General features: G+C 49.1%; 4 protein-coding genes across 6 annotated transcripts in view; 2 read left to right on the top strand and 2 right to left on the bottom strand.

Moving 5' to 3' along the window:
- The window catches only part of LOC308478116 (solute carrier family 12 member 9-like), a 92,002-nt gene extending 88,483 nt beyond the window's left edge, over nt 1-3,519 (top strand). For both annotated transcript variants that reach the window (XM_081007431.1, XM_081007430.1), the window contains exons 12-13: nt 922-1,068; nt 2,221-3,519. In XM_081007431.1, coding sequence (XP_080863557.1) covers nt 922-1,068; nt 2,221-3,026 — 953 coding nt within the window. In that variant the 3' untranslated portion in view covers nt 3,027-3,519. The remainder of the gene's footprint in view (nt 1-921; nt 1,069-2,220) is intronic.
- Nucleotides 3,520-45,850: 42,331 nt separating this feature from the next.
- On the top strand, nt 45,851-97,513 carry ECEL1 (endothelin converting enzyme like 1). The gene is made up of 17 exons (XM_081007459.1): nt 45,851-47,019; nt 71,111-71,179; nt 71,583-71,693; nt 72,862-72,954; nt 73,675-73,799; nt 74,563-74,785; nt 76,010-76,108; nt 79,146-79,220; nt 84,744-84,847; nt 86,112-86,170; nt 86,623-86,674; nt 87,630-87,697; nt 88,939-89,063; nt 91,707-91,772; nt 93,003-93,098; nt 94,014-94,090; nt 96,989-97,513. Exons 1-17 carry the CDS (start codon nt 46,255-46,257, stop codon nt 97,086-97,088), a joined length of 2,307 nt encoding a protein of 768 aa, XP_080863585.1. The 5' UTR covers nt 45,851-46,254; the 3' UTR covers nt 97,089-97,513.
- A 2,401-nt stretch (nt 97,514-99,914) lies between these two features.
- On the bottom strand, nt 99,915-119,485 carry LOC308478141 (intestinal-type alkaline phosphatase-like). The gene is made up of 11 exons (XM_081007514.1): nt 118,989-119,485; nt 114,947-115,063; nt 111,020-111,135; nt 109,206-109,380; nt 107,887-108,059; nt 107,050-107,181; nt 105,109-105,181; nt 103,057-103,191; nt 102,692-102,883; nt 101,188-101,304; nt 99,915-100,318 (listed from the first exon to the last, which is right to left on the bottom strand). Exons 1-11 carry the CDS (start codon nt 119,047-119,049, stop codon nt 100,056-100,058), a joined length of 1,554 nt encoding a protein of 517 aa, XP_080863640.1. The 5' UTR covers nt 119,050-119,485; the 3' UTR covers nt 99,915-100,055.
- Nucleotides 119,486-122,355: 2,870 nt separating this feature from the next.
- LOC308478139 (alkaline phosphatase-like) overlaps nt 122,356-142,027 on the bottom strand; it is a 21,770-nt gene continuing 2,098 nt past the window's right edge. The window contains exons 2-11 of one of the 2 annotated variants that reach the window (XM_081007509.1): nt 139,417-139,533; nt 135,860-135,975; nt 134,587-134,761; nt 133,180-133,352; nt 132,007-132,132; nt 131,426-131,495; nt 128,445-128,579; nt 126,785-126,976; nt 124,607-124,723; nt 122,356-122,901 (exon numbers count right to left, since the gene is read on the bottom strand). In XM_081007509.1, the coding sequence (XP_080863635.1) occupies nt 122,600-122,901; nt 124,607-124,723; nt 126,785-126,976; nt 128,445-128,579; nt 131,426-131,495; nt 132,007-132,132; nt 133,180-133,352; nt 134,587-134,761; nt 135,860-135,975; nt 139,417-139,533 (1,523 nt within the window). In that variant the 3' untranslated portion in view covers nt 122,356-122,599. The other variant, XM_081007510.1, reaches the window with a different exon arrangement.

Here is a 142,027-nt window from a genome sequence, read left to right as displayed (position 1 = left end):
ATGTAGGGCGAATGATTCGCGCATTGCAGGGGGTTGGACTATATGATCCTTGTGGTCTTTTGCAAAATTATTATTATTATTATTATTATTATTTATGCCCCGCCCTCCCCGGCCAGAGACAGGCTCAGGGCAGCTAACACCAGTAAAATTACAGTAAAAACATAATAGGGGAAAAAACCAATTTAAAATACAAGTTAAAATGCAGCCTCATTTTAAAAGTAGCCGATAAATCAAGACCATAAGGGGAGGGAAACGTAAGGGTCAGACTGAGTCCAAACCAAAGGCCAGGCGGAACAGCTCTGTCTTGCAGGCCCTGCGGAAAGATGTCAAGTCCCACAGGGCCCTAGTCTCTTGGGACAGAGCGTTCCACCAAGTCGGGGCCAGTACTGAAAAGGCCCTGGCCCTAGCTGAGATAATAATAATAATAATAATAATAATAATAATAATAATAATAATAATATACCACCCTTCATCAAAAGATCTCAAGGCAGTTCACAAGATGATTCTATGAAATTGGGAACTCTGTGAGTGATGGGGAATGGGTACCAGTAAGGTGTTGGAGAAACTATAGCCATGGATATGTGTGTGTGTGTGTGTGTGTGTGTGTGTGTAACTGGCTACCCAAAAGATGCTGGACTCTCCAGTGTCATTATCCCTGACCACTGCCATTCTGGCTGGGGCAGATTTGGTTGAGAGAGTCCAACAACAGATTGAATTCTGATGCCTTCTGCAGCTGTCTCTTAAAGTTGTTTGCCCCTGTTGATAGACTTATAGGGAGGTCCCTCCACACGCAGGTCCCCTCCATGTGTGTGAATGTGTCCCTGCTTATCCAAGGGCTAGCCTGGGTCACCTCCCACTGTGGGCTTTGCTCTGGAGCTCCAACGCAACTCCGGCCAACTGACCCTCTCCTTTCTCTCTTAGACTCCCTGCCTTCTGACCCCTTGCCGCACCAGTCTGACTCGTGGCTGCATCTTGTGGACAGGCTGAACATCAAGGCCTTCGTCAACCTGACCCTTTCGGACTCCATCAGACATGGCACCCAGCAGCTGCTCTTCATCTCTGGCTTGGGTGAGTATCCCTTTCTGTTTGGGCCAGAGAACTGGGCAGCTAAGGAGGAATTAGGGGCAGGATGTCTCAGAACTGATTTTTGTGAGCTGCAGTTCCAGGCTGTGTGTGAATAAATACTGCAAATGAATACATTTTGGGGAGGGGGTTACAGTTTTGTTTTTCGTTACGAATTTTGTGTTTTTATCTTGTATTTTTATGCTACAAACCGCCGTAAGATCTAAGGATGAAGGGCGGTATACAAATTTAATAGACAGTACACATGAGATTCAGGCATGCTTTCTAGTGGTGCGGAGGGCGTACTTTGCTGCCTGCAAGGTGCTTTGACGTCCCAACTTCAGGACTTCAAAGCGCCTGGAGAAATCACTTGGCTGCCTTGGTGACCTCAGCTGATGGACAGGCGAGCCACCCCTCTTGCAAATTTGGTCCACGAAACCAATCCAGATCTGGCCCACAGAGTTCAAAAGGTTCCCTGCCCCGCAATATGGATTTAGTTGAACCAAACGCCTAAGCTGCCTCTGTTCCTAAACCCCACAAGGCTGACCAATTAAATACAGCAATATTTCTTTATTTTTGTGGCTGCGTCAAATATAATTGTAGGACGGAACTGGCCACCAATCCATTTTCATTCCTTTGTTTTGGGGAGGTAGGGTTCGTGAGGGCAACTTTTACCATCAGCCACCTACCCCCAATCTTGACCTTGTTTGTTGCTGTAGCCCAGCCCCTCCTCCTTGATTTGATTGGGCTCAGTCGGTAGAGCATGGGACTGTTGACTGTGGATTTTGAGTCCCAGCTTGGGTGAAATATTCCTCCACTGCAGCAGGGGGTTGGACTAGATGACCCTCAGGGTCCCTTCCAACTCTACAATTCTAAGACTCTGTGATTCTACTTTCATTCCGCTTTCCAGCAACAGAAGTTTTTGTTCAAAGCTCATGATAGACACAATAGCATTAAGAAAGAAAGCAGAACAATGTAGATGCCACAAACCAGAGTTTTCCAAACTTGGGTCTCCGTCTGTTTTGGGACTACAGTTCCCATCATCCCTGACCCCTGGTCCTGCTAGCTAGGGACGATGGGAGTTGTAGTCCAAGAACAGCTGGCGACCTGAGTTTGGGAAACCCAACTAATACTCCCTTGCCTCTCTCCCTCTCCCAGGAGGCATGAGGCCCAACACCATCGCTCTGGGCTTCTACGACGACACCACCTCGGAGGACCGCCTCTCCCAGCACCCGGCCTTCAGCAGCGGGGAGGAGGTGGCCTGGCAGAACTTCCCTCCACCGTGGACGTCGGGGACGCAGAAGTGCCTCTCTCCCCGGGAGTACGTGGCCATCATCGTGGACGCCCTGAAGATGCAGCGCAACGTGCTGCTGGCGCGCTCCTTCGAGGAGCTAAAGCCGCCGCAGGAGCTGGGGTGGCGGGCCCAGCCCCTCATCGACGTCTGGCCCATCAACCTGCTGCGGCCCGACAGCGCCCACTACGTGAACACCTGCAGCCTCTTCCTGCTGCAGATGGCCTGCGTCCTGGCCATGGCCCGTGCTTGGCGCCGTGCCCGCCTGCGCCTCTTCCTCTGCATGGAGAGCGGCGCCCGCCCCCGGGGCCAGGAGGACAAGCTACGCCAGCTCCTGAAGGACCTGCGCATCCAGGCAGACATTCACACGGTGCTGTGGGACAGCGCAGTGGCCCTCCACTGGCACCGCCAGCAGGAGATGGCCGGCGACACCGGCGCCTTCGGCTTCTCCGGAAACGCGGCACAAGTGACGGACGAATACCTGAGCGCCGTCAACCAGCTCATCCTCCAACAGAGCTCCGCCCCCACCGTCCGCTTCCTCTACTTGCCCCGCCCCCCAGCAGACACCAGCCTGTACGGCAGGTACTTGGAGCAGCTGGAGGTGCTCACTCGAGGGCTGGGCCCTACGCTGCTGGTGCACGGGGTCAGCGCTGTCACCAGCACTGAGCTCTAGGTTGGGTGCTGCGCGAGGTCGGCCCGAGCCGTGGCTGGCTGGCTTGCTGATGCCCCGTGACGGTCAAGGGTTGGGGAGTGGCACCAGAGCGGTGTGGTGTGTCAAGAAGTGAGGGCGGGCAGCAGGTTATGCTGGGGCTGATCTCTGGGCCCTGCCGGACTGGCCGCGGGCAGCCTCAGGTTCCTCTTTCACCAAAGACTGGGCCCACTTGGAGGACTCCTGGGCGCGGGAACCACGAGACCCGCTTCTGGGGCCCAGCAAAGCCGTCCTGGCCAAGAGGAGACTGTTATGTCCTGCAGGGACGTCCCGTCAACACTGGTCCTTTGGAAGGCTCTGTGAGCTCACGCAGAGGGGGACCCGAGCGAGACCAGAGCAGTACCAAGCTAGCACTTTGCCGAGTGGCCTTGGAAAAACTCTGCAGCAACCCCGGTGCCTTTTGATATGTGTAGAAACAGGAGCCAAAATAAAGATGGTCCTGAAGGATCTGAGCAGGCTGCTGTGGTGGCGCTTGGGCTGTTGATGGCAAGGAGCTTAGGGCAGTTGTCACAGGAGTGTGCTGGTCAGTAATCATTGGAAGTAAATCTCTCTTACAAAAACACGAGCTCCACAGACTTGGTTGTGTGTCAGGCCTAATGAGCAGAGCAGCTCGTTCCTGGTGGTCTTACTCCATGAATATCAGCTGCGGAGACTGAAAGCCCCCACCTCCACACAGCCAGCTAAGTCCCCTCCTCTCCCAAGCAATCAGAGACTACACCTGCTTGCAGTCAACCTCTGCTCCGCCTGTTTCAGCCCATTTCTGGTCCTGGGAGGTGGGAGGGGAGCTTGTCACAGCAGCAGGAGGAGACACCCGGGACTCTCCAGCAGCCAGATTCATCTCTGCCACAGCCTCTCCTAACTCACTCAGCCCTGTTACCTCTTCTGCGTCTGACGCCTTCTCTTCCCAGTCTTCTCCCTCTGACCACTTATCATCCCACCACCACTGCCCGGGCTCTGAGCCTTCTTCCCTTTGGGGTTTCCCAAAGGGTTCCTCCCACCATTCCTCCACCCCCAACCAGTCCATGACTGGTGGTCTGAATGGCTGATTCATTGCAGCAGTGTCAGGCTCCCACCCCCCACCCCCCCGGAAGGATGGAGAGCATTACAAGGGGGAACACCATTATGCTGATCAGGTTATAGCTCCATTTTCATGTGAAATTTCGGATGCAAAAAGCAGCAGCTGATCCGTTTCAACAACAATGTGAATGGAAAAGATAATCATTTCTGAATTTCCAATCCAGTTGCCTCTCCTCCCTCCTTGGGCCCTAGAGGTTTTCTAGTGGGTCTACTGTGGAACCAAAATTACTTCTGTCCTCAGACTGAAGACAGAAGTAATAGTCTTAAAAGTGGTCACAGTGGGCCAGCAACACAGGACTCTTGGTCCCTCTTGGCCAATATTGTCTCTTCACAGACTGGCAGTGGCTCTCCAGGGTGCGAGAGGCGATTTCCTCCCAGTCCTGCCAGGGTTTGAACCTGTAGCCTTCATATGCTCCACCCATGAACTACAACCCTTTCTGCGCTCTTCACCTGTGGTGTGAGCCTGGTTTTGTCTTCTGCCATCAATCAGTTTAAAACCTGCAAAAAACACCACTACTGGAAAAACAGTTGCAAAACTCCTCTTGGGTTTGGGAGAAGCAACAGGATGTTGGTTACCTCACAGGTGCTAGCCAGTAGCTTACCCACCATATCCATCCTTTGCCCCACCACACACACACACACACACACAAACTTGCAGAAACCATTTGTTCCCACCGCTCCCAACAGGACAGAAGAAAATGTCTGCGTCTTCAGAGCAGTGAAGGAGCGTCCAGACCACCTCGGCCCGTGCATGAAATGTTACTTCTGTCCCCACCTTTTGCTTCTGCCTCCGCCTTCATCGGTCCTTTGTGCAGATTTCTTTCCAGATATCCACAACGGCCGGCAAAGTCTATTTCTCTGGAAGAAACATGAAAATCCGACCTTGACACTGGCAGTAGCTTTTCCTCCACTCACCCTTTCACTTGGGGGACAGGGAGTGTTTTATTATTTAGTACATTTATATGCTACCCTTTCCTCCAAAGAGCTCAAGATGTGCCATACATGTCGCCTCTTTCTCCCAGTTGTATCCCCACGACAACCCTGCAAGGGAGGTTAGGCAGAGAGTGACTGATGGGGTAGCCATGGCTGAGTCGGGATTCGAATCCTGGTCTCCCAGGTCATCTGCCTGACGCTCTGACCACTGCACCACACTGCCCCTAGTGACTGGCACCCGGGACCCTGCATCTCAGCACAGTGCGGCTATTGCACTTCCCTTTCTGTGCCCTCCCTGTTGCCTTTCCGCAGCCCCTAACCGCACCGGTTGAACGGCTGCTTGCCAACCTACCCCTGTGAACCGCCACCTTACGTCCGGTGCCAGGCAACTCGCGTGGGCACAGAGCAGCCTTTTCCCAAACTTCCGCCCTGCAGATGGCATCTCTCGACACGCTGACACATGCAAATCACTGCCATATCTGTGGCGCCCGGCGTCTCAAGCAGCGCTGCCCACGTAGCCATGTCTTTTTCTCCTTCGCTGGCCAGGCAGGGGCGAGAGGGGAAATCTGCCAGGAATCAATTACTGGTGTCATTGCTGCCTGCTAACACCGGCTCCCCCTGGGCTTCTCCTCCCTTCATCAGGCTTGTCACTTCTCCTGACAGGCTGCCGCTTTCACCGTCGCCCCGCGCTTCCCCCTCCGCCGCTCAGTTCTCAAGGAGACACGCGGTGGGAATGCCCCGCGGGGCTGCGGACTCTGTAATGAGTACAGGGAACGGAGGGGCTGACCCAAAGGGGTGGAGGACGTGAGGGCAGGAGACACTAGTCCTTTTGGAGACCCAATGTGCTAATCGGAACCCAATCCATGGTCCCTGTGGAGCCAAACAGGAGCACCTGAGCCCAGGATGGGTGGAATTACAGAACTGGAGAATTGTATTGTTGTAAGAGTTGGAGAATTGTATTGTTGGTGCTGGAGGAGACTCTTGAGAGTCCCCTGGACTGCAAGAAGATCAAATCTCTCCATTCTGAAGGAAATCAGCCCTGAGTGCTCACTGGAAGGACAGATCCTGAAGCTGAGGCTCCAAGACTTTGGCCACCTCATGAGAAGAGAAGACTCCCTGGAAAAGACCCTGATGTTGGGAAAGATGAAGGGCACAAGGAGAAGGGGACGACAGAGGACGAGATGGTTGGACAGTGTTCTTGAAGCTACCAGCATGAGTCTGACCAAACTGTGGGAGGCAGTGGAAGACAGGAGTGTCTGGCGTGCTCTGGTCCAGGGGGTCACAAAGAGGCAGACACGACTTAACAACTAAACAACAACAACAATGTTTAGTTGGAATCTTGTTTCTTATCATTTGACTCCCATCGGTTTGGGTCCTACCTGCCGGAGCAGGAGAAAACAAGCTTGCTCCATCTTGCTCGATCTTCCCTGTGACAGCCCTTCAGGTATTTGAAGGCAGCTGTCATATCACCTGTCAGCCTCCTCTTTCCCAGGCTAAACATACCCAGCTCCTTCAAGCGCTCCTCAAAAGGCTTGGTTTCCAGACTCAATAGTCTTGGTTGCACTACTCTGCACACGTTCTGATTTATCAATATCCTTTCCCGCTGTGGTCTGACCAAGGTAGAATAGAGTGGTACTTTTACTTCCCATGATCTCGAGACTATGCTTCTCTTGATGCAGCCTAGAATAGCATTCAACTTTTTTGCTGCTACATCACACTGTTGGCTCTTGGTTGCCCTCCTCTGCACACCTTCCAGCTTGTCAATACCCTTATTCACCTTTGGTTCCCAGAACTGGACACAGGACAGCAGGTGGGGTCTACCCACAGCAGAATAGAGTGGTACAGTCATACCTCATGTTACGTCCACTTCATGTTACATTCTTTCAGGTTACGTCCCGCTTCGACCTGGAAGTACCGGAAAGGGTTACTTCCGGGTTTCGCTGCTCGTGCATGCGCAGAAGCGCAAAATGACATCACACGCATGCACAGAAGCAGCGAATCGCAACCGTGCATGCGCAGACGCGCTGCTGCGGGTTGCGCTCTTTTCATGTTGTGAATGGGACTCTGGAACGGATCCTGTTTGCAATCAGAGGTACTACTGTACTAAGTTGGTAGAACATGAGGCACTTAATCTCAAGGTCGTGGGTTTGAGCCCCACTTTGGGCAAAAGATTCCTGCCTTGCAGGGGGTTGGACTAGATGACCCCTGGGGTCCCTTCCAACTCTACAGTTCCGTGATTCTAAGGATCCACACATTACACTGCATCAGTGCCTCCAACTGTGGAGGCAGAACATAGCCATCATAGCCTAGTAGCCATAAATAGCCCTCTCCTCCATGAATTTGTCTACTCTTTTAAAGCCATCCGAGTTGGTGGCCGTTACTGTGGGAGGGAGTTCCATAGTCTGACTGCATGAAGAAGCACTTCCTTTTCCCACATTCTCCCTGCTCTGGTACACTAATTTTGTAAGTTGCTGAGGAAAACCTCCTTGAGGAATGCGATAGATAAATAAAAGAGAACTGTGCAGCAGCTGTTGTACAAGAAGTTTGCCACTGTATAATGACACATTTCCAGTTTCCCTGCCTACAGTATTCCATCTCTGAATGTGCTTTGCTGTGTTAGGCTGCAGCGCAGGCCCAGTAAGACACTGCAACAGCTACATCCTGCCTGGTCTGCTGCCCTTACTAAGCCTCGCGCTAAGCTGATACGTGGCTTTTCACCTACCACCTTGGAAAGCAGGCCTAAATTTTTCCTACCAAGAGGAAACACTAAGTAAAGTGAAATAGCAGCAACAACTCTTGATATATTACATTGACCTTCCATGACCTCCTCTGTCTCTCTCATATCCAACTCGCGGCCAGGGACAAACCTCCTCCTCGCTGCATCCTGGCTCCACTTCTCCCCTCGAGGGGCTGATCCATTCCTGCCACCCTCTCCAGGTGTCCTGACAGGCTGGCAGCCAAGGAGCCCTCTTCTCCAGAGGACATGCAGCTGGCAGTGCTATCGGAATCGGGTGGAAGCGCTGAACGGCCCTGTCATTTAAGCTGGCAATTTCCTCCTCCGATAGGCATCGGAGTGACACTATTCATTTTCCTATTGAGCGCGGCTCTATTGATTACGGGGAGGGGAGGAAGCGGCTGGCAGGACGGCAGATAAATGTATTAGCTGCTGCCTGCCACGCCGGACGGGCCTTTCACACTCTGCAATGATGGATGGCTTCCTATTAGCCCTGGAGCAGGTGGGAGAGTGGCAGGGCTTGGGCTGGGGTGGCGACGCCAATGGACCAGGGGACTGTGGCCACAGAGACACAGAGAGGCGTGCAGGGTCTGAGCAGGAAGGGACCTGCTCCGTGTGACCAAGTAGGCTGGCACCTCCTGCTTGCCCTGTTGGCACCAGGAGAAAAAAGGTGGCCGGCTTCCCTGCAGCAAATTGCAGGGTGTTTACTTGGAAATTGTGAGTAATAGCTCGGCTCGGCAACACAGCAGACACCTTCAAAAGCAGCAGAAAGTGCTTCTTTTCCTCCTGGAGAAGTGCAGGGTGGTGCCAACACACACACACACGAATGGAAGGATGCCCACCAGCTTGGCTGTGTTGCACCTTCTCATCACAGCCCACAGTGGTGAACGGGTGCGGTTCAAGGGGGGAGAAGAGAAGGGGGCAAATGCTTAAGATCCAGCCTTTCACACCTGAGAGGGCGTTTCCAGGACGCACCCGCCATTCTCCTGCAGGGTATCTTTGGGAGAAGAAAAGCCGAAGGTGTGAACCCTGTACAAATTCGGATTGGTGTCCCTAAGGCGGTTGGATGGCGCCTTGTACACCTCCTTCCGGCGACTCCTGCAGCCAAGCTGGTGCCGAATATATTGCTTTGCTTTCCTATGGACCACATCAACATCATCTGGGCAGCCAGACGCACTGCCAAGGCTTGTGCCGGGGGGGGTCACTTTGGTGCCACTAACACAGTGGTTTGGCTTCACCCTTGGAGACGCACTCCATTGTCTCTTGAGAGGGACAGGTGCCAGGAAATTTGCTTTAGCTGCGTTTAATACTGCATTTTAAACTGTGGTAACCTACCTTGGGTCCTGCTAGTGAAGGGCGGGTTAATTAATAATAATAATAATAATACAGTGGTACTTCTGGTTGCGAATGGGATCCGTTCCGAAACCCAGAAGTAATGCTTTCCGGTACTTCCGGGTCGCCGCAGGACGTAACCTGAAATAATGTAACATGAAGCGGATATAACGAGCTCTGACTGTAATAATAATAATAATAATAATAATAATAATAATAATATTATTTATACCCCGCCCATCTGGCTGAGTTTCCTCAGCCACTCTGGCCAGCTCCCAATCGAGTGTTAAAAACAACACAGCATCAAATATGAAAAAACTTCCCTAAACAGGGCTGCCTTCAGATGTCTTCTGAAAGTCAGATAGTTGCTTATTTCCTTGACATCTGATGGGAGGGCGTTCCACAAGGCAGGCGCCTTACCGAGAAGGCCCTCTGCCTGGTTCCCTGTAACCCCACTTCTCGCAGGGAGAGAACCGCCAGAAGGCCCTTGGAGCTGGACTTCAGTGTCCGGGCTGAACGATGGGGGTGGAGACGTTCCTTCAGGTATACAGGACTGAGGCCATATTGTATTATTATTGTTGCATTATATGATCCCATCGGGGATTCTTTCGCTGCGGCTCTTGCATTGCAGGGGGTTGAACTAGATGACCTTTGGGTTCCCTCCAACTCTACAACCTATGATAATAATATCCCATCATTCTCCTGCTTTCCCGATCTTGGACAGCCATCTCTGTGGCAGTCTGCATCACCGTCCACCAACCAGGGAGAAATTATTAGGCTGTCTCTCCGGAAGAAAACCCCTGGAAGGTTCCCTTTTGTGGAGGCCCATCCTTCCATCCCCAGACATGCTCTTTAACATCTGGAAGCCAGTTTGAAAAGCTGGAGGCTCCCAGCCACCTTCCCTTAAGCACTTAGAAGTTGGAAATCATAGCATTCTCTCCCCAGCCCGGCACCGCCAACTAGAGTGGCTCTGGGTCCTTGTGTCTGTATGAAGAGAGATCTCCTTGACCGGAAGGGCGACCTGGTCCAAGTCCAATTTAAAGACCAAGAGCGCCGGCCAGAAGACTGAGCAGCCACACGAGTCAGCTGCCTCCCGTCTTCCCCACTCTGCCGAGATGCGTTGCCTTTCTATTTAAACTACAGTGATTATTTTGAAATTTGCTCAAGCAAAACACAAATTAGCTGATGCAAATGTGATGCAAATCCATGCCCTCTTTTTTTGGGGGGGGGGGGTGGAGATGCATTTCCTTTTGTGGGGCTGTTGATGCATAAGTGGGCACCACTTCATTCCATGCACACACACTTTCTGGGATGGCACCCTGTCCCCCCTCCCGTCCTGCCCTGAGCTGGCATCCAGAGCAGAACTTGCCAGCCCTGCCAGCGTGGGTGGCGTTTCTGCCAGGGTGCGGGCGGTTAATTTTATTTACAAACAGGCGGGTAGGCTGGCGCAGGGCAGACGAGTAATCAGGACTGAGGGTCCATAATGTTAATTATCGCAACGTAATTAAAAGCACATAAAAAGCCTCACACTTCATTAAATTAACTTCCCAGCCTCGGCGCAACCACAGGAGGTTGGTGTTTTAACCCGTGACGCTCCGCAGCAGAGCAGGAGGAGCCAAGAGCCAAACATCCCTGCCTTCAAACCTTGAGACACGGTGGAGGCTGGTCCAGGGTGCAGTCTGTCTTCAGCCAGCACCTACCTGCCTCACCATAACGGTAAGGGTAAAGGGACCCTGACCATTAGGTCCAGTCATGCCCGACTCGGGTTGTGGCGCTCATCTCGCTTTACTGGTCGAGGGAGCCGGCGTACAGCTTCCGGGTCATGTGGCCAGCATGACTAAGCTGCTTCTGGCAACCCAGAGCAGCGCACGGAAACGCCGTTTACCTTCCCGCCGGAGCGGTACCTATTTATCTACTTGCACTTTGACGTGCTTTCGAACTGCTAGGTTGGCAGGAGCAGGGACCGAGCAACGGGAGCTCACCCCGTTGCGGGGATTCGAACCACTGACTTTCTGATTGGCAAGTCCTAGGCTCTGTGGTTTAACCCACAGCGCCACCCACGTCCCTTAATTCTATGCCTCACCATAGAATCATATAATTGTGAAGTTGGAAGGAAACCCCAGGATCATCTAGTCCAGCCCCTCTGCAATGCAGGAATCTCAGCTAAAGCATCCACGACAGATGGCCATCCAACCTCTGCTTAAAAACCTCCAAGGTAGGAGAGTCCACCACCTTCCGAGGGAGACCGTTCCACTGCCGAACAGCTCTTACTGTCAGAAAGCTCTTCTTGATATTTAGAACCTCCTTCCTTGTCACTTGAATCCATTGGTCTGGGTCCTACCCTCTGGAGCAGGAGAAAACAAGCTTGCTCCATCTTCCATGCGACAGCCCTTGAGATATTTGAAGATGGCTCTCTAATCTCCTCTCAGTCTCCTCTTTTCCAGGCTAAACATACCCAGTTCCTTCAACTGTTCCTCATCAGGCTTAGTTTCCAGACCCTCAATCATCTTGGCCACCCTCCTCTGCACATGTTCCAATTTGTCAATATCCTTCTTAAACTGCGGCTCCCAGAATTGGACACAGTTTTCCCGGTGTGGTCTGACCGAGGCAGAATAGAGTGGTACTTTTACTTCCCTTGATCTGGACAGTATATAGTGGTACCTCGGTTTAAGAACTTAATTCGTTCTGGAGGTCCGTTCTTAAGCTGAAACTGTTCTTAACCTGAGGTACCCCTTTAGCTAATGGGGCCTCCCGCTGCAGCCGTGCCACTGGAGCACAATTTCTGTTCTTATCCTGAAGCAAAGTTCTTAACCCGAGGTACTATTTCTGGGTTAGCGGAGTCTGTAACCTGAAGCGTCTGTTTCCCGAGGTACCACTGTACACCTCTTGAAGCAGCCTAGAATAGCATTCACCTTTTTTTGCTGCTGCATCGCAGTGTGGGCTCAAGTTAAGCTTGTGGTCCCCTAAGACCGTTAGAGCCTTACTTGCAAGCAGTCCAGGGGACGGCTCTGGCTGTCAATCTCCTCCTTAGTCTCCCTGTTGCCCTTGTAGAACTCATCAGGATCGGGGCAAAACTAGGAAGAATCCATTCCACCTGTGACTGGCTCTGGCGCCCCCTACAGTTGAGCCTTTCTTCCTATCAGTTCCCTTGGGCACCAGCCACGCCTGATGGATCATGACCTCACACACTCCTCCCAGCTACCCTGATTTCCTGTTGCCTGCTTCTGGTTAATTAAATGTCCCCATTTTGTCCCTGGCTCTTCCTCCACTCCCCAGACCCCCCCCCCACACACACTGGGAGATTGTGGCAATGGGGTTACCTTTAAGGCTGAATTTGCTAAAGTTGCTATTTCCCCAATCACATCTCTTAGAAGTTAAATCTCTGTGGGGAAGCAGATTAATCTTGACTTTGGCAATCAAGCATATAAATGCATGTACCTGGACGCAAATGCCAAGTCGTTGCCGTGCCGCACGGCGCTCAGCACCCCCCCCCCCCAGGTTTCCTGCCCCCTCTCCCTGCCCCCTCCCCAGTTGGCTACCCAGAGAGTAAACGTCGCTGGATACGCTCGAATTGCAACTCTCCTGTAATAAGTGTGACCAGATCCATTGTGAGATTATAGACGTTCTATTAAGCATCCTTATGTTTCAAGAACGGAAATGGTTATGGTCAGTTATTACTAACACGCATGCATTACAGGCAAGTGGCAAGACAGGCTGTTGCATTTGGAGAATAAATGAATACAAAGCAGCCAGACAAGAGTCTTCAGCAGCTTGCCTAATGGTAGGAAGGGGGAAGCTTAGGCTGCAGGTTTTGGAGTGGAGGGAAATGGGAGCATTAGAAGTGTATAAAGGTGTCCCTATTTTGGTGTCTTATGGAAGTGAGAGCTGGACCATAAAGAAGGCTGATCGCCAAAGAATAGATGCTTTTGAATTCTGGTGCTGGAGGAGAATCTTGAGAGTCCCATGGACTGCAAGAAGATCAAACCTCTCCATTCTGAAGGCAATCAGCCCTGAGTGCTCACTGGAAGGACAGATCCTGAAGCTGAGGCTCCAGTACTTTGGCCACCTCATGAGAAGAGAAGACTCCCTGGAAAAGACCCTGATGCTGGGAAAGATGGAGGGCACAAGGAGAAGGGGGCGACAGAGGACGAGATGGTGGGACAGTGTTCTGGAAGCTACCAGCATGAGTCTGACCAATCTGCGGGAGGCAGTGGAAGACAGAAGTGCCTGGCGTGCTCTGGTCCAGGGGGTCACGAAGAGTCGGACACGACTAAACGACTAAACAACAACAACAATCACTGTGAATGGTCAGCTGACAAGCAGCCAGGACCTTTCGCAATAGAACCTATGATGGTCAGGCATGTTCTCTTGAGAGCTGAGAATTTCTCCCCAGTCTTTGGAATGAAATACCCTTCAGGAAAAATAAGCGGGGTTATCTGATGTTGGGGCGTACAGCCTTGTGGGCCAGGGACAGTTCTCTGAGAAAGAGAAGTAGAGTCAGAGGTTGCCCTGCCTAGGTTTAGGAGTTTGGAAGAGGACCTCAAAGGTCGTCCAGCCCAACCCCACACATCCACTGCAGGAGATCCACTACCGATGAAGAGTCCACTGCCTTCCAAGGGAGTTTGTTTCAGTGTCAGAAAGCTCAGCCCTTCGGGAAGATTTTCCTAAAGTTAAATTGAAATGCCCTCCCTTGTCATAGGTAAAGGTAAAGGTACCCCTGCCCGTACGGGCCAGTCGTGTCCGACTCTAGGGTTGTGCGCTCATCTCACTTAAGAGGCCGGGAGCCAGCGCTGTCCGGAGACACTTCCGGGTCACGTGGCCAGCGTGACGAAGCTGCTCTGGCAAGCCAGCACCAGCGCAGCACACGGAAACGCCGTTTACCTTCCCGCTATAAAGCGGTACCTATTTATCTACTTGCACTTTGACGTGCTTTCGAACTGCTAGGTGGGCAGGAGCTGGGACCGAACGGCCGGAGCTCACCCCGCCGCGGGGATTCGAACCGCCGACCATTTGATCGGCAAGTCCTAGGCGCTGAGGTTTTACCCACAGCGCCCCCCGCGTCCCCTCCCTTGTCATATGAACCCATTATTTTGAATCCTAACCCCATTGTCTCCCAAAGCAACTCTCACCAACAAGAGAAAGAGGGAGAGAGGCCCAGCCATCAGTCTTACAAAGGAAAAAGGCACACAAGGAAAAGGAGAGGGGAGGGAAGAGGAGTGAGATCAGTCCTTTCAGGCCAGAGCACATTGGTGCACTATAAGTGTTTCCATCCAGTTTGGGCCAGGCTGGCCTTGCTGCTGTTTCTCAGTGAGCAGCAGTTGCTTGACTCCACTGCCTTGTGGGAACAGAAACTGACATGAAGGGTCAACTGAAGTTGTCCACTCCTAATCCCCCTGCCACGCTCAACAGGAAGTAATAAAACAGGCACAACTGGAAAACAGGAATATTTCAATTCAAGGCGCAAGAGTCCCAAAAGTTTCAAGTGTCAACACTGCAGAGACTGGTGCTGCAACAGTGGGACGGCAATCCCAGAGGAGATGGAGGGGATTCTCAGGGGGTCCGCTCACCTTGAAGATCACGCTTCGAGTTCCCATCCTGCAGTTTCAGTCCTAGCATGATGATAATCCTACAAGTCTCCAGCCAAATATAACTGCGTCATATCCAGATTTAATTGATGCCCTGGTGGTAATAGTGACACGGCCGTTATGCCCGTGTTAATTTTCCTTCTCAGATTTATGTTCGTTTCTGTAATGTATGTTGATTGATACTTTAGCATTTTTAAAGGTTGATTCTTTTATTGTTTGCATTTTATAGTGTGTGCACTTTGAGGGCCGGGGGGGGGGGGGAGAACCAGCCTTAAAACATAAATGCAAATAAATTTAAAGAGGTGTGTGCTTTACCACCAGGCAGGGAGCAGAACCATCTGCTCATAAAGAGAGGCGGTGGACCTCAGCCATGACAACCTTTCCCAACCTGGTGCCCTCCAAATGTTTTAGACTACAATTCCCATTAGCCTTGTGTTCCAAAAAAATCTGGAGGGCACCAGGTTGGGAAAGGCCGAGCAACCGCCTTTGTTCATGTAAAATGTCTTCGAAACGCTGCTTCTTCCTAAAAGCGGCTGTTTGATGTAGACAATTGGACTCGTTTTACGCAGGAATTATGCGACGGTAAGAAAGAGCTTTAAGAAAACCACTCATGGTTTGGCAAAGGACTGGGAGGCAATTTATTTTCCAGCTCTGAGTTGGGAGTGAGTGGCTGACACAGGAGAGAAGAGGTCTTGAGAAGAGAGGCGTAAACCTCTGTGTCTGACTTTGACCTTTCCTAATTCATGGGAGCTCACTGTGCTTTACTTATTTTAAAGGATGTTTTACCTTGTTCAGTTACCAGAGCAGCTTACAAAACACAAGAATGAAGAAAAAAACACGGTCCCTTTCCTCTGGTTTACAATCTAGTATGGCACGACACAAAAGGAAAGCGGATTGAGAGGGAGGATGAAACACACAAACTCAGGTTTGGGTTCTTGGAGGAAAATACTCCCTGCTTCCTCTTTCTCAGGTAAACCTGCGTGACTTCACCTCCAGCCAGAGAAAAAGAAGTAGGGGAACTAAACTGTGCTTCACAAATGACTTCTTCCTTTCATGGAGAGGCATTTCCTTCACAGGAGCCGGGAAATTGACCATCATGCCAGAGCTAAGAAGATAACAATCGCTGGCCATTCTGCTTGTTCCGTCAACCCTCTGCTGTCCAAACCTCAGGCTTGCAATCCAGAATCGCATGCCTGTAGGAGACCCTTCAGGGGACAGCCAGACCACCCCACCAAAATGCACAACATTATTTAGATTTAATACGATTAACAGCTGGGATGGGAGGGCGGGAATCAAGGACTGGTGGTACCCAAAGCCACTGGTCTCTCAGCTGCATGGATGGAGCAGCCAATGCATCCCTCCTCTTCCCTCCTCTGTTGCAACCTGATGTTCTTACGTCCATAAACATACACACACAATGCACACAGGGAGCTAGTCCAGCAGGGAGAATAGGCTAGAACTCTTCTCCTTGACATTCTGAACTTCAGTGTTAAGGGATTGGGGGAGGGAGCAGAGCAGCGCTGGATTGTGTGAGTCCTAGTCCTTTCCCTGACTTGCTAGATTTCTACATGAAGGGATTTGGGAAGTGAGGGTACAAAAGCAGCATTGAGTCATGTGCGTTCCGCTCTGCCGTCTCAGGTGCTGCAGCAAAGACTACCTCAATGAAAGTCTGGCTGTAATTTCTAGGGACTATTCCTTCCGTTTTTTTGTTTACCGGGAGGGGTTGGGTTTGGATCTTGCAGTAAAACAAGCACTGGCTTCTGGGACTGTTGCTCCGCCTCTCTTGTTAGGGATCCTCCCTCCTGGTTTCTTTACCACAAAGCAGATATAGTGTATATATGGTGCTCAGCCTTTGTTGAGCATTTGTTCTGATATGTTTGCAGGGAGGTTATATGACGGCTGGCATTCACCCAGTGTTCATCCTGATTATCTTGCATTCCTTGTTGTTTTTTAATGTTAATTATAAGCTTTTACAATACAGTGGTACCTCTGGTTGTGAGAGGGATCTGCGTGGGTTGTGATTCGCCGCTTCTGCGCATGTGCGTGATGACATTTTGTGCGTCTGCGCATGTGCGAGTGACAAAACCCGGAAATAACCCTTTCCGCTACTTCCTGAAAAAACATAACATGAAGCAAACATAACATGAAGTATGACTGTATACAAAATAAAAATAAATTTAAATCACAATCATTCTCTTATTTCGAGGGTAGTGCATTCCTTGTTTTAGACAGCTTCCCGTTTGTCATTTGGTCAGCCCACACTTTTTACGGTACATTTCCCCATTGCTCCCCTAACTGCAAAAACTCTCTTGTTGTCATTTTTAGGTAGCCAAGTGTTTTCAGCCGCTTTATTTGCGCAAACCTAAATCTTTGGTTTGTGGTTGCATCCCTCCTGCAAAATACTGGTGGTCTGTGGGCAGCCTTAGTGTCGCCAAAAGGCCTGCATTCTCACAGAATTTTAGAATATTAATTGGAAGGGTATCCCAGGGGTCAACTAGCCTAACCCCCCCTGTAATGCAGGAATCTCAACTACTTCATTCAACCTCTGTTTAAAAACCTCCAATAAAGGAAAGTCCATCACCTCCCAAGGAAGTCTGTTCCACTGCCAAACAAACAGCTCTTACCGCCAGAAAGTTCTTCCTGATATTCAGTTGGAATCTCCTTTCTTGTCACTTCAATCTATTGGTTTGGGTCTGGAGTAGACAGCAAGCTTGCTCCATCTTCCACGTCACAGACCTTGAGATATTTGAAGGTGGGCTCTCCTATCTCTTCTCATTCTCCCCTTTTCCAGGCAAAACATACCCAGCTCCTTCAACCATTCCTAATCAGGCCTGGTTTCCAGGCCCTTGATCATCTTGATTGCCCTCCTCTGCACATGTTCCAATTTATCAATATCCTTCTTAAATGTTCTAGTTACAGGTAGGTAGCCGTGTTGGTCTGCCGTAGTCAAAACAAAATAAAAAAATTCCTTCCAGTAGCACCTCAGAGACCAACTGTTTGTTACTGGTATGAGCTTTCGTGTGTCTGAAGAAGTGTGCTTGCACACGAAAGCTCATACCAATAACAAACTTAGTTGGTCTCTGAGGTGCTACTGGAAGGAATTTTTAAATTTTGTTTCTTCTTATATGTTGGCACCCAGAATTGGACACTGGACTCCAGCTGTGGTCTGACCAAGGCAGAATAGGGTGATACTATTACAGTGGACACTCGGGTTGCGAACGTGATCCATGCTCGATGCACGTTCGCAACCCACAGCAGTCACAACCCGCGTCTGCGCACGCACGGGTTGCGATTTAGCGCTTCTGCGTATGCACGATCGCCGAAACCCGGAAGTAACCCATTCCAGTACTTCCGGGTTTCGGCGGTCCGTAACCTGAAAAGACGCAACCTGAAGTGTCTGTAACCCAAGGTATGACTGTAATTCCTTTGATCTTCCTTTAATTCTATCGAGGCAGCCTAGAATTGCATGAAATGTTGAAAAATATGGGCTGAGGTGGGGGGGGCGGGGAGCCAGGAGCTGTGCCTTGCCTTTCTCTGGACACTTCCCTCACAGAGTTAACAGGGACATTTTTGGGACGTTTTAGCCTCCCTGCGGTCCCTTCATCTCTCCATCTGTTCCCTTCTTCTCTGCTGCCAACGGCCTCCCTGGTGACAGCTGGGAGGCAGCCCTGTTTGGTGCCACCTTGCCTGACCTTGGTGCCCATAACAGGTGGGCTGCTAGCTCTCTCTTGCCCCTCAGCAGCTGTCTGTGTGAGGTGGTCCTTCTGCTGTTCTTCCTGGGGACCAGGACCCCCGCTGGCACCGGCAGCAATCTTTACAGGGAGCGAGGGGCGGAAACGTCAGCCGCTGAGCAGTCGGGCTACCATTTAAGGGGTCAAAAGCCAAGACAGGCTCGTAGGAACCACCTCTGGGGCCATCCTGGGGCAGCGAGGCCCAAATCCAGAGTCACAGTTGCTACCTGACCTTCAAGGAGTCTGCCTTGCAAGGTGTTTCCTAGTGAGAAGCAGGTGTATTCATTTTACCTGTGTGTTTAAAACATTCCTGCACCGCCTCCTTTCAGGACAGAAGCTGCCCCAAGGAAACATACATCAAAATAAAACATAAAAACCTAAATTCGGATTCGGGGGGGGAGGTCCCCCGACTACAGTCATTCGGAAACAGGAGCTTAAAACATTTCACAACCCTGCCACACACTTGTACGAAACTTGTTTGCACAGTTTAAGAGAAGGCCGTTTTAAAAACAGTGGCGAGGCAAATTGCTCAACACTTGGAAACGTAGCCCAGTGGCAGATTGAGATAAACAGTGTTTTTGAGGCCATTGAAAAGATGGGTCTGATGGAGTGCAACATATGCCCCCTCAGAAGGGAATTCTAAGAGTTGGGGCCACCAACCAAAAGATCCTGCATGTAGCACCACACTCAAGTTACCGTGTTTTTCGCTCCATAAGACGCACTTTTTCCCTCATAAAAAGTAAGGGGGAATGTGTGTGCATCTTATGGAGCGAATGCAGGTGGGAAAAGCCCACAAGTGCCGCACACACGCTCCACGCGGCTTGTGAAAGGGAGCGCTGAGCAGAGCCTGGGATGCATACAGGCTCTGTTCAGCGCTCCCTTTAAAGAATTTTTTTTTCTTGCATTCCCCTTCTAAAAACTAGGTGCGTCTTATGGTCAGGTGTGTCTTATGGAGCGAAAAATACGGTACACAAGGAGTGCTTTTAGAACTGTTCTACAAGTTATAGGTAACAGTGCAAAGTTATCAGCGCTGACGGTAAGCAGGAAATTGCACTTTAAAAATGCTTCTTCAGTTTTTTGGTGGGCTCCCTGCATGTAGGAAGACTAGCACATCAGGGAGAGACACTTGGCATAGTTGCAGGGCTGGCTCAAGACATTTTGGCACCTGAGGCGAAGCACAAAACGGTGCCCCCACTCCTCGCCAGAGAAGAAGGGGTGAATGGAGATCTACATTGGGGTCTGCCGTCCCTGTGGTCCCTGCCGCCTGAGGCAGTTGCCCCTCTGCCTCTTGGGAGGCCGGCACTGCATGGATCCCCTTTCGGATGTGCCAGTTTCCCGCACGCCTGCCTTCCTTTCCCCTCCCTGCCTTCTCCTCCTCTGCCACCGCCTCCCTATCATCATCCGAATCCTCACTGATCCCATTAAAATAACTGTCCCCGTCCAGCATCTGCGGCACTTAAGGACTCGGCTGGCAGAAGGCTCTGGCTTTTTCTTCGCTCATAATTCCCGGGGTCACCTTGCTGAATGGCACAGCACATGCCTGCTCTCCCACCCGTCAGCCAAAGGACCCGAGCCGTAGCCACTGCCAAGAGGGCCGGGATTATTCTTAGCTGGCTGCCAAGAACATCGGGACACGGCGATCTCGGAGCGTGTGCGCTGGTGGGAGTGATCAGTTCCATACCTAGAACTGATGCTGCCGCTGCCTCCGTTGGGTCTGCAGAGTTGGAAGCAGGCAGAGTTGCTCAGGAGCTGAGCTCCTGCACTTTTGAACAGGCTCACACCGGGCAGAAACTCCTGATTTGCCAGACTCAGGCAAGGTGTCTAAGTACTTATCAGGTGCTGAAAGGATGTAGGATAGAGTTTGGGGAAATTCAACAGCTGAAGGCTTCTTTCTGGCCTGGAGATGCAGCCACAGGGATGGATAGAGCTGCCCATTTCAGTTCTCCCAGTTGCTAATCTTTTCAAATTTTCAGTTTGCTTCTCCATATTTCTGCAGCAATTTGCATTGATAATAATAATAATAATAATAAAATGCACCAGCATTTTAGTGCATAAAAAGGTAAAGGGACCCCTGACCGTTAAGTCCAGTGGTGGACGACTCTGGGGTTGCAGTGCTCATCTTGCTTTACTGGCCAAGGGAGCCGGCGTACAGCTTCCAGGTCATGTGGCCAGCAGGACTAAGCCGCTTCTGGCAAAACCAGAGCAGCGCACGGAAACGCCATTTACCTTCCCGCTGGAGCGGTACCTATATATCAACTTGCACTTCGATGTGCTTTTGAACTGCTAGGTGGGCAGGAGCAGGGACCGAGCAACAGGAGCTCACCCCATTGCAGGGATTTGAACCACCGACCTTCTGATCTGCAAGCCCTAGGCTCTGTGGTTTAAACCACAGTGCCACCTGCGTAAACACATGTTTGTGTGCACTTTTGTGGAAGCAGGATGCTAGACTAGGATCTAGGAGTCTTGGTTGACCACAAACTTGACATGAGCCAACAGTGGGACGCGGCAGCTAAAAAAGCCAATGCAATTCTGGGCTGCATCAATAGGAGTATAGCATCTAGATCAAGGGAAGTAATAGTGCCACTGTATTCTGCTCTGGTCAGACCTCACCTGGAGTACTGTGTCCAGTTCTGGGCACCACAGTTCAAGAAGGACACTGACAAACTGGAACGTGTCCAGAGGAGGGCAACCAAAATGGTCAAAGGCCTGGAAACGATGCCTTATGAGGAACGGCTAAGAGAGCTGGGCATGTTTAGCCTGGAGAAGAGGAGGTTAAGGGGTGATGTGATATGATAGCCATATTCAAATATATAAAAGGATGTCACATAGAGGAGGGAGAAAGGTTGTTTTCTGCTGCTCCAGAGAAGCGGACATGGAGCAATGGATCCAAACTACAAGAAAGAAGATTCCACCTAAACATTAGGAAGTACTTCCTGACAGTAAGAGCTGTTTGACAGTGGAATTTGCTGCCAAGGAGTGTGGTGGAGTCTCCTTCTTTGGAGGTCTTTAAGCAGAGGCTTGACAACCATATGTCAGGAGTGCTCTGATGGTGTTTCCTGCTTGGCAGGGGGTTGGACTCGATGGCCCTTGTGGTCTCTTCCAACTCTATGATTCTATGATTCTATGATTCTATGATTCTATGACTAGATGGGCCTGATCCAGGCGTCAGACTCGTTTTATGTTCCTACATAAGAGCCGGAGGAAGTTGTCATGCAGCTACTTTATACAGCCGTTGCAAACCCACCCCAACAACGGCTGGTGTAGCAGAGGTCCCCAAAAGCAGAGTAAGGTGAAAGGAAACACACAGTTCAAAATGTCTTAAGATGCATTGCCAATTCTAGGTTCTGCCTGTAAAAGTGACATAGAGAAGGCATGAAGTCTGCAGAAGCACCAGGACTGGATGGCTAAACAGTTCCAAGGGGGTAGAGAAAGGTTTTCCCCCCTCATATAACACTAGAACTTGTGGACATGCAGTGAAGCTGAACACGGGAAGATTGAGCTAAGAAGCCTGCTCTATCTTCCTATATACATAGAAATGTAAGGCTCTCATCACGCAGGGTCCATTGGAGGATTTGTAGTGCCATGTTACAATCCTGGAATTTGGGGCTGGCAAGGGGACAAGCGAGCCTGGCAGTTGCATGGGGTAGGGAGGGGACGTTTTAGGGGGTCAATGGCTGGGTGACTGGTGAGCAGATGGGGAAAGTGGAGAGAGAAAAGTTTCTCCCCAGCAATCATAACACCACAACTTGTGGACATCGATGAAGCTGAATGCTGGAAGATTCAGGACAGATAAAAGAAAGGACATCTTCGTGCAGCACATAAACTATGGAACTCCTTTCCACTGGAGGCAGTGATGACCACTCGCTTGGATGGCTTTAAGAGAGGAAAAGACAAATTCATGGAGGAGGAGAGAGCTATCAATGGCTACCAGCCAGGATAGCAATGCTTCCGAATAGCAGCTGCAAGAAACCACAAGAGGGGAGCGGGCTCTTGTGCTCAGATCCTGCTTGCTGTTTTTACACAGGCATCTGGTCGGCCACTGTGAGAACAGGATGCTGGACCAGATGAGTCACTGGCTTAAGTTCTTCTGCCTCTGCCTTCTTTCCAAAAGCCTGTGGAAAGGGAATCCTGCAAGCAACATTGCAGGGCTGTTGTGAAACTGAAGCGGACATTGCGTCATAGCACTGTAGAGTTGGAAGGGACCATGCGGGTCATCCAGCCCAACCCCCAATCTTTTGCCCAACGTGGGGCTTGCACCAGTGACTCTGAGATAGAGTCTCATGCTCTACCGACTGAGCTAGGGACTCCAAAATACGGTGCACATCAGAATCGCTGCAGATATGATCAAATAATAATGGCAATTTGTGATGATGGGCAAGTGATGGGAACGGAACGGGAGGGCTGGCTGGCTGGCCACCGGAGTGATGGCTCGGGGCATTTTCTCGTGGCGGCAAAGAAGACCCAAACCCCCCCCCCCCCCCCCCAGTTCTAGGGAGCCAGGAGACAATAGCCGGCGCTTGGCTATTTCTTGGAAATTTCACAGCATTCATTTTGGAGCAAATAAAAGCTGTCATTGCTGGAGAAATGATACCAATCGGGCCCTGAAAAGGCAGCAAATTACACACCCGAAAATGCACTGCTAGGGAGAGAGAGAGAGGGAGAAGGGAAAAATGCATATTAAAAATACAAAGAGGCACTTTGCCATCAGCCGTGCTTCCCCAGACGATCTCCAATAACCACACTTTACATAATGCTGCCTCTCCACCTCAGATTAATTTTGGAGAGAGAGAGAGAGAGAGAGAGAGAGAGAGAGAGAGAGAGAGAGAGATTAGAATATGAGACGGCTCTCAGGAGCAAGGAGGGGCCAGGGAAAGACCCCTTCCTCGCACGCAGCCCCCAGCACTGTCCCCTGAGACCCTTCTGGAACTACAGCTACCTCCCACCAGAGAGACTTTGCATCTCATCAACCTGTAATGTTGATGGCTCAATTTGCAGCATCCTGTTGCTTAGCAAGGATAATGCCACGGAGGGGCCTTTGTAGCCAGGCCTGCCTCTCAATGGGAGGGCAGGGCAGTCAGGAGCCAGCCAGCAGTAAATCACACTGTGCAAGTTGGAGTTAACCTCTTATTAGCAAGAACAGGAGCTGCACAGGAGTGTCAGGCCCAATGAGCACAAGCAACTCTTCTCTGGCAGGTCTTGAATCAGCTGGGGAGAGTGAAGTTCCTTGCCTCTCTTTGTTGTTGTTGTTGAGTCATTTAGTCGTGTCGGACTCTTCGTAACCCCATGGCCCAGAGCACGCCGGGCACTCCTGTCTTCTACTGCCTCCCGCAGTTTGGTCAAACTTATGCTGGTAGCTTCGAGAACACTATCCAACCATCTCGTTGTCGTCCCCTTCTCCTTGTTCTCCCAACATCAGGGTCTTTTCCAGGGAGTCTTCTCTTCTCATGAGGTGGCCAAAGTCTTGGAGCCTCAGCTTCAGGATCTGTCCTTCCAGTGAGCACTCAGGGCTGATTTCCTTCAGAATGGAGAGTTTTGATCTTCTTGCAGTCCATGGGACTCTCAAGAATCTCCTCCAGCACCATAATTCAAAAGCATCAATTCTTTGGCGATCAGCCTTCTTTATGGTCCAGCTCTCACTTCCATACATCACTACTGGGAAAACCATAGCTTTTACTCTACAGCTGCCTAAGTCCCCTCCTCATGAGGACTTTCCCCAAGCAACAGGAGATTGCACCTACATGCAACCAACCTCTCCTCTGCTCTTTTTATGCCTCTTCTGGTCCTGGCAGACAAGTGGGGAAGGGAGCTTGTCGCAGCAGGAGGGGGAGACACTCGTGCCTCTTCACAACCCTGACCCATCTCTGCCTCTTGGTCTTCCTTCTCTCTTGCTTCTGCTTCTGACTCTGATTCTAGACTTCTCTCTGCCACAGCCTCTTCCTGCTCACTAAACCCTATTACCTCTTCAGCTTCTGACACCTCCTCTCAATCTTCTCCCTCTGTCCACTCATCGTCATCCAGTCCCCAGGCTCTGAGCCTTCTTCCCTTCGGGGTTCCCCAACCGGTTCCTCCCAACATTTGTCTAGTTTCAGACCAGCTGAACACAGGAAGTACTAGTACTGCTCTATTCTGCCTTGGTCAGACCACACCTGGAATACATTCCTACCTGGAAATATTGAGGGTTGAATCTGGGACCTTCTGCATGCAAAGCAAGAGGAGCTTTGGCCCTTCCAAAGAGGGGGAATCTGTACTTCTGAGAACTTTTTCCATTTTCTAAGCAGCGACACCCGAAAAGAGATGACACCTGTACGCCACTTTAGACATTCCTTTCCATCCCACCTGCTCTACTTTGTGGTCGCCGGGCCAAAGGATGCTCTGATATTGTCGAAGGATGGTTGCTGCCTTGCTCACATCCCAGTTGCGGCTAACCATGGCAACCCACAACAGCTTGGCATTTAGGCTTCCCAAACTGGCAATGCTTAGGCTGGCTACTCCACCCTGGATGAGGTGTGAAGGGAGGCCTGGAGCCCGCCAGAAACAGTTTGGCTCTTCTGAAACAGCTTCCGCAAGGAGGGCAAAGCCCCAGCCAGGCCGGCCCTAGAGCTGTTGCTGTCCTTCCCCCCACTCCCAAGCTCATGTGTGCTGTTCCTATCCACTAGGAGCTGTGTATTTATGCCATGGGCCCTCCGAACTGAGACACCTCTTGAACTTCAGGTGCTTGACGAATGGGGTTGGACTAGATGATGTTCAGGGTCCCTTCCAACTCTGCAAAACTGATTCTCTTTCAGCAGGCATTTTAAGCATGTTGTTTTATGCCTGCCTGTGTATTGAACCCATGTTTTTATGTGTTGCTGCTGTTGCTTGTCTGTTTTCGATTCTGTATTATTCTGACTGACAAGAGTCTTTTATTGATTGTTCTGTGATCCGCTCTGTGCCCATCTATGGCGTAAAGCAGGGTGATGGATGTTGGAAATTAATAAACAAAGTCATGTCAGTGGCTGCAAGAACCTCACTCCTGCTAGCCCAAGCCTTTTGGAGCAAACTTTAGCTCATCTGGCTTACATGCCAAAAGCTCTGGGTTCAAGACATTGTTATATAATGTTTTTTCTAAACAATGTTTAGAAAAAATAAGGACAAGACAATAATTTGTTTGTATTGTTTGTTTTTCTGTTTGTGTTGTTTATTTGTGTTATAAAATGGATTTTTTAAAAATTGGGGGGGGGGGACAAAAGCTCTGGGTTCAATCTCAATTTGCAAAGATCTCAGTCAGCAGCTAAGAGGCATTTCTGGGGAGAATTTTCGATGGGGCTGTGTGACTGACATTGGGTGAGTTGTGTTTCCCCCAGAAGGGATAAGATCACAGCCTGGGGGTTATCCTGGGGCAGGTGCCTCTGGGGTGGGGTGTTATTGACTCGCTGTGCCCCAACTCAGAGAAAGTGGACCTCACAACAGTTACTCATAATCAATAATAACAACAACTGGGAGGTGTTATTTTTATTTGTTATTATGGTATGTATTTTTGTGCTTTTCTGTTGTAAACCTCCCTATGGTCTTCGGATGAAGGGCGGCATAGGAATTTAACAAATAATAAAGTAATAATAAATACCCAGGTTGCACCTGGGCTAGACAACTGTGACTTGCTGTTTGTGGGCCTGCCTTTGAAGATTGTTTGAATGCTTCAGAACACCAATTTTGTCCTATTTGTTTACTAACTATATTATCTATTTCCTACAGTTCAATACACTGCTTGATCATGCAAAAAGCCTTAAAGCGGATAACAAAAAAAGATAAAGAAATAACATGATCAATGAGAAAAATCAACAACAATAATTTAAGACGGTCAAGAAGTAAAAATAATAATAGATTAAAAACAGATTGGAACTTGCATCAGCTTTCTAACCATTTGGGTAAGCTTGGCTAAACCAAGGACTGTTTTTAGCAGACACTGAAGAGAGTACTGTGAAGACCCCTGTCTGATGTGTAGGTGCTGCTACACTAAAATATCAAGTTCTTACAAACATGGAGCAGGTATTATATGGCAGCTGTAATGGCCTCAGTTCCCGCAATCAAAGTGGTCAAGTGGTGTATCTGGACTAAGGTGATCTCATAGGTCCTGCCTCCACCAATTGCCAGTGTGCTTGTGGGTCCAGTATGAAATGCTGGTGATTATCTTTATTTTATTTTTTATACATGTAATTTTTATTACATTTTCTAATTTACATTTCAAAATATTCGTTTAAACAGCCTTAAATCAATGGCTTCCCTTCTTCTCGTTCCATGGTTCATTCTGCATACCGTACAACCCTGCATATTTTACATGAACTAAAACCATTCAGTAAACCATTGTTACATCCATCAAAACTTATTTACACTGTTGAATTTATCTTAATGTACCAGCGTTTTTAAATAAACACAAATTTCACCCATATATTCAGTAAACATTTTCCAGTCTTCTTTAAACGTACATTCTTCTTGTTCTCTTATTCTATATGTTAAGTCTGCAAGTTGCACGTGTTCCATGAGTTTAAGTTGCCATTCTTCTTTGGTTGGGACCTCGCGCGTTTTCCATTTGGGAGCTAACAAAACACAGACTGCAGTAGTGGCATATATAAACAGTCTTTTTTTGATACCTGGGAATTTCCCTCTGAATTATCCTCAACAAAAAGGACTCTGTTGTTTTTTTCGGAAAGGCACTTTTAAACATTTTTTTCAATTCATTATATATCGTTTCCCAATATTCTGTTACCCTTTTACAAGTCCACCACATAGGATAAAATGTACCCTCAACCTCATTACATCTCCCGCACTTGTATGATTCAGACTTATACGTTTTAGCAAGTCTACTCGGAGTTAAAGACAATCTATAAATCATTTTCAGGTAATTCTCCTTCAAAGAATAACATGCAGTGAATTTCAATGAAGTGCTGGTGATTAAAGCCCTAAACAGTTTGGAAGCAGTTTACCGGCAGGACCACTTGCCCTGTATGAACCTCGTCTGGGTCCTAAGATCACTTGCCTCACCTGGTTCCCTGCCTGGCTCCTTTTAAATGGGTCTTCGAAACTTGGATATTCCAGCCCTGCTATAATTGATGTTGGCCTACATACTGTAGTTTTGTTGTTACTGGTATTTTTACCTCAATTTGTATTGAAAAGTGATTTTAGTTTGCAGCAAATGCGTTCGTACCGGAGAGAGATGCTTTTAAAAGCATCAAACAGAGCTTCAGACAAGTTTGCTTGCTGGATCCCGGAAGGATGCATTTGAACACGGAAACCGTATGTTTATTTCAGTGACTAACAAAACAAGAGTTTTTCTCAGGGCAGCACTGTCATACCTGGGCATCTTCTAAGGTGCTGTACCAAAAACAACAACAACCCCTCCTGCATGTTTTCCAGACCGTTCTCTATTAATTAATGAGAAAAGAAGATGAATGTAGGAAGATCTGGGATGCATTAAAGGAAGTACTTCTTTACACAGTGCATAGTTAATCTTTGGAACTCCATCCCACAGGAGGAGGCAATGATGAACCCCAGCTTGGATGGCTTTAAATTCACGGAGGAGAGGGCTATTGATGGCTAACTCTGCTCTGCTTCCACAGCTGGAGGTGTGGCGTTTGCCCGTTCGTTTGAAAATATCTGTATAGGGGGAGAGAAAGAGTTAATAGGTAGACCAATAGAAAAGCCAGAGGTGGAGCCTACCTGTTTATAAAAGGGCTTAGCCTGAGGTTTGGGTTGGTTGGTTGGTTGGTTTTAGTTGGTTGGTTGGTTGGTTGGGAAAGCAGTTGGCAGAGAGTTGGAAACAGAGAGACAGTTAGTGCAGTTGGTTCTTGTGTGAGGGGAGGTAGAAGAGTTAGAGACAGGATAAAATAAGACTAAGAAGGTAAAGAGTAACAACGTTTGTGTTAAGTTGTGGGTGAACATATCAGACGACACAGCAATTCTTCAGACAGCTCTTGTTTATTCACAGGCCAGAACAGAACTGGGCTGAAGGGTTCAGCCAACCTCCTTAACTCAGCTCAACTACAAAGCAACAGTAACAACTTTTTGTAACTATCCAATCACTGAACGCCACTTTCAATTCCTTATTTGCATATGTGGACCTGAGTGAAAACTATCTACAGTATCCCCCTGCTGGCCCAGGGTGAGAACTTCAGTACATAACAGTTTGGAATGCAGTTAAAGTTTATCTGTGTTTGCAATAAACTACACTCTTCTTTGTTAACATAAGAACCTGACTGAGACTAAGTGATTTACTGGGGAGGACCTGGTTGGTGGCAGCGGATTAGTGGTGTATGGGTCAATATTCCGTGAGATGACCGGGGGCTCCGTATGAACGCCACAGGAGGCAGCAATACTTCTGAATGCCAGTGGCTGGAAGCCACAGGAGGGGAGAGTTGCTCTTGTGCTCAGATCCTGCTTACAGGTTTCCCACAGGCATCTGATTGTCTGCTGTCAAAACTGGATAGTGACCTAGATGGACCATTGTCCTCATCCAACAGCCTCTTCTTGTGTTCTTAAGAAATTGCACTTGATCAAAGAGGAGAGAGAACCTTTTGTGAAATTGTGGCAGGTGGGTCACAGGGTTTTTGAGGTGGCCAGGGGCAGCTTGGGGCTAGTCTTCCTTTCTTTCATTCCACCAATCATTCCACCGGTAGCCTGAAATCTTCTGCCTCCCCAGGTGCCCCTGCTTCAGCTGAAGCCTGTGGCCCCCAGAAGGTTATTTGGAAAATAATGTGGCCCTCCAACCAGCACTCATGGGAAAATGTGGTGTGATCTCTTAGAGTAATCAAACGAAAATTTAACACATGGCATGATAAAAGTCTGTAATTAGATCAGAACAAGTTATTTGTTGTTTACTGTTGTAACAATCGTTTTCTCAAAATTTATACTCTGTACCATGAAAATAAAGAAAAGCAGTATTTTTTTTTTTTTTAAAAAAGATTTCCCATCCCTAGTTTAATGGAAACCAAAAACCACACACCTTGCAAGGATAAGGTGACCTCAAAAACCCACCGAAACTTTAAAGGAATTCCAAAGTGCCAGAAAATGATGCAAAAATGAAAGTCTCTTCTGTAGGGGCAGCGGATAGATTTCAGCGCAGTACTGATCTTCTACAATAAAATATATATATCTCAGTCACACAGAGTAGTGAGTTCAACATCTTGCCAAGTCATGGTTTGGGAAGCTTAATGATGGTTTGGGGCAATAAGCAAATAGACAAACCATGGTGGTGGTGGCGGCTGTTCCGCACTAAATATAGATGGAGAAATAAAACAGGCAGGCGTCTGTAAACCGTGGCTTGCTTGTCTGCCTACACATCTGGAAACCTGTGGTTTGGGCTGTGTAATCTATGGCTAAGTCAGACAACGCTTTGATTGCATGGTATCCGAATTCAGCCGGTAGTTTGCAGTTGGCAGTTGGCTCGAGTGGAGAGAGGAAGAATAGCAACTGCCGGGTGTTCCACTCACAGTCTAAGTGGTTATTGTAATAATAATAATAATAATAATAATAATAATAATAATGCCAAATTATCTCTCCACGGCATACAAAAATTAGGAAAGCAAATCGAATCTGCAAAGGTCTGCTTGGCAGAAATGAGTGTGTTTGTCTAAGAGGGCCATCTTTCCATGTGCAAGGCAGGAGCGCACGAATTGTTCCATGTGCACAAGCTGTGTGACTGTTACACGCATATTGGGACTGGTGGGGAAGAAGCCAGAGCCAAGGTTAGGCTGAGTCACCCCATTGCAAGTAAGAAGACAGACAGGTGGGGCTGAGGGCAAATCGAGATTGGCGGAGCAGCACCCTTCTTGCACACTCCCCAGTCTCCGAGCAGCGAGTGACTCCAGGGGGTTCCTGCATTTACCCAGGGTTCAATTTCCTTGGAATGGAAGTCAGTGGAGATGGTGGTGTCTTTGGGAAATGCGGTTTGATTTATCGATATGCGCAAGCTGAGCTTAGGATGGACTGACACACCAACAGATCTGGCCTGCCCGGGAGGTTCCCAGAGATATCCCCAAGACACAGTTTAGGACTATTTTAGCCAGCTAGCCCTGGTGATCATCTAATGTTTATTGGATGGATTTCCCCCCTAAATTGATTTTTGAATTCTGAATTTATTGCTATTCATGTTTTATACTGTATTTTATGCTGTTTTTTGTTGCATCAATTAAGTGTTTTAAATTTGTTGTTAGCAGCCCTGAGCCCAGTTTTCTGAACCGGAAAGGGTGGAGTATAATTAAAATTTGTTGTTATTTATATGCCACTCATCTGACAAAGGTCCGTATAGTTAAAGCCATGGTTTTCCCAGTAGTGATGTATGGAAATGAGAGCTGGACCATAAAGAAGGCTGATCGCCGAAGAATTGATGCTTTTGAATTCTGGTGCAGGAGGAGACTCTTGAGAGTCCCATGGACTGCAAGAAGATCATACCTCTCCATTCTTAAGGAAATCAGCCCTGAGTGCTCACTGGAAGGACAGATCCTGAAGCTGAGGCTCCAATACTTTGGCCACCTCATGAGAAGAAAAGACTCCCTGGAAAAGATCCTGATGTTGGGAAAGATGGAGGGCACAAGGAGAAGGGGACCACATGTCTGGATAGTGTTTGCGAAGCTACAAACATGAGCCTGACCAAACTGCGGGAGGCAGTGGAAGACAGGAGAGCCTGGCGTGCTCTGGTCCATGGGGTCACGAAGAGTCGGACATGACTAAACGACTAAACAACAACATCTGACTTGGTTGCTCCAGCCACTCTGGGCAGCTTCCAACAAATTATAAAACTACAGTAAAACATCAGACATTTAATACTCCCCTTCCGATGTTCAAGACCACAAATCCCTGGCAGGGGCTGATGGGAATTGTAGTCCCAAACTTCTGGAGGTTTCAGGCTGGGCAAAGGCTGGACTAGGATTGCAGAGACAGCGAAGGAAAGGTGGTATGGTGGTTCTGAAATGACACAGGAAAACAAGTGCTTAAGGGGGTGGTTGTTGCCCCATCATGTTTTCTGAGCTTCGCCCTCCCCCCCAAAATCCCCCTCCCACCAGTGATAGTTTAACTGAGACTGAAGGCTGAGGAAGACCCCGTCTTCCAGTGGCCCAGAATAATTACCAGCAGTGGAAAACAGTGTTTGGTTTGATTTGATGTTGTTAATTTGCTTAGCTTGCGCAACATTTGACTTCAATTAGTCCACTTTTGAACAAACTAATCAGCCTACTTAAGCTAATTGAAGTCGAAGATAAATGAAGCAGAAGCGAGTGGAGAACAAGGTGAATCTCCGACTGAGGGCTTGAATAAACAAAGTAAAACAAAAATAAAGGGCTAGACTCCAAATTTAGGCTGTAGCAGACGGAATAAATCATTTGCAGCAGCAGGGAATCCGATCCGTTAAGGTTGCAGTGCTCTACCTGGGAGTAGGACTCATTCAGCTGGGCTGGACTTGAGGGGAGGGGACCAATATGGGATGGGCAGGCTGAGAAACTCTCATGCTCAGCACCACATCAAAGTTTGCATGTGGTGTGCATAATACACAGCCTCCAACTTTCCTCAGATGAAATTAGGAACATTTCTCCCCCCCCCCCCCCCAAAACTGAATGGCAGACCAATTTGGCGATTTTCATAAGAAATAGCTAAAAAAACTCTCTTTTTTTTGTTGGGATTTGTAGATAAAGCTTCGGCCAAAACTACCGTACTTTTTGAAAAACGGCAACCCTAATCAAATCAGAAGCTGGAATGGCTTTTGCAATTCCAGAACTGTCCCTGGGGAATCAGGACATTTTGGGGGGGGGTATGCTCTCTGAGAGACCTGGAGAGGCAGTGGGCCCAGGGGGAGGGCACGCTTATTCATTTACCTGCCGGTTCATTTTGCCGACCTGCTGAGAAGATAAACACTTGGGATGCGAAGCTTTTCGTTCCCAAGAATCTCCCAGGGGACCGAAGCCTTTAAACACAGTTTAATTGCAGGTCAGGTCTTTACAGGAAAATCTCTATTAGATCTCAGATTATTAATAGCCTATAAAACGTGTTTATGGAACAGCTGCTGTATGGCAAATATATCAAATACGAGGGGTTTGTGTGTGTTTCACTTCCCCCTGACGCAGCCTGGCATTTCGGAGGATGTGTCTGAGTTAATTAGGTGAAAAACAAACGGACACAACTTTATGGTTACGATCCGCCAGACTTATTTCTGGGCTCTGGGGACAGCTGAATGAAGCAGGGCTCTCTCTTTTCCGGGTGGGTGGAAATCAGTTGCGATCTGTAACAGACTTTGCCAAGCTGGTGCCCTCAGAAGGCTGGGGTGGATTGGGGTTTTAGTCCAAAACATCTGGAGGGCACCAGGTTGGAAGAGGCAGGCTTTGAGGCTGGTTTGCCTGTGGATCCCCAGAGACAGTCAGCGCTGGATTCATGGAATGGGAGTTGGCAGAGGGACCACGAAGGTCATCTAGCTCAACCCTCTTGCAATGTAGGAATCTTTTGACCAATCTGGGGCTCGAACGCACAACCCTGAAATTAAGAGTCTCATGCTGTACTGACTGAGCCAACTCCCCAAGCGGCAGACTCGGCTACTTCTTAGAGGACCAGCAGAGCAGTGGCACACAAAAAAGGATTATTATTATTTTTGAAAGAATCTGACATTTGATATTTCCAGAAGAAGAGGAGGAGAAGGAACATTGATGCAGTCATCAGAGGGGAAATCAACACTTAGTTAAACTTCCTTACACTCTGTACTTGCCCCCCCCCCATTTCCTGCTCTCTTTTTATTACTTATCCCCACCCAAACCAGGGGGGCACCCTACTAAGGTAGATAAAACATAATGCAAGGAAATCAGATGCTGTCATGTGTTGCACATGACATGCACGCGTATGCATTTCAGCATGCACACAAGTTTAAAAGGTAAAGGGACCCCTGACCATTAGGTCCAGTCGTGGCCGACTCTGGGGTTGCAGCGCTCATCTCGCTTTATTGGCCGAGGGAGCCGGCGTACAGCTTCCAAGGTCATGTGGCCAGCATGACTAAGCCGCTTCTGGCGAACCAGAGCAGCGCATGGAAACGCCATTTACCTTCCCGCTGGAGCGGTACCTATTTATCTACTTGCACTTTGACGTGCTTTCGAACTGCTAGGTGGGCAGGAGCAGGGACCGAGCAAGGGAGCTCACCCCGTCGTGGGGATTTGAACTGCCAACCTTCTGATCGGCAAGTCCTAGGCTCTGTGGTTTAACCCACAGCGCCACCCGCGTCCCACACACAAGTTTAGGAAAACTAAAATTATATTTTACATGGAGGGGGCACAATAATCTTTGCAGAGTTTAGGGTCTTGATCTGGCCTTTGCTGCCGTGCAGAGACCCTCCCCAGCCTCTCCCCTCCATCCCAAGGCAAGATCTGGGCTCGCGCCATTACAGAAACCGCTGGGGCAGTCAAGAGGGCTCCTCCAGCTGCAAATTGAGAAAGCTCAGTGGGGAGGGGAGAGACTTTTGTTGCCGGACAATTAATTCGCCCATTGCTTGGATAAATAGCCGGCGAGCATCGGCGCCGGCAGCCCCGGTGCGCGAGGATGAGCTGCGCTGGCTTTGCATTTTCAATTGCAAAATCACGCCGTGTTGATCATACAAGTGGAAAAATCCTATTTGTCACCTGCTGTTGAGGCATGAATACATCGGCAGGTTGGAGAAATAAAAAGGAGCAGCTATGCTCAGAGGTGGGGGTGGGTGGGTGGGCCACAGAGGTAAATCTGGGATCAGAAAGTCTGATGGAGGATTTGTTCCAGGCCAAGGAAACCTGGTTAAATTTGAGCTATGGTAGAGATGGTTCAGGATAAAGAGAGAAGTCTGGGTTTTGTAGCTGGCTAGGAGGAGTCGTCCAATGGGGCTTGGTTTGGTGGAGGCAGATGCCACAGGACGAAACAGGCATTTCCTATCCTGGACTGGTTGGATGCAGAGAGGAATGGTTGGAGGAACCAACTGGGGAAGCCCTGAGGGAAGAAGGCTCAGAAGCTGGGGGGGGGGGGGCGGGGAACGATGACGAGTGGTCAGAGGGAGAAGATTGGGAAGATGAGTGTGGGAAGCTGAAGAGGAAACAGGGTTTAGTGAGCAGGAAGCGGCTGTGGCAGAGAGAAGTTCAGATTCAGAGGCAGAAGCAGAAGCAGGAGAGGAGGAAGACCAAGAGGCAGAGATGGGTCAGGGTTGTGAAGAGGCAAAGGTGTCTCCCCCTCCTGCTGCGACAAGCTCCCTTCCCTGCTTGTCTGCCAGGACCAGAAGGTGTAATCTCCTGTTGTTTGGGAAAAGTCCTCATGAGGAGGGTACTTAGGCAGCTGTAGAGTAAAAGCTATGGTTTTCCCAGTAGTGATGTATGGAAGTGAGAGCTGGACCATAAAGAAGGCTGATCGCCGAAGAATGGATGCTTTTGAATTATGGTGCTGGAGGAGACTCTTGAGAGTCCCATGGACTGCAAGAAGATCAAACCTATCCATTCTTAAGCAAACCAGCCCTGAGTGCTCACTGGAAGGACAGATCCTGAAGCTGAGGCTCCAATACTTTGGCCACCTTATGAGAAGAGAAGACTCCCTGGAAAAGACCTTGATGTTGGGAAAGATGGAGGGCACAAGGAGAGGAGGACGACAGAGGAGGAGATGATTGGACAGTGTTCTCGAAGCTACCAGCATGAGTTTGACCAAACTGCGGGAGGCAGTGGAAGACAGGAATGCCTGGTGTGCTCTGGTCCAGGGGATCACAAAGAGTTGGACACGACTAAACGACTAAACAACAACAACAAAGAAAGGCAAGGAACTTCACTCTCCCCAGATGGGTCAGGCTTCCGAAGAGGCACGAGTGTCTCCCCCTCCTGCTGCGACAAGCTCCCCTCCCCACTTGTCTCCCAGAACCAGAAGAGACATGAAGAGGGAGGAGCAAAGACACAGACGCAAATCGCTTGGAAAACCTTGGAGAGGAGGAGACATAGCTGGTTGTGGGGAATCAAGGACCTTTCGTCTTGGGAATTGCTTCATGGAAGCAACGCCTAAAATCATAGAGTTGGAAGGGACCCCCAAGTTTGATCTAGTCCAACCCCCTGCAATGCAGGAATCTCAGCTAGAGCATCCATGACAGTAGGCCATCCGACCTCTGCTTAAAAACCTCCAAGGAAGGGGAGAACCTGAGTTGCTGTGCTCATTGGGCCTGACGCTCCTGCGCAGATCCTGTTTGGCTAATAAAGAGTTAACTGCAGCTTGCTCGGTGTGATTTTGTGCTGTCTCGCTCCAGTCCGGCCTCACCTACTTTCTTACACAGAGGATAAAGCTATTGGTGGCTACTAGGCATTTGGCTATGCTCTGCCTCCATCAATGCTTCCGAATACCAGTTCTGGAAACCACAGGAGCATATCCTCCAACACTTCTCCCATGAAAATAGGGACCTCCCATTTCATAATGGTAATTTTACTATTTCTTCTTCTTCTTCTTTGGCGATCACTCGTAGCCAAGTAAGATTGTCTTCCATAAACACGGTTTTAACAATGAGTCCATAAGTGACTGTGGGGACCAATTCTGGATCCACACGTCCTTCCACAGTGGGGACATAGGTTTCCGGGTGGGAGTTGATCATGGTGAGGGTTTGCCAAACGTGCCTTCCTCTTAGCACGTTTCTCCCTTGCGTCCTGAGTTCGAGTGTCTTCAAAGCCCATGACACCTTTGGTAAAGGCTGTTCTCCAACTGGAGAGCTCGCAGGCCAGTGTTTCCCAGTTGTCAGTGTTTATACTACATTTTTTAAGATCTGCCTTGAGACAGTCTTTAAACCTCTTTTGTTCACTACCAGCATTACGCTTTCCATTTTTATGTTCGGAATAGAGTAGTTGCTTTGGAAGACTATAATCAGGCATCCGCACAACATGACCAGTCCAACGAAGTTCATGTTGAAGAATCATTGCTTCAACATTGGTGATCTTTGCTTCTTCCACTACACTGACATTAGTTCGCCTGTCTTCCCAAGTGATGTGTAAAATTTTTCAGAGACACTGTTGATGGAATCTTTTGAGATTCCATATCCCGCACATCTGACTGGGTTGCCCCAGCTACTCTGGGCAGCTTCCAACAGATATAAAAACATAATAAAACATTAAATATTTAAAAAAAAAAACCTTTCCCTATGCAGGATTGCCTTCGGACAGCTAAGGGGGTCAGATAACTCCATACCCTCCAACATTTCTCCAATGAAAATAAGGACATCCTAAGGGAAGGTGGGACATTCTGGGATCAAATCAGAAACAGGGACAGCTTCTCTAAGTCAAGGATGTCCCTGGAAAACAGGAACATTTAGAGGGTCTGCAGGAGGGAAGAGTGTTGCTTGGATCCTGCTCCCATAGACATCTGGTTGACCACTGTGAAAACAAGATGTCTGAGCAGGGAGGCCAGTGTCATCCACCGCAACTGAAGCCAGGAAGCTGACTTCGTCAAGGACACAGGGCAGGTTGTATGGCACAGACAGGTCTCTTCTCCAATGCCTCTCTGCCACCCCCTGCCCAGGATCTGACCTGAGGCAGCCTCTCCGCTTTACCAAATAGTAGAGCCGTTCCTAACGCTGGCAGCTGAAAGTAGCTGGTCCCAACACTGAATGAGCTCCATAATTTTGACGCAGTGCCCGAAACGCTAGCATGAAGAAGGAACAGAGACGAGCAGGAGATCCAGTGATCTAATTCGGAATTGGTGTATTTGTTGTTCTCTTTGGTGGCGCGGGACCATTTGTTTCCTTGCCGACGCCTGCAGATCTTCCCTAACTTAATATGTAACGACAAACTGCCGAGCCACAAACATGCACACTCCACGTTCTCGCAATGAAGTCGGCTGCAAAATGCTTCTGGTCGGAGGCTGTCGTTTAGCTGCACACAACGTCTTGCTCTCCTTCTTCGCCTCTCAGGACCAGCTACGATTTGGGCCAGGAGCTTCCTGTCATAGAATCATAGAACGGGAAGGGACCCCGAGGGTCATCTAGTCCAACCCCATGCAATGCAGGAATCTCAGCTCAAGCATCCCTGGCAGATGGCCACCTGACCTCTGCTTAGAAACGTCCAAGGAATCTCCTTTCCTGGAATTTGAATTCATTGCAGTGCGAGTGGTGTGCGAGTGGTGGGTGCTGATCCAAGGGGGCGCTGGGTTGTAGGAAGGAGGCACGAGGCTCTGACAAGGCCCTAGAGTTTTCTCGGTTCCTTCCCAATGCTTTCCCAGCTCTGGGGAGGAGACAGCGAGCTCTTGGAAGCTTTTAATGTTTGATGCATTACTGTATTTTAATATTTTGTTGGAAGCTGCCCAGAGTGGCTGGGGAAGCCCAGCCACATGGACGGGGTATAAATAAACTACTACTACTACTGCTGCTATTATTATTATTATTATTATTACCTGCCAGAGCCTCACACCTCTTTCTCAAAGTTGAGCACCTCCTTACCCACATTTGGGAAGGCAGCAGAAGGGCTGGGGGGCTGGGGTTGCCAAATTTTGGTCTTGCACAGAGCAGCATAGTACCCACGTCTGTCAGTGTCCATTGGTTTAACTCAGTGCTTTTTTCTGGGGGGTGCGCAGGGATACACATACCCCTAAACATTTTGTGAATCTAAGTTTGGCCTCATTGAGGGGCAGTATTTCAATATGAGTAGGAAAGTGAGAGCACCCCTAAACATTTATTTGGGGGGGGAGCACTGGTTTGAATCCTAGCCTCTGTAGAAGCATGAAACAAGTTTACTCCATCTTCCATGTGACAGCCCTTTCAGATATGTGAAGACGGCTGTCTTATTACCTCTCACTCTCCTCTTTACTGCTCCTTTAATAAATAAATAATTTTTTTTTTTTATTCCCTGCCCTTCCCGGTTCAGGGCGGCTAACAAATTTAAAACACTTAATTGTAATACAACATAGAAGCAGCATAAAAATACAGTATAAAAGCATGAATGACAATAAAATTCAAAGTTCAAAAATCAATTTGGGGGGGGGGAATCCATCCAATAAACATTAGCTAGTCATCAGGGCTAGCTGGCTGAATTAGTCCTACTTGGGCCAGCGAGGAGGCCAGGGGAGAATTAGCTGTGGGGTCCCAGAGTGGGGACATGGGTGGCGCTGTGGGTTAAACCACAGAGCCTAGGGCTTGCTGATCAGAAGGTCGGCGGTTCGTAATCCCCGCGATGGGGTGAGCTCCCATTGCTCAGTCCCTGCTCCTGCCAACCTAGCAATTCTAAAGCACAAAGTGCAAGTAGATAAATAGGTACCGCTCCAGCGGGAAGGTAAACGGCATTTCCATGCGCTGCTCTGGTTCGCCAGAAGCGGCTTAGTCATGCTGGCCACATGACCCAGAAGCTGTACACCAGCTCACTCGGCCAATAAAGCGAGATGAGCGCCGCAACCCCAGAGTTGTCTGCAACCGGACCTAATGGTCAGGGGTCCCTTTACCTTTACCAAGAGTGGGTAATCTTCATAAAAGGGGAAAGGGAGGGAAGAGAAGGGAAGGGAAGTAAAAGATCAGGCTGAATTGAGATTAAAGGCCAGGTGGGATAGCTCTGTCTTACAGGCCCTGCAGAAGGAGGTTAAATCCTGAAGGGCCCTGGTCTCATGGGACAGAGCATTCCACCAAGTCGGAGCCATCACCGAAAAGGCCCTGGGCCTGGTGGAAGATAGTCTGACTTCCTTAGAGCCCGGGACCTCTAAACTATGGTTATTCATGGACCTTAAGGTCCTCTGCAGGGCAGACCAGGAGAGGAGGTCCCGTAAATACAAGGGCCCTAAGCCGCAATGTGGCAGCTTTGTCCTCCTCCACCTTCCCCCATCTTTCAAAATGACTCTTTTTGTTAAGCTGGGCTCGCCAGCACTCTCTTTGGCATCCTGCGCGTCCCAGACAGCACCTGGTGAGGGGATTGCCAGGGTGAGACCTGCAAGCGTGGCTCCGTCCCGCTGCCGGAATTCAAAGCAGTTCAGAACAAGGCGCGTCAATAACCTGGGGACCCTTTCGAGGGCTGCTCCCTTCACTCCATCGCGGCGGCTGCCAGAGACAAATGCTCTGTCGTCTCGCTAGTGACAGATGACGTGTCCCACCGGAGAGGAGCGACGCTCTTTCGCAGTAGGCCCCTGCGGAAAGGAAAATGAGAAGACTTACAGCCTAATCTGTGGGCATGAAGGCTGGTGGGCGGGGGGGGGGGGAGTCCTGGAGAAAGCAGGAGATCCTTCTGATGAGGAGGGACTGGGTTAGATTGGCGGGTAGTGGGCAGCGGTGGGGGAGATTTTACAGCCCAGGGGCCGCATTGCAACCTTCCGGGGGCCTGATCCAAGGCGGATCGCTGGTCTCCATCGAGGAGGTGCACCCTACCCAGCCCTCAGATCAGACCCCCGCAGAATAAAACGGTGAACACATTTGCAAAGCTAAGCAGGGTCTGGTATGGTTTCAAATTGTGTGCAGGACCTTGTGTTGAGATTCCTGCATTGCAGAGGGTTGGACTAGATGCTTTAGTTCAGTGACTCTAAGAGGATTCTGTTCCTTTGCATTGGAGTGGCCTGACTGGGGGCAGGCAGATACCCTGCGAGGAGGTGAGCAGGCACTTCGCCTAAGTCTTGTCCTCAGACTGGTTAGGAAAAATAACTTAAGAACTTCCAACCTTATGGAAAACATCTAGGATAATATCCAGGTTTGTTTGGTTCTCCTGTTTGGAGGGCCACTCCATTTCTTGTTTAAAGCAGTTCACATGCATTAACTCCTCCCAACACCATTGCAAGGTAGGTGAGTCATACTATGCCCATTTTGCAGGTGGGAGACTGAGGCTGAGAAAAAGGGTCAGAGGCTTTATTAAGGCTGCCTTCCATTCTGCTGGCAATTTAATTTTTCCTTGCCTCTCTTCCTCCAAAATCTTTCCTCAATTCCCCCCCCCCCCCCCGTCTTCTTTCTCTCCATCCTCATTGTGTGTCTGTTTCTTTAGATTGCTACCCTGCAGGTAGGTTTTCCATCACTGTTCATTCTGTGTTTCATACTGTACTGGGTTTCAGGGTGCTTTTTTTTTTTTTTTTAAAGGTGTTTATAAATATTTATTGTCCCTTTATTATTCTGCTAGAGGCAAGGGAGACTTGGTGGCTCGCAGACCTCAGTCTCCAAGCCAGGAGCCACGTGTGACTCTCTCAGTAGCTCTCCGCAGCAGCCCTGTAGGAAACTGCATCCTTACTTAAAACCCAACCCTCGCATAGTCCTGCAGAAAAAATAATAATAAGACTGTGTAGTGCTTAGCAAAACGTTGGGATTTATTATTTCAGCCACTCTGTGCAGCCTGTAATTTTTACTACGCTGTGCGAGCAAGTGGCTACCACCATTAATAACGTAGGAGGGATCTGTGTGTTCTGACTCGGGGTAGATCATTCCTGGCATGGAACTATGAAAAGCCCGACCGCAACAACCTCAAGTCCTACAGGGCTTTTTGTTGCACTCCAAACCCAGAGAGGAGGAGGATGGTTGCCTTAGCAGGGCTGGCCTGAGAAAGTTGACATTCAAGACAGAAACCAACTGCTGGAATCTTTTCTTCTCTTTTCAGGTGGGATTCTGTCACATACTGACAAATTCAGGTGGAACAATTAAATCTGATTAGGAGGCGGCACTCCCCCCTCTGTCTTCTGGCTAGTAGAAGCTCCCCCTCCCTCTAATTAATCAGCCGGCTTCCCTCTCCCCCTTCACGTCTCTCTTCAAGGCCCACTTAAAGAGAGTGGCAGGGACAAAATCACTTGGGAAGCCAGTGGTAGTAATTCAAGAAGAAGAAGAAGAAGAAGAAGAAGAAGAAGAAGAAGAAGAAGAAGAAGAAGAAGAAGAAGAAGAAGAAGAAGACTCTGCACGTGCTAAGAGGCACTCTTGATCGCCACTACACAAATTCCATGGATGAGCATTCACACAACAGGTTCAAATACTTACAGTGGTACCTCGGGTTACATACACTTCAGGTTACATACGCTTCAGGTTACAGACTCCGCTAACCCAGAAATAGTGCTTCAGGTTAAGAACTTTGCTTCAGGATAAGAACAGAAATCGTGCTCTGGCGGCGCGGCGGCAGCAGGAGGCCCCATTAGCTAAAGTGGTGCTTCAGGTTAAGAACAGTTTCAGGTTAAGAACGGACCTCCGGAACGAATTAAGTACTTAACCTGAGGTACCACTGTGCTTGGTTGGTATTCGTCTGCCTTGAGAGACAGTGGAGTACGCCTCCGGGGGTGACATCAAACTGCTGCATTAATTTGTGCAAGCCTGGGCTGTTTGTCTGGAGGTCCTGGGCTGACCAGACAACAAGACTCCCCTCCCAGCTTCATTGATGTGGTCCAAAGGAAAGCAGAGTAAGACATTGGGCACCAGCTTGGCTGCAGGAGTTGCTGGAAGGAGGCGTACAAGGCTCCATCCAACTGTCTTGGGGACTCCACTCCAGATTAGTCGTCCTGAAGCAAGATGAGCGCCACATCCCATAGTCGCCTTTGACTGGACTTAACCGTCTAGGGGTCCTTTATGTTTACCTTTTTTAAAAGTTTCTACACGTACACAAACACACCAAGGGTAGAATTTGGTCTTTCAAATTTCAGCAGTGCCCTGTGCAAGGCCAAAATTTGGCACCCCCTGCCTCTTGCCTCCCATTCTGCATGTGCACTACATCATAGCTCAGTTCCCGGTGCGAGGGAACCATTCGCACTGCCCTAAATCCGCCTCTGTCTTCCCTCCTGTCTCTGTCTTTCCTCCAGGCAAGGAGAAGGCATTATCTGAGTTTCAGGAGACATTTCAGCTTAGCCAAAGGAGAATGCAGAGCAGGAGCATAGAATCACAGAATGGTAGAGTTGGAAGGGACCCCGAGGGTCATCTAGTCCAACCCCCTGCAATGCAGGAATCTTTCACTCAACATGGGTCTCGAAGCCACGATCCTGTGATTAAGAGTCTCATGCTCTGCCAACTGAGCTATCCCAGCTCATGACCTGGAAGGGTGTGTGTGTGTATGATATGGCGAGAGCTCCAATGGCAGAGAGACTTGGAGGACCACATTTGTACCCCACCCCACAAGTGCAAAGACTGGGCGATGAGCCAGGGATTTCCTCCTTCAAACCGTGCCTCCGCCCCAAACTTGCCAGCCCACTTCTCCCTGACTCTGCCCCCACAGCTGTAAAACGTGCGTATAATCATGGCCTACCCTATAAGGCTCTCGTGAGACTCTTTGGAACAATGCGCCCTGGGACGCTCTAAAATGCCAAGCAGGTATGTTTTTCAGGCAGAGCGGCTTGGCCTGCAGGCGAGGGCAGCCACAGGTGGTCAGTTGTCCCAGCAAGATGCCTCCCAGGCCAAGCCAACAGGCCGCAGGGAGGGGGCTGCCCACCGTGCCCTCTGCGGCATGCCAGCAGGGCCAACGTAGCCGCAGGTGCGTGGCGTCATGTGCCCCCTATAAATATTCAAACCCTTTTGATTTACCCAGATCAGAGTGACACCCGCTGTAATTGATGGGCTATAAATCTCCACCGGCGACACCCGCTGTGGAGGGCGGACTTATGGTGGGGATTCATCTGCAATGCAGCGTTATGTTCCCGATTGGATTCAATCTGGATATTGGAAGTGGGGTGGGGGGGAGAGGGAGGGAGGGACGATACAACCCCTCCTATCCACGCCCATCTCTACTTTTCCTGGCAGACACACACACAGCAAAGGCGTGGAACTGCCACACACACAGCTGTTCCCCCCAGCAAACACCCCCTGTGGAACCACAGAGAGAGAGCTCTGAAGAATGCCGTTCTGTAGAGGCAAGGAACCCAGAGGACATCGGGTCCACCCCGCAGCCAAGCCTGAGGGGAGGGACCACCCCACCCACCCCTTGCAACCGGCCAGACTCCCAAGCAGAGAGCCCCAGCTGCGGGCCAGGTTCTTCAGGAGCTTGGAGGAAGCCAGCTGAACCGCGCGCCCCCGCCCAGTCTGGGTCGAAACTGCCCCCGCCACAAAAAAACGAACATCTGGCGCTTCCTCCAACCACATCTGTGAAGGGAAACTCTCCAGTCCCTCCAGAGGCAGAGAAAAGGCTTCTATATGTGAGATTCTTTTTGGGGGGGTCCCTTTTTTTACCCGTTCTCATTCCCTTGCCCAGGTCCAGGGGCGATGACCCCCCACCCGCTTCACACTCACCAGGGCTTGTCCTCAACCAGCTCTTCTAGAAGGGGGGTCTCTCTTGACCCCCCCACCCCTCCTGCAAGTAATCAGGGGGTTCCCCTCCTCACTCCCAGGGGTCTCTCCCACTGGAGGGAGGGGCGAGGAGGTGGTCCCCTTCTCTCCCCCCCCCCCCCCAGCTCCCCCTGCCTCCCTCTCCCAGCCCTGGCAGGGATGAGGTAAGACTTTGGAGCTCAGGCACCGCCGGGCCATTTGCATAATAATCATCGAGCGGGTTTCTCTCTCTCTCTCTCTCTCTCTCTCTCTCTCTCTCTCTCTCTCCCGCACTTCCAAAGGGGGAGGGGATGGTCGGGCTGGAGGAGCCCGCAAAGAGGGGCTGAGGCGAAGACACCCCCCTCCTCACCGCCGGCTCCTCCGGCAGGCAGGCAGGCAGGCGGCAGCTCTGAGCCAGGCGACCCGAGGCTCTGACTACAGGTACTTGGGGAGGGGGGATCGGACCCGGGAGGGGGGAGACGCGAGAGACGCTCCCCCCGCCCAGCTCTGCCTCCCGGCGCAGCCACTGCGCGACCGTCACTGGGCAGCGAGGTCTGGGGCGCACCGATTCTGCTCCGCGCAACTTGGTTTCTTCTTTGGGGAGGTAAGCTTTCTTTTTGAGGGGGTGGGGGTCTCAAGAAAGGAAGACGTGCCTCCCACCGACCCCCTGCTATCCCGATCCCGAGCCAGAGATCTGCTCCTGCAACTTTCCCGGCTAGCTTTCTTTGCGCCGTGGAGAGCGCAACAGATCCGGACCGGAGAGGCGGCCGGACGGGGAGGGGTGGGCAGCGGTGCTCGGGCATGTCCCAAAGTGGGAGGGGGGGTCGGGTTCGGTTCGAGGGACGGGGAGCTGTTGAGCCCCCCAAAGCTGTGCCAAGAAGAAGCCGCTGCGCTCTGGGGGAAGGTGGCCAAGAACAATGGGACCGAGGGGGGGGCACACACCACCTTCTTCCTCTACCCCCCTCCCACCGTGAGTGGGCGCACACGCTCATCCCCAAGAAGGGGGCACGTCGGAGGGGGCCCCGCGAATTAAACGCCCCCCCCCCGTTTATTCTGGAGGAAGAGGAGCTGGAAAGCTGGCGAGGCTTGGAGGATCGCTCCCTTCCCCGCGCGGACCCGGCACGCCTTCCACCGGCGTGCCCCCCACCCCCAATTCGCATGGCTGGCCGGTCGTCCTGGGGTCCCGCTAGCTCCCCCCCCCCCGGACTCCTCCTTTGGGATCGGCTGCAAATCGCCACCTGCTCTGCCTGGGAGGAGGAGAAGGCGAGGGAAAGCCCTGGCAAGCTGGAGGTCCCAGACCCCCCCCCCCAAAAAAAACCATTGCTTCTGGCGCTGGTCCCGGGAGATTGGGACTCCCACTCTGCCTCTCCCGATGAGCAGCCGGGCAAGAAAGACAAGCAGGGCGGAAAAGCCTTCATATACGAGGCGAAAAGAGACGATCGGCGGTGCCCAAACCCCAGAAGGGAGATCTATGTATCGCCCCCCCCCCCACTTCAAGTTATGGGATGGGGGCGACCCGAGCTGCAGGGAAGTTAGATGTAGCAGGACTGGTCGGACCTCTCCGCCCGCTGCCTCCTTCCCCTTGTTCCGCGATGGAAAGCCGGCGAGTCTTTGTAAGCCGGCGAGTCTTAGAGATGGGGAGGGGGCGCGCATCGCCTCCACACACCCCTTAGATCATCCATAGCGAGACCCATTCCTCGAAAGACAAAAACCACAACGGATCATCTCCTAGTTGGAAAGGAGAAATGATTCAAAGGCAAGGGTGGTCGCGATGAACTGGTCCCAATTTCAAGCGCCCCCCGCCCGTCTCCAAAGAGGCGCGCGTCTCTTCCCGCCGGGAGCTGGGGGGGGGGGGAGGGCTGCTACTCTCCTTGCAGCCCCAGGCAATGCCTCTCCTTGGAGTCTGTCCCGCTAAAAATGCTCTTTTTCTCCCGGAGTGGGGGTGGGGGCAGTTTTGGCGGGCGCGTAATCTCATGGGCCTTAGCAGGGAAGGGAGTTTGCAGTTTAGGAAGGGTGGGGAGAGTTTGGCGGGGCTGGATCGGGAAGGGGGGGCGTGAGATCAGGCTCCTCTCCCCGCTCCCTGCCCCACCAGTTCCCTGTGCGGACGGGGAACGATTCCCGACTAGCCTCTTATCGCGCGTTGCGCGCCCGAGGATGCTATAAAATGTGGAGGCGCCTCTCTTCCCTCTCGCTAATTAAAACATCTCACTGTATGTGTGTTGCTGTTTTTTATATTTTTTTGTAGAGCAGCCCCCGCCTCTCCCCGCGGAAAATAAGCGGCTCCACCTGTTCCCCGCGCGCGTGGATGCCCCCGTCCCGCGAGGGATTCCCTGGACTGAGGTGCTTCCAAATCAGGAACTTCTGCTGCTGCTGCTGCTGCTGCTGCTGCCTGCCTGGTCGCTTGCCTTAAACGCCCCCTGCTGGAATCTCCTGCAGCAGCGCCATCATGGCCACCCGGTGACCTCTGTACCCCTGTCCCCAGCCAGCCCTCCAAGCTCTCCTCTGGCCTGCCAGCGGAGGCGGTTTTAGGGTAGCGCAACTGTTTCGGCTGCACCGGGCACCGCAACCATGACATAGAACAAAGCATGAGAGGGAGTGCTGGATTTTAGCATCGCACAGGGCGCCCCTTAACTTTGAGAGCCCAACATCCGCTGCCGCAAAGATGGAGAAGACGTACTCTCTGACGGCGCACTACGACGAGTTCCAGGAGGTGAGGTATGTCAGCAAGTACAGCAGCAGCGGCACCCTGCCCAACGGGTTCAACCTTCAGCTGGGCGCAACGGTGCCCAAGAAGCCTCGCTGCGGCCTTCCCCGCTGGAGCCGGCGCGAGATCTGCCTCCTCTCGGGCCTGGTCTTCGCAGCGGGGCTCTGCGTCATCCTGGGCTGCATCCTGGTTCTGAAATACGTGGCCCTCGAATACGACGCCTACTGCCTCAAGGGATGCCAGGAGCGCAAGGCCCTGGTCAAGGTGTCACGCTTCGTCGCCGGCAACATCGACCACACCATTGACCCCTGCAAGGACTTCTACTCCTTCGCCTGCGGCGGCTGGCTGCGGCGGCATGCCATCCCAGAGGACAAGCTCATCTACGGCATCATCGCCGCCATCGGCGAGCAGAACGAGGAGAAGCTGCGGCGCCTGCTGCTGAGGCCCATCCGAAGGCCCTACCAGGCCTCGGCCGAGCGGAAGGTCAAGGAATTCTTCCGCTCCTGCCTGGACATGGCGGAGATCGACCAGCAGGGTGCCCGGCCCATGCTGGACGTCCTGGAGGACTGCGGCGGCTGGGACATGGCCGCCGCCACGGCCAGGCAGGCGCGATGGGACTTCAACGAGCTCCTTTACAAGACGCAGGGAGTCTACAGCACAGCCGTCTTCTTCTCCCTCACGGTCAACTTGGACGATAAGAACTCCTCGCGCTACGTTATCCGGGTAAGTTGGACCCCGCTGTTCGTGGGAAATGAGACTGAGTGGGGGCAGACTTGGGTCATCTTTGGTATCCTGGCCCCCTCAGCCAGGCCAACATTTGGTGCCCCCAAATGGATCTTCTCAGTGATGGATCTTCTCAATGTGGTGCCCCCTTGGCTCAGCGGCCTGTACAGGGGAATGGCCCTAAATTCAACACTGAGTTGAGCCTCCTGGTCTAAGCCGGATCATAGAATGATAGAACTGCAGAGCTGGAAGGGACCACGAGTGTCATCTAGTCCAACCTCCTGCAATGCAGGAATCTTTTGCCCAATGTGGGGCTTGAACCCACAACCCTGACATTTAAAAGTCTCATGTTCAGCCAACTGAGTGTCATCACACAGGAGGGGCCATGGGGTGCTGTTTCGTACCAGAATTGGAGCGCTGGTCCTTCTGTCTCAGCGTTGTTCCAGGGTGTGCCCGGAGCCATTTACATGTGCGGCTTTGTCGACCCCTAGTGGCTGAATCTGGTTCACTGCCTCTGATCGGATGCACGTGTGGTTCATGTTTGCATGTGGGCTTGTTCCTTTTGCAACCTCACATGTGTCCCGTCCCCACCCCCCGCCTTTGTGTGTGCATCGCTGGGCACTTTTGTTGTCTTTGCTGCGAGAGGGGCACTTTTGCTGCGCAAGTGTACTTTTGGGATTCATTGCTATTCTTTTATCCGCTTCGTAGCCACGCATTTTCAGTGGAAACATCAGATCACAGGGAGGAGGGTGGGGAGGGACTCAGGCGCATAATTCTACTATTATTATATGCACTTACAGCCGTATTGCACCTCATCTTCCAAGAGTTAACAAAAGGAAGACGTCCCTTTCATAGTGTTCATTATCCGCTCCCTCTGTCATACATATTCAGCAAGGCTGAAGTCAGACAATCGTTTCTGAGGCAGCCAAAAGTGGCTTGCGAGAGGATGTGCTTCCTCTGGCAAGGCACACCCACACACCAATTTCTTCTGCCCCGCTCTCAGCTCTAGACAAATGCGTTTCTGCAGCAATACAGACACCTGCTAAGCCTGTTGAGCATAAGAGAGACTGGGGTAAGCTGCCGCAGGAAGATTTCCGTGCTACCTTGTGGAAGGAGTGTACCTTCCTGGCAGGATATCTGCTTGGAGTGCAGAAGGCCCCAGGTTTAATCCCTGACAGCATCTCTAGGTAGGGTTGGGTTGAAAGTCTTCCTGCCCGAAACCCTGAAAACTTGGACAGCTGCTGCCAGTCATTGTAGAGGAACCAGTGGACTGACTCAGTATCATAAGGCAGCTTCCGATATCTGTACGAAAAGGAACGACAACAAAAAGCCTGTCTTCAGCTTAAGGGTTGCCATATCCCTGCTCTTGGGGTCCCTTCGAATGCTACAATTCTATGGTTCTGTACCGGCAATTCCCCAGATTCTGTCGTGTTCAGGTACAGGCAGTTTGTGCCATTTGGCAACCGATGGTTTTTCTAGCCAATAAGAGATACTAAACTGTCCACACCTCCTCATGAAAACCAAGTAAGAGATTAATAGAAGCACATGGATTTGATTTCAGGTGACGCTCCCTCCCCCAGACCCTTTATCTTACAGCGCCTGATGTGTGCTATTGTTATCATTCCAATTTATCTCCTGTCCTTCTTCCCAAAGCAGTTCAGGGTAGCAAATGAATTCATTGCAATGATAATGCAAAACTCTTATCTCTCAGCCTTTGTTCCAAAAGCCCGTGGAAAGGGAATCATGCAAGCAACCTTGCAGGGCTGTTGTGAAAACGAAGCAGGCATAGAATCATAGAACTGTAGAGTTGGAAGGGACCACGAGGGTCAATTAGTCCAACCCTCTGAAATGCAGGACTCTTTTGCCTAACATGGGCCTTGAACCCACAACCTCAAGATTAAGAGTCTCATGCTCTGCCAACTGAGCAGTGCACGCAATGTGTATGGGCTAAAGGTCAGCCGCAGAAGCACACACACACATACACAGTGCTTGTGCATATATGTGTGTGTGTGTGTGTGTGTGTGTGTGTGTGATTTAAATGCCACCTGCTGCTACACAAGCCAATGGGCAGTTTGCAGCAGACAAATGGGATTTCAAAAATCCATGAAATAATGCAGCCCTGAAAAACATTTAATAAATCACAAAAGGGCAGTTCCTAATAGTGGCAGCGGCCACCAGGTCTCTCCTCCTCTGCCGAGCGCCTGCCAAAACAGATGCACGTCCTTCCATAGTAGGGACATTGGTTTCTGGGTGGGAGTTGATCGTGGTGTGGATTTGCCAAGCATATTTTCCTCTTAGCACGTTTCTCTCTTGCATTCTAAGTTTGAGTGTCTTCAAAGCCCATGACACCTTTGGTAAAGGCTGTTCTCCAACTGGAGCGCTCGCAGGCCAGTGTTTCCCAGTTGTCAGTGTTTATACTACATTTTTTTAGATTTGCCTTGAGACCGTCTTTAAACCTCTTTTGTTGACCCCCAGCATTACGCTTTCCATTTTTAAGTTTGGAATAGAATAGTTGCTTTGGAAGACGATCATCAGGCATCCGCACAACATGACCAGTCCAACAAAGTTGATATTGAAGAATCATTGCTTCAACACTGGTGATCTTTGCTTCTTCCAGTACACTGATATTAGTTCGCCTGTCTTCCCAAGTGATGTGTAAAAATTTTTGGAGACACCATTGATGGAATCTTTTGAGGAGTTGGAGATGGCGTTTATAAGTGGTCCATGTTTCACAAGCATATAGTAAGGTTGGTAGGACAATAGCTTTGTAAACAAGCATTTTGATTTCCCTGCAAATGTCCCGGTCCTCAAACACTCTGCACTTCAGTCGGGAGAAAGCTGCACTCGCAGAGCTCAGGCGATGCTGGATTTCGGCATCAATGTTGGCGCTTGTGGAAAGATAACTGCCTAGGTAGGAGAAGTGAGGTGGGGTCAGAGGCACCTCAGCTCCACTTATGAGGAGCCACCACTGAAAAGACCCTTTCCTAGGCTCACAGCACCCGTGTTCTTCATCCAGGCTAGGCACCCCCAAGGCCTCATCTGCTGATCTTGGGGGGCAGGCAGGTCAATAAGAGTCACGGGCCACCAGCACAGAGCTCCCCTGCCATTGGTTACCCATCTATCAGCATGGTACTTTCATAGAAGAGAAAACATCAAGATGCATGTGCGGCAATCACATAAAGCTCTTGGGTTGCAGTGTGTGTGTGTGTGTGTGTGTTGTGTGATGCATGTCCTGTCCTTCAGACTTGACAGAATTACCTGCGTGGGGGTTATAGGGACAGAGGTGAAATTCAGTTCCTATCCCCTTTTGGAGAGAATCCACTTCATCCACACACCATCGAGCTGTAGCGCAGCCATCCTTCAAATTCCGCACTTCTCTCTAAATTTTGTCATGCAGTTCTCCAAGCAAATAATATGCACAAAGCTATACATATTAGGGGAATGTGTTTGTTTTTTTAAAAATGCATACATTTGCAGAAGTAACATTCAAAAATGCTTTTATATTAAAGAAGATTGCTTGCAAAAAATTGCATATGTTGGACAAATTGCGTCGAAAAAGGTAGTACACTAAAATGCTGGCAGTTTTCTGCGAGGGCTTCAATAAAGTAAAATAAAATGTAAAATCCGGAAATGTGGAGAACTGGACTTTTAAGCTTGGAAAAAAATGAGAAACAGGTCGAAACAAAAAATGGACTGCCCTGTGCACTCCTTTTGTGTTAAGGGCATATTTGCACTGGAACCATCTGTGTACTGTCTGTGGACTTTGCTCAAAACAGTTACCTCTGTCCATGTTAAAATTAACCTCACACCAGTGAACGGTTCACATGAATTCAGGCAACCAGCTCTTTCTCTCCTAAATGTGCAATAACTTTGGTGGAGGGAGCCTAGTGGAACGGAGATGGGTGCATCAGAACAGGGGTGGGCACCTCCTGCTCCCAGTTCCATCTCTGAAAGATGAGGCGGATCCTGCATTGCCGCCATCTTGCAGTGGGATGAGGTGGGCAAGGTAGGCAAGGCTCTGGTCAAACGTAGTTTGTGGGGTTCATCCCAGGGGTGCTTGTGCAGGAGAAGCTCTGTGTAGGCAAGCCTTATCTTATTCCTGAACCAGATGGCAAGAGAAACAAGGGCAGGGCAGATGCGGTCCTCTGCATTGCAACTTCCACCAGCAATTGTCCATGCTGACGGCTAGGAGTTCTCTGGCCAGGCTCTCCCTCCACGGCCGGAGGCAGAATGTGCCTCTGAATACCAGCTGCCAGGAAACACAGGTGAGGAGAGGACTGCCATGCCCAGGTCTTGCTTGCAGGCAACCTGGGACGTCTGGCTGGCCACTGCAAGAAGCCTTCAACATTTTGGGTGTGTATCAGTTTAGAAAAGAGTCAAGGAAGCAGGGACGCGACAGAGCTGCTTGATAACGATGCTCAGCATGGAGAAAGTGGAGACAGGGGTGGTTTCTCTCTCACAATACTCTAGAACATCCAGAACAGTGAACTTGAACAGTGGAAGATTCAGGACCGGCAAAAGGAAGAACTTCTTTACACAGCGCAAAGTTAAACGATGGAATGCACTTCTACAAGACACAGGGATGGCAACCACCAACTTGGGTTGCTTTTAACGGGGATTGGAGGGTTATAAGGCCACCGGAGGCTATGAGGCATGATATGGGGTTCTCCCTCCACTCTCAGAGGTAGCACACTGGGAACCGGAAGTGGCTGTTGCATTCTGGTCCTGCTTGTAGGCTTCCCATGGAGGCCTCTGCTTGGCCACTGTGAGAATGCTGGACTAGATGGGACACTGGTCTGATCCAGCAGCCGAGCTCTGTTTTAGGTTCTTATGAGCTGGACTCCAACATCATCATCGTGATGTCAGGTGATGGGCAAGTGGGCGGCCTCATCCAACCCCTCAAATGTGGCCAGCAGGAGGAAAGTGGCTGCAGTCCCCCCACAGCTACTGCCCTGTACAAATGGACATAAGATTATGCAATTGGCTTTGATTGCAGCGAAGACAAGTGAGTGGGTCAGCCAATATGGACGGAAAACCAGAGGGTGACATTTATTCCATAGTCTTTCACTCTGGTAAGAAAGAAGTTGTTTTGTGTACGTGCCACTCTTTTCCTGGCCAAAGTTTTCCCAACAATTATTGAAGATCTGGAGGGAATTTGCCATCGTGCTATTATGATTGTTCCATCACTGCAAATATTTCTGCGTACCGAACAGAACCATTTCCCTTCTTCTCCCCATTGCACTGTTCCTGGAGCACAGGAGCCAGTTCCTAAGGGCCAAGGTCCCTCCCCCCATAAAATATTTGAGGGGACCAGGGACCCCAAAGTTGATGGGCATTGCCATTTAATTGGTGTGTGTATGCACCCTGTCTTGTGATCAGTTATGTGGGGCAGAGCTTACCTGCCCCCCATATTTTATTCACATTGGCACCCCTCTTGTGGGGGGGTTCTTCCAGCCCCCCGGAGCAGAATAGTGGGAGGGTTCTGTTTTTTAAAAAGGGCTGTCAATTGGTTCAAATGATTATTGAGCTCCTGGTAATATTGTGAGGCTATATTGTCAGGATGGGACGTGGGTGGCGCTGTGGGTTAAACCACAGAGCCTAGGGCTTGCCGATCAGAAGGTCGGTGGTTCGAATCCCCGCGACAGGTGAGCTCCCGTTGCTCGGTCCCTGCTCCTGCCCACCTAGCAGTTCAAAAGCACGTCAAAGTGCAAGTAGATGAATAGGTACTGCTCCGGCGGGAAGGTAAATGGCGTTTCCATGCGCTGCTCTGGTTTCGCCAGAAGCGGCTTAGTCCTGCTGGCTACATGACCTGGAAGCTGTATGCCGGCTCCCTCAGCCAGTAAAGCGAGATGAGTGCCGCAACCCCAGAGTCGTCTGCGACTGGACCTAATGGTCAGGGGTCCCTTTACCTTTACCATATTGTCAGGAAGACAGGATATGCCTCCCCACCCTCCCCCAAAATTTACATTCGCAGCAGTAATCAAGAAATCACCTTACAGTATCTACCACAGGAGCACACTCCAATTTAAGAAAAGGAGGTTTCAGATTTGTAATTAATGCATCACAATCAGCGGCTGGGTCGATGCTTTCCCGCGGCAATTAGCAACGTGTATTTGCAAATGAGGAGCCTGACTTTGGGTTACTTTCCAGGCAGAAAGGCAAATCTGAGCAAGCCATCAGTTAATTGGGAGGCGAGTTTGCAACACAGAAACTCCTTCTTGTCTTAATTTGACTGCAGCCCAGACTGGCGTCTTTCTTTGCAGATGTGTTTTGCCATTTGCCACTGATGAAATAGTAGTGAGTTAGTGCCGGATTTGTACTAGGCTGTCCACAACACAACGTTCCACTTTAGTAGTTGTTCTGCAATGCTTCCCCAGTGTTGCCGTATTGTTGTGTCTTGGTTGGGCGGGGCACTCTTGCACTACAGAGCAATAAGAGCGGGTCAACAAAAGCACACTCTGCAATGTTTGCAGTGCGGAGGACCCCAGGGTTTCAGCAGGAATTTGCAGGTTGGAAAGGAAACAGAGTGTCTGTCCTTGAATATTTGCAGGTGTGAACAGTATTGAGAGTTCAAACCAATTGCATATAACGGGCTCTCTTCCATCCTGGGTGCAAATCATCATGGATGCACAATAAGGAGGACGTCTGAAGAGGCCCAACAGCCCCCTCAATGCAGAAAGAGTTTTTGCACATTTTTTGCATTTTAACTGTAGAGCTTGAATCTGGGGGCTTTATCTGCAGGTGGTGTGCTTGCTCTGCCTCCAGCTCTTTGATCCCCTCTCATAGCTTTTGTAGATTTAAAAAAGTTTTTGGAAGATGGGACATGTAAAAGTCGATGGATGTTGGAAGATTCAGGACAGATAAAAGAAAGGAACTTTTTCACACATTGCAGTCTTACACTGTGGAACTCACTCCCACAAGAAGCAGAGACAGAACACTTTTGCAGGAGCACTTTTGGCTCACCACCTGAGCCAAAACAGGAAGGTGCTATCCTGCCCCTGCCAAAGCCTCTCTTAACCTGGGTCATTGGCAAACCAGCCCTGTACTATTTTGCCTGTGTTCTCTTATTGCCTCTAATTTTCCCGACGGGGCGTGTGAGCTTTTAAAAGCTCCGCAACGGGCAAATTATAGGGAGGTGGGTAGGAAATGGGTTGTGGCTAGAAAGCTGCCGACCAGGGCCACGTCGTGAGGATGCGGGAACGTGTGCCCGTCGTTTCTCTTGCCTCTGAAGCTCCCCAAGGAAAAGGCCTCAGAGCCAGAACCAGGAGGGAGGGAGTGCATGTTCAGAAAAGTAAAATAAATGAAACGAACGATTTCAGAGCCTGGCTAACGAAGGCTGCGCTAATCAATAGCTTGGAAAGGCCAAGACCATAAGCATGACGGCCAGGGACCTCCTCCTCTGCCAGTCCCTCTCCTCCACAACCCCCAAGAACCCAGCCGGTTTTCAAGTGCAAAGCTGGTGAGCAATGCAAAGAGCACACATTTAATGCACAGTTTGTTCCATTACCCTGGCAATTTGTTCCCCTGGTGAAGTGCCTGGCATATTTCTTTATTTATTTGTGTGTGTGTGTGTGTGTGTGTGTTGACATTTGCCACATGGACAAGGAGACTGCCGTCTGGCCTTCCGGCCCGTTGCCCAAGCACGGCTTCGCGAGGAAAATGAGGGAGCCTCAGCCGGCTCTCCCACCAGCCGCCAGCGCTAACAACTGCCTGCTCGGGCCCGCGAGGAGCTGCCGGGTGTGCGGCGCCAGGGCCCTCATTTGCATGGTGGAGGCGCTTCTTTTATGCCCAAATTAACGGGGCTTCGGCGGGAGGGGAAACTTCGCCAGGCAATTTCCCTCCCCGTAATTGCAGTGTTTAGCAAAAGCAGCGCACCAGGCAATTTTCCAGACTAGCGGTGGATTCGCAAAGGCAGGAGGAGGAGGAGGAGGAGAGGGAGGGAGGGAGCCTCCATGTATGTGTTCAGGAGGACAGCAACAGAAGGCTCTCCTGATACGGGGGGCTGTTGCTCAGTGGGTAGAGCACTTGCCTTGCACGCAGAAGGTCCCGGAGGGGGTTCAATTCTGGGTAGGGCTTGCAAAAAGACTCCTTGGAGAGTTGTTGCCAGCCAGTGTAAGCAGTACTGAGGTATAGAATCATAGAACTGTAGATTCTAAAATGTAATCTAACGGCCTGTCCCCACCCCAATGCAGGAATTGCAGCTAAAGCATCCCTGACAGATGGTCACCCAACCTCTACTTAAAAATCTCCAAGGAAGGAGAGTCCGTCACCTCCAAAGGGAGTCCATCCCACTGTTGAACTGCTCTTGCTGTCTGAAAGTTCTTCCTGATGTTTAGTCTGAAGACTGTGACCAGGAGACTTGGGTGTGCCTGGTCTGCTTCCCAGGTGCTCACTGTAAATGGGCAGCTACTTCAAGCGCCACCCCTGCCACCACGCCCTCCCTCCTTAGGATGCTTCACCTGTACGCCAGGCTTGGGCTGGGCAGCAGCCTTCAAACAAAAGTTTGTCCTGGGTACCATAGGGCCCCTCTGCCTGGGCGCACTTAGAACTTCCCGGGAGGGGATCGCAAGAGGGAGAATTATTCCACACCCTCACCCTGCCTGCCAATCTTCTCATGGAAATGGCTCCTTGCCCAAGGCAGTTAACAGCCGCTGCCACTCAATTAAGGAAATCTTAAGCCAACAAGTTTTAATTGATTAGACTGTGGTTACCAGATTTTTTTCAATGAATCCGGGGAGACTTTTTTTTTTTTTTTTTTTTGGAAGCTGAGTAGCAACAGGGAGTCAGTAGTGGGGATGGTGAGGCAAAGAACCGTGGGCCCAAGCACACATGCATATTGTATAAAGGTGCAACGCCCTTCTTTCGCACCCTGTGAAACATAAATGTGCAGTTTTTTTAAAAAAAACTGGGCAACGGCGTCCCTGATCTCCTGCCCCCTTCCCCCTTTGTTTTGACAGATCGGGGGAGGCTTGGGAGTCACGGGCAGGCAGCCGTTGCCCAGTTTTTTTAAAAAAAACTCCGCATTTATCTTTCGCAGGGTGCGAAAGGACTTTGCACCTTGCCTGGCAGAGAAACCGCACACCTTGCACCCCTCCTGGGCAACAGCCACCCACCTGTGACTCCTGAGCCTCCCCCAATCTGTCAAATAAAGGGGGCAGGAGATCTGTCCCGCCGGACGTCCCTGGTTCACCTTCGGCAGTGGCAGCGAGCAGCAAGCAGCTCCTGAAGCCAGCCAATTGCGCTACCAGACTGGCTCTGGGCTGCTGAGGCTGCCGCTGCCATGTTTCCCAGGAACAGATTTGCAAATCTGGGGACTGTCCCCGGGAACATGTGGGAACCCTAGATTAGACGGCGACATTTGCATGCGACCATAGCTGTAGTTTTGGAGGGGAATGCTTCCTTTGGTTCCAAATGGGGCAGGCGCAGGTCGCAATGGGTGCCGTTATTTTGGAAGAGGCTTCTCCCGCTGTGTGAGACAGGGCAAGGCAGCTTCTCAGATGGAGCCCATGATTAGCACGTGGGTTACTTACTTATTTATTTTAATTAACCTGATCAATTAACCTGATCAATCAGGAGTCTTGCTGTTGGAGGCACTGTGCCTCTGAATATACCAGTTGCTGGGAATCGCCACCAACTTTTGCGGCTATAAAAGAAGATTAGATAAATTCATGGACAACAATGATCCATGTCCTGTTTCTGCTGTCAAAGGCATTGGGACCTCTGAGTATGGTTTTCTGGGAATCACAGGTGCCGAGAGTCACTGTTGAGCTCAGGTCCTGCCTTTGGGCTCCACACAGGGCATCTTGTTGGGCACTGAGAGATGCTGTGCTAGATGGGCCGCTGGCCTGATCCTGCAGGCTCTTCTTACATTCTTATGAGTGCACATCTTCTAAGCTGGCCGAAGCTGCTGGTGGCTGTTGTCAGGTTGATGAAGGTTGACTTGAACTCAGAAAGTAGCTTGAACTGCTTACTAAATCAAAGACAACAGAAAAGGTCTGTTCTACCATCACACAAATCCCCTTTCTTGTCATGTCAACCCACTGTTGAGGTCCTTCCCTGATCCTCAACAACAACAACAACAGCAACAACAATTTTATTATTTATACTCCACCCACGACCACTCTGGGTGGCTTACAGCATATATAAAAACTTGTAAAACATCAGACATTAAAAATTCCCCAATACAGGGCTGCCTTCAAATGTCTTCTAAAAGTAAGGCAGATGTTTATCTCATTGACATCTGACGGGAAGGCGTTCCACAGGGCTGGTGCCACTACCAAGAAGGCCCTCTGCCTGGTTCTCTGTGGTTTCACTTCTCACAGTGAGGGAACCACCAGAAGGCCCTCAGAGCTGGACCTCAGTGTCCGTTGAGTTGAGAAACTCCTTCAGGTCTACTGGGCCGAGGCTGTTTGGGGCTTTAAAGGTCAGCACCAACACTTTGGATTGTGCTAGGAAACATACTGGGATCCAATGTAGGTCTTTCAGGACTGGTGTTATATGGCCTCTGCCTTGTGGGACATCTTAGGGAGAAGAGAAGGCTAAGGAGTAACCCTATGCAAATCCAAAGTTGTTGGATGGGGTCTTGTACGCCTCCTTCTGGCAACTCCTGCTGCAAAGCTGGTGCCAAATGTCTTGCTCTGCCTTCCTTTGGGCCCCATCAGCGAGGCCAAGAGGCGGGTCATGTCCTCTGGGCATCCCAGGACCTCCAGACACACTGCCCAGACTTGCACCCTGGTGAGGTCACTTTGGCACTGCTAATACAGCAAAAAAAACAAGACGGGAGGCAGCAATTACGAGTTGCCGGCCTCTGCAGCCACAGCAGGCGTTGTGATTCTTCAGGAGTTTGGCTTCACCTCTGCAGACACACTCCATTGTCTCTCGAGACAGACAGAGCCCACAAATTCTCCAGAGGAGTAGCAGCCGCCAAGCTGATGTCCTCCGGATGTTGCTGGACTACAACTTCCATCATCCCAGACCGCTGGTCATGCTGGACGGGGCTGATGGGAGTTGGAGTCATCTGCAGGGCAACAGGTTCCCCAGTCACAGAACTGTCCACAGCCATCTGTGCACTGCAGCGCTCTGGCACCTCCCAGGTGGAAGGAGGATGGATGTGTTTAAGGGATGCACAACGTCTTGCCCAGTGGCTTCCCATGGATGTGCAGACATGCCCCAAGTGATGAGAAATGTGTATGTGCAAATGGGGAGAGGCTGTGTCCTGGGACAGCTCTGCGCCTGCGGGGTTTTTTGCCTGGATTGTTTGCATTAATGTGTGGGAGGAGAAGCAGAGGGCCGCCTGCCCCCAAATGGCCATAAATCCAAAGATTTACGGGGCCGGCAAGTGGGGTTGTTCTTTGCTTCCGCTCCGCGTCCCTTGAGCACGTGTCAACATGTTATACTGCTCCATGCCACCCAACCAAGGGGGACCGAAATTGGGTTTACAGGAGAGCTGGATTTCTCTTGGATTTATTGCCCATCTCAGGATTTTTAAAACGTTCCTTAAATCACGGCGCTTATGATAAAAGCCTCTGGAGTAGAGCAGCTCAGTGCGTGTGTGAATGCAGGCGTGCATAGGGGCATATGTTGGCCAGCCTACAATTTCACCCATTAAGGGATCTTAAGAGATTGAACTACAGAGCTGTCTAGTTGGAAGGGACCCCGAGGGTCATCTAGTCCAACCCTCTGACAGATATGGCCATCCAACCTCTGCTTAACGATGTCCGATGAGGGAGAGTCACCACCGCCTTCTATTCCACTGTCAAACAGCTCTTAAGCATTTGGTCTGAATCACCTTTCTTGGAACGCGAATGCATTGGTTTGGGTTTTACCATCCAGAGCAGGAGAAAGTAAGCTTGCTCCATCTTCCATGAGACAGCCCTTAAGATATTTGAAGACAGCTACGATATCACAGATTGAGTTGCTGTTGCTGTTCTGCAGGGTGACGCTAAATGACCCCACTCTTTTGGCTGGCCCATTCAATCCAGAATCCTGTTCCCTGCAGAAGCCAACCAGATGTCTCTGGTTAGAGCAGCCAACATCAACCGGGTACCAAAGGCTTTGGTCAGAGTGTTAGATAAGGATGGGGATACCCAAGTTCAAATACTCAGATCACTGGGTGTAACTTCGGGTGTCTCGCTCTCTCCTTACCCTTGTTTTGAATTTTCATGTTTGCTGCCCTGAGCTCCTTGGGGAGGAAGCGTGACATATAAATTTAGTAAATGAAAGAATGAAGTGATAAGCTCCTTTGCCTTTAACAGCAGCAGAACCCACAGGCATTCAGCAAGGAAGCCGTTCCCTTGCACGGAGATGAGTGCTGGGGAATCTTCTTCATCCCAGGCTTCTGTTAAATGCACAGGAGCTGGAGCAGTGTAAATAAGCTGGCAATCCAGGAAATAGGTCTGGGCTTTGCAAAAGGTTGGAGCAAATAACTCCAGCTTTAAACAGATTAGGCTTTGCTTGCGTCTCTGTTGCATTGTCCCTATGAGGTGTCACACGCTGACAGACTGACACGGGCAAACACTGCCTCTGTCAAGACACCTTTTTCCAAATCTCTCCTCCGAAGGCTTTTGAGTGAGCTTCCTGGCTGTCTGGATCCGAGCGCCTCTGCAGTCACACAGCCAGCGAGATCCATCATCGTTGCTGTTAGATGATGGTTTCTCAGCTTTGCTTGAAACGGCATAATAGCCTTATGTCAAGATTAATTGACTCCAATTCACAGGACAGGAAAAAGGAGAGTCCTTTGTTAGAGACGATAATGGACAGACACACGGCTTCGCTGTGTTTCATGGGGTTTCTTTTACTGGGCAGGGCATTGAATTGCTTAAGCTGGGAGATGTGACCAACTATTACAGCCTGACAGTGTGGCGGGAGTGTTAAGAGACTGAGCTGTAAATCGGAAGGTGCCTGCTTTGGATTCTGCCTCTGGCATGGACTCCCAAGGCAGCCTTAGAATAGACTTTCATTCTCCCCTCCCCTAGCCTGCAATATGATGCTCACCTACCTTATAGGGATGGCGTAAGGATTTCAGCAAGATGATGTATGCAAAAAAACTATTGATACATTCAAGGCTGTGGTGATTGGGGGTATTGGGAGCTCTAGTCCAAAAGAGCTGGTGAGCTTCTCCAGGTTGGAGAATCACAGAATTCCAGAGTTGGAAGGGACCACGAGGGTCATTGAGTCCAACCCCCTGCAATGCAGGAAGCTTTCAAACAAAGTGGGGTCAGATCCCACAACCCTGAGATTAAGAGTCTCATGCTGTGCCAAGTGAGCTAAGAAGCCTGCTCTATCTTCCTATATACATAGAAATGTAAGGCTGTCATCACGCAGGGTCCATTGGAGGATTTGTAGTGCCATGTTACAATCCTGGAATTTGGGGCTGGCAAGGGGACAAGCGAACCTGGCTGTTGCATGGGGTGGGGAGGGGACGTTTTAGGGGGTGTATTGCTGGCTGATTGGTGAGCAGAGGGAAGTCATGCCAGGGAGAAAGTCTATAGAAAAAAGTTTTCCCCCAGCTCTCAGAACACCACAACCTGTGGACATCAGTGAAGCTGAATGCTGGAAGATTCACGACAGATTAAAGAAAGTACTGTTAGGATAGATTTATTGCTTTATTGTTGTGGTCCGGCACGCTCCCCTGCACCTCTGCAGGTCGTAAAGCAATTAGCAGAATTGCACAGCAGTTCGTGTAGAAAGGGCAGTCAGTAAATAGGTCCCACACGTTTCTTCTTTCCTAGTAGCACTTTATTTGCTCAAAAGTAGCATATTTACAGTCCATCTGATTCAAGTTGCATTTTGCGACCTGTCTCTCTCAGCAGCTGCGTAGCAAAGCTGCTTTCACTTTTCACTCAGCTCACAGCATTCCAAGCTGTTTTCGTCACGTCCTGGCTTACTTCCCTTGTAAGCGCCTCCTCTCAGCCTCGAGACACAGAAGGTTAACCCTTCACTACACCCAACACCCCCTCTTGTCTCGCGTCTGAGGGGAGAATCGACCCTTGGTCGTCCCAAACCCAGACCTTCACAAAACTCCCCATGTCTTTGGAAGGTGAGTGGCTTCGTGAACCCATCAGCTAGGTTCTTGGCAGAGGGACAATACTTCAGCGCAACTAATCCCTCCTGAACACTCTGGCACACATTCCGAAAGCGAATGTCTAGGTGTTTAGTTCTGGCCTTGAACTGACCTGACTCTGCCAAACGCAGGCATGGTTGATTGTCCTCGAAAACACGTATCGGCAGACAATCCACTTCGCAGAGTTCCTGCACCAAACAAGCATAGAACTCTACTTCTCTGCACACCTCTGAAAGAGCACTGAACTCAGCCTCAGTGGATGAGAGCGCTATCAGACTTTGCTTCTTGGACCTCCATCCAACTACTGAGTTCCCAAACTTCACCACTAGGCCAGACACAGACTTGCGATCCTCAAGATTGGCCCAATCTGAGTCCACAAAGCAAGTCAGTTTGACTTCTCCTTGAGCTGGCAACCTAAGACAAAAGTCTTTGGTCTCCTGCAAATACCTCAGAACTCTCTTGATGCCATTCCAGGCTTGCACACTAGGGTTTGATGCCTCCCTGCTGAGCAGATTGACAGCAAACGCTATATCAGGTCTGCTCCACTGGGACAAGTACAACAAACTCCCTAGGGCTGACTGAAACACTTCAGTATTTTCGAACGCAGCGCGTTCTGCTTGCTGGCTGTCCTTCACAAAACTAGTCTCCATAGGACTTCTCACTCCTGCACAATCACTCATCCTGAACTTCTGAAGCAACTGCTCAATTTTACCTCTCTGGCTGAGCAAAAAACTTCCATCCCGTGCACGCTCAACATTGACACCTAGATAGGTTTTGACAGCACCAAGCTGTTTAAGCTTGAATCGTTTACCTAGCTCTTTGGCAAACTTCTCCGCCTGTTCATCTGTTTCTGAGACGAAAAGCACGTCATCAACCCAAATCAGCACCAGTTCCTGTGAGTCTCCTGATCCTCTAAAGAACAGGCAACTGTCAGCAAGACTCTTCTTGAAACCTAGCTTCTCCAAAGCTTCATTCAGGCACATGTTCCAGTTTCTAGCAGATTGACGTAATCCATAGATGGATTTGTGCAATCTCCACACAACATCCTGCCTTGAGTTCTCAAACCCCGGAGGAGGAATCATGTACAGCTCCTCCTGGAGATCTGAGTTAAGGTAGGCAACATCCACATCAAAGTGGTTTACCTTCCAGCCTCTCTGTGCTGCACAAGCTAAAAGCGTTCTCAGAGTCTCCGCTCGTGACGTTGGCGAATACACCTCCGTGAAGTCTATTCCCTTCCTCTGAGTAAATCCTCGAGCAACTAACCTGGCTTTATACTGCGGCTCTTCAGCGTCAGTGGGTTTCAAGCGGTAAACCCATCTGGAACTCACAGCCTGCTTCCCCGGTGGCAACTCTGTGAGTGAGAACACAGCTAGATCTTTCATGGACTTCATCTCTTTGTCCATTGCCCTGTGCCACTTGCCTGCTTCTTCCTCAGGTAAACTCTGAATATCCTCGAAGGATTCAGGTTCACATCTTGCAGAACCTACCCAGACGCCTGAAGCGTCGTACCGATCAGGAGGCCTCCTTGTCCTCGCTGATCTCCTCAGTGTGACTCCTGGTGACCCTGCCGCTTCACTGGGTCCAGCTGAATCATCCTCAACTTCAGTGTCTTCCCCCTCTGACCTGCTGCGCCTCTTGGGCCTCACAGCTGGTCCAGCAGGTGAAGAAGGCTCACTCTTTGGCTCAAACTTGACACTTGCCTGAGGAGGTGTTCTAGGTTCCCCCCTCTGAGGGATCCTGAGCTGTCCCTGCCTTGGACTCTGTCCCTCTGGACCGTGGTCCCCAGCTCCAAGTTCCTCCTCCTCCTCGTCTGAGTCATAGAACTGCTGTGGAAGCACGTCTGGATTGGCGTGCAGACGTTTCCAACCAGCTTGCTCACAGAACTCAGCGCTATTGCTGATAACCAACCTAGACTGGTCTCCACTTGGGTACGCAAACCTCCAGGCCTTTGAGCCAGGCTCATACCCTACAAAGATCATCCTTTTAGACCTTGGCTCACCTTTCTTGCGTAGAGCCTTTGGAATAAGCACCCAAGCCTCACAACCAAACACACGAAGGTAGTGTACCTTGGGCTGCCTTCCATGAAGTAAGAAATACGGTGTATTTCCTACACTAGAGTTGTACACTCTGTTCTCGGTATAGACCACATATCTCCAGGCCTCCGACCAAAACTTCTGGGGTAGCCCTGCGTCCCACAGGATCGCAGACACAGCTTCCTGCACCGTCCTGTTCTTTCTCTCTGCGACCCCATTCTGTTGCGGAGAGTAAGGAGCGGTCAGTCTGTGGCTAATCCCCTTCTCCCTAAAGAAATCCTGTAAAGCAGAACCAGTGAATTCAGCACCTCTGTCACTTTGAAAACCACGAACTTTGGTGGAAAAGGTTACCTCAACTGCGGTGATCCAATCCCTGATCATTTTAGCCGCCTCCCCTTTCGTTTTCAGAGAGAAAGTCCAAGCAGACCTCGAAAAATCATCAATCAAAAGCAAAGAATACTTCGAACCTCCCAGTGACTCAACAGACATGGGTCCACACAAATCTGCATGAATTAATTCAAAGGGTTGCGTGGTCTGCCTCTCTGACTTTGGATATGAGCATGTCACAACTTTCGCCTGTTTACATGCATTGCAATCTAGAAATTTGTCACAAACATTAAATTTGCACCCTTGTGTCAGCTCTGGTGCTTTTTGGAGAAATTTCCAATTTAAATGAGCGAAGCATCTGTGCCAAATATGTAAACAACCATTGTGAGGTGCTACATTCACACATTGGCCCTTCGCATCTTCGGTGTCATCCTCTCCTGTGGAAAAAGGCACATTTACAGCAAACAAATTATCTTTAGACTGCACTGTGTACACGTGTTTCCCATCCTTGGAAAATTCACATTTGTCACCTGCAAAAGAAACTTGAAAATTATCCATCAATAGATCATGCACACTTAACAAACAGTTAGTTAAACCGGGCACTGCATAAGCTTTGACTTCATGCTTAAGGAAAGGACAGAAGAACAGTCCTGTTTCTGTGAGTCTTTTTCTGCTTCCATCTGCAAACTTAACAAACTTCTCAGTTTTTACTGTCCTGCAATTCCTCAAAAGATCAGGAGATGGCACTAACGAGTTTGAGGCACCAGAGTCTATGATTACAGTGAGAAAGTCTTGTTGTTTACATTCCTGGGTCGCCAGGGCAACAATCTCCTCACTACCCCCCTCCTTGGGGCTTCTGCAGATGTCCTCTCTGGTTGTCACGGCAACAGACTCCCCCCGGCAGGAAGACTTGCCCACGACCTTGACAGCTTCCGTAGATGCAACTCTCTCAGTTGCCATGGAGACTGGACTTGTCTCGGCGTTCCCCCACAACTCTGAAGCGCTTATCTCTACTTGCTGCAGGTGGCTGACCTTGAAGCCTCTAGCACTTTTCAGCTTCCCAGGCTCCGACTCACGACGTAAACAACTCTTGGCAGCTTTTGGAGAAAGAGGCGTCTCTGAGCTTTCACTGCTCACTGCCCCCCCACTGCTCTTGGGGTCTTCAGGACGTTTTCCTGCACCCCCTCTGAAGGGTGGAGGGCTCCCAACACTTGGCCTCTCTTCAGGTTCCTCACACAGACACGTTGCAGCATCCACACAGCTCCCAGGCTCAGCAAAAGCACAAGCAGCAGTGCTAGCAACAACAGCAACAGGAACAGCAACAGTCCCTTCTCGGCCCTTGCTTCCCACTCCAGCTCCACAAGCTTCTTGGAGTGCTAGCCAAGCGGCCTCTGGCTTTCTTGCACCCAGGACAACAGGCACCAGATGAGCATCCACACTTTCTACCAAAAAAGCAAGCACACGCTTCTCCACTTCACTTTGCTCTGCAGCCCTTTCAGCCTCTGCTTTCCCAGCTGCATTCTGTGTGGGGTGAATTACATTCCACAGCTGCTCCCCCACCAGCAAAAGCTCCACTTGAAAGCTCCACTGCAGCCAATTCTCCCAATTACTCCCATTGAGTCTCTCAAAGGGGATATTGAAACTCTCAAAGACTTGTCCCTGGGGCTGAGCCATTGCCTCCCTTCTGTTGGCTTTTCCCAAAGGTACTCACTCAGCCAAACTGGGAACTCCGGACGTCATGGCTCTTGGCTCCCACTCTCTGTCAGCCTCCTCCGATCTGCCTCTTTGAAGTCTCCGGCAGTCGATCAAGCTGACGATCAGCAGATAAAACTTCAAAGCCCTTCCTCATGCTTCACGTTGACCCATAACCATGTTAGGATAGATTTATTGCTTTATTGTTGTGGTCCGGCACGCTCCCCTGCACCTCTGCAGGTCGTAAAGCAATTAGCAGAATTGCACAGCAGTTCGTGTAGAAAGGGCAGTCAGTAAATAGGTCCCACACGTTTCTTCTTTCCTAGTAGCACTTTATTTGCTCAAAAGTAGCATATTTACAGTCCATCTGATTCAAGTTGCATTTTGCGACCTGTCTCTCTCAGCAGCTGCGTAGCAAAGCTGCTTTCACTTTTCACTCAGCTCACAGCATTCCAAGCTGTTTTCGTCATGTCCTGGCTTACTTCCCTTGTAAGCGCCTCCTCTCAGCCTCGAGACACAGAAGGTTAACCCTTCACTACACCCAACAAGTACATCTTTGTGTAGCGCATAAACTGTGGGATTCAATCTCGCAGGAGGCAGTGGTGACCAGTGGGTCATTGGCCTGGTCAAGCATTAGGAGAAATATTTTAAGTACAAAAAAGTGTTCACTCTTGCTGTGACTTTTCCCTTCCCCTCCTTGCAACTGAGATAGAATTTCTTAAGCACTGTGAACCCAGATAATTTCAAACAGTGATAGAGCCCTGCATGGGGAACCCTCTCTGATTTAATTTGTCATTTGAGATTAAACAATTGGGGGGGGGGAGCTCCCCTGTCAGCCCCTGTCAGGTATCTGTACCCTCTTTCACTTTGCAGGGATCGTTCATCACTCTCTGCCTTTCTCCCTCACCTGTGTCCCCTTTGTCCTCTCCAGGCTGGACGCCTCTTAGTCCTGATTGCTCCCTGTCTCTGTAGCATTCCTGGCTTAATCACAGCCTCGTAGAATAATATTGGTTCTCTCCCCTCCATAGCTTTTTACATTTTGAACGGGATCCAAGTCGGAGCTTGCAAGCTCATTTCCTACCCGGCGATATCAGCCGCGCTCGTGCCTCTGACCTTGCACGGAGAATTCAACGTTTCGCAGTGGGCCTGAGAATCAAACCATCCATTACATGCAGGCAGCTGTCAGGGTTATGACAGCCATATGCTGAAGCAGGGAGCACTTCTACCGACCCTTCCCACTGGGTAACGCTACCAGCCTGGCAAGAGGAAGGCTGCTGTAGCTGTGTGGGTCACGCAGAAGAGGAAAAGGGGAGGTCCTACCAAGAAGCAGTAGAAGGTTGGCCTGCAAAACAACAACAATAACCCATGCAGGGGTTGTCAACGTGGTGCCCACGGGATGGGCAGTATACCTGCCGGTACCTGCTAGGGTACCTGGGAAAGGTCTCCATATTCTTTCAGAAACCCGCAGGTTTGCTTTTCCCGTTCAGTTCCTGTTTGCTCTTCGCTCAGCCTCTCCTTCCTTGGACATGCTGCTTCAGAAATGCATTGCAGGATGCCAGGACCGGATACTCAGCCCCCCTGCCATTCTGAGCAGAGGAGAGGTGCCCAAAGTTTCTTTCTATGAGTGACATGGGGCCTTTCCTCCCCCCTCAGAATGAGGGGAGCCTTGCGCACGCTGTTTGGCAGTCTTGTCCCTTGCTCTGTTCTTTTAGACTTAGGCCCTGGGTTGCCACCTTTGTTCTAGCAAAATACAGGGCAGGACGGAGGGGGCAGTGTGGGCGATTTCCTCCCTACACCTGATGCCGAAATGACTTCAAAGCATCCATTGCAATCTATTGCAGCCTAACCGGATGACCCCTCTGCAATTTGTCACACACACCTATGGACACGAATTTCTAAATCTGTCTGTCCTTTGCTACCCAGACCTTAAACACATGACCTGACACGCACACGCAGTACTGTGCGACAATACATGCAGGCCAAAAAATAAGTAAGGGGGGGCGATATTCTGCTGAGGGGACAAGCTTCGTTCCACATGCTAAATTTCTGACAGAAAAGAAAATATTAGGGGGCAGGAGGAGGGCAAGACTTGTGGAGAGCTACTGGGAATCAGAGAATTGCAGAATTGGAAGGGACCCCGAGGGTCATCTAGTCCAACCCTCTCAATGCAGGAATCAACAAAAGCATCCAGGACAGATGCTACCCAACCTCTGCTTTAAAACCTCCAAGAAAGGAAAATCCACAACCTCCTGTTCCTCTGTCAGACAGCTCTTACTGAGAGAAAGTTCTTCCCAATGTTTAGTTGGAATCTCCTTTGTTGCAACTTGAAGCCATTGGTTCAAGTCCTACCCTCCAGAAAACAAGCTTGTTCCATCTTTCCTGGGACAGCCTTTCAGATATTTGGCTCTCATATCTCCTCTCAGTCTCCTCTTGTCCAGGCTAAACATACCCAGCTCCTTCAACCGCTCCTCATCAGGCTAGGCTTCTCCCCCACCCTCCTCTCTCAAATATCATGTAGATAATAACCATGTTCAGAACTGGGGCTTCTGGGCTACACTGACACAAAACAGCTTGCTTCTAGAGTCTCGGAACCTGTTGTTCTCTGAGGGATGGAGTCCAGTGCTCCCAGGCTGCACCTCTGGGCCTTAACCCAGCCGAAGCTCTCAGAGAACTGGAAGCGACAACACAAAAGCCTTGCCCTTCCAGCTTGACGATTCTATGGTTCTGTGATGTGGCCCAAATTGCAGTAATAAATAATAATAATAATAATAATAATATAATAATTTATACCCCACCCTCCCCAGCCAAGACCAGGCTCAGGGCGGCTAACACCAGGTATAAAACAATTGATTAAAATGCAACTTAAAAACAAGATTAAAATACAACATTAAAATGCAGCCTCCTTTCAGTAGAAACTCAAATCAAAAACTTTTTGGGGATGAAAACGTCAAATCTTCACCAAGCCCAACTATCCAGACTGGTCCTACATGGGCCAGAAAAAAAGCCAAGGAAGTCCCCAAATAGGACTTCCATCACAGAAGGAGAAAGGAGAAAGGATAGAGGGGGAGGGGATCAAGTTGATTCCAAGCCAAAGGCCAGGTGGAACAACTCTTGTCTTACAGGCCCTGCGGAAAGAAATCAGATCCTGCAGGGCCCTGGTCTCATGAGGCAGAGCGTTCCACCAGGCCAGAGCCACCACTGAGAAGGCCCTGGCTCTGGTTGAGGCTAATCTGACTTCCTTAGGGCCCGGGACATCTAGGGTGTTGCTATTTATGGACCGTAAGGTCCTCCGTGGGGCATACCGGGAGAGGCGGTCCCATAGGTACAAGGGTCCTAAGCCGTGAAGGTCATGCAAGCACAATCACCGCATACCCACATTCTATAATAATAACTTTACTAATTTACCCATCTGACTGGGTTGCTCCAGCCACTCTGAGGGGCTTCCAACACATATAAAAACATAATACACTGAAAATAGGAACACGCTAAGGAAAACCGGGACCCTCTGGGATCAAATCAGAAACTGGGATGGCTCCTGTAAATCTAGGTTTGTCCCTGGAAAACAGGGACACTTGGTGGGTCTCTCACCGCCAACCCTCCAGAGGGACCCAGGACCCGTCTCAGTCCCCAGGACCTCATTTCCCAGAGCTCAAAGCAAGTGAGGCCAACAAAGCGATCTGAATAAATCAATTATTTCAGGGCATCTGACTGGTCTTGTGATTGATTCTTCCTGGCAATAAGCTGCCGCCACCATTAGCTGATTGTTTCTTGAGAGGAGAGGCTTTTGTCTGAATAGCATCCCATGGTGGGGGAGAAGGATTTGAAGGTGGGGGGGGGAGGAGGGGGCTCAGTGGGGCTTGTCAGCTGGCAAGGAATATTGGGCTTGAGATCCCCACCAGTTCCTTTGTGTGCAGGTGAACACATCCGCCTTTCGAGTTCCTTACTAGAGGGAAAGACTTCCTGGTCTAGGTGTTCCTCTGAATAGAATACAGTGGTACCTCAGGTCCGTTCTTAACCTGAAACTGTTCTTAACCTGAAGCACCACTTTAGCTAATGGGGCCTCCTGCTGCTGCCGTGCCGCCAGAGCCCCATTTCTGTTCTTATCCTGAAGCAAAGTTCTTAACCTGAAGCACTATTTCTGGATTACCGGAGTGTGTAACCTGAAGCATATGTAACCCGAGGTACCACTGTAAGTGTGTTTATTGCCCTGATGGGTGTTTACTGTGGAGTTGGTGCAGGATGCAAGTTTTCCCACAGCATCCACACAGCACGATCCTCATCAAAATGTCTTGCCATTTCAGTTTTTCAATTAAATCCAGATGTACCATTTCAATGGACAAATCTAACATTAAAAATACAAACAAGAATTTGGGGTGGCATTCTCATCAGGATGATGTCCTGTGGCTACTGCAAAAAACAAAAAAAGTGCATTGCATTCACGAGTAGCCTCAATTCCACAATAAACTTAACATATGGAACCCTTCTAAATTATGAAACAACTATATAATTTCAGTCATGAATATTTGAAAAAAAGATAAAAAAGATGTAGCCTCTGAGCTTGCACAGAGTGCTTTCCCCTATGCATTAAGTAGACTGCTTAGATATAATTTTGCTTAAGTGGTATATAAATCTTTCTAAATAAAATTTTAAAAAATAGCTGTAACTTCCTCATGTGCAAAACTATTTGACCGTAGATTTTTACAGCATACTCAAAAAACTGGTAGCCTCCAAACATTTGCAGAGTGCCGTTTCCCTGTGCATTGATGAGATGCAACCCGCTACACCATTAAAAACTGGCAAGGGTGCTAGGCATTTGAAGCAAAACACACACCCAAAGAAATGGTAAACCCTGAGCATGTGCAGAGTGCCTTCTCCTGCACAATGGTTAGATGCTAGGCAAACCGTTCTGCCATCTATTGTACTGTCCAAAAACTCAGCAGCCCGATCCTGTAATCCATTCTCCCACCAGATTATTAAGAATCTCGTCTGCCTGTGATCATTAGGTCTCATTTGTCACGGTCCTTATTTGAGCCCTTGAGAGGATAAAATAGGGCACGGACAGGATCACATTTAAATCTGGGATTTGGGTGCAGGCTGGACAAGGGGCTTAGACCCCAGCACCTCTCCTTTCAGCAACTAAGCATCAGCGGCCAGCCATCTCTGCATCTCTCAAGAAGCACCTTCCGCAACCAGCAGAGAAGGAGCGAGAGGCTGGAGCACAGGAAATGAAAATATCTTGGAGAGGAAAGAGGGCAAAGGGCACAGAGATGAGTGGGAAAGGCACTTAGATATGATAAAATTGGCCAGAAGAAGAACTGGATTCAGGGGCCTCCAAGTGTGGCTGGTCAGATGTCACCAGACCCAGTGGAAGATGCTTCCCTCCACTGTTAAGAGGTAGGATCAAGGCCGGCCCAAGACATTTTGCTGCCTGAGGCAAAGAACAAAATGGCACCCACCCACCCATTTCCCAGAGAGCGGGCTAACGGAACTGACTGCTAAATTCTATTTCAGTGCTAGTAATAGGGTAGATATAAAAGTTGTGGGCAAGTTGCATGACACACAACTCTCTTCTCCAACTGAACGTTGTGGTCCAGGAACTCAGGATGAAGAGCTGAGAGGCACCGCCGCCTCCCAGTATGTGCCACCTGAGGCAGTCATCTCGCTCTGCCTAAGGGTAGGACCGGCCCTGGGCAGAATGAATTAGGGGCGAAAGAAGGAATCCTTTTCTCTTCCTTGCCTGCACCACCGTTTCCATATTGCTGCAGTTCCCCTTCTGCCAGAAGCAATGTTATTCATCTCACGGCCATCCTCAGCAAGAACAGTCAATGGTAATGGAAGATGGGAACTGTAGCAATATCTGGAGGGCCGAAGGTTCCTCACATGTGCTGCAAGTTTTGCATGGACATAGCCATAGGATGGGAAGAAAGAGGACCCCTCACTCCTCTGTGCCTGATGTATTTTCTCTCTACCTCAACAGATTGATCAAGATGGTCTGACGTTGTCCGAGAGGACCCTCTACCTGGGACAGGATGAGGAGAGTGAAAAGGTGAGTGAAAAGTGTCAACACACAGGTAAATATTATGCTGGGGGAATTTAAAATATATGAATCCCTGTGGACCCACAGGTGTGGGTAAAGAACAAAATAATCGGCTGGGTGCCTGGGTTCAAAACTGCAGGTCTTGCACACTGTAGGATCATCTGCTCCAACCCCTTGCGAGGCAGGAATCTTTTGCCCAACGTGAAACTCGAACCCGTGACCTGGAGCCAGACATCGCCATATACTGGTGGCATGGAACGGCAGTGTTCCTCAATATTTGCATAAGAAATAAAATCATGCTGTATCTCAGGAAAATGGCCATTTGAGCTCTGCCCATTTAGTTTGTCAAATGCCTTTTCAAGAAGGACTGTTTGACCAAACCCAGCCTGCAAATTCCTTCGTCCCTTCGCAGATCTTGGCTGCCTATCGCATCTTCATGGAGAGGCTGTTGAGTCTGCTGGGTGCTGAGAACGTGGAGCAGAAAGCCAGCGAGATTCTGCAGCTGGAGCAAAGGCTGGCCAATGTGAGTCCACCATTCCTCTTCTCCTTTCTGAAGGTGGAGGCAGGGCTGGAGAGGAAAAATAAATGAGGGGTGGGGTCCAGGGCTGGCCATTCCTGGAAGAGGCGGTCTGTGTCAGATCATACCCCAGCAGTGAACTTCTGGAGCAATTCATAGTCCTGAGGAGGGATCGGGGAGGAATTCGTTTTGATTTGCATTTCGGTGAGAGCTTAGCCGATCATTTGCACATTCTGAAACAATGTGCAAACTGGAACATGGTGTTCCTTTGGCATTTGCACATTTCTGAATTTTGCAGCGCACTTCTCCAGCCAAATAGCATGCAGGAAAACGCAACTGGTAGCAGGGAGCATACCTAAAATGTTCATTTATCCATTAAAATAGTGCACAGAGATATGCATTATTTTGGAGGGAATTGCTTGCAATGTCAGGGGACATGCTGACAAATCTTCGTGAGAATTTTTTAAAAGTAAGGTCACAAACCGATGCAGAAACATGGCAAGCTTGAACTTATGGTGGTAAATGTTAGAAATGGAGAGTGAAATTGACAGATTCATCCACCCCTAGTTCTGAGTCGCAGGGACAGAGCTTACCTGGGCGGATGCTGATTGTCCCAGGGGAGCTGCTACACCTGTCCACCTGCAGTTCCCACCTGCCAGCCCTAAACATTCTCCTGTGAGCACATGCTGGAGGGAAATGAGATGAATGTGGGGGTCGCATGGGGCAAGATGCTGAGTCGTTTGTATCTCACAGGTTTTCAGATTTGCTGTGAAACTCTGAAGCTCTCCTTACCTGCATTTAAAACGTGAGATTATAGCTGACAATTCTGAGGGCATTTGGGGTGTGCGTTTTGCATTAAAACACAATCCAACTGGCACATGCAAACTACCTAGCTGTCATCTCTTTTCCCTAGAGAATTCTGGGAAATGTAGCTCCCTAAAGAGAGGACTGAGATCTCTAACATCACTCTCACCTAGCTGCCATTTCCAGGATTCTTGGGGGTGGGCTTTTTTCTGTTTCTTTCCTTTCCTATTACATTTATACCCCCCTTCCCTCTAAGCAGCTCAAGACAGTGTATGTGGCTCTTCCTGCTCCCCCTTTTATCCTCATGACAGCCCTGCAAGGTAAGTTAGGATACAGAACCACCCCTCCTGTTTCCTCTCCCATTTCTCAGATCACAGTCTCCGAGTACGACGACCTGCGCAGGGACATCAACTCCATGTACAACAAGGTGACCCTGGGAGAACTACAGCGCATCACACCTCATGTAGGTTTGCAGTTGTATTGGGCCACTTTCCCCTTTCGGGAGAGAGCAGTTGGAAAAAATGAGAGGCGTTTTGTGACCCCACTGGTTCATTCCACCCATGGGTCCTGCATTCCACACACATGGGCTGTGCATTCCACACATGGGCCATGCATTCCACTATTTTGTCATGCATTCCACTCCATGCGCCATGGAGGTCTGGTCCATGACTGATACAATCAAGCTCCCACTTCTTTAACTGGAGGGTTCAACCCACCTTGACACAGTCTTTATAGACCATGCCATAGCCCCGCCCCTTAGTCAATCAGGAGCCCAGGCTCCCCTGGGTCCTAGCTCTGCTCCTCTCTCTATCAACTCCAAAATGGCTGGATTTGGTTACAGCCGCTTGCTGCCTGTTCCGTATGACAGTGATAGGGAATCTGTGGCCCTCCAGGTGTTGCTGGACTCCAGCTCCCAGCAGGAATGATGGGAATTGTAGTCCATCAATATCTGGACTACATTCACCATCCCCGTCATGCACAGAATGAACAGTAAAAAAACAAAAACAAAACCCAGTGATAGAAAGAACTGGTCAAAAGGACAGAAGTTACTTGTTGTTTAATGCTGTAACAATTGTTTTCTCAAAATTTATCTTCCATACCATGAAAATAGATAAAAACAGTATATATATAAAAAGGACAGAAATGGGATACATTCTGGGAAGCTCTTATTTTTAATCTCCAGTTCAAATGGAAGAGGCTCCTTGACAGAATATTCCATGACAATTTTTCCGAGGATGAGGAGGTGGTTCTGCTGGCCACAGACTACATGCAGAGGGTGTCTGAGCTTATCCACACCACACCTATCAGGTAAGGATGTGGCCAAGAGGAAGCCGGCTTGCTGTCTCTCAGCCTGGCCTACCTCATAGGGCTGTTGCTCGCAAGGCCGACCTACGGGAGTGAAACTAACTGGTGGGGAAGTCTCCTTGCTGCAATTCAATGCCCACAGAAAACTGCATGGATCCAGTTTTCCCTCCACCCTGGATCTCTGGAGTCCCAGAAAGACAATAGTCGCCTTAGGCTATGCACAGAAGATCTCCTGCATACAGGATGCCGTGTGCCACTGTGCACCAGTTTGCAAAAGGTGTTTGGTGGTGGTTCTTGCTGGCCACTCCTTTTGCTGGTTTTAATTGGACCTTTAGCCTCATTACGGTGGCTGTTACTGTGCTGTCCTGATCCCTTTAGCATCAACCTTTCTTCCACAATTTGCTGTGCTTTCCTAAGCCCAGATTATACATTTAGCAAAACAAAACAATTAGTCCTTTTTTTCCACACTGCTACTTCAGAGTGCCAGGGTGTGGCTTTCCATGTCTGAATGCTCCCCACCGTTCTCCAAATGATGTGAACTCATTTCCCTGATACGCTAGCTTTCTACATGCAAGGTGGTCCTGCTGGTGGACGACTAAGGTGTTGCAGCCGGAAAAATGATTTTGCTGCATATGAAAATGTGGGCCTCTGAGGAAAAGAGGGAAATGAGGCTTATATGGGTTCCTTATTTCCCCTCACCCCACCGGACCAGGATATGCAGTGTCCGAGCCCCCTCCTAAACCGGTTTGCGCTCCTTCTGCTGCAGGATCCTCCACAACTACATGCTGTGGCGCATTGCGGTGGTGCTGAGCGAACATCTCTCGACGCCCTTCCGAGACGCCATCCACGAGCTCGCCAAGGAGATGGAGGGAGCCGAGAAGCAGATGGAGCTGGGAAAAGTGTGCTTGAGCCAGGCCAACAAGCACTTCGGGATGGCTTTGGGCGCTCTCTTTGTGGAGGAATACTTCTCTTCTGCCAGCAAGGCCAAGGTAGGCGCCAGCGCAAGATGGCGGACGGTGGGCAGGCAGGGTTCTGATTGGGTGGGGGAAAATGCATTCTGGGAGTTTCCAGAGGTGGGAAACCTTTTCTAGCCTGAGGGCCGTATTCAGCCTTCTGAGGGCCACTTTCCAGTGGGGGGTGGGGCTGGGGCCCAAAGAGGGCATAGCAATGACCTGCCCACAGACTGTCTCACCAGAGTGGGGCATGCTCTGGTAATCTCCCGCTTGGACTACTGCAATGCGCTCTAAGTGGGGCTACCTTTGAAGGTGACTCAGAAACTGCAATTAATCCAGAATGTGACAGCTAGACTGGTGACTGGGATCAGCCGCCGGGACCATTTAACACCAGTCCTAAAGGAACTTCATTGAATCCCAGTACATATCCGAGCGCAATTCAAAGTGTTGGTGCTGACCTTGAAAGCCCTAAATGACCTCGGCCCAGTATACCTGAAGGAGCGTCTCCACCCCCATCATTCAGCCTGGACACTGAGGTCCAGCTCCGAGGGCCTTCTAGTGGTGAAGCTACAGGGAACCAGGCAGAGGGCCTTCTTGGTGGTGGCGCCCACCCTGTGGAACGCCCTCCCATCAGATGTCAAGGAGAAGTTTTTAAATGGTTAAAGTTTTATTAAGTTTTTGTGTGTGCTGGAAGCTGCCTCAATTGGCTGGGGCAACCCAATCAAATGGGCAGGGTATGCAAGCATTCGAGATCTAAATTGGAACTTGACAACATGGCCTACCATCCATCTTTGCTGGCAGAATCAAAGGCAGCTTTCAAGTCAATAAAGGCCATGATCAAAGCCCTGCTTGTTCTTCTGGAAAAAACATTGTTTGCCTTGGCCTAAGCCTCTGATCGATAAAGAAGGAACTTAGCATACACTTCAGACACAATGCTATCTATTAAACTGATTGGTCTGTAGTTACTGATCTGTTGTTTTTTATTGCCTTTCTCGTAAATGTTCATTGGCAGAAAGAAAGCAGATTTTGTTGGCCTTTACTGCCCATCAGTGGGGAGTAAAGCAGACGTCTCAGGGGTTTTGAAGCACTGCGTGGGGCTCATTGCAACCCCTGTGCTGTGCTTTGACGTCCAAGCAAAATATCTTGGGCTAGCCTTGGGTTGCTGGGTCTTCCTCACATCTCTTTGCCCTGAATTGCTTGGAGAACGGCGTGTGTCTTCCGTGTTCACTCATGCCACCTTGGGCAACTTCCTTTGAGCAGGTGCAGCAGCTAGTGGAAGACATCAAACACATCCTGGACCGTCGACTGGAAGAATTGGACTGGATGGATGAGGAGACACGGCGGGCGGCTAGAGCCAAGGTAGGCAGCCGGGGAGGGGCAGGGCTGTGTGGGGAGGGACTGAAGAAGATTCTACCCAGACCCAGAAGCCACACCCTGAGCATTGTGCCCTAGAGGTCAAGAAAGGGCTAGGCATATCAGCTCCTTTGTGAGATGATAAGGGGCCCAGAATCTAAGCCTGATGAGAAACGGTTGAAGGATCTGGGTATGTTTAGCCTGGAACAGAGGAGACTGAGAGGAGATATGATAGCCATCTTCAAGGACTGTCTCATGGAAGAGGGAGCAAACTTATTTTCCTCTGCTCTGGAGGGTAGGACTTGATTTGTGACAATACAGGAGATTCCGACTAAACACCAGGAATAACTTTCTGGTGTTAAGAGTTGTTTGACAGTGGAACGGTCTCCCTCAGAAGGTGGTGGACTCTCCTTCCTTGGACGTGTTTAAGCAGAGGTTGGATTGCCATATGTCATGGGTGCTTTAGCTGAGATTCCTGCATTGCAGAGGGGTTGGGATAGATGACCTTTGGGATCCCCCTTCCAACTCTGCGATTCTAGGATTCTATGACTTTGAGAAACCTTTTGCACTCACAACCCAGGAGGCACAAAAGGAAGGCACTATTTATCCATCTATCTATCCATCCATCCATCTATGATTTCTAAGAATATTTATGAACTGCCAGTTCCAGCTCATTAAAAAAAAATTATCATGGCAGTGTACTATAGAATAATCAGAAGGGCATACAAGTATAAAATCACCAAAGGAGAACAAATAACTGACGCTGATTCAAATTAATTCCCTAAAAACGCTTGGTGGAACAAAAACATTTTCATGGCTGTTGACGGAATATCAACATGGGAGGTGCCTGTTTGATCTCATTGGGAATGTGCTCCAAATTACTGGTGCTGCTGCTGCGCACCAAGCGGCCTTGGTGTGCCTAGAAACGAAATGAAGATGATGTGACATTGGACAGTCAGTGCGCTGGCCCCGGGGGTGACCTGAGAAACGCAGTCCAGGTCCGGTCCCAAATCCAAGGGTTCTTCTAGGAGTCAGTCCAACAGGGTCAAGGCAGGAAACCAGGCAAGGACAGGTACAGGATCTCAGGCAGGATCTAGCATACAGCAGTGTTGCTCCCGCAACCTGGGGCGGGGTCCGACAGCCTTTTATCTTTGTCGGGGTAGCAGCCGGTCCTGATCCCCCGGCGACTCACCTCCCTGTTTCGCCCAAAGGCGAGCCCTCCTCCTGCGAGTACTCAGGTCTCTCCATCTCTCAGGCCTTTGTCTCTGCAGCTCAGGAGACATAGGGAGGTTACTAGACCCAGAGGCTCAGCCTCCCCTGACCCAACCGGTAGTGGAGCAGCTGTAAGTGATGGCCCAGCTGGAGGCAACGAGGTCATCCCCGCATCTGGAGCCAGGGCAGGCTCAGGCCCCGGACTCGGCCCAGCTGGTGTTTGTTGCAGGGGAACCTGTGCAGACTGGGGCTCTTCAGAATCAGGCCCCAGACATAGTTCAGATGATGCCTGAGGCAAAGGATCCGGTGCAGTCTGAGACCCCTCTTGTTCCTAGTCCGAGCCCGAGTCCCAGGCCATCACAGTCAGGATGGCTTCTCCGGGCGATGATCTGGAAACAAGGTGGTCCTTCAAGCAACCTGGCTATGGCCGTGGGGATGCGTTTGGCACGGTGTGCCTCAAATTGTAGGCACTCGGGGAGCTGCCTTCTACTGAGCCACACCCATGGGTCTGTCTATCTAGCTTCATGCTGTCTACACTGGCTGGCAGTGGCTCTCCAGGTCTTCAGGCAGGGTTCCTCTCCCATCCTTATCTGGAGATGGTGAGGATTGAACCTGAAACCTTCTGCATGCAAAGCAGATGCTCCACTCAGCTACAGACCTCCTATAACCCTCTTATTTTTATTTATTCATTGAATTTATGTCCCACCATTTTCTCCAAGGTCTTCCTACTCACTGATCCCCACAACAGCCCTGTGAGGTAGGTCGGGTTAGAATCATAGAATTGTACAGTTGGAAGGGAAGAACCAGATGCACAAATATAAGATGGGGGACACCTGGCTCGCTAGCAGTACATGCGAAAAGGATCGAGGGGCCTTGGTGGTCCACAGGCTTAGCAGCAGTCCACAGTGCAATGCAGCAGTGAAAAAAGTGAATGCTGTTCTAGGCTGCATCAACAGAAGTCTATTGTCCAGGTCAAGGAAAGTCATAGTACTGCTCTATTCTGCCTTGGTCAGACCACAACTGGAATATTGTGTCCAGTTCTGGGCACCACAGTTTAAGAAGGAGGTTGACAAGCTGGAAGGTGTGCAGAGGAGGGCAACCAAGATGGTCAAGGGTCTGGAAACCAAGCCTGGTGAGGAATGGTTCAGAGGGTCAAGGTCATCCAGCGAGCTTCATGGCTGAGTGGAGATTTGAATTCTGGTCTCCCAGGTCCTAGTCCACCAGTCTTAACCACTAAACCAATAGTAAAGGTAAAGGGACCCCTGACCGTTAGGTCCAGTCGTGGCCAACTCTGGGGTTGCGGCTCTCATCTCACTTTATTGGCAAGGGAGCCAGCGTACAGCTTCCGGGTCATGAGGCCAACATGACTAAGCTGCTTCTGGTGAACCAGAGCAGCGCACGGAAACACCATTTACCTTCCTGCTGGAGTGGTACCTATTTATCTACTTGCACTTTGACGTGCTTTCGAACTGCTAGGTTGGCAGCAGCAGGGACCAAGCAACGGGAGCTCACCCCGTTGCGGGGATTCGAACCGCCACCCTTCTGATCGGCAAGTCCTAGGCTCTGTGGTTTAACCCACAGCGCCACCCGCGTCCCTAAACCAATAGTAGGTCTGGGCTATTGTCCTCCACTGCCAGGGTGAAAGAGAGGTGGAATTGCTAGGGACCTCACTTTAAGCTCTGATCTGCGTTCTGAAGGTGCAATTGCATTGGGGAACTGGCTTTTAGGTAACAGTGGGTTCCCCAGCATTGCTGATCCGGCTCACGGGTTCTTGTGCAGGCCACTCAAGCTGTCTTGCCTCTCAGGTATCTGAGTCCTGCTTCTCTTGCAGTTGCGGCACATGATGGTGATGATCGGCTACCCAGACTTCCTGCTCAACCCAGAAGCGATTGACAAGGAATACGAGGCAAGCATGCCAGGAGCCCAATGCCCACGCTTCCTGGGGTGGGGTGGGAACCTCCCTGGGCAGAGAGTGGCAGCCCAACCAATTAATCAACTAAAGAGTTTTCAGTTGATTAATCACCTGTGTTTAAATAACGGCCGGTGGTAAGTGAGGAAAGAGCCTTCCTGTTTATAGAATTCTTTCCCCAAGGGAGATCACCTAACACTTACATTGATGTGTTTTCAGCAGTAGGCAAAGACCTTTTTGATTTTCCTAGGCTTTTAACATCAGAGGAGTTTTAAGAAGCGGCTTCTATTTTATCCTGCTGTTTTGTTGATTACTGGGTTTCCCCACCCCCCAATTGCATTTTTCTAATGGGTTTTTTTATTGTGTTTCTGATGGATTTGTTGTTCTCATCATATGAAGCCACCTTTGTAATTATAAACTGAAGGGCAGCATGCAATAAATAAAAACAGAAATACAGGGAGCTGCAACATTAGCTCACCTGGCCTAGGTAATGTGGTTGTGTGTCCTATTTTACAGGAAACAGTCCTGTAAAACACAAGTGGGTCACAAAGCCTGTGCCAATGGGTTGCAGGTGTCGTAAATAAAAATTGCTCTTTTCCCTTATGGGGTATCCAAGAGCCCATATAGCGTCCTTACATAGGTTCCCTATTGGTAGGAGAGAATAACAGAGGCCAACCAGAGAATATTGAGAAGCAAAGCAGCTAGTAAGCCTGATCTTTATTGATCTGTTGCAACAGGGTGCTCCCCTCACCCCCAGGAGAGGAGGAGGAACCCAGAAAAATGGCGTGCAAGGCCTTATAAAGACTTTGAAATTGCCACCCTGTAGATCAAGACCACCCCCAGAAACATCATACATACATCATAGAAGGGGTGTAACCTAAGACCACCCCTCAGATACATCACACCTACATCACAGAAAAGGCTGTCTTAAAACAGAAATTTGAATGTTGTTTTTCTCCTGTCATTGTTTATCTCCTGTCTGGCAGGTTACTTGATTGGATTTCCTGGGTAGCCTGGCCAGTCTTTTGTAATGATAAATACTTAGTTCCTGGACCAGGTCACAGGCTCATACCCTATTCATATCTTAAATGTGCCCTTAAGACAGGATTTGTGAGGAAAGAGACAATGGGGAGGTTTCCCACTTTGACCTTGCAGAGAAAATATTTGCTCAGTTTAGGAATCAAAATGGTTCCAGGTTGGTCTTCCTGTGCTGATCTATGTACGTGCTTGGTTGGTACGCTTATGAACATTACCATATATCTAAGACCATAAAATTCCTATCACACAGGTTTATAAGTAAACCCAAAGTAAATGTTATTTTTACTCCTTGACTCAGTGGTTTTCAACCAATGTGCCGATGGTCAGGGGTGCCATGGGCAACACTGGCCTCTGTCCCTCTTTCCTTCCCTCCCTCCTCTGATGCCCTCTTGCGTCTTTGCCTCCCAAAGTCTTGCACAGCTGTTTGTTGCAGCAGCCCTGGCTATAAGCTCCCCAAGTGAATGGTGCCTCTGGCGCTGGCCAGAGGGTGCTTCCCAGGCCCCTGTGGGGCAGTGTGAGGAGGCACTTCTCTTTGGGGGGGGCAACTCAGAGATCAGGGGCGGCAGCTGCGGCTAACCCCAAGGACTTTGTTAATGGAGAAATCTGAGGGCTCCCTTGGACAAAAAACAAGGACACCAGCCAGGAATACCGGAGCAAAACAGCAGCCAGTAGGCTTGGTCTTTATTGAAGACTGTCGCGACAGGACTGCCACCTGCCACCAGGTGGAACAAGATGGAAGCCCCAAACAAAAGAGCCCCCAAACTTTTATTAGCTGCTAATCCCCATGTTACACCCCCCCAAACGACATCACTAATACATCATGGTTACATCATGAAAGGGGAGGACTGGTGGCAGTAATCTGAGCATCCTGGACCCTGCCCCATGGTTCTTCTTGCCCTCCACCAAATACCCATCAAGTGTAACGAGATATTTACATTTCCCTGTTTCCCAGCCAAGTTAATCACACCCTTTTGTCTTCATCTGGGTTTGTTATTTCTGGAATGGCTACCTGTCTGGCCCTCAGGTATCAGGATGCCAGGGATTATCACTCAGGCAGAGGGGCTGCTGAGTAGTTGAGCTCACATGTCTATATTTCTAAAGTTTTCCCAGTGAGCCAGTATATAGATACATTTATCAGTGAATTGTTACATTTGGTATCATGCAGCAAAGCCCCTTTGAATAGACAGGAAGAAACTGTGATGAAGTGTTTTTGTGGGGACAAATCACAAAAGTCACAAAAGCGATTGTGCTGATTTTGGTAGTGGGCTGCATGTGCATGATATCTGCTGGAGGGGCAACCCCCCCCAACCTATACATAAATGCCTCTTATAGTTTTGTTTTGTTTTTTGCTGGCATATTATAACTCTGGCTGCTGCGTTGACAGACACAGGAAGGCTTGAGTCTTGCATTTTAACCCTTGGGAACCTCTCTCTGGCAGCTCATGACAGATCTCGTAACAGTTCCACATGTTGTTTTCAGTGATTGTTACAGGTCATTTCCAATGCAAGGTGTAATAGCCACTAAAAACAACTCCCTGTACGAGCAGCTTGTGGCAAACTGTCACTGGATCAGCTGCCAAGATTAGTGAACAGATGAGCCAAGGGTAATATGAAGTTTGCTTCATGAAAATAATAATATCTTTATTGTATGTCTGACAACCATCTAAACCTGCACAGGCCAACTCACTGGCAAAATGCAAGCTCAGCGATCCCTCTGATGCTTGCCAAAATTTATTGTGAATAAAACAGAAACATTCATCGTTCAGTGTACCTAACACTGCTTAACCTTTATGCTTTTAGTCTTCTTCTTCTTTGGTGATCACTCATAGCCAAGTAAGATTGTCTTCCATAAACACGGTTTTAATAATGAGTCCGTAAGTGACTGTGGAGGCCAATTCTGGATTCACACGTCCTTCCACAGTGAGGACATTGGTTTCCGGGCGGGAGTTGATCACGGTGAGGGTTTGCCAAGCGTACCTTCCTCTTAGCACATTTCTCCCTTGTGTCCTGAGTTTGAGTGTCTTCAAAGTCCATGACACCTTTGGTAAAGGCTGTTCTCCAATGGGAGCACTTGCAGGCAAGTGTTTCCCAATTGTTGGTGTTTATACTACATTTTTAAAGATTTGCCTTGAGACAGTCTTTAAACCTCTTTTGTTGACCACCAGCATTACGCTTTCCATTTTTAAGTTCAGAATAGAGTAGTTGCTTTGGAAGACTATAATCAGGCATCCACACAACATGACCAGTCCAACGAAGTTGATGTTGAAGGATCATTGCTTTTAGTATAATTGTTATAGGTTGTGAAGCCATATCCTACAATCAGATTGTTGCTGCTTTTACGTTCCCAAAAGCAAAGCTGTGAATAACTTTGAAACATTGCCACAAATTCCACATTAATGCAAGCTGAATTGGAATGAACGGCAGTCTTTTTCTTTTTGAGGATTGCCATTTGTTGTGATTTAGCACTAAAGAGCAGGCTTTCCAGGGGGAAGTGGCAAAACCTCTCAGACCCATGCCTAGAAAACATGAGACAAATGGAAAACCTCTTGGAATCATACTTTCTAGGCATGGGTCAAGTGTGGACGAGCCCTGTCTTCCTCCACCGACTCTTCTCCCTGGTCACGGATTCTGCCAGTCATTTCCGCCAATTCCATATAGTCCATAAGTTTCATCTGCCATTCCTCCAGCGTGGGAAGTTCTTGTGTCTTCCAATACTTTGCGATGAGTATTCTTGCTGCTGTTGTTGCATACATAAAGAAAGTTCTATCCTTTTTTAACACCATTTGGCCCACTATGCCCAGGAGAAAGGCCTCTGGTTTCTTAGGGAAGGTATACTTAAATACCTTTTTTAATTCATTATATATCATTTCCCAGAAAGCCTTAATCTTTGGGCACGTCCACCAAAGGTGAAAAAATGTACCTTCAATTTCTTTACATTTCCAACATTTGTTATCGGGCAAGTGATAGATTTTCGCAAGCTTGACTGGGGTTATGTACCACCTGTATATCATTTTCATAATATTCTCTCTTAAGGCATTACATGCCGTAAATTTCATACCTGTGGTCCATAACTGTTCCCAGTCAGCAAACATAATGTTATGACCAACGTCCTGTGCCCATTTAATCATAGCCGATTTTACCGTTTCATCTTGAGTATTCCATTTCAGCAGCAAGTTATACATTCTTGACAAATTCTTAGTATTGGGTTCTAACAATTCTGTTTCTAATTTGGATCTTTCCACCTGGAAGCCAATTTTCCTGTCCAATTTAAATACCTCCATTATTTGATAATAATGAAGCCAGTCTCGCACTTTGTTTTTTAGTTTTTCAAAACTCTGCAATTTCAGTCTATCTCCGTCTTGTTCCAAAATTTCCCAATATTTCGGCCATTTGACCTCCATATTGACCTTTTTCAAGGCTTTCGTTTCCATTGGTGACAGCCACCTTGGGGTTTTATTTTCTAACAAATCCTTATATCTTATCCAAACATTAAACAGCGCTTTCCTGACAATGTGGTTTTTAAATGCTTTATGTGCTTTGACCTTATCATACCATAAATATGCATGCCATCCAAATACATTATTAAAACCTTCTAGATCCAAAATGTCAGTGTTTTCAAGAAGTAGCCATTCTTTCAACCAGCAAAAGGCTGCTGATTCATAGTACAGTTTAAGGTCTGGCAGGGCAAATCCACCTCTTTCCTTTGCATCCGTTAATATTTTAAATTTTATTCTGGGTTTCTTGCCCTGCCAGACAAATTTAGAAATATCTTTCTGCCCCCTCTTGAAACAATCCATTTTGTCCACAATCTGCAAGGTTTGAAACAAAAACAACATTCTGGGCAATACATTCATCTTTATCGCAGCAATACGGCCTAGCAGTGAAAGCTTCAAATTTGACCAAATTTCTAAATCTTTTTTCACTTCTGACCAACATTTTTCATAGTTATCTTTAAATAAATTCCCATTTTTTGCTGTCATGTTAATCCCCAAGTATTTAACTTTCTTAACCACTGTTAAACCTGTCTCATTCTGAAACCTCTCTCTTTCAAACGGTGTTAAATTTTTCTCTAAAACCTTGGTTTTTGACTTGTTCAATTTAAATCCTGCCACTTGACCAAATTCTTGAATCAGTTCTAAAACCCTTTTTGTACTAGATTCTGGCTCCTTTGCAGGTGAATACAGCTCACCTGGTTACAACCTTTCCTGCTATGGCGAGGTATATTTCTATTTAAATCGTAATAATTAGTCCTAAACTCATGTGTGCATGGAGGTGAGCATATGCACATTTTATGCATCTTTTGTGCCCTCTTTTTTTTTTTTTGAGTGGTTCCCCACCGTGCTCAGTCCTGCCTACATGAGCAGCTTGCTTCTCTCTGGGGTTTGCAACAGGGGTCTTGAACCTGGGACCTTTTGGCATGTATCGCTGAGCTACAACCCTTCCCCAAATCCTTGAGCCTAATTTCACTTGTCTCCTTCCACAGTTTGAGGTCCACGAGAAAACCTACTTCAAGAACATCCTCAACAGCATCAAATTCAGCATTAAGCTGTCAGTGAAGAAGATCCGGCAGGAAGTGGACAAGTCGGCGTAGGTATCCCTCCTTTTGACAGGAAGCGCGCGGCTCAGGCCGGCTTGTGGAGAGCCTGCACCCTGAGTTATCCCAAGCAGGGAGAGCCTAGAAATATTGCACATAAATTCTCACGAAAGCTACTGTGGAGGTCTGAATTTGGTGGTACTTCCAGCATTGGTCCTGATTTGTTTGCAGGGAGGTTAGACATTTGCTACTGATTGAGCTACTGATTGCTTGTGGGGAGGTCAGACACTGTTGCATCAAGCATCATCCCACACTTTCTGTGTATTTTCCTATCTCTGTCTTTCCGGCTTTTCTTTCTTTTTTGAAGTGTGTTTGCTGCACAGGAGTGTCAGATCCATCTCAATTGTGCAATCGGAATTTCTTGGTACGTGATGATGGAATCCCTCTTGGAAACAGGGACAGCCTGGGAGTCACACACACCCCAGTCTCCCCCAACCTGCTTCCTTTTTCTTCCCTTTCTTTGTCTGTTCATTTCCCCAGGCTTGAGCAACCTCTAGTGGCTGGCAGCAACAGCGCAGGGACGTTGCCTCCTTTGAACCAAACCCGCTGTTGAAAAGTATGTTTGAACCAGCCAGTGTTCTTCACGCAACATACAAGCAGGTGTTGAGTTCATCCAAGATTGATGGCTTGCTCTGAGAACAGGGTTTCCCAAACTTGGGTCTCCAGCTGTCTTTGGACTACAACTCCCATCACCCCTTGCAAGCAGGACCAGTGGTCAGGGATGATGGGAGTTGTAGTCCAAAAACAGCTGGAGACCCATGTTTGGGAAACACTGCTCTGAGAACGAAGGAAGTGATTTTGTGAGGACTGGTTCATGAATTTCCATGCAGGCAGAAGCCTCCGTATTCCTGTACCTGTTTCTGACAGCTGCTACAGGAACCCTTGGAGCACCTGCTTCCTGCTCCCTTAGCACAGGGTTGGGGAACCTGTTGTTGGATTACAACCCCCACCATTCCCAAGCACTGGTCATGCTGGTGGGGACTGATGGGAACTGGAGTCCAACAATATCTGGAGGCTGGCAAGTCTCCCATCCCTTAGCTGCCCCAGCACTGATACTTCCTGCCCCTTTCTTGACTCACCTGTAGTAATAGAAAAGAAATTCAGTGTGTTCTCTGCCTTCTGGAGGACATAAGAGACCCCATCTCATTCCTGTGCGGACAGAAGTTGTCTTCTGCACCTAACAGTTATTGGGTCAAGCAGGCCTCACCTTGTGCTGCAACAGACCTCTCTTGATCAAGGTGTGCTTTCTCTTTGCAGGTGGCTGCTGCCCCCTCAGGCACTGAACGCTTACTACCTGCCCAACAAGAACCAAATGGGTATGGACACATTTGCATTTCTCGATCTCGTGTGGGACTGGATAGTTCATGGGAAAAGGAAGTCGCACAGTGGCGTTCATCCCCCCTCCTTCATTCGCCCGTTGCAGGCGCGAGAGTCAGGAATTTGCATTGCCACGGCCCTGCTATGGACTGACGAGCCCCGTTCCCCTGAAATGCCACCCAAGCAGGCTCCATAGTTAGACTGCTATAGACTGAATCTCAAAATCTCAGCATAGCAGCCAACAAATCTTGCTCTCCACTGGGGTTAGGAATCCTACTTTTATTTGGCAAGGCCGCTCCATACCTACATGACCTATGCAATCACCATCAACACAGAGCTTTTTCCCTCGCAAGATATTTGCCGTCTGCCGTTCTGCAGGGCAGCTTCTCAAAGGCTCCATATTTGCTGAGCATTTCTGTTCCCTTACCATCTTTGTCTCATTTCTCCTCAGTGTTCCCAGCTGGAATTCTTCAGCCCACGCTGTATGACCCAGAGTTTCCACAGTAAGTGCTTTTTCCACACACTGGGAGCGCACCATGGGCTTCTGGGAGGGAAATGGGCGCTTTGTGTGTGGTTCTGCTGGTGGCGATTCAGGCTAGAGCAGCACTCTTGAACCCTGTGTCTCTAGACTCCGTTGGACTACAACTCCCATCATCCCCTGCCAGCTTAGGCAGTGGTCAGGGATGATGGGACTTGTAGTCCTACAACGTCTAGGCAGCCCATGGCTGAAAAATTGTGGGCTGGCGGGTTTCAGTCCAACCCTTCTGTTCTCTTAGGCCAAGTTTTGTGGGGATGATGGCCCGTCCCTGGAAAGGAATCCCTTCCTTCATAGGAACGCTGGGGCTCTGCTTATTTCACCACACATTTCTGGGAGGGTGAATGAACTGTAAAAATGTGCTCTTCGAAAAATGTGCTGGAAAGTGGCCACGTTTGTTCTGAAGAGAAAGTACCCCTATCGTTCAGCCCGGACACTGAGATCCAGCGCCGAGGGCCTTCTGGCGGTTCCCTCATTGCGAGAAGTGAGGTTACAGGGAACCAGGCAGAGGGCCTTCTTGGGGGTGGCGCCCACCCTGTGGAACGCCCTCCCACCAGATGTCAAAGAGAAAAACAACTACCAGACTTTTGGAAGACATCTGAAGGCAGCCCTGCTTAGGGAAGCTTTTAATGTTTAACAGAGCACTGTATTTTAACGTTTTGTTGGGAAACCCAGCCAGATGGGCGGGGTATAAATAAATAAATTATTATTATTATTATTATTATTATTATTATTATTATTAGCCTGGGGCAGATTCAGAAGACAGTGCTGACCTGGATCATGCCCCTCTAGCCCCTTGCGGATTTCCAGCCTAAAATTCTCCATCTGTTGGCGGAATCTGGGCTCTCACCTGTTCCCCAACCCTCCAACCCCCTGTTTCACTGCCACCCCATAGCCCCCGACGTTTTATCTCCCACCTACAGGTCCCTGAATTACGGCGGGATTGGAACGATTATTGGACATGAGCTGACACACGGTTACGATGACTGGGGTGAGCTCCCCCTCCCCCCTCCCTTCCCCAAACCTATTTCGGGGCCTGATAATCATCTCCCCGAACCTTCCCAAAACCTAATAACCAGGCCAGTCTGATACATTTTGCTGCTTGAGGCAGAAATCTTCAGCTTCCAATTCAATTCACTTTATGGAAGCCAAGCAGACGGGTGGCTTAATATTACTTCAGTATTGCTGATGGGCCTCCTAGAGATTTTTTAAAGCATTAAATGGTTTCATAAATGATTTTTAATAAATGGTGGGTCGGCACCATCCTCTCACACCTGAGGGAAGCAGGTTAGCTTAGAACAGGGTTTTCCAAACTTGGGTCTACAACTACAACTCCCATCATCCCTGGCCACTAGTCCCGCTAGCTAGGGATGATGGGAGTTGTAGTCCAAAAACAGCTGGAGACCCAAGTTTGGGAAACCCTGGCTTAGAAGGATCATGGTGGGAAACCCACAGGTTTGTCCTTGAAACACCTCGCCAATGCTGCCTGCCCCCCACCCCCAATAATCTGCCACCTGAGGCGGTTGCTTCACTTTGCCTCATAGTAGGGCCGGTCCTGGACTGGTTTGAAGGGAGGCCTCGCAGCTGCTCCCACAGAGACTGCAAATGTCTACCAGAGGCCATCCGTTTTCATTCTTTCATCTGCACAATGGGGCACAGAACAGGCATGGATCCCCAGAACACAAAACCCTTTCCCTCACTCATAAATATGAGCCCTGTATGAACTAGCTGTTGATCCTTGCCTCCTCATTTTTTTCAACTTAAGTTTGAATATGCCCATCATGGACCTCTGGACTCAGCGACGTCCTATATTCTTAATATTTAAAAATATGTTTATGTCCCATGGCTAGGTCTGTTCTAAGCCTTATCTGAGCTCCCCCTCCCTTGGCAAACACTCGGCCGACCAATGAATTTTTTCCGTAAACACTTGAGCGTTCTTGATGCTTGTTCTCACGTTACACTGAAGCCAGGTACAAGCTTTCTCTACACACGTGCAAGGGTTTTCTTTGAAAGAATGGACACTTTGAGGATGCACGCAGCTCGGCTCTTGTGTGCACAGGTACACAAAGCGTACACTTGTTGAACGTTATGTGTGGATAACCCGCAGGAGTGCTTATAATATGTGAACACTCCTGCAGTCAAACCGCAATAGAACTGCAGCTTCTCCCCCCTATAGCAGCAAAATCTCTGAGGTCACCCTTGTGACTGACCCTTATCTGTCCCGCTTTGCAGGAGGCCAATACGATCGCCATGGCAACCTGATGCACTGGTGGACCGACTCATCCTACAGCAAGTTCCTCAAGAAGGCAGAGTGCATCGTCAACCTGTACGACAACTTCACGGTCTACAACCAGAGGGTGAGCCGGGGTGTGCAATGCCACCTTTACCCAGAAGGGGAAGAGCTCCTTTGCAAAGAGTCCGCCGTAGAACCCGAAACCCGTGTTTGCAAATATGCTGTCCATGTTTTTAAAAGATTGAATTTTGGGACCTCGCATCTGCATTTGCCCTTTGACTGTGACATTTCCCCACAATATCCAAATATCGGCTTGTTATTTAAGGCAGGCATCAAATCTCAAACACACACACCCAACCCGCTCCAGAAGCTGTCAAAATTCTGAATGGCGTTGTGCATCATCACTCAAATCCACTTCGATATTCAATACTATCACAGCATGGCTATCAAATAATGTTATCAGTAGGTGGATATCAAATATTCTGAAAATGAACAACAGATGTTGGGCATGCGTTCACATAACTAGAGAATATTTGATGGGACCCACTTAATTTGATGGGACCCACTTAAAAATTGTATTTTTAATACAATCAATTAAATTAATGATAATGAAAATTTGCAGAGGAGAATTCGAGGAACAAATTTATTACAGCTCTCATCGCTGTAACCAGGCGTGTCCTCTTGGGACCGTCAAAAGTCTGGAGTCCACTGGAGAGCCTGTAATGATTACAATTTCAGACTAGAACCTGGGAGACCGGAGTTCAAATCCCCACGCAGCCATGGAGCTAAACTGGGTGACCCTGGGCCCGTCACGACCTCTCCGTCTGGCCTACCTCACAGGGTTGTTGCGAGGATAAGATGGAGAGGGGGGAGACAGGTGCGTATGCCAGTCACCCTCAGCACCTTGGAGAAAAGGCGGGGTGCAAATGTCATAATAAATAAACAGAATAGATGAGTAGGGATTGTGCCCTTAGTACCTTCCTTCTATTTGCCAGGCTATAGGAGGCAGCCGTGGCAAATTATAAGTCAATGGGCAAGAGGAAGGGTTACGCCGCCCCTGAAGGAGGGCGGACCTGTATTTTGGCCTACTATCATATAAGTTAAAGCCATGGTTTTCCCAGTAGTGATGTATGGAAGTGAGAGCTGGACCATAAAGAAGGCTGATCGCCGAAGAATTGAAGCTTTTGAATTCTGGTGCTGGAGGAGACTCTTGAGAGTCCCATGGACTGCAAGAAGATCAAACCTATCCATTCTGAAGGAAATCAGTCCTGAGTGCTCACTGGAAGGACAGATTGTGAAGCTGAGGCTCCAATACTTTGGCCACCTCATGAGAAGAGAAGACTCCCTGGAAAAGACCCTGATGCTGGGAAAGATGGAGGACACAAGGAGAAGGGGACGACAGAGGACGAGATGGTTGGACAGTGTTCTTGAAGCTACGAACATGAGTCTGACCAAACTGCAGGAGGCAGTGGAAGACAGGAGTGCCTGGTGTGCTCTGGTCCAGGGGGTCACGAAGAGTCGGACACGACTAAACGACTAAACAACAACAACATCATATAGACAGGCTTTTGAGTAAGAAGCAAATGCCCAGTTGTTCTGTATGGGACAATGACAATAAAGATTATCGTATCATATCGTACCGTGTCAGTGGCAGAACAAAGTTCTACAGTTACCATGGCATTTGGAAGTTGGCATCTTGGTGCCAGCTGTTAATTTCCAAAGTGGCTGCATTTGCTGAACTAGACGTCACATCTGGGTCACCCAGCAATCAGCACTGGATGCCAGCCCTGGAAAGGGGCAATTGAATGTTTGCCCAACGCCCAGCTGTTAAAGGCAGGGGAGCCCCAGGCACTAAAAAGGTGGCAATCCAACTTTGGGGATGTGTGGGAGCACACTCAAGCCCTGCTCAGGGGCACTCAAGCCTTTTATGAACACATAGTGTTGGGTGAAGTGTAAGGAGGGAGGAACAGGGGTTGGGCGAGGCGTTTTCAAAGGGTGAGGCAGGAGAGGTTGACAAGAGTGGTGAGGAGATTCGAGGGCAAAGAAACAGTGATTTTCAACTCTGACAAATAAGAAAGACCAGGAAAGAGAAAGGTTTCTTTGTGTTGATGAGATGAGAGTTTGCTTGTCTCAAATTAGACCAGATATAAACGAGATTACCCAGCAAAGACAAGCTCACACCTCCCATTGAGTTCATATACAGTGTTACCTCTGGTTGCGAACGGGATCCGTTCTGGAGGCCCGTTCGCAACATGAAAAGAACGCAACCCGCAGCATCGCATCTGCGCACGTGCGGGTTGCGATTCACAGCTTCTGCGCATGCGTGTGACGTCATTTTGCGCGTCTGCACATGCACGAGCGGCGAAACCCGGAAGTAACCCGGGTCACCGCGGGACATAACCTGAAAGAACGTAACATGAAGCGGACGTAACATGAGGTATGACTGTACATACTTCAGGTGCATATGTAAGATTTCTATTTTGGGAATAGTTTGTGTTCTTATGTTGCTGCATTGTTTTATACTTTCTGGGCGTCTCTTGATCCTATTATAAAGCAGTTGCGTTCTGTGCTATCAATTAAGCACTGCTAGGATTTGATTCTTTTTGTTTCCCAGTGTTTTCCTTATCGATAAAAAATTGGTGCTGCCCAGAGAAACAAGTTTGAGGACCTCTGTTCTGAATACTGGGGATTTGTGGGATGGTGGAAAGGAAGCATCTCCAATCCTAACTCAGCTGTCTGTCTGTCTGTCTGTCTGTCTCTCTTACAGGTGAATGGGAAGCATACCCTTGGGGAGAACATTGCCGATATGGGGGGACTTAAGCTCGCCTACTATGTAAGTCCCCCCCCCCCCCGAGGGAAGAGGAGTTCCCAGTCACATGTGCAAAGTCCACCCAACAGGGTGTCTGCCTGACATCTGCCCAAGCTCAATTTGGCTGACAGACCCGTGCAAGAGTGCTTTTCACACAGTGCCTAGTTAACTGTGGAGCTCCCTCCCACAGTAGGCTGTGATGGCCACCAAATTTGAGGGCTTTAAAAGAGAATTAGATGATTCATGGGAGAGCAGTCTATGCACAGCACTCCACCCCACTGCGGTTTCATCTCACTTTTGATTTGTATCCCGCCTTTCTGCATTGCTGAAGAAACTGCAAAATGCACACAGAGATCGCAAATTTTCTAGCAATCCTAAACAAATAACCCGTAGTAAAAAAAAAAGGACTATAAAACAAAACAACTTCTACCTAATGAAGGAATACTCAATAGTCCATTAGAATGTAAACGTATGCAATAAAATTAACTCTCAAAACTTTGACAGGTAATTATTTAACAGAATTTCACTCTCAACCATTATGACAAATCGTTACTAAATTATAATGGATAAGAAATAACAGCAAAGAGTCTTAAAAGAGCCAGACGTTTGCAGATACAGATGGCACCGAAGGACCGTGTTCCTCACTATTTGTATAAGAAACACAATTGTTAAGATTTTTATACCCTGCTTTTTCCCCTGTCAGGGACTCAAGGCGTCTTACACACAACAAATAAGAATGCCTTAAAAACACAGGGGGGAGAAACTAGGACTCAAAAGCTCTGCCCTTTGGGTACTTTAATAGTAATAATAATAATAATAATAATAATAATAATAATAATAATAATAATTTATTTATACCCCAGCCACTCTGGGCTGCTTCCAACAGAATATTAAAATACAATAGTCTATTAAACATTAAAAGCTTCCCTAAACAGGGCTGCCTTCAGATGTCTTCTAAAAGCCTGGTAGTTGTTTTTCTCTTTGACATCTGGTGGGAGGGCGTTCCACAAGACGGGTGCCACTACCCAGAAGGCCCTCTGCCTGGTTCCTTGTAACTTGGCTTCTCGCAGTGAGGGAACTGCCAGAAGGCCCTTGGTGCTGGACCTCAGTGTCCGGGCAGAACAATGGGGGTGGAGACGGTCCTCCAGGTATACTGGACCGAGGCCGTTTAGCAATTTCACCTTTGGGGAGGGTCCTGCAGGGAGGGTTGGGAAGTGGCCACCTCATTTTGCTGAGCAAGACTTTCTCTTGCAGGCCTATCAGAAGTGGGTGCGGGAAAACGGTCCCGAGAACCCTCTCCACCCTCTCAAATACACCCACGAACAACTTTTCTTCATCGCTTTTGCCCAGGTAAGGCCTGCGTGCCCAGGGAATGATTACTTGGGGTTCCTGCATCAGACCCCAAAGGCTTGAGCAAACGCTGCTGCCCTGTCTCATCAGACTGAGGCGTCTCCAACGCATTCTCAACTCACTAATGCGCCCTTCAGCATCCTGGCTCCCAAGCAGATGTTCTGGACTACAACTCCCATCAGCCCCAGCCAGGAGTCCAAGCCATCTGGTTGAGATCCAGGCTGGTGAAGGAAAGGTTATACTCAGCAGCTTACAGGAGGGGTGGCCCAGATCCTTATCAGGATCAATCTTGTGAGCCAAATTAACAGGTGTGATGTTTAAAGGAGAGAAGGCTGCATCAAAGAGCACTTTTGCAAAGAGCTTTTGCAAAAGTGCAAAGTGTGCTTTTGCAAAGAGCTTTTGCAAAGAGCTTAAACAGTTTTACTGTTCTAGTTTTCAGCCTCTGGAGACTGAAATGGGTGTGGGGTGTGTGTGTGTAAGTTTTAATGACCTTTAGCTTGAGGGCATTCTGGCAACGTGAAATGGCTGCTGTCCAACTGCCACAGACAGCAGCAAAAAGCTAAGAAGGAAGAGAGGAAGGGAAGAGGAATCAAAAGCGAATGCAATTTTTAACAAATGAAGAACAAACTAAATCACTTCGATAGCAAAGGGGAGGGGAGGGATTCATGCGCACCTGTTCCTGCCTTTCGTAACGTTGGCCAGAGACCCCTGCTGCTACCACCATTGTGCCACACAAAGGTGTTTCTGGTGGAGGGCTGGAGCGGGCTGCCTGATCTCTAATGCAAAGAGGCTTGAGACAGTGGCTAAGAGCCCTGGGCCCTCCCAGGCAGCCTCACCTTGGAGCCACAGACTGGACCTTCCCTCCCCAATCTCTGACAGATTCAGTCTCCCACTTCTCGCTTCTTCTCCCTGCAGAATTGGTGCATCAAACGGCGCTCACAATCCATCTACCTGCAGGTGCTGACCGACAAACACGCCCCTGAACACTACAGGTACCTGGGTGTGTGTGCGTATGCGTGTTTGTGTGCAAGAGGAGGGGACAGGAAGGAGAAGGGCCAGCTAAGGGATGCCGTTTGGGTTTGGCTTGCACTGGCTGACCATAAGCTATGGGACCAGGTTCAAGGTGCTTTCATTACCGTATTTTTCACTCCATAAGACATACTTTTTCCCTCCTAAAAAGTAAGGGGAGATGTCTGTGCGTCTTATGGGGCGAATGCACTGGGCAGCAGAGGGATCCCTTGGCTACCACTGCAGTCATGAGCTGAGGGATGCCTCCACAGCCGGAGCCATGGCTCCCGTCCATCACTTGCTGTGAAGCCAGCAGCTATCGCTCTTGCACTGCTGGCTTCAGCGAGAGTGATAGCTGCGCAGCTTGCTCTGCTGGCTTCACAGTGAAGCGGGAGGAGGGACGGACGGGAGCAAGCAAAGCAAGAGCCGCTTACATGGCTTCTGTCCTACTTTGCGCAGCTCTCACTTTGCTTGCCCATCCCTCCTCCCTCCTCGCTGTAAAGCAAGCAAAGCACCTGTCCCGGTGTCTCCTCCTCTTTTACAGCGAGGTGGGAGGAGGGATGGGCAAGCAAGGTGAGAGCTGCGCAAAGCAGGAGAGAAGCCATGTAAGCAGCTCTCACTTTGCTTGCTTTAAAGCAAGAAAAGCGAGAGCCACTTACATGCTCTGCGCAGAATATTTTCTAAAAACTAGGTGCGTCTTATGGTCAGGTGCATCTTATGGGGCGAAAAATATGGTAATTTACAAGGTCCTAGACAGCTTGGGTCCAGAATACCCCAGGGACCATCCCATCCCTTATATTCCTGCTTGACCTCTGAGGTTTTTGCAGGAATCCCTGCTTGGATGAATGGGTCATATCTACCAGGAGTTCTGTGTTTTGTATTGTGGGCCCAATTTTGTGAAACTCCCTTCTTGTTGAGATCAGGCAGGTCCCCTCTCTGTTGAACGTCCGGCACTTCCTAAAGACTTTCATTTCATTCCAGCAGGCTTTTTTAAAAATAAATTTATTTATTTGGGTTTTTCAAATGAAAATTTTACAATAACATAACAATTTACAATATAGAAACAAGATTCCACAGAATCTCCTGGGCTTCCCTCCTCTGTGGCTCCTATTGTTAATCATTTCCTCCTGCATCTTCTATAATAATCCAAATCTTTTGCATCTCCATTATGTCCAAAATTCACCATTAAACTACAGGTGTTATTCCAATCCCACTAACGATTTTAGCTGCTTACAATGGTTTTTAAGATAGATCATAAATTTTCCCCATTCCGTATTAAAATTCTGGTCTTCCTGATTTCTGAGTCATTTTTGCTATTTCGGCATAGACCATCAACTTGATCTGCCATTCTAGGGACTTTTACTTCTTTCCATCTCCAGCAGGCTTTTTAAAAACTGAGTTCTGAATTTATAGTTTTGACTCATTTTTATGCCTACTGTATTATGGCTCTTGTACATTGCTGAGATTAAGTAGAGCACAGATTGTTGATACAAAATAAATAAAACATGGACACTCTCGTGTTCCGAGAGCCTTGCTTGCCAACCCACGGTTGACGGTCGCCCTATGTGGTCTCCTTGCTTGACTGCTCAGCAAATTTCCCCTGCCATGCTGGGGGCATCCCTGGTAGACCAGCCTTTCCTCTAAGACAGGCATCCCCAAACTCGGCCCTCCAGCTGTTTTGGGACTACAATTCCCATCATCCCTGATCACTGGTCCTGTTAGCTAGGGATGATGGGAGTTGTAGTCCCAAAAGAAGAAGAAGAGTTTGGATTTGATACCCGAAGGAGTCTCAAAGCGGCTAACATTCTCCTTTCCCTTCCTCCCCCACAACAAACACTCTGTGAGGTGAGTGGGGCTGAGAGACTTCAGAGAAGTGTGACTGGCCCAAGGTCACCCAGCAGCTGCATGTGGAGGAGCGGAGACGTGAACCCGGTTCCCCAGATTACGAGTCTACCGCTCTTAACCACTACATCACACTGGCTCTCAAACAGCTGAGGGGCCGAGTTTGGGGATGCCTGCTCTAAGAGCAGGCAGGCCAGTATCCGAATTTGGGACATGGTGTGTTTGCATGTTGAAGGAGGCAGGAGAAACCTTCAGGTCAGCAGCTTCAGCCAGGGAAATGGGCGTGTTTTGGATTCTGATTTGAGAGATGCACTGCTTTGGGGAATGACACACAGAGAGAGGGGTGAAAGCCTATGAGAGATTTCATACCTGAGTCAGATGGAAGCTGGGGAATAAATGGAATTAAATTACCATGTTTTTTGCTCTATAAGACTCACTTTTTCCCTCCTAAAAAGGAAGGGGAAATGTGTGTGTGTGTTATGGAGCAAATACAGGCTGCGCAGCTATCCCAGAAGCCAGAACAGCAAGAGGGATTGCTGCTTTCACTGCACAGCGATCCCTCTTGCTGTTCTGGCTTCTGAGATTCAGAATATTTTTTTCTTGTTTTCCTCCTCCAAAAATTAGGTGCGTCTTGTGGTCTGGTGCGTCTTATAGAGCGAAAAATACGGTAATGATAAATTTAGATTAGATAGGATAGATTAGATGGCCCTTTGGGTCCCTTCCAAATCTTCTATGATTCTATTATTCTAATTCTTTGGAGCTGCCAGGGGCTTAAATCTGAAGCAGTTCCCTCCCAGCGGTCAGGGTGCAGCCACCAGATCTTGAGAAGAAGGAGCAAAGAGTGAATCTGAGCATGTGAAAAGTGCTTCCCTCTTTCTACCAAGCCCCTGCAGCCAGCCTCCATGTGAGGAATCAAGGGCTGCAAAACAGGGGAGGCATCTTAGGTGCAGTCCTACGCTTCTTGTTTTATACAACAATCCTTCTCAGGCTTTTGCGGCTGCCGTTGCATCATTCCTCTCTTCTTTCCCTCTCCCCTGTAGGGTCCTGGGCAGCGTCTCACAGTTCGAGGAGTTCGGCCGGGTCTTCCACTGCCCCAAGAACTCGCCCATGAACCCAGCTCACAAATGCTCCGTCTGGTGAAAGAGCCACCCGCTCCAACCCACCCCTGGCGTTTGCCGAAACGCTGGCCGGGCTCACTCGCCACCACTCTAAACCTCGTTGCCCACCGGCTGGACAGAGAAAAATGAGGGAAACACACACTCACACACACAAACACACCCTGTTGCTCCGAGCTGGCCCCGTTCTCAGGGACCAACATGCACACCGACAGACAAGGGCCATTATTTTGGGAGGTGGGGATGGACCGACTCCTGCAGAAATTGGGCACTCTTCTCCCCAAGACCTCACACAGACCTCTGTGCACACCTGTGTCGCTGCTTGTTGGGAGAGGAACTGCCAAACTCAGGCAAGGCCACCCAAGAGAGGACACTACAGCCAAGCCAGATGGAGGTGGCAAACATGAGGCCTGTTTCTCCAACCAAATCTGGGAGAACAAAACAAAACAAGATGGCGGACGAGGCCAAACCAAGGTGCCTCCTAATTTCCCCTCAAATCTCCGCATCTCTCAAGCCCAGAGCATTCCTAAACTATCCTTGGGCGCTTGAACTATTGATCAGGGCCTTCTCTAAAATGGGCAGAGTCAGTAGGCCTGGCAAGGGGCAGCTGTGGCTCAGGGATACCCACAGGCTGCCCACCCTGGCGTGCCATGTGCCACCTGCCCCCTTCTCCCCTGAGCAAAAGCACACCAGGGAATGCAGGGCATGTAGATATTTGGGGGGTGGGGGGAGGACCAGGGTGATTTCTAGGCAAGCACTCATCCTGATCTGCCTACACAAAAGTCGTGGGAAGGTTATACGGCACCCCCGTTCCGTCGAGCCTTTATTTTGATCTGTTTGCGGGGAGGTTATACAGGATCGCGTCAAGCGATTGCTATCCCATACTTTCCAGCACATTTCCCCTTGCTGCAAAAAAGGTCAATTTTTTTTTTTTGGATGGGGACAGATTCATTGCGGAAGGAGGCCAGCCCAAATGCAACCTGAGTTTGCCGATACGCGATCTACTCCTGTCTGCAAAATAGTGAGAGTCTGGAGGCAGGCTGGCATGGTCAGCTGTGTGGCCAACCGCCCCCCGCCTCCCCACCCCAACCTCCCAAACCCTCCACACACACTCCTAGCCAGCAGGTGGCGCTGTCTGGGCTGTAGGGCTAAGTGGCTCTTTGTACAGAAAATGTTGCGCTGTATTTTTCTGCTGCTGATCATGTCGAATTAAAAGGCCAGAGCTGTTTTGTCTGCATGGGCAAAGGGATGTGATTTATTCATTGGGCTTCTTGCAACCCTCCCTTTCCCAAGGGCTTGAAGGAGACGCCAACCTGCTATCTGTGCTACCTCATCCTTTAATTTAATTTAATGAATTAACAGAATTGAATTAAAATGTCTTGCTTAGGAACATCAGAAGAGCACGCAGGATCAGGTCTGTACACAGTATCAGCCCAATAGCACTCTCCCCTCCTCTGGTTTCCAGCAACTTGTATGCAAAAAACTGCTCCCTCCAACAGTGGAGACAGAACACAGCCATTGAGGTTAGTGGCCATGGAGAGCCTTATCACTTATGTCACTTCCAGAAGATGCTTGGGCTCAGATTCTCTGGGAGGAAGAATTCCAAGATGGAGGCGCAGCCAATCAGAAACCAAAACAGCCGATCTCTGTGCTCCTGTCAGGCTTCAGGGAATCCGCTTCCTCCCCCCGTGGCCATAAATGAGCAGATCAAGCGAAAGAGAGTTCTTACCAGTTAGTTTCTTTAATAAACACAACAAGGGACACAAAAAAAGCATCTGACTAGAATGGTGGTGCTCCCAATTAAGTTCACTCCCTGATCCGTCCCTATTAATCTACATCACTTCTACATCTTGTAATCTGAGCTTGGAGCCTCTGTGTTTTCTGTTCTGACACTTTCTGAGCTCTCCAGGACTTTGGGGGAAGGGGGTGGATACTATCCAGAGGCCGTGAATCTGTTGACTCTCTCTCTTCTAGTGTTTCTTCTGCTAGCTGTTCCCCATCCAGTATTTCCCAGCTTCTGCCTTCTGAACTAAGCCCCTCTGCAAACCACTGTTCCAAATCTATACTGTCCTCCTGCTCCTGGGAAGATTCAGGATCAGGAAGAGGGGGTGACTCCCACCATTCTTCCTCAGTGAAGCCCTCCTCAGCACAGTCCCTGGAAGCTCCCTTGCGGTCCTGATCTGGAGCACAGGTGGTTATTTAAGAGACCATTCCCAGTCAGACATGGCAAATCCAGGTGGAAGTGTGATGGTTGGGTTAGGAAGCATCATGTCACATCTCCATGATAACTGGCATGGAGTGAAGAATCAGCTGATGGGAAGGAGCCTGTCAGCTGCCCAAGGAACCTCTCCTTTCAAACTGCACAACACACACACACACACACACACACACACACACACTGCTCCAGCCTCTACCTATCAATGCTAGTAACAATGATTACGAGAAACGGAGGATTTGGGCACTGCAGGGTTTGAGCATTGCTTGGCATTCTAGAAGCTGGGCATGGTCTCCCTGTGGCATTCATGGCAGCATGCTTTTGGTTCACTACCACCCACCATTCAGGTCTAGGTAGGAGAGCAGTTCTCGGGTCTGAAGTTGAGCATGTCACCCTCTTTTGAGGCACCACAGTCTCCGCTGTTCCTCATTCCGACTCCTAAGCACCTGGAATCACTGGAATCTCACACTGCTCAGAGATTGGGGGGTAGTGTGCAACACTGGTGTCAGAAGTGGAATTCATGTTTCCTTGAAATGAGGGATACCCCTGCATGTACTTCTGCATGTTCACACCATGACTGGAACTGCCAACCCCACTTTTGGTGGAAGAAGATGGAAGACATTCATTGATTCAGCCTTCAACAGGATGGAGAACACTTGTTTAGCTTAAGAAGCAAAGCTCTTGAGGGTGCATTCTATGTGGCATCAGAGTTGGAAGCAATGTCCAGAGGAGAGAAAGAGGAGAGAGATGTACCCCGAGTTGTTGTCCAGGGGAGGATTAACAGGCCCAAAGGAGCAAGGAGGCCAAGAGAAGAGTCACCAAGGTGGGTTTTGTCAACCTGGCAGAGTTAAAGTCCAGGCCATTCTCCTGGTATGGTTCTATGCCAGCAGCGTAGGCCATGACATGGGCAACAAACGTCTGCTCCTGCACCCCATGGAATAGGTGAGCCATGGGGCCCTTTGCCAAGATGGCTACGTCCTCGCCCCCATGGGTTTCCGAGTCAAGGGGCACCGCAGCTTGCTGGTGGTAGTCGTCACGCTCTAGGGAGAGGAATGGAAGAACATAAGAAGAGGCTGCAGGATCAGGCCAAGGACCCTTCACAGAGGCCAACCAGATGCCTGGTGGAAACCTGTGGTTTCCAGCAACTGGTTTTCAGAAGTATTACTGCCTACGATTGCGAAGGACACTGGACAGGTTTAGGGTCCAGGCCACACATAATGTGGAAGATCAGTAACAGGATCTCCCTTAGTTTTGGGGGATGTGTGGGTATTACTTTAAAGCAAGTATGGAGTGGAGGGTTAAGTGTTTAATGTGGATTGGTGCAACAATAAGTGGGTGGAGGCGTTTGAACCTCAGATCTGGAAAATGGCATAAAGGTAAAGGGACCCCTGACCATTAGGTCCAGTCGTGGCCGACTCTGGGGTTGCAGCGCTCATCTCGCTTTATTGGCCAAGGGAGCCGGCGTACAGCTTCCGGGTCATGTGGCCAGCAGGACTAAGCCATTTCTGGTGAACCAGAGTAGCGCACGGAAATGCCATTTACCTTCCCGCCGGAGCGGTACCTATTTATCTACTTGCACTTTGACGTGCTTTTGAACTGCTAGGTAGGCAGGAGCAGGGACCGAGCAACAGGAGCTCACCCCGTTGCAGGGATTCGAACCGCCGACCTTCTGATCGGCAAGTCCTAGGCTCTGTGGTTTAACCCACAGCGCCACCCGCGTTCCGGAAAATGGCATAGGGAGGGTTAAACACCACAACCACTGCCGTATCAATTAACACTCTTGGGTGATGTGTGCTGTGGCCTTGGAATCCCTGACATAGAGTCAAACTAGCCTTGAATGTTAACCACACGCCCTGTCCAGCCACCGCCTCCCCAGGCCTCCCCAATTCAGCAGCGCCATCCCTCTTACCGCTCTCTTCTTCGGTCAAATTGGGGCGGCCCTGGCTGGTGATCTGGTAGCCCGGCCCGTTCCCATACACGATGGATGTGTACGCCTTCCTGTCTGCTGCTAATGCAGGGGCCAAGCCTGTGGAGGGAGCATAGTGGACAGTGAGGAATTTTCTTTCCAAGCCAAGGGCCAGTTTCCTTTCTGGGCAAGCTCCCAAGGGCCGAATTCCAGTGGGGGTGGGGCCAAGGGCAAAAGTGGGCGGGGCAGGGCATGCCCATTCTGCCTTTGTGTGGGAGGCTGCTTTCTACACACACTTGCACGCACCCCTCCCTAACCCCCATTCAGACAAGCGAGAGGCATGGTCTGAGTTCAAGGGCACATTCCAGCCAGGCAAAAACACCCATGGTGTGAAGCAGAGCCACTGAAAGGCATGACCCAAGGAGAGGGTGATGAGGAGGGCCAGACAGAGCTTGTGGACTCTCCTTTCTTGGAGGTTTTAAAGCAGAGGTTGGGTGGCCGTCTGTCATGGATGCTTTAGCTAAGATTCCTGCATTGCACGGGGTTGGGCTAGATGACCCTCGGGGGTCCCTTCCAACTTGACGATTCTATGATTTAATCCCTGGAGGGCCACTCAGCCTGTTAGTTCATCTAGTTCAATACTCTGAGTGGGCAGAGGCTCTCCAAGAACTACAGCAGAAGTATTTCTCAACTCTACTAGAAAACATCTTTTTTTTCCCCCTAACTGGGGATGCCAGGTATTGAACCTGGGACCTTTGGCAGGCGAAACACACGCTTTGCTCTCTAAGCCATGGCCCTTTCTGGATGCAGCCCAAGAGGCTCACTGCATCCTCACTGCACTGTTACCACCATATTCTTCCAGCGGCTGTGGTTTGGAGCACAGTTCTGAAGACCTTTGGAAAATAGATAGCTGCCTTATGTTTAGCCTGGAAAAGAGGAGGCTGAGGAGATCTGAGAGCCACCTTCAAATATCTCAAGGGCTGTGACGTGGAAGAGGGAACAAGCTTGTTTTCTGCTGCTCTGGAGGGTAGGACTTGAACCAAGGGCCTTCAAGTTACAAGAAAGGAGATTCCGACTAAACATCAGGAAGAACTTTCTGACATGAGGAGCGGACCAATGGTGGAACAGACTCCCTTGGGAGGTTGTGGGCTCTGTTTCCTTTGAGGTTTTAAAGCAGAGATTAGATGATCATCTGTTGTGGATGCTTTAGCTGAGATATCCCCACTGCAGAGGACTGGACTAGATGACTCTCAGGGTCCCTTCCAATTCTACAATCCTAAGTCAGGCCAATGGTCCATGTAGCTCTGCGTTGTCTGCACTGACAGGCAGTGGCTCTCCAGGGCTTCAGAATGGGCTTCCTCAGTCCTATGTGAAGATCCTACAGGACCTTCTACATTCAAGGCAGGTGTTCTAACCCTGATCTACGGCCCTTTCCCCCCCCCCCCACACACACTTCCAGCTGAGCCCACCAGAACCAGAACCGACGGGTTCATCACCAGCCCCATACCGAAGATGGAGGAGCCTCTCAGCGTGTAGCCACCAAAGCCAAAGACGTGGGAATGGTCAGCGGTCACCACGGTCAAGGTGTCGGCTTCTTGCGTCAGCTCCCCTGCCCGCTGGACAGCTTTGTCGAACTCCACTGCCTCAGTGAGAGCCTGCTTGGCAATGCCGTTGTGGTGTCCCAGGTCAATCTTGCCTCGTGCGGAGAAAAGGGCAACTTAGAAGGAGAGAGATCAGGGAAAACACCTGCAATCGCCCCAGTTAATGGATCCCCCTTTCACTGAGCTGTTTACAAATTTTTTAACTACAAGATCCCAGTCTGCTTTCTACCCAAACCCTGGTCAACACAGCCCAGAAGATGCCCCAACTTATCTTCAACAAAGAGGTAGAATCCCTCGGGGTTGCGGCTGAGGATCTTTAAGGCGACCTCAGTCATCTCCGCCAGAGATGGGTCAGTCTGATTGTTGCGGACCAGCTCGTATTTCATGTCGCCAGGTTCAAAGAGGCCTGGGGATGACAGAGAGAACAACAGCCTGTTCTAAGTGCATCATGGGAGAAAGGACTGTTTTGAGGCGTGAAGCGTGAGAGGAAGTCCAAGAGTCAGCTGGCAGTAAATCACACCATTCAAAGTTGGAGTTAAGTGTTTATTAGCAATAACATGATCTCTGCAGACCTGGTTGAGTGTCAGGCCTAATAAGCACAGCAGCTCATCCCCGTGGGTCTGGCCCCCATGAAGCAGTTACCAAGACTGAAGGCTCCTGTCTAAGTCCTCTCCAGGGTTTTCCCCAAGCGATCTGAGACTTCACCTGTGCGACACTATTTTTCTCCTCCGCCCTTTTCATGCCTCTCCTAGTTCTGGGAGACCAGGCAAGAGGGGAGCTTGTCACAGACGAGTAGGAGACACCTGGGACTCTTCAGCAGCCTGACTCATCTCTGCCTCTTGGCCTCTGCTGCTTCAGCTTCTGTCTCTGATTCTGGACTTCTCTCTGCCACAGACTCTCCCAGCTCACTGAGCCCTGTTACCTCTTCAGCTTCCGACACCTCCTCTTCCCACTCCTCTCCCTCTTCTCCGTCTGTCCACTCAGTGTCAACCTACCACCACTCCCCGGGTTCTGAGTCTTCTTCCCCTGGGGATTCCCTAGCTGGTTCCTCCCACCATTCCTCTGCATCCAACCAGCCCAAGACAGAGGATTTGTCAGAAGAAAGAATGCGTTCCTAGCCCGCTCCAAGCCACAGTTCACACAATCTGGCAGAACCAAGTGCTACAGCAGAGCTGGGCAACCTCCGGCCTCTTGGCTTAAATAAGAACTATCCAGGGTCCTGTTTTGACCTGTGAGGCTGCTTTTGTGAGGATACCCAGAGCTTACAGGATTAACAGCTCAAGGGAAATGACGTCCTGTCACTGGGGTGTGTTCGCATCTTTATTATGTGAACGTTTTTACTTTCTGTTTTGGCTGCGACAGGAGAAGCATGTCTTTGCTTTCCCCTGGCTGTTGTCATTTTGCTGCTGTACAATGAACGCATCATAGAATAGAGGAAGCCATCGTACGAGAGTTTTACTGCATGGCTGAGATTCCTTCCACACAGGGACACCACTGCGCAAGATACTCTGCCGTAGCCGGGAGAAGCAGGTTGGCGCAGTGGAAGCGGACTGGACGCCACAGCAGTCCCGCTGTTCACAGCCTTGAGGGACTCTGAACGGAACAGTTTTCTCCAAGCCACATCCACCTGGGCATCATATGTGAAGCCAGGTGTGGGGCAGGAAAAGAGATGGCTGCAAAGGAGCCCTTGGGAGCTCTGAAGTTGTCGTGCTGTCAGGTGATTGACAGGTCCCAGCAGCTTGCCTCCGGGGCTGAAAATGGCTCCCCACCCCAGGGTTACAGCTTTTCCCAGAAGGCACCATTTTGTGTGCAGTGGGACTGGTGAGAGGAGAGAAGTGCTGGTCTGAAGGCTGTGCCACAAAACCCTCACTCCTGGAATTTCACACATGTCATGGGGCTTCCCTCACTCCCCACATGAGGAAACATTCACACGTGAAGAGAGACACAGGGAAATCTGCAGCCCAAAGCGGTTCGGTCCAGGATTTCTGCTTGATTCTCCTGTGCATATACACTGGTCTGAAATGCATTCTGAGAAAAACACTTCTAATCGCTGCAACAGGGAAGTGCAGTGAGTGATATGCATTTCAAGACAGGGCTGAATAAGGCTGTGTGTGCCTTTGAAGCACATTCAAAGCATATTCTTTTTCTCAAAGAATTCTGGGCACTGTAGTTTGTTAAGGGTTGCTGGGAATTGTCACTCTGCGAGGGGTGAACTACATTGCCCATAACCCCTTGAGGGAAATAATGTGCTTTAAAGCTGTAAGCTGCCTAAGACACCACGGATGAAGAAACTGGGAGGCAAATGGGGATTTGAACCCGTTACCCATGAGGCGGCTCACAGCTGGGTCGTCTGCAGCACTCAGGAGCTGTGTTCGGTTCCAGACGTACTTGGTGCCCTAGGAAGAAACACAAAGAATTGAGGGGATATTTTCTACGCCTCTCAGGCCCAACGTAGCTTGCTATATCCACCACAGTTTAAAATGTGTTTCCTTTTGGAGAATATTTGCCTGTCTACACCAATACTGTCCCCTCTATGAGGTGGGATTTTTGTTAAACACATTATCAGTGAGGCCAGCATCACTTATGCAGAAACATGACCTGACCAGAAGACTGGTAAGAGCCACTTTTGGAGTTCCCTAACGGCTGGCTGTTGAAGTGAAAAACAGCTCCCGATAAGGCACAAGGAGGGCTCTGCGCATACAGTAAAAAGGATTGAGCTGAGTAAGTGTTTCCAAGGACTGTGGGTGAATGAGAGATCGTGGGGTGACGGGGTGGCAGAAGGTGGATGGGGAGAGAATGAAATGGCAAAGATTACATATATTTTTCCTACACAGAGAGCATTCCAAGCTCTCGCAGAATGTTATAACTCCGTCCAGAAATGCATTGCTGAATAAAGTCTGACTAGTTGGGAATTGGGAGTGAGCTTCCATACTTGAAGCCACAAGGGGAAATTCTCCCCACGTGACTGGCAGCCGCTCTCCAAACGCTGAAGCAGAAAGAGCTCTCTGTCATGTGCTCCTTTTAACTGGAGGTGCCAAGATTTGAACCCGGCATCTTTTGAATTTAAGCATGAGCACAAATCTTCTGCTGAGCTGCAGTCCCTCCCCTGATGGCTGGCTGTGTGGCCCAATGGGACCCGCAGACTAAATAACAAGACCCCCTTTGGACACACCCAGCATTGACCTCTTATCTCATAGAATCATAGTTGGAAGGGACCTCGAGGGTCATCTAGTCCCACCCCCTGCAATGCAGGAATCTCAGCTAAAACATCAGAGACATTTTACCCTTCAAAGAATTGCAATGAGCTGCAGTTTCATAAGGGTTGCTGAGAATTGTAACCCAACGGTGCCCCAAAATATTTGCGAGGAGAAACGTGCTCCAGAGGTGTACAATGTGTGCACAGCCAAAGTACATTGCAAATGATGTTGCATAACACGTACACACCCACTTCCCATTGAAATAAATAAATTAAGGTCTTATATATATATAATAAATGTTCGTAAATGTGCCAGGCAAACACGTACATAAATATGTGAGCCACATGTCTGAAGCAGTGCAGGAGGGCAGTCCTGGAGCCATTTTGGCTCTCAAACTGACCAAATGTTTTCTCTGCAAGGTCAAAGGAAAATGGAAAAGCCTCCCCATTGTCTTTTCCTTCACAAAACCTGTCTTAAGGGTATGTCTGTGTATGAATGGGGTGAGCCTGTGACCTGGCTCAGGAACTGGGTATTTGTCACTACAAAGGACTGGCCAGGCTCCCGAGGGTAAGCATTAACAGGTAACCCGCCAGACAGGAGATAAACAATGACAGGAGGTAAACAACACACTCAGATTTCTGCTGTAGACCGCCCATTTTGTGATTTAGGTATGATGTGTCTGGGGGGTGGTCTTGATGTAGGTATGATGTTCTGTGGTATAGGTATGATGTTTCTGGGGGTGGACTTGGACTCCAAGGCGGGCAAATTAAAATGTCTATATAAGGGCGGGCACACCTTGGTTCTGGGTCCTCCTCCTTCTCCTGCGTGTGAGGGGAGCACCCTGTTGCAACAGTTCAATAAAGATCAGGCTTACGAGATACTTTGCTTCTCAATATTCTCTGGTTGGCCTCTGTTCTTTTCTCCGACCGATGGAGAACCTACAAAGGACTCTATAAGGGCTCTTGTGTCCCCCATAAGGGAATAAGAGCAGGTTTCTGTTTATTACACCATCCTCGTGTCAAGTCCACAATTCCGAAAGCAAAAGCATTTGGGTGAGATAAGCTTACCGGCGAGGAGTTAAGCCACTCTGTGATGAGGTTCTTGCCATCCTGGCGAATGCCCTTGCTGGAGTTGGTGTTGTACTCGGGGTCCTGAGTGCCCGCTGGAGTCATGTACTTCCGGCCGCCACCCAGGATCACCTGTCAAGAAAGTCACACGTCGTACGAAGGGTTGTGTGAATGTGCACACAAGCGAAAGCAAGCACTCAGGGGAGCCATCTTGGCTGGAGATTTCCCAGGTTTGAAGGGACCCAGGGCAAGGACACCTCGAGAGGTGCACTGTAGGAATGGATTTATACAGGCACGGGGAGAGGATATATGATATAGTTATTATCCTTCCTTGCTCAAGTGGGTGAGATCAACAGAATACCATGTTTTGCAGCTTAAACTTGGAAGCTAAAACAAGGTTGATTTAACCTTCTGGAAGCAATAATCCAGGATTCTTTTTTAAGACAGGGTGGGTTTCCCTGGTATCTCCCATTTAAAACAACATTGTTTTGTGAAGAAGTAAAAGTAGTATTTACTTACATAATCTAGGTCTTGAAGCAGCAGTTATGGCAGAAAAATGGAAGGGCAGGTTTATAACTACTATCTAAGTTACAAAAGTACAAAATGTAAGTTCAGAATGTGTGGTCAGCTTGGAAGCGTGATGGGGAAGAGGGGGACGCCCAGGCAGGAAGGAAGAATGCAGTGTTACAGCTGCAGGGAGTCGCAAGTGGGGAGAGGGCACCAGGTTGGCAAAAGCTGCCCCACAGCTTACCCTAAACAGGATAACAGAGCAGAGAGGGCAGGAGTGGATTGCAAGCCCAGAAAGGTGGAGGTTTGCTGCCCCTCTCCACAACCCACCGTCAGGTTGACGTTTTTAACAAGTTGCTGAGCGATGTCCTTGCAGCCTTCTGAAATTGCTGAGGCAGGCATGTCGGCATCCGAGTACCAGCTCCGGTTCACCACGTGGGCATAATTCCCGGAGGGCGATGCATGCTGGACTCGCGTGGTGGTCACAATCCCCACAGACTTTCCTGAAATTGGGGAGAGAGAGAGAGAGAGATTGTCTGCAAGAGGGACTGTCTGGGCCAGGCAAGAGATTGAACTGGGGTTTCATCTTTGATCAGAAACTTGGAGGAAGGAGAAGACAATGCTTCTGGGCATGTACTGAGTGCCTCCCCTAAGTATGAAAGGACCATGCTTACCATCTACATCTCTGGGATTAAGGGTTTGCAAGTGTGAGGGCAAACCCTGAGCCCAATAAGACGTAACTAAGCTGGGGGGAGGGAGGGACGCGGGTGGCGCTGTGGGTTAAACCACAAAGCCTAGGGCTTACCGATCAGAAGGTCGGCGGTTCGAATCCCCGTGACGGGATGAGCTCCCGTTGCTCGGTCCCTGCTCCTGCCAACCTAGCAGTTCGAAAGCACGTCAAAGTGCAAGTAGATAAATAGGTACCGCTCCGGCGGGAAGGTAAACGGCGTTTCTGTGCGCTGCTCTGGTTTGCAAGAAGTGGCTTAGTCATGCTGGCCACAGGACCCAGAAGCTGTACGCCGGCTCCCTCGGCCAATAAAGCAAGATGAGCGCCGCAACCCCAGAGTCGGCCACGACTGGACCTAATGGTCAGGGGTCCCTTTACCTTTACCTTAAGTTGGTGGGGGGCACACACACAATACATTTCTGTAACCAAGTGTTGGGGTGCTGCCCCCTGGTGGCCTGGAGGTGTTGTGACTCCTTACAAGCATCAGAGAGCTTTAGTCAGACAAACCACCCAGATGGCTACAAAAATGGTTGCCAACCACCATGGGGTGGCAAATTGATTCCATCAACCCCTGAACCCCACTTCCTCTGATGTTCATTTTAGCTGTACGTCTAGGGCAAATGGATCTGCCACAAACTGCTCTGCTCCACCTCCAGGCCCAAGAAGGCTCTGACCCAGGGGCCTTATCCTGACTCAAAACATTTCTCTTAAAGCATCAAGAAGACCTAGCAGGCCGGGTGTTGGACACAACATACATTGAAGGCACATGGCTTCCCCCAAAGAATCCTGGGAACTGTAGTTTACTCCCAGCACCCGCTAGTAGCTACAGTTCCCAGGGTTCTTTGTGAGGAAATAAACGTGCTTTAATCCCACCCCTTGTGTGAATGAGACTCTGTTTCTCCATCTGTGCCCTCCATCTTACCAGCTGCACGGGCTCTCTGCATCACAGACACGACTTCGTTGCCAACTGTCGTGTTACACTGGCTGACCCGGGCAGCTGCATTCAGCCCAATAGTTTTGTAGTTGCCCTTCACCCCACAGAGGTAGGCGGTGGCGGTGCCAGCACTGTCGGGCACTTGCCGGTCCACGTTGTACGTCTGCCAAAACCAAAGGAGACATGGCTGGGAAGAAGCTTAAAGGCTGCCCTCTCACACCCTTCAGTGAGCTGTTGGGAGGCCGGCCCTACTGTTGGGGTAAGGGAACGATAGGCAGCCGTTTCCTGCAGCCCGTGAACAAGACGTGAGAAAATTGCTTGTGACGTGGCATTTCTGTCAGCGAGAACAGTGTCACGTACGCAAGAACATGGCAAAACCACATGGCTGGAAGCTAACAGCTGACCATCAAAGTGAAAAACAACTGAGGTAAGGTGCATGGAGGGTTTTGCACGTAGAGTTTGAAAAAGTGGGTTGAGTAAGTTTTTCCAAGGACTGTGGCTGGATGAGAAATTGTGGGGTGATGGGGTGGCCGTAAGGTGGTTGGAAGAGGATGAGACAGCCAAGGTGACATGTTTTTCCACTATAGTGTGTATGCCACTGGTAAGCTCTGGCAGACTCTTAGGACTCCGTCTGGTAATGCATTACTGAATACAATCTAATTAGGAATTGGGTGTGAGTCTCCGCACTTGAACACCCAAGGGAAATGTCTCCCACACTTGCCCCACTTGCATTGATGGTGGGTTCTCTGTGGTTCCTCAATCACACCTTGACTAAGGCTGTAGCTCAGTTGCAAAGCATCTGCATTGCATGAGGAGGAAGGTCCCAGCTTCCATCCTCAGCATCTCCAGTTAAGAACCCCTCTCTCAACCCCTGTAGAGAGGTTACCAGTCATTGCAGACAACACTTGACAGCAGGTGAAAATTCAATCATGTGACGCTTTTCCATGGCCAATGAATGGGAAAATGTGATATAGCTGCCACAGATCCTTTACTGGCTCTCTGCCGCCTCTTCCAGCAATGCTCCCCAAACCAACTTGCTTAAGACTCATAGTTGTCAACCGTCCCTTATTTGGCGGGAAAGTCCCTTATCCCAGCGCTGTTTCCTGCTGCTGTCCCTTATTGATGATGTCCCTTAAATTTCCCGGGTTTCAAAGGAAGCAGCTCCTGTCTCTCCCTCTCTCCCTGCCAGTCAGGGAGGAGGGAGGCTCCAACTGTGTTGCTTGGCTGCGTTGCTCACCCAATAAGGAGTCTAAGAACGACTGGGGGGTGGAGCTTGCATGCCTTGTGCCAATCAAATCGGCCATGTTGCCTGGGGACTCGCCTTTGCTCAGCGCTTCCCAGCGGAGAGGTGACGGTGGTTTCCCTTGCTGCATCCTCTTTGCTGGGTTGCTGTGCTGTGGGAACCACCGCTTGAGGCTTCGTTTGGCTGCTGGCTGGGCTTTCTGCCTTTGGCTCAGAGGGGCTCAGAAGTTGAACATACCTGTGCTGGGAAAATCCCTTATTTTGGCTCCTGATCCCTTATTTTCGAGGCTGCTGGTCCCTTATTTTCAAATCTGTAAGTTGACAGCTATGTTAAGACTGCAATTGGCAGTTGCATGCATGCAAGGTGAGAGCTTGAGCTACGAGCCTCGCCCAAAGAAGGTGCAATCAGTACAGGCTTCACCTGCTGAATTACTGCCTGACTGGCCTCAAGTACAGAAAAAGAACCTTCTCAGCGGAAAGGAAGGCACAATTCCTGGAAAGCCATTTCCCCACCCCCCCCCACCCCTGGAACTGCAGGGACAAGCGCAGATGGAAGGCACCTTGGAAAGAGCCACGTAAGGGAAGGCGTCCATCGCCAGAGGCAACTGGGGGCTCAGCTGGTTCATCATCTCTCCCTTCAGGATGCGGGTGGCGGTGATGGTAGGGAGGCCCATGCCTGACAGGGAGACAGAGTGAGAAGGTTTGCAGCCCACAGGATCCTGACACAAACACCTCTTATGCCCCTCAATACACAGTGTTCCCAGAGCAGTTTCCTCCCAGAGAAACGACATCTACTGTATTTTTTGCTCCATAAGATGCACTTTTTTCTTCCTAAAAAGTAGGGGGAAATGTCTGTGCGTCTTATGGAGCGAATGCGTGGTCCCCGGAGCCAAATTGCCCAGGGGCGAAAAGCAGATCATGCTTTTTTTTTTTTTAAAAGAGGGAAGTGGGTGTTGAAACAAAGCCGCTGATCGTTTGCCGATCGGGGAGAGAGATAAGGGATGCTAGAGATAAAGGAGGCTGCCTGGTCGGGGGGAGGTAAAGACAGCAAACTTGCAAAAGGGGGAAACAGGAAGACTAAAGCAATAAGGAGAGAAATTAGAAGAAAAGGAGGAGCAAAAAACTGCTCCAGTTAAGGAAAAGACACTAAGGCAAACAAGAAAGAAGATTCCACCTAAACATTAGGAAGAACTTCCTGACAGTAAGAGCTGTTCGACAGTGGAATTTGCTGCCAAGGAGTGTGGTGGAGTCTCCTTCTTTGGAGGTCTTTAAGCAGAGGCTTGACAACCATATGTCAGGAGTGCTCTGATGGTGTTTCCTGCTTGGCAGGGGGTTGGACTCGATGGCCCTTGTGGTCTCTTCCAACTCTATGATTCTATGATTCTAAGAGGGAAGGGAGTATTGAAAGGAAACAGCTGATCGGTGGGATCAGAAGAGAGATAAGGGACCTAGAGGAGGCTGCCTGGGAGGGGGGAGGTAAAAGCCCATGGATCCTCAGGATTTTTACATTGGGTCACCCCAAATTCACCATCAGATCACATAGCATGTCCATGGCTACAGCTTGCACCAAAAAAATCACGCATCCACTGTTTCCTGGGGCCACAATGGTGCAAAAACATGGTTACAAAGCACGGATCCACATGGATCCTCAGGATTTTTGCATTGGGTCACCCAAATTCACCATCAGATCACATGTGTGTGGCCACAGCATGAACCACAAAAATCATACATCCACTGTTTTGTTCAGAATATTTTTTCTTCTTGTTTTCCTCCTCTAAAAACTAGGTGCGTCTTACAGTCAGGTGCGTCTTATGGAGTGAAAAATACGGTATTTCACACTCCCTGACTTCACCAAAACAAAAAATAACCCAGCTTAAGGCAGCAGAAGGAAAGATGGTTTGAAAGAGGGACTGGTGCTTTGGATCAACTATGAAACTAATGAAGCTTATACCCCAGGGCCCCCAATCCCAGAGGGCCCCCAGAAGCAGCTTTAGTCTACATTGCTTACAAAAGTGGGGTCTAGTAGACCCAGGGTGGATCTATACACAGGAATAAAATGCTATAAATAAGCCAGAAATTAAACCGTTATAACAAAGGGGGGGGGGACCACTGTGGAAAATCACAAATATTATTTTTTTTTTGCTCTTCATTGCCATCTGGTATTGCATGTTTATAACACATTCCAAATACTGGGGTTTTTTTGTTTTTTTGTTTTTTTACTAATGTAGCTGAGTCCCCAATTTGAGTTGCATGACTCAAATTGATTAATTTGTTTTTGGTATATATTTCAACAATCCCAAGGTTTGAGAGTCAGAAGCTCAGCTGTTTTAAAGGTGGAGTGTTGCATTTTAGTTGGTTGTTCTGCTGCGGCTGATGCATCCCTCCCCTTTTAAACAGAGGTCATAACAAAGAGGAATAACGAGGAGTCCACACAAGTCCTCAGGTGGATCCCCAAAACGCAAACTCGTGGAAAATTTGTGGAGATCTGTCATGGACCAACCCAATTGAAGAAGATGACAGAGGTTACCCAGAGCTCATTGCTGGCTGTGAAGGGGCCCCTGTGACAGTTCAGGAGGCCCCAAATGTAGGTCCACCACTGCTTGCACCCCAGTTTTTGACCAGAGGCAAAGAGATTGCACTCAGGTTCTGACTGCAGGCTCCCCAATGGAGTGTGTGGCTGACCATAGTGAGAACAAGATACTGTACTAGATGGGACTTTTTTCTTGACCCTGCAGGCTCTCCTTAGCAAATTCACGGGAAACAAAGCTGGGGAACATGAGTGACAGGCTATTTATTGGCACAGAGTGATTTTTGCAGCTGTTGTTAAAGTTGCAAAACAACAAAGCACGGGACAGAGCAACGGAGAAATTTCTGAAACGATAATGGGATATCAGCTTCGCCCAAGGCATGACAGATAACAGCAACAAACAGGAAAAGATAGACATAACATTTTACAAGGACAGGAAGAAACACCACGGACAGAATAATTGCCACACACAGGAAGAACAAGGTTATAGTTAGAGTGCCTCACTGGTAGTTCTATAAATCACTTAATGTGTCAATACGAATAGAAGATATTAATATTGCAGTTGTTCTATAAGAGATTATTACTTTGACCAATATGAAATTGAAATTAATAAGATTTTGGAACGCAGAAATAAAGAAAATAATCAAACTATCAATTCTAGCATGCGGGGTGGGGGTGGCGGCACCTAAATTATATAATTCGGTATTTGAATGATTGGTATTAGTAATTGTATTATACTTTGGTATTGTTATAATGAGGCTATTATTGGATTGTACTTGAAAATTAATAAAAATTATTATTATAAAAAAAGAGTGACACATTGACGTTGCACTCATGGCCTGCTTGCCATAGGTTGGCCAGTGTGAGAAATGATTGTTGAAATAGGTGGGACTTTGGCCTGATCTTCTTACGTTATTAATTTATCTCACTTAATTTGCATAACCATCAGTTCCCATAATCTTCGCAGCCTCCGGAATTGTTTCCTTCCTGACTTTGGAACCAGAGTTTCCCTGAATTATCAAGCACGTCAAGAGTCCAAAGAAGACTATTGGCAACACGACCAGCAAATCATTATGGCACACACCTTCTGAACATTTAATGCCAGTTAATGAGAGCCATTAATGCACCGATAGCGTTTCCCTTGATATAGGACTCCTGTCCAAATCGGTTTATCAGCATCAAACACAACCTGGAGAGGAAAGCAAGCTCCTGCATCCTTGGGGCTGGTTCTTGGAAATGCAAGGCTCAGGGAAAGGAGCTTGTTTGACTATGCAGCCTTCCCAACCAGTGGCGTAACATGTGGGGGGAGGCCACGGGGCAGTTGCCCTGGGCACAAAATTGTTAGGGGCGCAAAATCCCAACACCTTGTGCTGCCTCAATACAGCTGCGTGCTTCTATCACTGGGCTCCGTTGAAAACAGCTTCTCCTAGAACCAGGAAGTGACCTCTCCAGGCAACGGAATGGTTTTTATTTTCTTATCTCTGTGGCTATGATCTCCTGGGTGACACAGAAGCCATTAGGCCAGTGATAGCCAAACTTGGCCCTCCAGCTGTTTTGGGACTACAACTCCCATCATCCCTAGCTAACAGGACCAGTGGTCAGGGATGATGGGAAGTGTAGTCCCAAAACAGCTGGAGGGCCAAGTTTGGCAATCACTGCATTAGGCAGTTGAATGCGCAAGCGTACTCTGTCTGTTTCTCTCCTTCCGTGCTGCCCCGGGATCTGGCAACCCATGCTACACCACTGTTCCCAACCTGGTGCCCTCCAGGCATTTTGGAGCCCAACAACATCAGCAAAGCATCAGGTTGGGGAAGCCTCGGCTTGGGAGTGCTGACTTGGTTCTACACTGGGGCTCACATTGTTCTGTGTGCGCTTAGTTCTGCATGCACAGAGAGAATAATTTATTCTTGCTCATGCTACACAGACAGGGGAGCGCAACCCAAGCGTTTTGCCCACTTACCATCTCCCAGGAAGAGGATGAGGTTCTTAGCTTTGTAGTGCCGGGGACGGAGGTTCAGGGCTTGCTCGATGGCCTTGAGAGCCTGCTGGTTCCAGAAGGAGGGCTTCTCCTCTTGAGCTTTAGGAACAGAAAACAACAACCAGGAATTAGGGCTGGCAGTGCAAACCTTTCTTATTGGCTCCCCCAGATGACTGGTTTATTGAACTTCGTCCTGATCTGCTTCCACAAAGCCTACATGAAGGATAGATTGGTTAGTATTGATTTGTCTGCAGGGAGGATATACACCTTCCCATTCATAGAAGTATAGAATCATAGAATTGGAGGGGATTCCTGAGGGTCATCTAGTCCAACCCCTGCAATGCAGTAATCTCAGCTAGATCATCCACAAGAGATGGTCATCCAACATCTACTTAAAATCTCCAAAGGAGAGTCCACCACCTTCCAAGGGGGGTCCGTTCCACTGTCAAGCAGCTCTTACTGTCAGAAAATTCTTCCTGATGTTTAGTCGGAATCTCCTCTTTGCAATTTAAATCCATTGGTTGGGGTCCTACCCTCTGGAGCCGCAGAAACAAGCTTGCTCCATCTTCCATGTGACAGCCCTTTAGATATTTGAAGATGGCTATCATATCTCCTCTCAGACTCCTCATATCCAGACAGAACATACCCAGTTCCCTCAACTGCTCCTCATATGGCTTGATTTCCAGATCCTTGATCATCTTGGTTGCTCTCCTCTGCACACATTCCAGACTGTCAATATCATTCTTAAACTGGGGTGCCCAGAAGTGGATCAACGTTTGTTGACCGCACACTTTTCAGCACACCTGCTTGCTTGTCAGTTTCCAAACTGCACAAAGTTTGCTGTTGTTTAAAAAGTGGATTTGTTGCCCTAGGAAAGCAGAGCCACTTTAACTGCACAGACCTTAATGTCTAGTATGTGCTAATATTCCTCCTGCAAAATACTGGCAGCCTGGAAGCAATCTTAGTAAGCAAATGCAACCTGCAAATAACTGGTGAGGGAGAGATTGCGTATCAAATCCCCAGAAAACGAGGAGTGTTGAGGCCTGGAGAACCAGGAATGAACAGTGTATGGGATAAATCAGCCTCATATAACCAACATGCTCTAGTCTCATTATTGCATGAAGGGGTTAAGACCATAAAGTAAGCTGTCCTGCCAGGCTTAGCTTGATCGCTTCCCCTCACCTTGGTTTACCAAACTCTGTTCTCCCACTTCCTACTCTTCCACCATACAAACCCTACCAGTAAAGAGGTCTAAGCTGAATGCTCCAAGCTTCGACTGTGTGGCTTCAGCAAGCCATCTTTGTGTTTCTGTACAAATAATTGAGAAACATTTACCATTTTGGAACCAAAGCTATACTGCCTGCCTTTTCTTGCTGCTGTATGGAAAAGCACATGAATCTGACCTTTGAAGAGTTTGTAAGTAAACCATTTTTAACTTACCAAATGTGTGGTCTCTTTCTATGCTAAGGGAAGAGGAACTCTGGAAGCAACTTTAGAAGGGGATATTTTAAAGGTCGAGCAGCCTATATTTCCACGTTTTACTTTGCTGCCTGTTTTGTGATTTTAAATTTCTGCTGGGGCTCTCTCACCAAAGGTACTTGCCCCGAGCCTTGATCTAGGCAACCAGGGAATTCTCCTTTTTATTTTACCATACCTACATTTTTCTTTCAACCAAATACTAAAAACAAACACAGTGAACGGAGAACTTGCTCCAGGTATAGAACTTGCTTATTTCAACTTCAAACACCTGCTCCAAATGGAGCCGTAGACTTTGGACCGATTCATCCAGGCAATCATTACTGAACCTTGATAAATTTTATTACACTCAAGATGTTTTGCCTGGCAGCCAAAACAAGTGTCTATTTTAGGATTATTATAGAGAGTGAAATTTAATTGGCTTTCTTTATCACTTATCCAGTGAAATCAGTGCACATGACACTTACAAGGTGCAGAGTACAAGAGGCCCCTGCCCCAAGTAGCTTACAATTCAAAAATCAATACACCTGAGGGGATGGGAGGCAGGAGAAAGCAAGGAAGGAATGTGCAATTGTCTCAGTTATTTCTGTGGCTGGGAGCATAATTCCAAAGTAAGAACTCTTAGACAGAAAGGTAGACACATAAGCTGATTTAGCTGTGCGTAATAATTAGAGAGACATATTTTTACACATAGGAAGCTCTCTTGTTCTGAGTCAGAACCATTGGTGCAAGCATGTCCCCTCCCCCAATTTTAATAGGTACTTCCGCAGTTTTATTTTGCAGTGTTAATATCTTCACTATTATTATTATTATTTTGGCACACCGCCCTGAGACTTTCTCAACTGGAGGGCAGTATGGAAATGTTTAAAATAAAATAAGTCCCGTCCCCCATGCTCAGTAGATATGCTCAGTAATACAGACTTATTGGTTTGATGTTGAAAATGCAAGTTACAATAGATAAACACCTTGTGGCTTCAATTTTAGAGCCTATCCTTTTTTTCAACAGACATTCAGCAGAATATCCCAGTATCTGATAAGGAAATTATTTATCTGTAAACCCTCGACAACTGGAACTTGATATGCAACATATTGGAGAGAAGCCAAGTGTATCACTACTATTAATGAACGACCAGATAAACGACATGAAAGACAGTTCCACATTGCACATACTGATTGGGGAAGGGAAGCGATGGAAGAATACTTTAAGAAAACGGAGAACCCTTTATGTTCTATCGGAAGGGGTGAAATATGCTGATCTGTATACAGTGATCACATAAGCGCATTGAATCAGGATTGTAGACTTGGGACCCAGAGGGTCATCTAATAATAATAATTGTTTATTACTACTACTACTACTACTACTACTACCCCATCCATCTGGCTGGGTTTCCCCAGCTACTCTAGGTAGCTCCCAACAGAATTTTAAAAACACAATAAAACATCAAACATTAAAAACTTCCCTAAACAGGACTGCCTTCAGATGTCTTCTAAAATTCAGATAGTTGTTTATTTCCTTGACATCTGATGGGAGGGCGTTCCACAGGGCGGGCGCCACCACCAAGAAGGCCCTCTGCCTGGTTCCCTGTAACCTCACTTCTTGCAGGGAGGGAACTGCCACTAGCCCCTTGGAGCTGGACCTCAGTGTCCAACCCCCTGCAATGCAGGAATCACAGCTAAAGCATCCGTGACAGATGGACATCCAACCTCTGCTTAAAAACCTACAAGGAAGGTGAGTCCACTCTAATGTATTTCATTGACTTTGGGTCATGTTTCAGGGATTTCCATAGCAGATGGGAACTGCAACAAAACAGACCCACTGGTGGGAAGAGAAATTAAAATAAAAGACCAGAATTTGTTCATGAACGCCACAGTCGCCGCAAGAACTTTACTGGCCCAAAGATGGAAAACACAAGATTTACTAACCATCCAGGAGTGGCAGGTGAAGATGATAAGAGTTTGCGGAACTTGCCAAATTGACAGGAAGGATCCGGGACCAAGAGGACCAGAGATACAATGACAATTTTAACAAATTTATTGAATATATAAAGGAGAACAACAAAAATATTAAGACACTAGCAGGACTGGAATAACATCTTCAATGTAAAACAGTAGAGTTATGATAATAATATACGGAAAAAGTATGTGATGTATATACCAGTGGTTGGGAGGGAGGGAAGTCAGGACTCGGCAGAGTCAAAGGGATTATAATGTGATAATAAGGATTGTTGGAAAAAGAACTACATGATGAAAACAATAAAAATTTATCTACAAAAGAGACCCACTCCAAAGTCGCTCAGCGCCCCTGAACTTCACAGTACACACCAGGCAATAATTCAAGTGGGGCAACTTTCCTCACAAATCCCAGGTGGAGAGATCTCTCTTGATAGATCCAACCTGCCCATTCTGAGGACACCCCAGGAGACCCTGGGCATGACCCGAACACCCTAATCTTTAAGCCCCCTGGTCATGTCCATCTCCTTAAGCTCTGGTACCAACCCAGTAGAGGGGATGATGGGCAGACGCAAGCCTCACAACCCTGCCACATTACCTGGGATGATGGCACCGGCGAATGCCAGCCCCAGGCAGAGAGCCAGTCCGGAGAGCCACATTGCTGCAAATGGAGCGGAGCTGTTTCAGGGCGAGCGGGAGAGATTTCAGGAAGCTCTGTGACTTATAAGACTAAACCCAGGGAGACCTTTGGACACTTGGACAGCTGCAAACCATCATTAGTGACACCCAGATTCCTCCCTTCACCAGACCCCACCCTGGGGAGTTTCACAACTGCTGCTGGCAACAGGAAATGTGCAATGGTGCGGTCATCAAGCCAGTTCCAAGGCTTATGGCAGAGGTTCAACCTCCACACCGGTTTCAAGTCTCCAGTCCTCACTTTTTAAGCGTGCTTTCTGTCTGGCCCCAACGGTTTCTCCTCTTCCATTGCTTCTTTTCATTGCCTTGTTCTCACTCTTTTTGGGCTCTGCCTAAACTTTTGTCTCGCTTTCCTGCTTTCACCCAAGCCGGTTCCTTCCTGTGCCTTCTGTTATAGATGCTCCTAATATCTTGAACCTAGCAGTTCGAAAGCACGTCAAATTGCAAGTAGACAAATAGCTACCGCTCCGGCAGGAAGGTAAACGGCGTTTCTGTGCGCTGCTCTGGTTCACCAGAAGTGGCTTAGTCATGCTGGCCACATGACCCGGAAGCTGTACACCGGCTCCCTCGGCCAGTAAAGCGAGATGAGCGCCGCAACCCCAGAGTCGGTCACGACTGGACCTAACGGTCAGGGGTCCCTTTACCTTTAATATCTCCTATTAGCTCCTGTTGGCCAAGGTAACTTGTCTTTCCTTCTTCCAAACTTTTAAGATTCTCCCCCATCTTGTCTTGCCAGTACTGGTGGGCCAGCCATTTCAAGCCTCTCCCTTGCCCCACCCCCACTTTCCTTTCTTAAGGTTCCTTAATCTTTGAAATTGACTTTGACCCCCCCCCCCACAGAAAAGTTTGTTTACTGAGCAGGTTGAGACACCGAGTGTGTTCCCCCCCCCCCCCGCCAGCAAACAGTTAACTAGCAAGAGCTCCTGATTGGCCAGAGTTCCAAGGGAGGCAGTTGGAGAGGTGAAATATACTCCAGAGTGGATTTCATGCTCTTTATTCAGCTCATAGTGGTGAGGAGGAACGGAAGTTTAATGTCGGCTTTATATACATTATTTACACAATGGGCCCCACGTGATTGGCTAATTCCGAGATTCTCCTGTAGGCCAATCAGGTTGTGGATCCACTTCCACCTGGAGCTGGATTGGGTGGCTCCTGCGGACCAATCAGACTGCTGCATTCTGAATCCTATTGTTCTAGGACCAATCAGACTGCTGCATTTTGGATCCTATTCAACTCAGTACATAACAAGGAGAGTGAGAGACTGTATGCGAGCGATTCATGGGGTCTGTGAGGGGGATTTCTGTCAGGAGAGTTCGTTCTGACAGGTGGTAGAGCTGAGGAGAGCCGAGAGTATATGCTCTCAGGTTCTGAATTGCAGAATCCCATTAAAAAATACTCAAGACACAGTCCCATACGGTGTTCACAGGAAAAAGGGTCCTCAGAGGGAATACAGTCATACCTCATGTTACGTTTGCTTCAGGTTGCGTCCCACGGCGACCCGGAAGTAACGGAACAGGTTACTTCCGGGTTTCGCCCCTTGTGCATGCGCAGACACGCAAAATGACGTCACACGCATGCGCAGAAGCAGCAAATTGCGACCCGCACAAATGCAGACACATGTTACGTTCTTTTCAGGTTGCAAACGGGTCTCCGGAATGGATCCCGTTCGCAACCAGAGGTACCACTGTACTCTGACAGGAAAGGGCAGTAGTGATTGTTATGTATTCAGTGGTCAGTGTTTGTCTGAGCTTGAGTCTGGACTAAGGATTCTGAGTGCCTGCGTTCTGATTCGATAAATGATGTCCAATCACAGAACATTTCAGGATTTGGGCCTCTGCCATTGGCCCTTGAACTCGGAGTCATGATTCGCAGCTCGAAAGTTTAGACAGCCAATCATGTTGGGAGTGGGAGTGGCCCAGGCTTCCAGGAATGTATATAAGCGGTCGCTTTGCCCCTGTTTCCCAGTTATGTAGTTCAATATAGGTTCTTGCTGTTGCCTTGTGGAAACCCACCTACACTTCAGTGATTCCGAGGCCAAGGAGGATTTGGGGGTCTGTAAGGAAACAGTCCAGTTAAAATCCTACGTTCCTGAAGTGTGTGTGGAGAAGTCTGATCTATGGAAAATGTGTAAAAGAAATTGACCTTAAGCCTGAACAGCATGCAGCCTATAACTTGAGGCAGTATACGTTTTAATAAAAAACAGCAGCAATGCGCCGTGAATAACCTCAGTTTGTTACATTCCTGTGGAAGTGGAACCAAAACTCCTTGTTTACCTCTATTATAATAAAGTTTGTTTGCAACCTGTTTTCCCAAAAGAAAGACCCACTGTTGCTTGTGATTCATTCTCCATTAGGGGTTTCACCTGAGGGAAAGGGAACCACAGGGCTGGCGCAGCAATGCCAGCGAGAGAGAGGGCCGTTGCGCCCCCTCCAGTAGAGGATGTCTTCCAACAGAGGATTGTCCTCTGGCCGAAGAAGGACCCATGGACACCCTTGCTATGCCCAGCAAAAGGACCGGCCCTTTTGGAGGGATGCTTGAATCTGTCCGTTTCTCTTTCCAATCCTAACTTCCCTTCAGGTTTTGTCTTTTAATAGGCCTCAAAAATTCATCAGCATTTTAGAACAAATCTCTCCTAATTGCACATTTTTGTAAAGCCATTTCCCCAGATATAAAGTGTTTCTGTTTGCTGTCTTCACTGATATATGCATTTGTATGCACACTTTGTGCTAAACATCCTATGCATTCTTGTACCCATCACTCAGATCTGGAACTGCATTGGCCCCTTGGAGGAGGGCGAATTTCAAAGCAAGATTGCACTCCACCTAATGTATTCTTTGGAAAGTGCAAATTTGGTGAGTTCTCCTTGAAATGCAAACTGAATCCACCATCCTTACTGATAAGTAAACTCTGACCTCTGGCACTCCCCCCCACCCCCCACCCCGCCCAATGTCTCAGGCTGTGGCTTTGCTCCATCTGCTCCATCACCTTAGCTCTGAACTGCAGGAAGTGAAAGCTTGCAACCTTATACAACCTTTAATCTTCTACCCTCGGGCAGGAGATATAGAAGTACCAACAGGTTAAAAAACAGTTTCTATCCATGGGCTGTTAGGCTGCTGAACGGAAAATAATATAGTGCAACAACAAGCGCACAGAGTGCAATGAGATTGAGTGTTTGTGTGGGGGAGAGGGAGGCTCGGTTATTTTCCTTGTACACAGGTAACCTTGACAATAAAGGTAATAATAATAAAATAATGATAATATTACAGGTATAAAGAAAACAACATCATGCTTTATTCTTTGAAAGCTGAGGCTAAGGAGAGCATCACCATCCATTAATATACAGTTGTATGCAATGAAGCCAAACAAATGAATGAACAAGACTGATGTCCCTTTGGGAATGTCCGGGAACACTAGCAACTTCCCAGGTGATGCCCAGAGAGGTCTTTTGAAGACGAGCTTTCCAGTAGTGTGTGTGTGTGTGTGTGTGTGTGTGTGTGTGTGTGTCTTTCAGTGTCACATCATCAGCAAGAAAAGGCAGGCCCAGAGTGCAAAGAGGGGTAGCGAGGAGGGGCGATGTGAGACACCCAGGCCAGGTGATCCAAAACCTTCAGTCCGGACTTGCTCAGGGCAGTCGGGGTGCCTGTCATATGGCTTGATGCAGCCTGCATAGGCCAGGACATGGGCGATGTAGTTCTGCTCCTGGATGCCGTGGAAGAGATGGGCCATGGGTCCCTGCGCCATGATGGCCACGTCCTCTCCGCCGTGGGTCTCGATGTCCAGGGGCACAGCTGCCTGCTGCCGGTAGTCCTTGTCCTCTGGATGGGCGAGAGGCAGGAGGTCAGTCTAGACTTTTGGACAGTGGCTCGGTGGCACTGCGTGAGACCATGGCGCCCAGGGAGCACTGAGATGGGGCTTATCGGGAGTGGGGCATGGAGGGTGAAGGAGCCCACCGCAGTACCCCCATGCGCCAAAGGAGAAACAAGCTCTTTTGGTCGCAACACCTCACGGGGTCAGGGCTGATGGAGCTCGTTCCTGTGAGCACCTGGCGTGCCCATGCCCCAGCCTCGAAGGCCAGCCCGGCTGCAGCTTCCCTCGATGAGGGAGCTATAGTGGGGGTGCCTGGATGCACCCCCTGGGAAAATGCACATGAGGCAACGGCCCTCCAGCACCCCCATTCTACACCACTGTAGCGGCTCCCAAATTTCTGTGGGCCACCAGCCCCTGGGTTGCAAAAACTCATCTCCAGTGCCCTCTACCCTATAAAAAGCACTCCTTGCATGACCCACCAAGGAAAATAACAGCGCAAATGGAATTCAAAACAGTAAGCATTAATGGCTGCTCTAGGACAAAGGAACTAGGAGAACAATCTGCGACTGGGCAAAGCACTGTGGGGCAGGGATGGTTGCTTGCAGAACCTCAGGCTGTGGGTCAGTCCTCAGAGGGAAGGGCTCCTAGGCCCAGGATGTGAGGGAAGGTACGATAGAATGATCCATGTTTGAATCCACACTCAGCCAATGCAAGAAATGATGCTGGCAAATGCTGATATAACAGTGGTCCTGCTAGCTAGGGATGATGGGAGTTGTAGTCCCAAAACAACTGGAGACCCAAGTTTGGGATACCCTGGACTAGCTTCTGCAAACCAGCCTGACCGGGCTAGCTAAGTGCAGAGCCATTAAGGAACAACGGCGAGCCAGGTACTGAGGCATAACGAACTGTCCTTCCCCCCTGGTTACGTCACAGGACAATGTGTCCTTTTTGAAATCTAAAGGAGTTTCTGGGAACAAAAAAAGGACGTGAGCAGAACTTCATGGGTGGAAGAGTCTGAACCGAGAGACTGGGAGCCATGACTGACTGCTGCTTTGGACCCAAGCTTGCTGAAGCTATGAGAGGGGGAATGCGAGACATTCTTGTGGTATAATGTTCCACACCCTCCAGGTGTAGATAGGTGTAAAATAAACCATATACCTTAAAACACTACAGTCTCTGACGTGCCTGAATTCCCAATGGAAACACGACTACAGGTAGACACCTGGAATCCCCTGGAATCTTGTGCACTGCTCAGCAGAGATTGGGGGTGGCGTGCAACCTCTGTAACACTGGTGTCAGCAGTGGGATCCGTGTTTTCTCTGTGTAATACTGGCAGGTGGAATCTGCTCTCACCTGCATTTTCAACTTGCTACCAAACCCTTTTCTTGTCTTCCCAATCGAGAAAGAGTCCCAGCTTCTATTCTGCACCTGTTTTCACTTCTCCCTCCTCCTTTGTCGCAACCCCCTCGCACACAGACCGCCCCCATATTAACCAGTTGCATCTTCCCCGTCCCACACGTCTTAACTTCTAGGAACCTTTTTCAGCTTCTGCCCTGCTATGACACTACCGCCCTTCCTATCCTTGCACACCTGCCTTGCACACCCCTGCTTTCTTCGGCACCCCCATTCCCAGGCCGCCCCCTCTTTTTGCAGCCCCTCAGTCCATAAGCGGAGGTGGTTCTGCTGAGCTCCTCATCCAAAAGCTCTGCATACCGATGGCATCAGAGCTGACATCTGGGCGGCTGCCATTCCTGAGCTTGTACCCAGGTCCGTTCCCATAGAGGATACTGGTGAATGCCCGCTTGTCTTTCGCTTGCTTGGGTGCCAGGCCTGTGGGGAAACACAGATGATGCTCAGTGCTGGCTCTGACCTGACCAGAGTCAGACACACTTAAAGTAAAATGGAATCAATGTTAGTAGGGTCTCAGACGCATTTATTTCAGTCCCTGCCCCAAACCAGGTGCCCTCCAGGTGTTTTGAACTACAATTACGGTACCAACAGCTATATGATGCTGGGGTTAACGGGAGCTGTAATCCAAAAGACCTGATTTATCTGTTTGTCCCTCACTGTTGTTTCCCCCCCAAAAAAAGAATGCAGATGTCCTGGTTTGGCTAATCTTAGTCAACTCTCCTTCCTCAGAAGGAGAGGCTTCCAGAACTGAGGATAGGAGAGGCCAAATTTATAACATATATATAAAATGAAGTGAAACCACATTAAACAGCCATGGTGGCTTCCCCCATGGAATTCTGGGATGTGTAGTTCATTAAGGGTGTTAAGAGTTGTTAGGATAGCCCTACTCCCCCTCATAGAGCTACAATTTCCCAACTTCCCTGTGAGGAGGGGTTTATTGCTTTCTCCTGCTCTAGAGAAGGGAGATTCTGATTAAACACCAGGAAGAATTTTTTAACGCTAAAAGCCATTTAACTATGGAACAGACTGCCATAGCAGGTGGTGGACTCTCCTTTCTCGGAGGTTGGATGGCCATCTGTCATGGAAACTTTAGTTGAGATTCCTGCATTGCAGGGGGTTGGACTAGATGACCGTTGGGGACCCCTACACTTCTATGATTCTATGATTCTCAAACTACCCTGGGAATTGTGCTAGAGGGGCCTTTCGCCTCCTTCCTTACGTTCTTATCTGTGTGCTAAAATTCAATCCCTTACACAAGTCATTAGCTGAAAAGGTTTAACAGAAACTGGGCCCTTTTGGGATTTTTTCCCCCTTCTGGGAAACCATATGGGCTAGAAATTTTCTTTCAAGTTTTAAAAAGGGCAGTTCTGTTTCTCAGAAGTGATGTGATTCCTAGTGCGGTTCGCACCCACAAGAATTCTTGCATTGCAGGGGGTTGGACTAAATGACCCTGGAGTACCTTCCAACTCTACAGTTCTACGATTCTATAATAATTAATAATAATTTATTATTTATACCCCGCCCATTTGGCTAGGTTTCCCGAGCCACTCTGGGCGGCTTCCAACCGAATATTAAAAACACAATAAAACATCAAACATTAAAAACTTCCCTAAACAGGGCCACCTTCAGTTGTCTTTTAAAAGTAAAATAGTTGTTTATTGCCTTGACATCTGATGGGAGGGCGTTCCACAGCGCGGGTGCCACTAGCGAGAAGGCCCTCTGCCTGGTTCCCTGTAACCTCACTTCTCGCAGTGAGGGAACCGCCAGAAGGTCCTCGGAGCAGAACCTCAGTGTCCAGGCAGAACAATGCAGGTGGAGATGCTCCTTCAGGTATACAGGACCGAGGCTGTTAAGGGCTTTAAAGGTCAGCACCAACACTTTGAACTGTGCTCAGAAATGTACTGGGAGCCAATGTAGGTCTTTCAGGACCGGTGTTATATGGTCTCGGTGGCTGCTCCCAGTCACCAGTCTAGCTGCCGCATTCTGGATTAATTGCAGTTTCTGAGTCACCTTCAAAGGTAGCCCCACTTAGAGCGCATTGCAGTAGTCCAAGCGGGAGATAACCAGAGCATGCACCACTCTGGTGAGACAGTCTGCAGGCAGGGAGGGTCTCATCCTGCGTACCAGATGGAGCTGGTAAACAGCTGCCCTGGACACAGAATTGACCTGCGCCTCCATGGACAGCTGTGAGTCCAAAATGACTCCCAGGCTGCGCACCTGGTCCTTCGGGGGCACAGTTACCCCATTCAGGATCACACACCAGCCCGCCCCCTGTCGCCCAAGAACAATACTTCTGTCTTGTCAGGATTCAGCCTCAATCCGTTGAATTCTATGAATTCTATGACTTCTCAGCCTGGTGGCTCAGAGTATTTTGAGACTAAGACTTCCAGAAGAGGTGGGAAGGCTTCTCTGCATTGCCCCTTGCCTCTGGGATAGGGAGCAAAATCTCGCTCTTCAAAGGACCTAGAAGCTTATTCTTACCAAAGATGTTGTTGCCCCGTGGTGTGTTGCCGCCTAAGGTGAAGACGTGCGAGTGGTCAGCTGTGACCACCATGAGAGTCTCTGAGGCGTCGGTCAGCTCCACGGCTCTCTCCACGGCCCGGTCCATCATCACAGTCTCGCTCAGGGCCAGCTTGGCTCTGCCCTTGTGATGCCCGTGGTCAATCCTGCCTCGTAAAGGAGAAAAGGGCAACATATCAAGACCTTTTTCTCCCCGCAAGAGACACCAACCACACTGTTTCAAGCTCATGACCGAACATTCCCCCAAAGATGAAAAGTAGGGTGTCAGAGAGAAAGGTTCTAGCGCAGGTGTCGCCAAGCCAGCGCTCATGGGCAGCCTGGCACCCGTCAAGGCTTCCAGTGCTGCCCACCCAGAGCAGGTGACCGGTCTCTGAGCGTTCATTTTCAAAAAGTGAGCCTCTAGCTCTCCCAGAAAGAAAGTTATGAGGTAAAATGTGCAGGTAACCTATGAAGTGGAATGAGAACGGTGTGGTATATTTTTCCTGGTACCAAACAATGTTCCCTGTTGCTATTAGGAGCAGGAGCAGCAGGGTGTGAACTCTGTATGTCAGGACCAGCAGGAAATATTTGACATCCCATAGTAAGCATAAGGTGGCCAGGCTGGTTGTCTCTCTAGTTTTGTGTTCTGCCACATGTTCTGTTCTGTTTGGCTGCCATCTTGTGTTCTGACACATGCTCTATATGGCGGCCATCTTGTGCTATGCCACCTGCTGTGTATGGCGGCCATCTTGTGCTATGCCACCTGCTCTGTATAGCAGCCATCTTGTGCTATGCCACTTGTTCTGTATGGCGGCCATCTTGTGCTATGCCACTTGTTCTGTATGGCGGCCATCTTGTGCTATGCCACTTGTTCTGTATGGCAGCCATCTTGTGCTATGCCACCTGCTCTGTATGGCGGCCATCTTGTGCTATGCCACTTGTTCTGTATGGCGGCCATCTTGTGCTATGCCACTTGTTCTGTATGGCGGCCATCTTGTGCTATGCCACCTGCTCTGTATGGCGGCCATCTTGTGCTATGCCACCTGTTCTGTATGACAGCCATCTTGTGCTATGCCACTTGTTCTGTATGGCGGCCATCTTGTGCTATGCCACTTGTTCTGTATGGCGGCCATCTTGTGCAATGCCACTTGTTCTGTATGGCTGCCATCTTGTGCTATGCCACCTGCTCTGTATGGCGGGCATCTTGTGCTATGGCACCTGCTCTGCATGGCGGCTATCTTGTGTTCTGCCCTGCCTCACAGCTGCCACTTTATACTATGCCACAGGCCCTCCATGGCAGCCATTTTGTGACTGCCTGCCCTAGCACTCTCTCAAAATTCAAAGAAAGTGCCCACAGATTGGCAGCTCCTGTCTCTAGCATAACCTGCTTGAAGTGCTCATTTTCTAGGCGGAGGGAACCATTTTGTTTCTTCGGAGGACCACCCAGTCACGTCAGCCTCAAGCTGCAAGCCAGAGTTGCGCAGGTTCGCTGCGCTAGCCAACATGAGGCCTGCCAGTCCCTCCTCGGTTCAGATGGGAGCCAGTGCAGGTTCCCTCACAGAGCACAGTGGTCGCCATATCATCCCCGGGGTTCTCTGCTGCCCCTTTCAAGATGGGAGAAGCGGAGAACGAGGATACTCATCTTCCACAAAGAGGAAGAAGCCGTTGGGGTTCCTGCGCAGGATCCGTATGGCCTTCTCTGTCATCTCCACAATGGAGGGGTCCGTGTTATTGTCGCGATCCAGCTCATACGCCATGTCGTGCGGCTCAAAGAGACCTAGCGGATTGGATCAGAGAAAGTGAGTGTCGCTGTGGCAGGAGCCTGACAGAGACGAGGGAAGATTACATTTTCATTATCATTGGCTATTCAGATTGGGGCGTGGGCCCAGTTGGCATTTGATCCCTGCGGGGCCTTTTCGGTGGTGGCTCCCCGTTTGTGCAATTCCTTCCCTGGGTGAAGAGCACCTGTCCCTCTCATGATCAACTTTTGGGAGGAATCTGAAAACATTCCTGTTTACCCAGGCATTTTGATGGGAGAAAGACAATGTTCCTGGAAACCCTTCAAACATGGGCTGTGAGAAGGTGATTGTTGCTCACCGTTTTAAGAATATATATATATATATATGGTGTATTTGTCACCCTGGGCCATAGGTGCCAACTCCCTGGGGCCCTGATTGCCTGAGCACCCACAAAAATCCCCATGAAAGGGCCGAGGACCCACAAATTTCGGGGCCATGCACTCCGCATGGCACCCACAGCCCTGGGCACCCACAGTCGTGGGACCACGCTGGCACTCCTTTCCTGGGCTCCTTCACCCTGGGACTTTCAGATGGAGAGCAGTATGCACATTTAATAAATTTAAAATAAATGCAAATTATTATTATTACTACTACTACTACTACTATTACTATTACTATTACTATTATTACTATTATTATTACTATTGATATTATTTTACATTAGGGATGGGGCAGCCCCTTTGATATGGTCCATGGCTTCTCCTCACCCCTGGCTGCTACTGCCCATGAATTAGGTTGGAAAAATTGCTCTGCGGTTTTTTGTTCTTTTTTAAGAGTGGGCGTTAATGGGGAAGGCGGCTGCAGAGAGAAATTTATTAGGCAGAGTAACAAGTGCAGAGAGAGAGAGGGAGATGATTCCCTGCCTTGAGGAAATTTCAGTTTAATGTTGATTGAGTGGGAAATTAATGAAAGGACACCTTTGGGAAGCCTGCAGGCAGGACCTGAGCACAAACAGCAGTTCTCTCCACCCTTGCGATTCCCAGCTACTGACATTTAGGCAGATTCTGCCTCCAACAGTGGGCTTGGACATTTCCCTTGTGGCTAGTAGCCACTGATAGCCTTACCCTGCATGAATCTGACTAATCCGCTTTTGAAACCATCTGAGTTAGCGGCCATCACCGCATCTTGTGGCAGGGAGTTCCATAGTTCAACTATGGGCTCAATCAAGATTCGGCTTGTCCCACCATTTCCCCCCAGGGAAACCTGCTGTTTACCGCTGAATCGTAGCAAATGCCAATTGGGTTTTCTCCAGATTGGTGTTTGTTTTGATTTAGTGCTCTCAGCACAGGACAAGTGGGAGTGTGGACAAGCCCTATGGGTTGTGGACTGAGGTCCAGCTCCGAGGGCCTTCTGGCGATTCACTCACTGCGAGAGGTGAGGTTACATGGAACCAGGCCTTCTTGGTGGTGGTGCCCGCCCTGTAGAATGCCCTCCTATCAGATGTTAAGGAGATAAAGAACTATACAGAAGGCAGCCCTGTATAGGGAAGTTTTTAATGTTTAATGTTTGGTTATGTTTTTATATGTGCTGGAAGCTGCTCAGAGTGGCTGGAGCAACACAGTCAGATGGGCGGGATACAAGTTGTTGTTGTTGTTGTTGTTGTTGTTGTTGTTGTTGTTGTTATTAATTCCAACATTCAGCTTCATTGTCCAAGAGTCCCCATATTATGGGAAAGGGATAAAAGCTCCCCCCCTCACTTTCTCCATACCATGCAAAGTTTTATCTATCATTTCTCCTATGACTCACCTTTTCCTTCCTACAAATAACTTTGGGGGTGTGAAACCCTAAAGTAATAATAATGATAATAATAATAATAATGATGATGATGTTATCATTTACAGTAATACCTCTATGAACATCCGCCTTGTCTAGTGTCCATTCTGGCGAACGTCCATGGCAAACCCGGAAGTACCGGAACGAGTTACTTCCGGGTTTGCCGCTCACGCATGCGCAAAAGCACTAAATCATGCTTTGTGCATGCGCAAAAGCGCAAAACACTCTGCGCGCTTGCGCAGGTGCGGCGCTTTGCCCTGCGTCCATTTCGGCTAGCCGCCAGGACTCCGGAATGGATCCCGGTCGCAAAACAAGGTACGACTGTATACTCTGCCCATCTGGCTGAGATTCCCCAGCCACTCTGAGCGGCTTCCAGCACATATAAAAACATAATAAAACATCAAATATTAAAAACATTTGAAAAGTAATGTTCCTAAGGGGCAATGGGGCATAAAATGCTGAATCATAGCTGTCAACATTTCCCATTTTTAAAGGGAAATTCCCTTATTCCTAACAGGATTCCTCGCAAGAAAAGGGAAAAGTTGACAGCTATGTGCTGAATAAAGGCAGAGTACACTCAATTAGGACTCAGCTATGCAGCTGCAAATATAAGGTTTTAAGTGTGTTTCATGTGCATTATACAAATGTGACACTAGATGGCAATGGTGAGCTAATGGCAACTTCAATATATTTTTCAAAACGTTTTTTTTAAAAAGCATTTTCGCAGTGCTTTTTTATATGTGTCTAGATTCCAACTTCGTGGCTCATCTTGTCTGCTGTTTATCTGTCTCCAAACACAATCTCTCCCTGCACGCATCTGAAGAAGTGTGCTTGCACACGAAAGCTCATACCAAGAACTAACTTAGTTGGTCTTAAAGGTGCTACTGGAAGGATTTTTTTTATTTTGACTATGGCAGACCAACACGGCTACCTATCTGTAACTCTCCCTGCACGGTTCACATTCCCTTGCGGGGTGCCAGGAATCAGGAAATGTTTGCCCCCCTCCTCTGACCAGTAGGAGAGAAACAGGAAACCCCCATAGTACTCTTACCCATAAGATGGTTGGTAGTGTTTTCATTGACGGAGGCCAGGCCTGTTTTATTCCAGACATACTGAGCTCCCTAGAAACAAATATGGGGTTCATAAACGCCATAAATCAACAGCATATTCATTACACCAGCCTTCCTGCACCAGGTGCCCTCTTGATGTCTTGAACTACAACTCCCACTGATACGAGCTGCAGTCCAGAAGATCTAGAGGGCAGGGGAGGCTGCATTATACAGGTACAATAAGTGGATATTTTCCCATTGTTGTTATGATTACCATTTAAAGCATGTTTGCCCTATTCTTCAGCCCAACAAAGGCTCCCAGAGTGGCTTACAAAGATCAGCAATAAGACAGATTCTGCCTTCAGGCTTAAAATCTAAAAAGAACAGCACAAAAGGAAAACGAGGTTGGGAGGGAGGAAGAAGAAAGCAGGCAGCAGTTCTTGGTTACAGGCTTGAAATGGAAAGAGTTTGAGCAGAGGAGGAGTGAATGTTTTCTCTAAGCCACAACCAGGGTTTTCTCCCCCTGCCCCCTGCCCCCCACTCCATCCCGCTGGACTCCCAGCCCTTCCCCAATTCCCATTACCATCCTGTTGCTCAACCACATTTCAATGAGGTTCAGGCCATCCTTCCTGGTCCCATTCTGTTTCGGATGCTCTGGGTCGCTCATGTTCCTAGGCATCATGAATTTCCGCCCTCCTCCGAGAATCACCTGCCAATGTGAATAAGGCACCGTCACTGTTCAGAGAGCATCGCCACCTCGCCAGTTATTTTTCTTTTTTAAAAATTCATTTTTATTAAATTTTCCATTATAACAATCCAATCAAATCACATTAAATATTCCAGATTATACATATACATATCAAATAATCCAAATAATCTGCCAAATTATAAATTTTTTAATGGGACTTCCCATGCTTCGGAGGGTTCTGACCATCTCATACCTCTACTGCATTTCATAGTCACAGAGTTATTTTTCTTCAGAATTTTCATCCCGCATTGCAGGGGGTTGGAGAAGGGCCTTCTCGGTAGTGGCGCCCACCCTGTGGAACGCCCTCCCATCAGATGTCAAAGAGATAAACTACCTGACATTGAGAAGGCAGCCCTGTTCAGGGAAGTTTTTAATGTGTGACATTTTGATGTATTTTAAATCTTTGTTGGAAGCCACCCAGAGTGACTGGGGAAACCCAGCCAGGTGGGCAGGGTACAAATAATAAATTATTATTTGTTATGTACTGAGTTGTGAATAGGATCCAAAATGCAGCAGTCTGATTGGTCCTAGAACGATAGGATTCAGAATGCAGCAGTCTGATTGGTCCTAGAACAATAGGATTCAGAATGCAACAGTCTGATTGGTCCTAGAACAATAGGATCCAGAATGCAGCAGTCTGATTGGTCCACAGGAGCCACCCAATCCAGCTCCTGGTGGAAGTGAATCCACAACCTGATTGGCCTACAGGAGAATCCCGGAATTAGCCAATCACATGGGGCCCATTGTGTAAATAATGTATATAAAGCAGATGTTTTGGGGGAACTTCCATTCCTCCTCACCACTATGAGCTGAATAAAGAGCATGAAATCCACTCTCGACTCCGAGTATTTTTATTATTATTATTATTATTATTATTATTATTATTATTATTATTTATTATGACATGAACCCTTAGGGTCCCTTCCAGCTCTACAATTCTATGATTCTATGATTCCTCCGGCCAGGCCCCTGAATGGGTCTCCCTGCCTGACTCATGCAGCCACTCACGTTGATGTCTGTGTTGTGCACCAGCTGGTAGGCGATGTCCTTGCAGCCTTGGCTGGCGGCCTCCTTCGACATGTTGACGTCGCCGTACCACTCGCGGCTGGCCGAGTGGGCATAGGCGGCAGCCGGAGAGGCATGCTGCACACGGGTGGTGGTCACGATCCCCACAGACTTCCCTGTGAGGAGGAGAGGGCATGTGGGAGGCAGGCTTGGAAAGAGGGGGATAGGAATGGGGCTCCCCCTCCACCCTCCCCACCATTCCCACTGCTGCCGGTTGGGGCGCCGTCTCTTGTGCTTCACCCCACCTCAACAGCACAGCCATCTCCCTCGGGAGGTGGTGGACTCTCCTTCCTTGGAGGTTGTTCAGCAGAGGTCAGATGGCCATCTGTCATGGATGCCATAGCTGAGATTCCTGCATTGCAGGGGGTTGGACTAGATGACTCTACGGGTCCCTTCCAACTCTACAATTTTACACTTCTAAACTGCCATTTTGGAAAGAGCAATGTATCCATTGGCATGCCAGCATGCACTGGGTCAGTGTCACGCTCCAGTTCATGGGCGATCGAAGGCCCAGCTGGGGACGTCAGGACCAGGACAAGATGGTGGGGTGGGAGCAGAAACGGGAGTCAGGAAGCCAAAAGTCTGAGGGTCAGGAAGCAAGTGTTGCTGTGACAAAGAGCCGAAGGGAAATGCTGACCTTATATCCCTTCCCGGCTCTTGCCCCCAGGTGCTGTGAGTTACCAATCGGCCTCACCTGTGTGGCCGCGCCTTGCCTCTCCAGAACAAACTTAGGAAGGCCCCAGTCCTGCAAAGTCCTACTGGTCACAGGGCCCGGCTCCTGCACACACTCCTGACAGTCAGACACCGAGGAGAGATAACCTTTGAGGGGTTTAAAGCGGCAGGGAGTAGTCCTGCCGTGTGACCCAACATGCCTTTAAAAGAGACTCTTGTCATCTGTCTCCTTCATAGGAGGGTCATTGGGAAAGGCGTGGAAATGGGAAAGCTAAATAAGCAGCGGGTTGGACCAGCACTCCAGTGGGGAGGAGTTTATGCCTGCTTTCCAATAATATACACGCTTTTTTGAGTGAAGAGCTACATTGCAAAATTCAGAGAAATGCAGATTTTAGCGGGCAGTTGCTTTTCGGTTCCTGTATTTGGGAAATCAAATCAAATTTCTCTCCCCCATGTTTTATGGTGTTTTGAATATTCTGTTGGGAGCCGCACAGAGTGGCTTTTATTTTACCCCAGATGGGAAGGGAATAATAATAATAATAATAATAATAATAATAATAATAATAATAACAACTACTGCTACATGGAGAAGGAGCTTCCAGCCCTGGAGGAAGGCTGATCTTTGTCAGTGCCCCCCCATCCGACCCACAATGTCTCCCTCTTTCCCTCAGCTCCTACCTGACAATGTTGCCCGATGAAGCACAGAGTGGACTTCGTTGCCAAAGGTGGTGTTGCATTGGCCCAAGGTGGCACGAGCACTGAGGCCCAGGGTTTTAGCATTGGCCTTCACCCCGCACAGGTAGGCAGTGGCGGTTCCAGCGCTGTCAGGCACCTGCCGGTCCACATTGTACGTCTGCAGATAGAAATGGAGAGATGCTGCGATTCAGGGAGGCCTGGCACAAGATTGGCAGGCGGCTGTGTAGCAAGGGGCCAGGAGCTCATCCTGAGAAATGTTACAGGAAAGGGATGCTTAGCAGCTGTCCAGGAGGATATGACTTTGTTAAGGATGCTGGGAATTGCAGCTCAATTAGGCCAGCATCTTTAACAAACTACAATTCCCAGGATGCTCCATGACTGTTCATTGGATCATAGAATCATAGAGTTGGAAGGGACCTCGAGGGTTATCTAGTCCCACCCCCTGCAATGCAGGAATCTCAACTAGATTAGACATGACAGATGCCCATCCAACCTCTGCTTTAAAAGTGCCAAGGAAGGAAAAAGCTCTTGTGGGAGTCTCTTCCAATGTTTAACAGTTATTACTGTCAGAATGTTCTTCCTGATGTTTAGGCGGAATCTCCTCTCTTATAACATAAAGCCATGGATTCGAGTCCTACCCTTTGGAGCAGGAGAAAACAAGCTCCTTCCCTCTTTCATGTGACAGCTCTTTAGATATTTGAAGATGACTATCATATCTCCTCCCAGTCTGCTCTTTTCCAGGCTAAACATACCCAGCTGCTTCAACCGTTCCTCATCAGGCTTGGTTTCCTGACCATCTTGGTCACCCTCCTCTGCACACCTTCCAGCTTGTCAACATCCTCTTTAAATTGTGGAGCCCAGAACTGGACACAGGACTGCAGGTGTGGTCAGGGTGTGGCCACACTCCAGGTGTGACCTTGGAAGGAGGTGGACTCTCCTTCCTTGGAGGTTCTTAAGCAGAGGTTGGATGGCCATCTGTCAGGGATGCTTTAGCTGTCATTCCTGCATTGCAGAGGGCTGGACTAGATGGCACATGGGGTCCCTTCCAACTCGGCAGCCCTATGATTCTTTGAGCTAAAGCTGCAATTCCTAGGCACACTTACCTGGGAGAAAATCCCAGGTAAAGGCTTGATGGGAGGGAGGCCTTGGAAAATAGGCAGACTGGGCCCTCCTTGGGAACTTCCCATCCCTGAACTGGCTGAGGGCGAACACAGCAGCGTGCAGCGGCACTCTCTTCCTTGGCACAGGCTCCCACCTTGGACAAGGCGACGTAGGGGAATCTCTCCATTGCCAGCACGCTCTCTTCCCCGGAGCCTCCGGCCAGCTGGCCCTTGTAGATTCGGGCGGCTGTGATGGTGGGCACCCCCATGCCTGAAAGGGCAGAAGGAGGGTCATTAGAAGAGTTGTCAAGGGGCTAAACAAAGGAGTGGAGCAGGTTCATCGCCTGCCTTTGGAGAGATCAATAGGAGGCACATTCTTCCACAGGGCCTACTTCCTACTATTTTGGTACCCGTTTAAGCAGTCGTGGTTTCTCCCAAAAGGATCCTGGGAGCTATAGTTTGCTAAGGGCGCAGAAATGGTACTACGGTGCTTTAAATGTATGGAGCGAATGTGGCCTTTGCCCTTGCCGGAAAGAAAGGGACATATTTCATATTCCCCCCTGTTACAGAAGCACACACAAGTGTTAAATAACTCTGAAGCGAAAGAAGCACATTAATGACCCACATTAATGACACTAGCCTCCACGAGTTAATCAACAGCAACTTAAGTTGATTAATCTACTAATTAAAGCTTGCAGCCCTGATGGTATAAATAATAATAATAATAATAATAATAATAATAATAATAATAATTCATTATTTATACCCCGCCCATCTGGCTGGGTATCCCCAGCCACTCTGGGCGGCTTCCAACAGAACGCTAAAATACAATAAACACTATTGCATTAAGCAAGACCATGGTCTTGCTTAGCTGGTCCATTATTTAGCTGAGATTCCTGCATTGCAGGGGGGTTGGACTAGATGACCCTCAGGTCCCTTCCAACTCTACAGTTCTATGATTTTTGTGACTTTGATGTGGTTTGTAGCAGTGAGTGCCAAGCATGAAAATGAATCGGTTTTAGCAGAACCAGGCATTGTGTTAAATGCAAGGGTAAATGGATTGAGAGCCAGACTCAGTTTCTTATTTATTTTTAAATAAAAGCATCGCCACTAAGAGGCTGAGCTAAGGATCAGCAGTTTCCTTTTCCAGATTCCACCTGTGATATGAACCCGCTAGGTGACTTTAGGCAAGACACCCTCAAGTGCAGAAATGTGGGGGTCAATGGGATAATCCTGGCCCACATTACAGGGCTGGTGTTAAGGGTTACAAGAATACATGAGAAATCCTTGAAGCACTTTGTGAAATACTAAGGGTCACCATCGGCAGCTGTGACATATAAACCTACAGACTGAATACATTGAAAGATAGCTCACAGGGCATTAAACGTAAGTGTGAAGAGACTCCTGGCTGCAAGGATGTCGTAAGAGTCAAGATGTCTGGCAAGACGTGTGTAGGAATTTGCTGACACTGACAGATGACTCTAGGGCCTCACTCCTCCTCAAAGCCCATGTCAGTGATATTACTTTTGCTCTTCTGATAACACTGCTGCTTAGCTACCTTTCCTTATTGCAGGGATTAATTTTTACTGTACGTGGAGCTAAGACAAGGAAACACCTCTATAATAAGCCCGTGCAACTTATAGGGCCGTGGATTCCACTTTTGTGGTTTTCCAGCAAGCAAAAACTGTCTTAAAACATCACAACTGGTGCATTTAATTGAAGAAAATCCACTACGTGTCTTTTTGTCGCTGAGAGTTTTGTCAAACCACTGGACATTGAAATCTGTACTTTTTTTTAAAAAAAAAAACCAGCTCAATAAATATCTCATTCTCCACCCACCAACCCCCACGTGGGTAGAGGGGAATACCCTTCACCATCTCTCTGATGAAAATAGGGATGTCCTGTATAATAATAATAATAATAGTATTTATCCCCCCCCCCCCCATCTGACTGTGTTGCCCCAGCCACTCTGGGTGACTTCTAACCTTATAAAACATTACACGTTAAAAAGCTTCCCTAAACAGGGCTGCCTTCATATGTCTTCTAAAGGTTGCATAGTTACTTATCTCCTTGGCTCAGGGGTTGCATAACTCTGATAAGAAAAGGGACGTCCTAAGGGAAAGCGGGACATTCCGGGATCAAAAGAAAAGCCAGGACAGCTTCTGTAAATCCAGGACTGTCCTTGGAAAAGAGGTTCTGGAGGGGCCAGCCTCTTGGGATGCTCCTGTGATGGCCTCAGATAACCTGGAGGCATGCAGAAGAAGTTGGGGGTTATATGCTTCCCTACAAGAAATGTGCAGGAAACAGTGCCCTCTGTACAGCCTTTTGCCTTTTGCTTCTGCACGGAAGCGCTTGGGCCACTGGGAGCTTTGGGTCTCCGCAGCGCTTGGCTCTCCTCGCCTCCCTCCTCCGATCCAGGAGTCTCCCCCATCCTGCCACCAGTCCCTAAGATAAGCTGCCAGAGGGCGGAACGACCTGGCAGTCAATGGCCTGCAGTGACCCAGAGAGCCTCCCACCTGCGAGGGATGATGATGAGTGGGTCTTGGCAAGGTCTGCGGCTGCTCCTCCGCCTGCCAAAATCCACTTTGCGCAAACTCTGGGTTGAGTTATGCGGAGACGGCTCTCTGACGGCGCCAGAGGCAGTGGCCAAAGGGTGTAAATCAGCTTCATGAAGGGGAGCTGGAGAGTGGCAGGAGGGAGGCTGGGCCTCACCTTAGAGAGGAGGAAGAGAGAGGGCTGGACCCCTGCCAGGCGGACCTTCGCTGGCGGTGCTGAGCCAGAGGAAGCAGAGACCAGGGAAATGCTCCCTTTGGAACTCAAGCACTGGGCCAGGGTCTTGAATCACAGGGACACAAGAGGCTGCCTTATACCCAGTCAGACCCTTGCTCCATCTAGCTCAGTATCCCAACCTCACTTCTCGCAGCAAGGGAACCGCCAGAAGGCCCTCGGCACTGGACCTCAGTGTCTGGGCTGAACGATGGGGGTGGAGACGCTCCTTCAGGTATACTGGACCGAGGCCGTTTAGGGCTTTAAAGGTCAGCACCAACACTTTGAAGTGTATCTGAAGAAGTGTGCATGCACACGAAAGCTCCTACCAATAACAAACTTAGTTGGCTACTGGAAGAATTTTTTAAATTTTGTTTTAAAGAAAGGAATGTGTGGGTGGGATTTGCAGAGCAATCCTGGGTAGGTCTATTCAAAAGCAAGTCCCAGAGATGGCAGTGGGACTGGCCTAAGATGGACAAAAAAAGGATGTGCACGTTTCCTAGTTAGGTCTGCTTTAATTGGGTCAGGATGGTTAGAGTGGTCTGCTGCTACCCATGTTAGCATGGCTGGTTCTGGTGGCAATGTGTAGATATGGGAAAAGATCCAAAATTCAAATGTTTGCATTTGGCCTTATTATTACATTTCTCTCCCACCTCTGAGGAGCTCAGTGTGGCAGTCACATTTCTCCCCCTTTTATCCTCACAGCAACCTTGTGAGGTAGGCTCAGGGGAGAGGCAGTGATTCGGCAAAGATCACTCAGGGAGCTTCATGGCCGAGCGGGGATTGGAACCCCGGTCTCCTGGGTCTTAGTCCAAAACTCTAACTGTACTAGCTTTCGCTTCACAGATTTGGAGACCCACCCACGCCCCATAGTTGTGTGCACCTATAAATCTGCCCCCAGACCCACTCTGGGTACGCAGGCTTGTACACCCATGTGCAAACTCACCGTCTCCTAGGAAGAGAATGACGTTCTTTGCTCGGTGGTTCATGGGTGTCAGCTTGAGTGCGGATTCCAGGGTCTGCTTGGCTTTCATGTTCCAATATTCTGGGTCCTTTTCCTCTTCTAGAAGAACCAGGGGAGGAGAAAGTTACTGCTCTGTATGCCTTCGTGTTTTGGATTGGCTGGTCTGAGTGAGAACTCAGCTTCTGCCTAACACAGGGGTGAAGCACGTTGTGGCTCTCCAGATATTCTTGGACTCCAGCTGCCGCCACCCCTGGCCATTGGCCATTCTGGCTGAGTTAGATCCCCTCACATCTGGGCACAGGTTCCTCAGGCCTGGCCTAAGGCATTCAACTGTGGAATCTGAAGGAGCGTCTCCACCCCCATCCTTCAGCCCGGACACTGAGGTCCAGCTCTGAGGGCCTTCTGGCAGTTCCCTCATTGCGAAACCAAGGTTACAGGGAACCAGACAGAGGGCCTTCTCGGTAGTGGCACCTGCCCTGTGGAATGCCCTCCCACCAGATATGAAGGAAATAAGCAGCTATCTTATCTTTAAAAGACATCTGAAGGCAGCCCTGTTTAGGGAAGTTTTTAATTTTGAATGCTGTATTGTTTTTAACACTCGATTGGGAGCTGCCCAGAGTGGCTGGGGAAACTCAGCCAGATGGGTGGGGTCTAAATAAATTATTATTATTATTTTATTATTTCTTAAGAAATTTTGAAGCTGAAAGTGGACTTGAAGAAGCGCAAGGGCTCTTAGGGAAGACTCTTTCAGAAATGTCTCTATTCCTCTCCAGCTCCTGCCCACATGTTTTTGCTTCCCAAATCCCACACTTCAACAACCATCCATGAGTCTTATCTCCTTGGCACTGGGACACCAAGGATATGCCTCTCCCCCAGCACTGGGTTTAGGGTGGCGAGGGCAATGCCACCACCAGGGTGCAAAGCCCAGGAGGCACAAAACTGAGAAGATCCATAATTGAGAAGATTCCTTTGAGGGCACCAAATTTTGGCCTCGCCCTGGGCGTCACATTACAAAAGATTGCAAAAGTCTGCTGCTGCTCTCCCCACTTTGAAGCTCGGAGCTGTGTATACATTTGGGGAGGAGCAGCTCATTTGCCAAGGACATGATAAGCCCCCTGAGGCAATTTCCCCAAAGGAAATGGCCTCTTCAAAGACCGGAGCACCCCAATTGACATTCCTCACTCAGTCTTGGCAGCCACTAACTGGGACAGCGGTGAGTATGATAGCGACCCTCCACAGATGTTGGCAGTCTACCACCAGATGCCAGGAACTCAGAAGGAAGGAAGGCTACCACCACCTTTGTGACCTGATGTTCTTGTGAACCTTAGGAAATGAGATTCTAAAATTGCCCCATCAGCCTTTGCTTCCTGTGTCTGGAGGCAGGGGGCTTGTGAATTGCCCGTCCCAGGGAATTCTTATCAGCAAGGCTGCATGGCATCAACAGATCCAGTTGGGACCTGACCTCACAAGGAGCAAAGGTCACAGGCATCAACCGCCTGGTTCCTAGCAAAACAGACCCTGCCCATTCAACAACCCTTGCATGCTCATTAATCACCCATTGATCAGGGGTTCGCCTTGTAACTGACTGAGCCTCTTCACTTAGGAGAGCTGTGCGATAGGCAAAGGAATCAAATAGGCAGAGCATCCTCATTTGTTGTTTATAAAAATTGCCTGATATGCACAGACTCATTCATCCAGGGGAGGGGAGTGTGGGCATAACTTCTTTATTTTTTATGACAATTTCTGTCCCATTCTCCCTCACCGAAGGACCGATAGCAGCCTAAAATGCAATAAAACCATGTTGAATACCCAATAATTAAGACGACAGTTATTAAAACTTCATCATCCATAAAGAAAGTTTGGGGGCGGGGAGAGATAGAATCATATTCCTTCCCTTTCTTTTCCTACACACACACACACACACACACCAGATTTCAGATCCCATTTTATGATCCCTCAGGAAGTCCTGCTTCTCTGCCCACTTTCCTGGTGCAGCTGGCATGGAACACTCAGCCAAACTATGGTGGAGCAGGAGACTCTGGAGAGTCCCGTGGACTGCAAGAAGATCAAACCTCTCCATTCTGAAGGAAATCAGCCCTGAGTCTCACTGGAAGGACAGATCCTGAAGCTGAGGCTCCAAGACTTTGGCCACCTCATGAGAAGAGAAGACTCCCTGGAAAAGACCCTGATGCTGGGAAAGATGGAAGGCACAAGGAGAAGGGGACGACAGAGGACGAGATGGTGGGACAGTGTTCTTGAAGCTACCAGCATGAGTTTGACCAAACTGCGGGAGGCAGTGGAAGACAGGAGTGCCTGGCGTGCTCTGGTCCAGGGGGTCACGAAGAGGCGGACACGACTAAACAACAACAAAGGAGGGAGCATGAATGAACAAGGCACGCTCTGCTTGCCCGCAATCCCTTTTCTATGCAGCCAGGTGCCCCCCAAACTCCAGTTCTTTGCCTCTGACCTCCCACCTACCAACTTTGGGCCAGTCTTGTTTGTGCCAACGTCCCCAGAACCTGAAGCAGATGAGCGTGCATAAGGATCCCACTCATCACACATCCATGACATTTTGCTTCCCCCAAACTGAGCC

Source organism: Podarcis pityusensis (assembly GCF_964106645.2).
Source record: "Podarcis pityusensis genome assembly, chromosome: 5".
In the NCBI taxonomy this organism is placed as follows: domain Eukaryota; kingdom Metazoa; phylum Chordata; class Lepidosauria; order Squamata; family Lacertidae; genus Podarcis; species Podarcis pityusensis.
This window is presented reverse-complemented; position numbering and strand designations above follow the sequence as displayed.

What these genes read in the sequence shown, in the direction of transcription:
- ECEL1 (XM_081007459.1), top strand. Translation starts at nt 46,255, where the DNA reads ATGGAGAAGACGTACTCTCTGACGGCGCACTACGACGAGTTCCAGGAG. An exon ending in GACTTAAGCTCGCCTACTAT is followed by an intron (nt 91,773 to 93,002) that starts GTAAGTCCCCCC and finishes TTTCTCTTGCAG; the next exon opens with GCCTATCAGAAGTGGGTGCG. An exon ending in CACGCCCCTGAACACTACAG is followed by an intron (nt 94,091 to 96,988) that starts GTACCTGGGTGT and finishes TCTCCCCTGTAG; the next exon opens with GGTCCTGGGCAGCGTCTCAC.
- LOC308478141 (XM_081007514.1), bottom strand. Translation starts at nt 119,049, where the DNA reads ATGTGGCTCTCCGGACTGGCTCTCTGCCTGGGGCTGGCATTCGCCGGT. An exon ending in GCAGAGAGCCCGTGCAGCTG is followed by an intron (nt 108,060 to 109,205) that starts GTAAGATGGAGG and finishes CCCCAATTTCAG; the next exon opens with GAAAGTCTGTGGGGATTGTG. An exon ending in AGTGGCTTAACTCCTCGCCG is followed by an intron (nt 105,182 to 107,049) that starts GTAAGCTTATCT and finishes GTTTCTTCCTAG; the next exon opens with GGCACCAAGTACGTCTGGAA.